At 38.7% G+C, this 121,896-nt stretch overlaps 2 protein-coding genes across 5 annotated transcripts; one reads left to right on the top strand and one right to left on the bottom strand.

Annotated features, from left to right (window-relative positions):
* Positions 1-11,278: 11,278 nt before the first annotated feature.
* LOC134745455 (protein-L-histidine N-pros-methyltransferase) lies at positions 11,279-103,755 on the top strand. 3 transcript variants are annotated; one of them, XM_063679498.1, is made up of 6 exons: positions 11,324-11,379; positions 15,422-15,628; positions 53,735-53,925; positions 99,914-100,114; positions 100,960-101,135; positions 101,900-103,755. In XM_063679498.1, exons 2-6 carry the CDS (start codon positions 15,515-15,517, stop codon positions 102,121-102,123), a joined length of 906 nt encoding a protein of 301 aa, XP_063535568.1. In that variant the 5' UTR covers positions 11,324-11,379; positions 15,422-15,514; the 3' UTR covers positions 102,124-103,755. The 3 variants fall into 3 exon arrangements, with proteins under 3 accessions (XP_063535569.1, XP_063535568.1, XP_063535567.1); XM_063679499.1 differs by lacking the exon at positions 15,422-15,628 and having other exon boundaries at positions 11,279-11,379; XM_063679497.1 differs by lacking the exon at positions 11,324-11,379 and having other exon boundaries at positions 15,107-15,628.
* Positions 103,756-111,605: 7,850 nt separating this feature from the next.
* On the bottom strand, positions 111,606-118,758 carry LOC134745242 (uncharacterized). Of its 2 annotated transcripts, none has more exons than XM_063679235.1 (9): positions 118,599-118,758; positions 118,227-118,498; positions 117,087-117,249; positions 116,102-116,273; positions 115,189-115,308; positions 114,403-114,598; positions 113,592-113,857; positions 112,632-112,728; positions 111,606-111,766 (listed from the first exon to the last, which is right to left on the bottom strand). In XM_063679235.1, the coding sequence occupies exons 2-9, from the start codon at positions 118,460-118,462 to the stop codon at positions 111,715-111,717; spliced, it is 1,302 nt and encodes a 433-aa protein (XP_063535305.1). In that variant the 5' UTR covers positions 118,463-118,498; positions 118,599-118,758; the 3' UTR covers positions 111,606-111,714. The 2 variants fall into 2 exon arrangements, with proteins under 2 accessions (XP_063535305.1, XP_063535306.1); XM_063679236.1 differs by having other exon boundaries at positions 111,607-111,766; positions 115,201-115,308; positions 118,599-118,753.
* Positions 118,759-121,896: the final 3,138 nt, after the last annotated feature.

The raw sequence follows: 121,896 nt of genomic DNA, 5'->3' as shown, positions 1-121,896 counted from the left end.
TTCTTTAAATTACAGCAAGGATTTTGGACAGTAAAGCGCCACGAATTCTATATCCTGTTCCCAAATGGATTGTCTACAGCTACAAGCAACTACCCTCACGATTTGATACTATTGTAAAGATAAGAAGTGATAACATCAGTCACTGATGTTATCACTTCTTATCTTACTATATATCTTAAAATACTGATGACTGATGATCAGTCATCAGTATTTTTATTGTAATAACCGGTAATAAATTTGATGTGAATTTGTTATGGATACCTAAGATTTGTCATTGTTATTAAGTCACGTTTCTAGTTGAATACATGTAACTTTTGACAGATCATATCCATAACAAATCCAGATCAAATTCATAACCTGTTATTACAATCAGAATACGTCTTCATATCAGTCACCTTTATTTGGTACTTTAAGTTAATGTACCTAATAATATATACCTACCTACCCACCTTTTATAAATATTCGTAACTACCAGGTACCACGGGGGTCATAAAACAATCTTATGCACCGTGCACCGTACAAAGTATCAAAACCGTCGACGCGAAATAGTCATTATGGCGTTGTAGAATTTCACACCTTCCAAATTTAACTGTCACAAACGGCAGTGATGATATGATAGATAATAGCAGTGTACAAATCGCGAATCAGCTAGGTCATACCACCTAAATTACTGAACGAATAGTGAATTTATTTTACTGGTACGTCCATAGTCTTAATACCTATATGAGACGAAATTATCAGATAGCTGTGCTTCTAATGTCTAGAAACATACAGCAAACAGCCTATAATTATACATTTATTATGTTCACGACACAAAGCGCTTTTATACTCCCACATCAAATAATAAAGCAAAATGTTTTCCAAACAAACACTTAACACCGAATCACTCCGAGCACGGCCGGTCAACGAACGGTAAAGCTTCACTCATGACACGTCGAGGTGTAAATCTCATGCACTTATCTGTACCCAATTCGCATACATTACGGGCGATACCGCGGGCAAAACATTTGCATTTTAACACGAGTAATTATTAGTGGCCTTAATTATTTGCAGGAACGACGCGGTGAGGTATGTGTTGCAATTTGTTTTCGTAATCTTAATAGCGTTTGGAGAAAATATGCGTCGAGATTGTTTCCAGCCAGTTTGAGAGTGTATGCCACAGATAAGGCTCAAGTGGTTTTCTCTTAAATAAGTTGTTTTGGGAGCAGGTACCTTAATGTGACGTTGTTATTTTTTTATAAAAAGAAGCAATTATAGTGCAGTCGCCGTCAGATATATCGGAGCGGCTAAAGCGCTCACAAATATCTGAACGAGCCTCTATTGTCAAGGCGCTAGAGTGGTGTTCAGATATTTTTGAGCACCTCGACCGCTCCGATGTATCTGATGGCGACTGAACCATGCACATGCAGATCTGACATTAAATATGGCACCTTTTGTTTCACAATATTATCTATCTGAACTTGACAAACGATGCGGACAGGGCAAAATAAAAGCTAGGATAGGGGAGCGTGGGAGTCGGCGGTAAATGAGAGTGGTGTCAATATAGACTAACTTAATGATAGTATTTATACAAATGTAATGCAGGAGTGTCAGGAATCCTTCGCCAGGGCTTGCCTCGACCCCAACCCCAACCCCGTAGTTCTCCGCAATTAGTTGCAAGAGACGAATGTTTGTTTTTGGCTCCGCGGTTATAAAAAAAAAAAAAATCATCATTGTTGATAAGCATTAAAATATATACATACTGCTTTGTATTTACACGAAATATATGGCTGTCTATTTAATCTTCAGCGCTACTTTTGAGCAGCGCCCCCCCCCCCGTATATGCGTCTAATGAGAGCCTTCATAGTACCATAGCAGAACTAGTTGTTTTCTTATGTATTTGACATTATTTACCTTTTTAAATGCCACGAAAGATAGACCTTACAACGACAAAAGCCTTTTGGACAGTAGAAACTTTAGAAAATGTAATTCAAAACTATTTCAGATAAAATTTGTTCTTTGGCTCTGATTACCCGAAGTGCGGGGTAATGGGAGCGAATTCAATTTTTTCGTTTTTCGTGTCTAACCGATGATGATGATTTTATTTTTGTGTTTTTTTCTCTGATTATGGATAGCCAGATAAGCAACGCTTTCGTCCATAATTAAACCATTTTTAATTACAACAAATATAAAAGTTATTAATAAATATCCTTAGTAGGCTCCAATTCCCCCACGCTCCCCTATATCCCACTGTTCTTCCATTCAGCCCTAGCACTTGCATTTTCTGGACATTCTCACATAATGCATCCAAGTGATCCCCTGTTCCACATTACATAATCCAACTAGGGAACAAATCAAATTATTTTTATGAAATATTTTGATTTGTGTTTTTAAATAGTCACACTACCATATATAAATTATAAACTGAAATAGATATCCTACACTAAAGAAAACGTGACGAAGTCCACCGGTGGCCGAGGCGGAAACCGAACCCGCGTCTTCAGCTTACGCGGCTAACGTCCTGACCACCGATGGTCGGGACGGTTGGGACGGGTACCGCCGTGGCCGGTTGGTCTAGTAGTCAGGACGTTAGCCGCGTAAGCTGAAGACGCGGGTTCGATTCCCGCCTCGGCCACCGGTGGACTTGGGTCACATTACACAATGTCCAGTCCCACTTCTGTTTGGCGGTACCCACTTTGAGAAGAACTCCGGTTTTTCTGATTTGATTAGTCTTGCAAGCATCTCATAAACTGCTCTTTGCCAAGCCTTAGTATGAACTTCAGAGTATCAGCTAATTATAATGTTTTATCACAATAGGTATATTAGAATGGGCAGAATGCGCATGTTGGATCGAGGAGTCTCCGCTTAAAACACAGGGTAAGATTAGATCATTCTCAACTGAGTCGACATACATAGGTATATACCTAATATATATACTACACGTAGATAGATGATTACACTGTCTGACCCACGTTTAGTTTGATCACGACGTTATCATTATTAAGGTCAGTGAACTCAAACGTAAATCACAAGACTGTGCAATATCTCTCGCAAAACACCTTTCGTAAAAAATAAACCTTATAAATGAACAAAGAGCGTCGGCGCATCAGTCAGCCCTCCCGCGCAACTTTCAGCACATCGCCGCGCTTGCGTCAATTTTATTTTTTAATTATGGAACTGCCTAACGAACGCCTCCGACTTAAGCCTTCGAAATTAAAAATACCGTAAATGCCGAAGATAGTCATTATAAATGAAACTGTATTATTAAGAGATTAAAGTCGAGATTGCATTGCAAAATAATCAAACGAAGCCTTTTAATGCATTGAAGGATATTGAAACCAGGGCTCCCCGGCCTGTCCACCGTCGTTGAGCTTTAACTTAAGTAATGAGATATGACTTCAGTTCATTATTATTTTCCTTGTAATTTGTGCTAAGATATAAATAAATGTGTTGTAAATTTAAAACGTGAGAGATTTACTGTGCTGTAGGTGTAGGTAAGCTGTAGGTGATCTTTTTGCGGCTACTTGCACTTCGTTACAAGTTATTTGCTACCAACAGATGCCTAAAACAAGTTATTTGTAGCCTTCGCTTTTACCATTTAATATTAAATTTCTTGTATTTTAATGTGAGCTCGTAAACTCGTTAGCCGGGAAATTGCAAGCAGAATATTTGAATCACAATAAACAATGTATCAGTAGATGAACTAGAGTAGAGTTACATTGTATTTGTATCATTACCGTGGCCATCGAAGCAGCATACGTAAATGAAAACTCGGCTCATCACGTTCCGAATTGAAATCCTGCCGCAGCCGGACTTTTTCCCTTTGTTTTGTTATTGCCCGAGCCTCGATTATTCGAATTACATTTAATTCATTTCCATCTCGATGGTAATGTTCTATGCACGGCGTTTACCAGGGACAGTCGATCGAGACGCTCTCGATTCGACTCATTACAGTAATGACGAAAGATTATTGAAGCTTTTAGTGATTTATTTTTGTGCTTGACACTGGTCCAATATTTAGTGGCCAACTTCAGTCTTACTTCCTAGCAGTAGATTGTACCTGTACCTACATTGTGTACACCTACATAGGATTCAGATTCAGATTTATTTATTACACAAATTACATGTCTATTTATAAAAGTAAGGACGCTTAACTTAAATTATTTCGTACATTGACCCGACTGTTCCTATCTCTACCGCACGCGCATGGGTGGGACAGCAATAATATAATTACTCGCGTGCGATAGAGACAGGAACAGGCGGGTAAATATAGGAAATGCTTAGCGTCCTTATTTTAAGAGACTATATTGTGATCGTCACAAATATAGTTGGTGAAGCAAATCTTGTCAGTAGAAAAAGGCGCGAACTTCTAATTTTCTACGAGACAATATCCCTTCGCGCCTACATTTTTTAAATTTGCCGCCTTTTTCTACTGACAAGATTTGCTTGGCCAACTATAAATTCAAACAATAACAAGATAATTGAAATAAATTAATTTTAATAATTATAATATGGAAATTTTCACCCGAAAAGGATCGTGAAGCCAAAATTTACAGAAAAGAAATTCCAAAATAAAGTAAAAATGAAAATATTTCAATTATTTTTTCCTAGCATGATCAGATATTTAATAAGTTGTGTTAACATGAAATGCAAAGCTGTATTTTCTAAGGTGCCATTCATTTATGGAGGGTGGAGGGGGTTCGACCATGTCTTATTTTTTCTTACAAGGGGGTGGGAGGGCGTTTTGATAGTTCTTACCATCTTACGTAAGATCACGAAAGTGCGCGAAGTTGATACTTTGAAAACCCATTGTTCCAGAGATGTTCTAGTGGCAGATACATCACTTTCTAAGTGAGTTTTGCGCCCCTGGACGGATCAAAATCGTATATATAAAAATAAATGATAAAGAAAAACTTTGAAATAAAACCAAAATTGATTATTATCAAACAATATAAATTGCTTTAGATTCTTACGCAATAAATATTAAACAGGGGGAGGCGGAGCGGCGGCAGCGGGCGGAGGGGTAGGAGGGGGAGCCTATTCTTATTTTTTCTTACATAGGGTTGGGAGGGGGTCAAAAACTGGCAAAAATCGTCTTACGTAATAAATAAATATTTGGGGACAATCTTACACAGATCGACCTAGCCCCAAACTAAGCAAAGCTTGTACTAAATAAATACATAAAAAATATCCGTAATAAATGATTGGCGCCTAATTGCACCCCGTAGATTGTAGAACCTATATGTGGTATTTTCTATAAAAAGGGACCTCATTGTCGATGGCGTTTACGCCATTATAAACGATGCCCCGAAATGAATACAATGCCGCGCGACGCTGTGCGGCGTGAGCGCCATCGACAATAAGGTCCCTTTTCATAGAAAATGCCTCATATTTATGACATATTTAGGTAAGTACCTACCTAACAACGAAGTCTAGTTACTTATTACGCAGTAGCATAAGTAGCATTAGTCCTACAGACCACTGCTTCAGTAGATATTGCATTAAAGTGAAACGTCTGTCACAATATTCTTTACTTTTTTAATTTACTTAATCACAAAAAGCTAAACGACTTTCACAGTGGAATCGAGATCCAATTCCGTGGTACCGGGGACTTAATATCGTGAAGAAAGGCGACCATTAATGGCAATAAATGCGGTTACGCAAGACAACAGATGCCTGATGGACGATTTTTATTAGAAACGTGATGAGTAATTCGTATCGAAATCAATGCCAGAGCCACCGGCGCACGTGAGCGCTGACACCTTCCGGCCGGTGTGAAGCATTATTATTTTTTGATAACTTAATGCCCGTCTCAGTAACGGTGTAATTGTCCGTTCAGCGGTTTGTATTCCGTCGAAAAGATAATTTCTCGGTTTCTTCCCACCCTTTGTGCTGCTAAACCGATTTCCTGCCGAGCTACGTGAAAATTTAACCGAGTTAATCCCCTATCGAGCTTTTAATGACATTTTCTTGGTACGTGAAGCCGCAAGAAAACAACCAACATGCCGCGTTAGCCGCAAATCATAGAAAGATTTGCGCGCATTGATAAAAATAAACGACGGATGAGATTACGAAATCAATATGAAATTGCATTTCCTAATGTCAATTGTTAGTTACGAAGTGCAATAAAGTTCCAATAATCATGATATGAAATAATTCCCGAGCGATGCGCCGGAGTGTCTTCGATCTCTTTTTAGCATTAGTGTTGGTATAAGTCAGTCTCTTTCGTGGCCCGAGGATCGCACGGGGTATGATGAACACGGTAATGATCCAATCAGAAGTGAAGTGCATCAGCCGGCCGCTGTGAGAATGCGGTTTGGGGTGCAAAAACTACGAGCACGGATTTAAATTAAACTGACCGCTTGCTCTTATTCTGAGACACCTTGTTGTTATATATTACGGTTTAGGTAATTATTTTGGAACAGATCTGATTGCTTGATTGACTTGAATAATTACTACACTTACCTACATTATTTATTTGTCTAATCGTATGGCAAATGTAGGTATTGTAAACATTACTTATACGTCTACACTACACTAAGACCATTTAGCCATTACTATACATTATTACATAGTATTTCGCTTGTAGGGGGGGGGGCTTTATTTTATATTTTATTTTATTTAGCAGTTTTCTCACTTTTTTGCTGACTATCTATATAACAAAGTCAGAAGGAAAGATTATCAATATAGCAGTTTACTTATCGTAGCCGTTGTAACTAGTTGACCGATTTTCATGAATATGGTATCAATCGATTCTATTTTATGGCTCGAGTCGATTTTTTCATTGAAATCTCTAGTTGGGTATCATTTCATATTAGATCACGTTTACAAACGGGTCTATCGAGAATTTATTTTGTTACCATTATCATTCATCATATCATACCATTATCATTTCATTTGACTTTTTATGTTTTATCAGATACTTGGAATGCCAAATTGCTAATATCGTACTAACAAACTCATTGGCTTCACTAAACTGCGGCGTCAAGTATGGCTTCGGATTCCGAATTTAATCATTTCATATCTTCATTGGATTACTAGGATTATGTAGGTACCTAAAGAAATTTTCAAGTTATAAAATACTTAAGTATAGGTATTGAAGCTTGTAAATTACATAATCTAATTATGTACTTGACTAGAAGTCAAGATCTATCCTCGAATATAAATTAAAATAACGCGAAACAAAAATGTATGTGCGACAGGCAGGCATCGATTATCTACTTTTTATCCCACATCCAAATTACGATGTAATTTTCAAACGTACTAATTTACTGTAATATTTGTATATGATACTCAATACTCGTAATTAATGAGTGTTATTTGCAGAAATTATTATTCTGTGAAATTATGACGTATAAATCCTACTTGCACTGCTTGTGCTATAAAAATCGTTGCAGACTTATCTTGGTCTAACTCTAGGAACTTATACAGTGGCCAAAAAATATGTGCATTACCATTGCCAGGGAGATTTTGGAATTATACTGAGCAACTTTTACTATGGGAACAAACTACGAAATCGCGAAAAAAAAAATTACCCTCCCATAGAAAATGGACCAGCCAAAATGTATGAAACAGCCAATTTTTTTTCGCAATTTCGGGGTTGGTCCCATAGTAAAAGTTGCTAGCTCAGTATAACCCCAAAATCTCCCTGGCAACGGGTATGCACATATTTTTTGGCCACCCTGTATACGATATATCATTTGATATTTACCAGTCGCTTTCCGGTGAAATAAACATCGCGAGGAAATCGGACTGATCCCAATATAAGGCCTAGGCAGTTTCCTCTCCAATTGCTGGCCTGGAACCGTGGAACTGAGTACTAAGTACCAGGATATGGTACCATATCGACATACTGAAGTAGGTAAATATTATTATGTTTTACATGATAATACTAGAATATATCGAACCAAGAATAAGATGTGAAAATATTTTTGCGATAACCATTGGAAATGATACGACATTAACAATTTTCCTGTAACCTGTGGTTTACTCGGTTTAAATGTATCGTTACTTTAGCAAAATTTTCACCAAAAATCCATAACCCGCAGCATAATTCATATGCCAAAATTACACGAAAAACTTGTAATAGTCTCATTTATTGCCCGTATTGCACCAATAGGCACTAAGTGTGTGCTTTTAACCATTTTTTGGAATTAAAAAATAAGTAATGGTCTTAAAACACTGGCTGTTACGTTTCTCCGATGGCTTGTAATTATTTTAAATGTCCCGCGAGGCGCGGACGCAGCGCCGCGGGCGCGCGTGATCGACTAAACTAAACCGTATTGAACCTAAACAAATTAAAATGGTAAGTGTCCGATTATTTTATTAAAAAATACTTAGCCGCAGTGCTAGCTTAGTATTCTTCTATCGCCAATGATATGACAACTTTAAATAAATTAGGCCCTATGGTTAGGGTTGTCAGATTTTTATATTGAGAAAAGTATTTGGCGGTTTAAAGGATCAAAAAATGGAGTATATAGAAAAAATAAAGTATTTCTTTATTTCTTACATATTTTTTGCTTGTTCTAGATTCAGTTTAAAATAAGTAGGTATTTTAGCATACTTTAGGTAGGTATGTATTTAGTATTTCATAAAGTATACGGAGGCCTAATATAGTAAAATACTATATATTATAGTGTCTGGCAACCCTACCTATGGTCGCCGTCGAATTGAGCCCTCTGAGAGGCTACCGCCTCGCGCTCCACGATCCGCCAATATGGGATCAATGTAATGGAAACGCACAGATCTTGTGCCATATTATTAACAATATCTAAAATAACTAAGTATCCATTAGGCCAAGTCCATTTTCAGTGAGACCTCTTGAGCCGTAATACCACAGATTAGGTATTAGTTCTTGTAATACCTACTTTCGGAAAACCCAGCGATGACTCCAATACTGTGAATAGAGACAAATAATCTACATCATTATCCTCATAGTCTTGACCGATTAAGATCTCATTCTTATGTTATAGGTAACCGCAATGCTTGATGGTTGATCACATACCTACTGATAACAATAATCGAAGTGGGTCGCGGTACCGCGCACTGTGTACTGTAAACCGTGTGCTCAAACCACGGAGTAGGATGGAGATGGCAAGTGGGCGTTCCCGTCTATCCGACAGTTAGTAGCGACCGACTCACTTTATGCACAGACTATGCTCAGTTGTTGTGTAAACTTCATGCTCGAATGACATTCACGTCGTACGTACGCTCGTCTAACAAAAATTGATAATTAAATTTAAAATGCCGTATTGTGCAGTATTAAGCTGCAGAAATCACAGCGGTTTAAAAAATCTTTCACGTGGAGGTATTTCCTATCACCGGTGGTTATTTATTTAAATATAATCCGATAAATACGAAAAATCTGTTTCTATTGCATTATTTACGAATGTTCGTTAAGTAAATCTATATTTTATCAGTTAGAACTTAGAGTTCACAATCCTTTGTCACTATTCTTTACGTTTATCTGGAATATTCGCTATCCTAAATGTCAAATAACTTCGCTACTCAGATGCTGCGCAATGTCGATATTTATATCGATAAAGTTAAAGTTACGATATTTCAAGTTTGATGTTTGGTAGTTCGGTAATAAATTATTATTTTAGACACGTTTCTAATTATTATTTGGGATAATCAATGTCTTAGTAAATATGGCAGCTCTGGTCATCAAGCACTAAGTTAAGTCGGGGTCATTTCATGGCAACCTTTCAAACCTTCGTATTCCTTTATATAAGTTTTTGTTTTTTACACCTATCATATTTTCATCGTTAATATAATTAGACTAGGTACTTAATGCACTTATGCGTACAATGCATGCAATGTGCCATGAATAAACGTTTTATATTTTCTATTTCTTTATTATTAATTATTGTAGGTTACCACAAGATGCCGATATTAAAAATAAATGGGTCAATGCTACTGGGCAAGAAAATTAGTTTCCGCAAAAATATAGCACCATTTGCTAGGAGCATTTCTTAGAGAAAGATTTCTGGGGATAAAATTGCCATACATCTCATCTAGCGTCCACACGCCTAAAACTTAGTTACTAATTTAGTAATTATTAGTGACATTCGGGCTCACTTAATTAATAAAAAGTGTTCCGTACCACGCAAACTAGCGTGAAATATTGGAATTTTGCCGCCCCCCTTCCTGATTTGATAGGTCACAATCTTACAATCAAATCAAGTGGGATCGATGAGCCAGTTTCATGTATGCTTTCACACCATACAATTAATTTGACAATTTAATCAGGTTGTCCCGTCTAGATTGGCCTTAAATGCTGCTACAAGTAAATATATTGTTAAAGACGAATACTTACCTATGTAAGTAATTGCAGATTTGTGATCACAAAATAACAGCAATACCGAGTTAATAGACCTTTAAAGAACTATGATTTTATCTGTTTGACTTTAAGATATATTTAATGTTCACATTAACAACCTAGTTGGTCAATTAATAAGAAACAAATTTCTAGTTAGATATTTGTTGTACTGTACTACATATTATTTTTCATACAATCACGATTATCACTACCTATATTATAATCATAAATAAAGTATCATCTAAATGTGTATATGTGTATGTGTACATACGGTAATGAAATATCAATACCTAACTGAACACACAAATATCGATAAAACACTCCGATTATACTGTCCCCTCCCTATATCGAATGGAACGATGTTCCAACGGTTAGCTACTCGCAGGCGTGTAGAGATCTCGAAAACACCAGTGTAACGTGACCGTGAGATCCGTAACAAACCATGCGTAATTAGACCTTACTTATACTGGTTTTTTAGCCCTTTTCTCGCCTGTAATAAGTAAGTGATTTTAAAACTATAAAATAACGCCATCTGGTGTTGAGTAGTTGTATTAGGTGAACGTTGAGCGAGCTTTTGTGAGATGAATGAGATAATGAAAGAGTCGTATGTCATATAGCTTTGACATTATAATTTAAACCGTCACTCATGTAGCCTACAGTTGATATTCGTTCGAGAAATGTCCACCGGTAATAACTTTTTGGTATGGAAAGTTGCTACGAATCAGAGCAATTTTGTAAGTGTGTGACGTATTTTAACGTGGCTATGAATGTGTGAGTTTAGCGACACTGGTTTTCATACTAAATAGGAGTCATTTCACATCCACTAGTTTATTAATTCGTGGCTCAAACGATTTTAATTACACACTTAACATTTTCTAATGTTCACGTATTACTAGATTCTGTTATCGCTCTTAGAACAACGTTATCTCGTTAAAAATATAAACGAAATTACTTATCGCTCACTTCAAGGCGGTCGGTGCGCGGTTTACAACTTACAACTGAATTCACAGTGTTGTTTCGAAATGTCAGATTGGCGGACTGAGTGGCAGAACTTGAAAATACCAGACATTGAAGAAGATGTGAGTACATTACTGAGTATTTAGCCCTACAGTGCTTAAGTATAGTTTATAATTGAAACCTCAAAGATAAGCCCGAGCGCACAGACTATTCGCTCGGTTATCATCCCTATTTACTACTAACTCCATATTTATTTCTCAAGTACGAACGCGAAGCGTGAACGCGAAGTAAAAAACGTAATACAACAATTGAAAAATAAAGTAAGCTACCAAGCTCTTGCCAAGTATATCTAAAATATTTGAAAAGGTTATGTCGAACCGTGTTTAATTTTGCCGAAAAGTACTCGATGCTCGATAGTTAACTAATGTGAGTTTAGAACCAATCGTTCCACTGTACATGAAACCCTAAACTACATACCCAATATCAATGATAAAAAACCGGCCAAGTGCGAGTCGGACTCGCGTTCCAAGTGTTCCGTACATTACACAATAGGGTATTTGACAACATTAAAAATATATAACGAATTGCTGTCATCCTGGAATATAATAAACTAATAAAGTATATTTCACTATATTTGAATGTAAATTATGTTTATTTTTTGGAAAATAAACAAAAGAAAATTTAATATTTTTTGAAATTTTAACAGGGACGTGAACGCTCTGTGATTGGTCAACGCTCGGATGACGTCACACGCGGGTAAACATTCTTGATTGTCTTGAGTGTTTTAACTGTTTTATTTGTATTTAGTTAATTTTAGTTATTGTTCCACAGTTTTCTGATATATTCCGATTTATCCGTATATCTAGTGGCACAATATTCATAAGAATCTCAAAATGGAGCCGAAATATGTGAAAGCTGATAGCGGCAACCTACCAGACATAGACGCATTAATGGTTGCACTTTTCTTTAAAGATAATACGGATTACTATGCTGCGGAACTTAGAAATGTAAAATCAGCTGTGTGAGTATACGTAGAAATTGTTTATTTACGAATATTTCGATTACGATGATACGAATACGTCGACGATATATTTGGGAGGAACGCGCGGAGATGAGACCCGAGTGGCGTCGTAACCTGCGGGAAGGCATGGCAAAGCACGACGAGCTCTGGTATGGAACGGAACGCCTGTCAAAGAAGAGGCGTATTTTCTTACTGCAAGAATGTTTTAAGTTTCCAAAGGCAACATTCGATATTGTTTTTTTAAATATACGATACACAAATAATCATAAATAACGATATTTAGATAAGAATAGTACAATGTTTTAATATTTACAATTGTTTCTGTCTTATAGAACATGCATTTGAAAAAAAAACTTTCATTGAAGTGGGTTCAATAATAATAACAAGATCTATTCTAGTCGAATAAAAGCTAGAAAAACACTTCTTCATAATGTCAATGCAATGATGTCACAGAATTAATAATATAAAAGTTTCGAATTCCGTTCCTTACTTGTTGCTTTTCTTATTTTTTCGCAACTGTATTAAAAAAACGTCGTTCGATACACGTGCGGAAATGTCATTCTTCACTCGTCCCGAGTCTTGCCACGAGCCGTATCTCGGTACTCGTGAAGTAATGACATACTTTCCGCACTAGAATCGAAATGTACTATTTCCATACAAGGAAAAAAAAATGACAGCACCCCTCCAAAAGAGCTTATTACACTATCCTAATTTAGTGACTAACAAGAGGGACGCCGATATACGTGACAAGCGATAAGAGATACATCCTATCGTTTCTCACGTATAGCGGCGTATAGGTTAGTGTAATAAGCTCTTAAGGGATTTTTTTTAAGAACTGTGTCAAAAATGTTGCTTTGACCTTCAGTATGCGTGTGCCAAATGGCTAAACTGTACCTACATCGATTTACGGTTTTTCTTTGAAATTAGGGTCGTACGGCTTCCACTATCATACACCCTCGGTCACTTAATTATCTTCAATTTTATGATTATACTTTGCTAAAACATAATTGTGACTTTTAGGTAAAAATGGTCACTTGGGTGTTACGTAACTTTTAGGTAGGGCTAACGCTAGCTAGCTAAAAAAACGTTACGGTGCGTTACACGGGGGGGACGAGGGGTCAAAAATCTTCGAAGATTGCGTTACGTTATATTTGAACGCCCCCAAATTTAAAAATGCCATATACCTCGCGAGCATAGCATGAAACTCAATAAATTATGGCTCCTCCATTTTGAAAATATTCCAACCTGGGGGCCTAGCGCGAAAACAGAAATTCACAAATTGCGGGGATCTATCTCTTTTACTCTTATTAAGACGTAGAGACGACAGAGAAAATGCCCGCAATTGACAAACTTCGATTTTCGCGGCAATAGCTCTGCTCACAAAATTTCACGAGCATCGGTTGAGAAGTGCGACCTGTAGAGGAGAACATCCGGACATACGAAAGCATTTTTGCCTAAGCAGAAACGGTGATCTTCGCTAACGGTCAAATATCTTCTACAAATGATATCGCATTTGAGATCGATACATTTTACTTTTTTAGTAAAAGGTCTATCGCAACTGCCCAAGCGCGGCGGTTACTGTTACCAGTGAACGGTCGGTCACGGGCAAGGCCAAACCTTAACAATCGGGCTTATAGGCACTTTTACTGAACATTTCATTATTTAACTACCCAGGACACACTCCAACTTTCATGTGAAAGTGTTTAAGACTATTGGGAAGACCATTAATTAGTAAAAATTAATCGCGTGTGTGCTAAAGTGAGTAAACGACGATAACAAACAGTTGAATTGGAGAAAGCAAGATGGTCCACTATTTGCTTCGAGAGATGCGATCCATCGCGAGGGCTTCGGTGGAGTCTAAGCAAGAAACGGTTGGTACCTATATGTACTCGTATTATTGCTAGGCTTACGTTGTTTGTTATTAAAGGTCGCTCTCGCTTTTATACTTTATCATGTCATCCACGGTAACGATACGATTACGATTTTATCGTCACGACACAAAAAAAACCAGCCAAGTGCGAGGCGGACTCGCGCACGAAGGGTTCCGTACCATTACACAAAAAACGGCAAAAAAATCACGTTTGTTGTAAGGGAGCCCCCCTTAAATATTTATTTTATTCTGTTGTTAGTATTTGTTGTTATAGCGGCAACAGAAATACATCATCTGCGAAAATTTCAACTGTCTAGCTATCACGGCTCATGAGACACAACCTGGTGACAGACGGACAGACGGACAGACAGACAGACAGACAGCGAAGTCTTAATAATAGGGTCCCGTTTTTACCCTTTGGGTACGGAACCCTAAAAAGTGTATTAAGCAGTTCTTCCTTTTTACAGTCTGGCAAAAAAGAGTAGAAATTAAAAAGTGGCAATACTCTAGTGTCGTCCCTTTCAAATCAATCTAAGAAAAACGGGACGACACTACAGTATTGCCACTTTTTAATTTCTACTCTTTTTTGCCAGACTGTATACAAGGATAGAGAGCCTACCGCCAACATCGAAAAATCGAAAATCGTTATCTGCCTCTATCGCTCGAATATGCAAGAGCGATAGAGAGGCAGATAACGAAAGTTCGATTTTCATTTTTCGCAATAGGCACCCTCAGAATTATTTTGCGTTCAAGTTATTATTTGCATTTAAGTCATGAAGGCTCTTAAATGTCGATTAATTAATAAAATATACTAATGCTTTAATTTTAAGAATTCCGTTATCATAAGTTAAATTAATAAATTAATTTTTCTTTAGTAGTGTGGTTGCGGAATAGCTATACCCGTAAACGCGCTTCTGTCACCGAGGGAACGCCCTCTGTTGGGCGACAAGAAAACTGTTATGACATTTAGAAACCAAATAGAGAAATAATATTTATTTAAATGTATTGTTATCATTTTTCTATCTCAACTGTGTTAATATACATATATAAGGCACGTGATAGTACCTATAGATCTTTCATAAAGTTTTTTTTTGCTTTGGATAGTATGTATTTCAAAGGCAGGGACAAGAGACACTTAACCTGAAAAATGTAACCTACTGACCAAAACACCAAAGAATATTAAATGCCTTTTATTTTCCGTATCATATTATGTCAATTAAGCATATTATGTTACGCTAGATCTGATACTGATTTACATTATTGTTACTCAAAGGGAAGCCAAAAAGAGTGTCCTAAGGATGAGGAGTTACTAAATACAAAACACTGTAGCCCCAAACGAGAAAACGATCAGAGATACGTTGAAGACATGGCTAATAATAACCAATTGAATGGATTATACCGTCCTAGGAGCGCCTTGGCTCGTGCATTTTATGAAAAACAAAGAAATGACAGGCATCTGCAAGAATTTGACCAAACTGAGGTAAGTCATAAAAGATAGTTTATATTATTGATATTGTAACTGTCGTGTTCCTTCAATTATCTATGTATTGGCCTTGATCATATTTTTAGGCTGAATAAATTTCTTGTCGGCTATTAAGTACTTATTTATTTACTTAGCTGATAGGAAAACCCTAGTTTACCTAAACGGAGCAATAATTGTCTAAATAAATTAAGTTTGCACTGAGCAGAATGTCTGCTAATAAGTGTTTTTAATTATCGTTTTAAAATAAAAGGATAAATGAGAGAATCTTACTAGGGCCAAACTCACTTGCGACTCCGGAAATTCAGCACACCCAAGTCTAGGCTGAGGCATTGGTGTTCTTTAAATTTTTACATATTTATACTACTACTAACTAATAGTCCCATGAAAGAAAAATTACTTTCATTTGTTGAACATTTAATTATTACGAAACATTCAATTTTATATTCGAATTTTAATTACAAATTTATATGTTGACCTATGGTTTGCTATAAAACTACAATGTGCAAAAATAGCCACATACAAAAATAATGAACCATAATAAACTATAAACTTTAACCCCCTTATTCATAAACGTCTACTAAAGTTGACAAGCGGCTAATAATCATATGTCCCTTTCCGACGTATTGGTATGATGGAAAGGGACAAACGTTTATTAGCGGCTTGTCAACTTTAGTAGTCGTTTATGAATAAGGGGGTTAGGCTGGTTGTAGATGAAAAATCAGTTCATAAGGCTAGTTATACAATACAACTATTTTCAAGTAAAGATATATGCGATAAATGTCGGGATGTATTATAAATTCATTATGCGCGATATAATCCGTTTTCATGCTTTAATTTCATGAGTAACTATAGCGATAACCGAAGACAATTTTATTTATGTTTTCAAAAAGTTGGTTATGTTGTTCTGGTCATACTACTGCACGCCATATTTCATTTATTTCAATTTTCCTAAAATGTCAAAGCAAATTCTACAAATTAGACCCTGTTTATTTAAAAAAAATAATAAAATCACTATAAACTCCCGGATTCTGATGAAGCCTGTACAAAAACATAGTGACCGCACATAGTCACTACATAGTATAAAACAAAGTCACTTTCTGCTGTCTGTATGTCTGTCCCTATGTATGCTTAGATCTTTAAAACTACGCAACGGATTTTGATGCGGTTTTTTTTTTATAGATAGTGATTCAAGAGGAAGGTTTATATGTATAATTTGTAAAGGTTTGGGCAAATTAGTTGAACTACCTGTGCAAAGCTGGGGCGGGTTGCTAGTTACTTAAACTTGTGTGCAACATTACATACTTCAACAATCCATTATGACTACATTTTTCTTTTTTTTTCCATGTGTATAAGTATGCACAAAAAGGGGTAAATGTTGATGCAACAGAAAAATGCACACTCATACTAAATGAGTATGGAGTTACCATTAGTTCCGATACAAGACCAGACAATACAACGGAGCCACGCCGTTCTATCGCCAAAATAGTGTTTAGTTTTTAAGTTTATGAAATTTATATGTATGTTAGTCTATTTGAATTGAATTGAATTTAAATAGCCTTTATTTCAGACAAGTGTTTTGTAAGTACATTTTGTTAGCATATATATATATATGTATCATCATTAACTTAAGAGTTATTCTCTTGTCGGTGGAGTATCTTCCAGCTTTCCCTATCCCACGCCAGCTCTTTGACTTTTTGATACGACACGGCCCCTACTTTTTCTTTCACTTGATCTAAAAAGCTGCGTCTGGGTTTTCCTCTACCCCGCTTCCTTCCTATCCGCCCCTCCAGGATAGTTTTAAAGAAGTAGTCGTGTCGTATTAAGTGTCCAATCATTTTCCCGCGTCTATTTGCAATAGTGTTCAGAATAGCTCTTCTTTCACTCACTCTTCTTAGCACCTCCTCATTCGTTATCCTGTCTCTCCAACTAATGCCTTCCATTCGCCTCCAGCACCACATTTCAAATGCTTCCATTCTCTTTCTATCTCTTAGGGTCATTGTCCAAGTTTCACTTCCATAAAGGGCTATACTCCAGATGTACACCTTAATCAGTAGCTTCTTGCTTCTGCATGATAAACGGGATTTCAATAATTGTTTCTTCTGGTTGAAAGCTTTTTTTGCCATAGTATATTGTATATATATCTAATTTCCATCTGTATGCCTTTTGTAGGCAAAGGCCTCCCCTGATTCTTTCCATTTATCCCTATCTTTTGTTATTGTAGTCCAGCAACCTCCTGCTGCGCTCTTAATCTCATCATCCCATCTTCTTCTTATTAGCTATACGGTATATGTAATATAAGCCTTGTTGCCTGAATTAAATTTTAAAATTAATAAATTATTTGATAAGTGTGAGTCATCTTACATGCTCCTTCTTATTGGTAAGTGATGTGTATATCTGTAGCAATTAGACATTAAAAAAAATATGATATAACACTTCGCATGGCAAAGTCCCACAGCAGGAATGAGAAATTGAAATTATATTATTGAGAATAAATTAACATTAAAATAACTGTTTTAAAAATTGTGTTCAGGTTGTATGCCAGCTTAAGGGATAACTTTTACTGCACTGATAAACAAGGAAGGATAAAGATTTCTAATGAATGTAAATGTTTGTTCTTTGGCCATACCTAACTATAATTTGTTTTATACTTTATTAGGGTTCCGTACCCAAAGGGTAAAAACGGGACCCTATTACTAAGACTTCTCTGTCAGTCTGTCTGTCTGTCCGTCTGTCACCAGGCTGTATTTCATGAACCGTTATAGCTAGATAGTTGAAATTTTCACAGATGATGTATTTCTGTTGCCGCTATAATAACAAATTCTAAAAACAGAATAAAATAATTATTTAAGTTGGGCTCCCATACAACAAACGTGATTTTTTGTGTAATGGTACGGAACCCTTCGTGCGCGAGTACGACATATGTTCTACATGTAGAAAATAGAGATTGCTTGTGGTGGATCCATGTTGATAAATAAAAATAAATAGGTATGATCATGGGACATTAATGATTTTATGTTTCTAGGATCATTTTTTTTATATGTGACGTTTTCAACCAAAAGGTACCACATTGTCGCTTGTCGATAAGGTTGATTTCTAATTGAAGCTATATGGAAATAGCGCCTTACTGACAAGCGACAATAAATACTCTTTTGGTTGAAAATGGCACATATTAAAAAAAATCACAAGAGTAATGATTTCAAAAAACCATTATAATTGGTATGGCATAATTATTTATACTTATTTGCTGAAACATAATCTTAATTTACAAAAGGTGAACCTAACGCCATAATAAGATTTAATAATAAAACGCATTTATTATTCTTTTCATGAGATTTATAATAGTTATTTGTTATACAAGGGTGCAAAGTTGTATTTTACCCGCGAGTGTTTCAACACACGAGAAGTAAAATACATTTGCACCCGTGTGTAACACAAAACTTTTCCCCTCACTATTGGCGTTAGATCATCTTCATCACTGGAATCACTAATTTTTTTACGATATTATAACAGAAAACACTAGAAATTCTGATTTTTACGTGAGTCGGTGAGAAGAACAGTAAAATTTTTGTTGACAATGTTGACATTTCTGTTCTGACGTATGAAATGTCAACGATGCGTTTTGAAATTGCAACGACTCAACTTGTGCGTTCAGAATTATATTTAACATCATTATAAAAAATCTAACGTTTCTTATGGAATTTTAAGGTTTATGACTTAAAATCATTAAATAAAGCTAAATTTGGTATTTTTTATTAGATTCTCAAACCATTTATTTAATGATAATTAATATCGAACGAACCATTATCATGAGCGTTCTCTACGTTTTGTTATCTGTCAAGCTACTTAAACACGCTCCATCCAAGGTCAAATTACTTTCCCCACTAGTGGATAAAACGCGTTTTTCCCCGCTTGTATTGAAGGATAAACGACAACTTTCCGAGCTAGTGAGGGGAAAAATATTTATCTGCTAGAAATTAAATTTAAAATGCTGTAAATTTACATTTAAATAGACATTGAATAACTTAAATAATGTAGGTATGTGCTGTATAAGCTTATTTAACTTCTAAAATAAAACTAAATTTATTTAGAAGCGGTGGTGGCAGAGTGGATATGACGTCCGACTTTCAATCCGGAGGTCGCGGGTTCAAATCCTGGCTCGTATCAAGAGTTTTTCTGAACTTATGTACGAAATATCATTTGATATTTACCACCAGTTTTTTCGGTGAAGGAAAACATCGTGAGGAAACACCTGCATACATCTGCGAAGAAATTCAAAGGTGTATGTGAAATCCCCAATCCGCAATGGCCTAGCGTGGGGCTATAGCCCGAAGCCGAACCCTCTCGCGCATGAGAGGAGGTCTGTGCCCAGCAGTGGGACGTATACTAGCTGAATCATTTATTTATTTTAATCCAAAAACTAATACTAAATGAAACTAAAATACAATACATCTAAATTTGGGCCCCTTTGGCATGGTGCAGAGGATGCTGGCAGATTTCCCCCTTGTATTGCGATACCTACTAATATAACAATAAGAATAATTTATTGAGAAAACCTTATTGCTAATGTTACATTATGCGTGACTTTTACATATACGTGTGCCTAAACTAGGAATACAATCCTGTATCTCAGGCAAAGAGATAATATACTAATTTAAAGAACAATAAAACAAACTACGCCGTAGCAATTCGCTCTGTACATGACTGTGGTGCCGCCCTAGTTATCTAAGTGGGCCTGAGTGGACGCTCGAAGCTGAGCGTTCGGCGGGGCGTGGAGCGTGGCGTCGGGCTCACAAGTAATTTGAGTAGCGTGCACTAAGGCCGCTCATATACGTTTGCATTTGTTTAACATGCACGCCGCACACCCCGCCCCGCTGCACGCCCAACTCGAGCGTCTACTCAGGCCTTACACTAACAGTTGACAGCTGTCTACTATTACTTGTGGCTCTGGGAGCTATAGACCTCGTGAACCCCCATGGTTCCGCCATTTTGAAAAAATCCAAAAACTAAATCTACTAAAAAATATATTATCGAACCTGGTCACAAAATTTCACGAAGATGTTGAGAAATGCGACCAGAGGAAAACAGTCGGACATACGAAAGCATTTTAGTCCTAGCGGAACTCGGACTTATCGTTCGCGCTTTGCGCTGAGTGAGTGATTCTATAAGACAGAAACAATTGTAAATATTAAAACATTGTACTATTATTACCTAAATTATTTGTGTATCGTATATTTATAAAAACAATATCGAATGTTGCCTTTGGAAACTTAAAACATTCTTGCAGTAAGAAAATACGCCTCTTCTTTGACAGGCGTTCCGTTCCATTCAGACAACTTATTAAGAACGGTTTTTCAACATTAAAAAATAAACGTGTTATAATACTTATAATGATGAAGAGGTAAGTAATAAAATATGAAATATGCATATTTTTCGTATTCTTACTTTAACAGTAGATTATTATGTTGATTACCACGTTTAAAGGGAACTAATATTAACACTCATCAATAAGTAGTCATGAATTGGAACAAGTAAAAATTTTAAAAAATTGGAAAAGTAAAAAGCACTAGTTCGCGAAAACCAATTTTCCGCACGCTAAACAGCCACGAAAAGTAGCACTTTTTGAGCAACTGTATTAAAAAAACATTTTACAGTACATATGGTACTGCTTTCTCGCACTAGTGCGTAAAAGAGCACTTTTCGTGCATATGTCGTAAGTTTAAAGGGCCATATGTACTGTAAAACGTTGTACGATACACGTGCGAATAGGTAATTTGCAACTCGTGTCGATTTAAAACACTCCCCGGGGTCGTGTTTTAATTTATCGCCACTCGTTTCGAATTTCCTCTTTTCCGCACTTGTATCGTAAATAACTATTACTGTACATATGGTGCTACTTTCTTACACTAGTGCGTAAAACAGCACTTTACGTGCATATGTCGAAAGTTTAAAGAGCCATATGTACTGTAAAACGTTGTACGATACGCGTGCGAATAGGTAATTCGCAACTCGTGTCGATTTAAAACAGTCCCTGCGGTCGCCACTCGTTCCGAATTTCCTCTTTTCCGCACTTGTATCGTAAATAACTATTAATGAAAAATAAAAAATAAAAACATTATCATCTTCCTCGCGTTGTCCCGGCATTTTGCAACTTGGCAACTAATTGACGTGGGCTCTAGTTTTTACGAAAGCGACGCCATGCCTGACCTTCTATCCCAGAGGGGAAACTAGGCCTAATTGGGATTAATCCGGTTTCCTCGCGATGTTTTCCTTCACCGAAAAGCGACTGGTAAATATCAGATGATATTTCGTACATAAGTTTAGAAAAACTCATTGGTTCGAGCCGGGGTTTGAACCCGCGACCTCCGGATTGCAAGTCGCACGCCCTTACCGCTAGCTAGGCCACCAGCGCTTTCAGGGAAGGGAAGGGAGTTAGAAACTGTCTAATTGGGTGTAATATTGGTAAGGCGCTAAATGTGTTAACATTATACAATCCATTATTTACGTAGATACACCTGCTCCCAAATAATTCTACAAGATATTAATTAATCATAGGTATAGGTATACATGTTTTATTTTCCTTAATAATTACGCATAGGTACCTACTACAACCTGGTAGGAGCTATTTCTGAAAAACTGAAATACGCCACCAATAATGAGCACAATTATTTGTAGTAATTATAACATTTTATAAACAAGTCATTCAAATGCCGACCGGTATTACGTCTCAGAAGCTTCCTTTATGACACGTGTAGTTCGCAAATCAAATCTAGTGAAATAACGGCAGGCTGGGAGCTTTGAAGGGCTCACAGCCTGATTGCCAGATCCAATTTTCCTCCTGTAGCCAATTCCCTCAAGCATCAGGTCGCCCGGGCACTTCTAGGCGCGTACGCAATCGACGCTCACGTGTACCTCCGTAACGAGGATATATTTGCGTATGAAGAACACGAAATACCTCTGAATTGTGGAGGGAATAAGGCATTCAACCCGCTCCTGCCCACCCCGAAAACGCCTCCCGCTCGCGACCCTTTTAACTTTCATCTCTGTCGAGTGCTCGGTCCACATACTTTTGTTCTATTTGATCAATGTTATTAAAATGTCGCGGGCTTCGGGATTACAGACATCTGACTATCGTATAAGCCGCTCAAGTGTAATAAGGGACTGGATTTCATGAAAGTTTGCGGTTTGAATTTTCTTATCTCGTTTATTGCACGGCCCTTGTCGTATTTTTTTGAAAATATAAAACGAATGGAAAACAAACGCTTTCAATAAATGTTTGACTAACTTGCTTGATTTGACAGGCCTTTCGTCATAAGTTGGATACTTTTTATACTATTCTTTTTCCAATTTTCTAAAAATATCGTTCAGTGGTAAGTATACCTACCAGTAGGTACTAATGTACTGTAGGTAATTACCGCTATGGTTATTACTCATTAGTATTTGAGACTATTACTCATTAGTCAATCACAAATCACAAATAAGAATACTAAAAAAAAATTACTCAGCACTCCCCTTCTAAGGGATCTTTTTTTAGATGCTGCGGGTCAAAAAAATAGTTTTACCTCTAGTATGCTTGTACCAAACGGCTAAACGGTACATCAATTCGCGATTTTTTTATGCGTTCAGCTTACACTATTATTGACCAGCACTGTTACAGGCAACGCGTCAGCGTCGCTGCATTTATAAATGCTTAACTTTAAGAAAAGAAAATTTTATTTGTGTTATTTGGGTATGATTTCTACTTGTCAAAATAACGTATAGCGGAATATAATAAGCTCAACGACGCGACTGAATAACGCGAGCGCTCACATTCACCACTCGATGCGCTCGCGTCACACGATCTCAACCGTCACCCGTAATCACTGCTATCCATTCTGTTAAAACCACCCGGGGTTAAATTAGTTAAGTAGACGCTTCCGCTAATCGGCCGGTTGGTGCCGGTCGCTCTAAATGGATTAATTTATACTTATGAGCGAGGACATTTTCGGTGTCACGCGAGGATGGGGTGATTGTGTTGTGATTGCTTGCGCTTCCTATGAAGGCATCCTTTATTAAACGGGTCGGCCTCGCGCCCGTCCGTAACATTAAAACTCTTTAGTATTGCGTTGCGCAAGGCGATAACACTTTGCGATACATTATCCACTTGCTTTCATAGTTCACCAATTGACGTTGCATTCTATTTAAGGAACTCTTTTGACATTGTATGTCACCTTTGTTTCAATTATTGTTTTGCGAATTTGAATAGGTGATACTGTATACTTACAAAAATGTCATGTATAATTTAAAAAAACTATAGTCCATCCAAACTGTTGCCATGTTTAAGCATTTTACGTCAAAAATGTGACAGTTACGTAGGAAGTGGCGCCCTCAATAATTTTCTACAATTTCTTGTCGGACTAAACCTAAGGTATATTACATGCTCATCAGAAGTTAGTGTTGTTTAAGGATACTTTTCTGACTCAGATAGAGGGAATCTTGGGCCAACATGATGGGCTAGGTATGTCAAATTAATAAATAAATAAATAATACTGTTATAATGCATCTCTTTTGTTTTTTACCGTGCCGTAGTGTCAGAAGTTTTAATTATCTTAATAACTGAAGAGCAAAGATTACATATTCCCCTGCTGGACTGAAGTCGGTGTTTACTTCAATCACATGCTCCTCAGCCATTCAAGTAGGTACGTTCATATTCCTATTTGTTTGTCGTATACCTAGATGCACCCCGATACCGGAGGCGTGGTGTCCACGTCCTAAGACACCTGAGTCGCACTGGGCGCATCGCTCACTGCAATCTGTACATTATTTCTCCATTGTTCGCGTAACGAGCCCCCTCCCTCTGAAGGCGCCACCCGTCACCCTCCCCCCTGTTCCCAGGAACCCCCCCGGCGGGTGGCTCGCGCCTTTCTTTTATCATTCCTCTCTTTATTTCCGAATGCAAATAATCCTCCACACGTGTGAGAACCGAAACCATTGTTCTCGCCTCCCGCCCCCACCGGGGACCTTGGTGACGCAATCTTTTTCTTCGGCATTTAGGCAAATGTGAGCATTATCAGCACATGACTCGTTACGTCATATTTTGAGAAAACTATACGAATCCAAGATCGCATACAACTTGTTAAGATGAGGCGACCGAAAACACTTGGCAAACAAACGTAAGAAAACATGCCTGTTTTGCTGAAAAACGCATTTATAACACCTTACCACCCTGTAAGTCGTAACCTCACCTCATGTTGGCTTAACATTTTTGTAATTAAATGTAACCATGACTTTTGACTACGTTTCTATGTAATAGTCATGTACTCTAAAACTCATTGCTCTCCCTTCCTCGAGATAAATGATAGAATTGCTTCTCTTAGTCGAAAAGTAGACGCTCACTTCTCATTCTACATATTTTCATTGCTCTCGACTATAGTTACAATTTTTTCTTCATAACTCATTATTAATAATCAACGTCTTATATATAAGAAGTAAACAATGGGCGGGCAAAGGGCTCACTAGGGCAGAGCGCTCGGGCCAGCGGCGGCGGCGCCCTACTTGCCGAGTGGAGGACAAACAGCTCGTTAGGCCTCTGCGGAAGGGTGGAGCGCTGACTCCCAAGAAAAACGCTAAGTGGGAAATCAATAGGTATTAGGCGCGATATCGGACCACCGTGTCACACCATGATGGATGGCAGCCCACAACTTCCCGCCTCGAATCTAATAATGACAATATACAAATTGACGTCCGCGACCGCTTCCGAAACGCGATAGTGCGCCCCTGTCACCACTCACATTATGTAAACAAACATGAAAAAACGGATCGGTCGCTCTCAATTTCAGTAATAGAAATCTCAATTACGGATATGTTTTTTGCGTCGCCATCTATCATGCGGCGTCCTCAGAAGGCTGCTCCCGTGTGAGTCAATCGTCGCATCGAATAATGGCGTCGCCTCCGTGACGTCTCAGAGCGCGATATTGGAGAGGATCGACGGGCGGGAGTCACTCGCGCCTCTACATATTGAAAGCTATTCGGAATTTGCAAATAAATACACATAGGTACATGCACGCCACCTTAGCGCGCCGCCGTGCGCGACACCTCGCGCATCACTGGTGCCTCTAATAAAATTGAAATCGCATTTGCTCACTCTCTGAGACCATCCTTCTTTGATATTGGAAGCCTCAAACCTATATTAGTTCTGAATTTCAAATAGTGCCCCCTTTACGAACTTGGGCGGCTCACATTCTAATTTCTAAGCTGCCCGCCCGAAGTGGAAATGGTGCCATTGAAAGGGTTTTTCTAATTTCGTTGTCTACGAATATGAGCTCAAAGCCTTAGCGTGAGGGTGGAATGAAACTAGAAGAGATTTCATATTGATTTGGTTTGTGGTATTGTCTGTCACCCACCCACATTGCAAGCATGATTCTGGCAAACGCACACAAACTAAGTTTCAGTACATTCTTTACCTTTATTTAGAGATCTTGCTCATTTTCATGCACCTTCTTAACCTGCACAGTGACAGGTCTAGATAGTAATTTTCAGATTTCACTTAAAATAAAGAAAAAAACAATTGATTAAAGATAGAGACAGACAACAGGCGGTCTTATCGCTAAAGAGTGATATCTTCCAGACAACCGTTGGATAGCGGAAACAGAGATAAAAAAGAAGAGTTGGGTGATGCAAAACTTTTATGAGGCCTACTTGAATACATACAATTACAGTAAATAAGCATAGTACACAGTATACAGGTACCTACACATATTAGAAAATACAAATATACATACTTATAAATGTATAAAAAACAAACCGATATATAACTAAATACAACAGCTGCTTAGCCTACATATGTCAGCCACAGAGTGAAAAATAATAACACTATGGGAGAGAGAGAAATGTTCTTTAAGTATGTAGTTTTTCAAATACCTACATGAAAAGATTGAGCGCGCCTAACATCTAGAGGTAGAGTTCCAGAGTCGAACAGCTCAAAGGAACTGTTGTAAATTTTTGGAGAAGAGGATGGGACAGAAAGAAGCAATTCCAAAAATGTGGGTCGTGCCGCTCACGCATCGGCCTTCACAGTCACCAAACCCGTTGTATAAACAGCAATGCATAAATCGTCTACAATAGACGCAAAGGCCTGTGATGATGTGACAATACTTTCTTCAACTCTGTTCATCCAATGGGAAAATTATGTGAACAATGAATAACTTTCAACAGGTTGTAATCAGGGACCGGACAACCCTTTCCGCGATAAAACCCTTTCAATGGGCGACACTTAAACAAGGCTAACACATTGAAAGACTTTCCCTTTTGAACTGCAAGCCCATTCATACCCTTACCTTTGACTAACCCTTACCGAAAAGCTAACCAAAAATAAGGCTAGCTCTTAATAAGGGTTACCCTTATCTTTAAGCGCTTTTTATAAAGGTTTCCCTTTGCGTGAAAGAGACAGGATTAGTATATATCTACGGTAGTGTATGAAAAGGAAAGAAAATACGTGCCTAGTCAAAGAACGCCGCCGTCGCCGCCGACGATCGCTCGGATTCGAAGTAATGTGTGCTTTATGAACAAGGTAGACGACTTAAATTAGCACGCTTATATGCTAAAAGGGAAACCCTTTATAAGGCTAACCCTTATAAGCAATATGCAAGGTGTTGGTGAGCGGATGATAAGGGTTTTTTAAGGGTATTTGGGCTACCGATTACTCAAATGTGGTAGCTTTATATAAGGGTTTTTAAAAGCAAAACAAAGGGTTTCGTCTGGCAAAGGGTATGGTGAGTTAAGCCTTATGCAATACCCTTATAAAACCCCGATAAGGGATAGCGGGCCGGTCCCTGGTTGTAATACCGAGGCAAACAAGATCATTAGATCACAAAGGGGCGTTACTTACTACACTTACTACCAATACTGATATGGGTCAAGTGATGACCACCAAGATTAAACAAATATTTACGTTACTATAGGTATGCTATTTCTATGGTTAGTCTATAAAGTAAGAAAGTGACTTGTTTTATTTTATTTTATAATGAGCTTATATTGTCCCACTGCTGGGCAAAGGCCGCCCTCTTATTTCTCCACATATCCCTATCCCCTGATAAGACGTAAAACTGTCGTGCACTTTATTATGTAGGTAGTCTTACTAATAACTTAATTAGAGCGCACGTAATATTGGTGCGGTCGGGTTGGAACAACCGGTGCCAGGACAGGGTACTGATTTAGAGCGGCGGCGGAACAACGTCTAGCACGTCAACTGCGGCGCTCACCAGCCTAGTTAGAAGGCTTACTGTCCACTCACCAACACGCACTGGACGAGCGTGGTGGGTTAACCGTCCAAACCCCTAATGTTAACTTAAGTAAGTTATTTAATTTGAAATGAAGAGGCCAGCAAGAGCTCAAGCTGTTTTAATGCGAACTACTTCCGCGATGTCTAGTCTTACATGAGATTAAGCCGGGGTGGCAGGAGAGTGTGGGGGGTGTATTTATGTCACCTCGGGGACACGAGCGCTCGCCCCTCTCCCAATTATACCGCAGTAAAAGTCATAAAAAGACACCCGAAGTTTTTACACAAACCAAGAAGAGGCTCACGCGAAATTAAGAGGGGCGCCGAAATGTGAGATGAGCATGAATTTTTGATAAGCCCAGATGATGGTGCTCCGTTTATGATGTCTTATGGCGGTTAATGCTCGCGGAGCACGCGCTCTTTGTTTGCTCGGCTGAATCTTTGATGAGTCCGCTTTATTGTGCCCGCTCTTTCAAATAATTAATTACTATCCGGAACACACCTTCATGCCTCTAGTGACCATGGCTGGAGGGGTGTGTATCTTTATTATCATATCTAATGTTCCATCCTGCATCGTAAAGGGAACTCAATATGTAGCAGACTATAAAAAGCATGCACAAACACAGACTTAAATCGATAAACTGCAATTACGTACTTGGATACAGCACTTCAGTTTTTTATGTATTAAATATCATTTTTAACAACGGGTATTCTATAAACCCGACACATATATATTTTATTTATAATGTCATTGCCTTATTGCGTACTTATATGTAACTTATGATGACTTTTAGATGAAAATAATACGTTATTATTATGGGTAGAATCCTATACGGGTACGTAAAGTCGATCGTACTTATTCAGTAGATGGACGCCATAAATTATACCTTTAATGCGATTTATGTTTACGAAAGCAGGTCGAAAACGACCTGAGACCTGGTTAACGCAAACAATGATTTTTGTTTTGTTTACGCTTTGTATGGAACAATACATTCTTACGTTTAATTTCTTTTGGGCCCCAATTGATTTCTTTTACGACCGTGTTTATTGAGTTCGCTCAAAACTCGAAAATGGCAATTGTATCGTTGGGGCTCCAAGCCGCGGCATTGCAGTCTGTACCGCTTTATCCTCTCAAGCTTAAGTTTTTCTAGACTGTAATAAAAATCTAGCGCAGTTCAAGGCATAATGTGTTCGATGCACCCGTAGCCTCGCCAGATAAAGAGGCAGCCTGAACACAATTCAATGTATAATTCATACGGTGAAAACACTTATATTAACGCGTTGCGTATCGCCTGTATCGCTACGCCATGTTTGTTATCGCTACTTTATGTACAGACAGCTGGATTAAAAATTATAATGAGTGCTACTAGAGCATCGGTGTAATAAGATCCTTACATTAACATGCTGTTATAGTATTCTATTCTTGGACATGCCCATTACGCCATCTCTGCGTCACACAAATCTTAGTTTCTTTATCCATTGGACTGAAAGACGGCTGTAGGAGTATAACTCGTACTAGAAGTGACGGGACCCTGACAACAAAGACTAAGCTAATGAAACTAGATAATGTTCTACCTACACATTTTGATTCATTAGTTCATTAAAGAAAATTAGTTTTCGAAGCAAATTTGATTTAAATTGTACTATCGTTTTATGTTCTAGTAATAAGTACTAAAGTCTCCTGAGTTAGATATCATGTTGTTATGGATGATTTAAAAAGCCAAAATAATATATCGCTTAAAACGCATCACAGTTTCGAGAAAAATGGGTACTTGTTTAATTAAACTACCTAAGCAATTTCTGTGTCAGTTAAGGTGTCCGAAACTAGACTAATAAGAGTGTCTCGTTACATTCACGTCCGCGTAAAGTCTCGTATCGTGCACACACGTCGTAAACTTTGAGCGGAAGTGCGGCGGAGGTGTCACGGCACCAAGGGTATGGACCCGTGGACCCTTGAGTATGTAGGTACCTGCTCTGCGTGCGTGCCGGCCTCCGGTCCTCGGAGCTAATATGATTATGACAACGCTACGTGCCAACCCAGCGCCGGGAATCCTCGCACAAATATTCATTAATCTTTCACGGGCCGACGTCGGCCGCGATGGAGATTTAATCAGATTAAGGATCATCTTTTTTGCGGGAAAAGTCATGCCCTTTTGTTGCTAGTCAGCCGTCGCTCGCACTTTTGTGCTGAATTTATGACTGGCGACGTTTGTCCTGAATGTGAATTGTTTAGGCTTTCTCTTCTTACTTACCTAATTGTTAGTAGTACCTATGGTTAGTCGGCGTGTGGCGTGTTAGGCGCCGCGGTGGCTGCCGTATTGGTTGCTTGCTCTGACACTGCGGCCCGCGCCCGTGCGCCACGCAGTCTGACCCAGACCGAGGCGCCCGACGATGCGCTTTATGGCCGATACGAGACGTAAATAAAATACCTATACGGGGATACGACTTTCACGGTCAACAACTGTAAAACGCTTACTTATAGAAAAGTATTCGGAGTAGAAGCAGTAGAAAAGTATCGATAGTGTTCGTCCATTTAATATTTCCAATTTAACACTAAATACGATTTGAAATTTGAAAGAATCGTGCACGAAAGCATATTCCGAGCAATAAATAGAGTAATCGACTGCCTTCTCAAAAATGTTAACACTTAAATGTTCGTGCGGCAAGCAGTCCGTTTGATTCGTAGATAGGGCGCTGAAGGCCGGATAAAAAGTAGAATTAAGCGCGGCGAAACGCGCGTAAAATTATTTTACCATTGTATGCAAATCAACGCCGCCGTGATTATTTTATTTCCTAAGAGTCTCTGAATATAAATCTCGATTAAAAATAAACTAGTCTGCGAAACGGCTCTTAGTTGATAGGTGTTTTAATAGGCCATTAAGCGCCGCGTTTAAATTTCACCGAGATAACTTTTTCTATTGATTTGGCGCAGACAGAAAAATAGCCGAGTTGAAGCCCAATAACGGACTCAGACATACAAGAAAAGTATGAATGAGTAAATAAATACACGAACAGTTGACAACACCGAAGTTTGCGGACGTTTACAGCTAACAAAAAGGTTGTGCGTGCGCGTCCGCCGAATGTGGAAATACCTGTGCACATTTTTGATGAATCCCACTTCTGACAGCTACGCTGTCTTACCAGGGACCGATGTTTATTTCGATAAAAAACATTTCTTTCCAATACCTAACGGAAGATTTTTATTAGAACAGAACATTATGCTTTTTGTCTTATACCTATATGATGCGTCTTTTTTAAATAATTACATTTTTTTTACACAACAGAAATTGCCACCCCTCACCACGTAGTAGGCAGTTCAAAATACTTTTAAAATGTCCCAGAGTAGAGTAGACACGTTGCCTTTTTCTGCATTCTTAACGATTTACATTAAACTATTAAGCGGAAAGGTCCGGGTAATCGTAACATTCTTGACACCCGAGCGGGATTAAACGGGCGGCCATCTTGGATATAAACGCATAACTCATTTATTAAAAGGAGTCGCTTCGGTCCCTGCGGCGCGGCGTGCGGTGTCTAATGAAAGTTGTGCTGCAAAAACGTAGCGTCGCCGGGAATGTGTCGCCCGCGCGTTCGAAGACGTGTACAGGCTATAAAAATACCAAATGTAATTCCAAACCCTTACCGAGCCTATAGGAAACGAAGGCTCATGCGATCCAGTATAAACATTGTTCCAGTTTTAGCAGATTTGTTGCTAAACCCGAGGGCACGTTTCAATGGATCGCCAGAGAACCTGATCCGCTTGCGATTGCATAGCCTATGGGAATATTTATCCGGACCGGCCCGCGCCGACCCGCGCCCCTCTCCATTTCTTTTTCAATCAATTCAATCAAAGGCTTCCATATTCGATTCCCGTTTGATGGCCGAACTGCGTGATATTTTAGACGGAGACGAGTAAAACTCGATCCACCAATTAACCGGTAGATCCTATGGGATGTAATGATGAAACCAAAAACCGTCGATTCGTTAAAATAAATTTACTCCCGAAACGACTTCTAATTTCCGACGGCGCGAGAGTTTAAACGGCTGCTTTTTGCCGCTGTTAATTTCAGCGGACAATGGGTGGAGCGATCGCCGAACGCGTTCGGACAATCGACACTCCATTCTGAGCGCACTTAATTGCTCCTTTTGCCATTGAATAATTTCCATTCCAGCGCCCGCACATAATGAACGTTTGCTTATTTCAACAATTTTCCATTGGCAAACAACTCTATCACACTGATCTTTCCTGGAATTTAATTGTCGACCAGGCGGAATGTTTCGATAATAGGCTTCAATGAAAGTGGGATCGACTTAGAACTGACCCATAGTTAACCTGGAGTTATTTTAACAGTCGAGCGCTTGGGTGGTAACGAGCGACGATATTGTCTCGAGACATAACGGCTGATTTTACGATCAAATCGGCCCAGTTGGTGCTTAATGTAGAACCAGTTTAAATACACTCGTAAATCTGGCGCGCGCGTGCCCACGCCTTGGATGACGGCTCGTCTGCGGCGCGTGCGGCTTGACAACTTTGACAAACCTGATCCGGAACCGAGCTTTATCAATAGCATGCCCTAGGTTTTAATTCCACACATGGCTTAGTTAGGCCCGGCCAACCAGTTGATCAATTCTGATTGAGAAAACTACATTAAAATATTTTTTAAGAAAAAAAACCGACTTCAATAGGGGATGGCGTTGAAAGATTATTGTTGATGGTACACTCTTAATTCCAGACAATGAAATGATAAAGCATCTTTTGCCTATATAATTATGTAGAAAAGAAGGTAAAACCACCCACTGTAAAGGTCACCGTTCTAACCTAACCTAACCCACTTTTCTGATAGCAGTTCGGTTCTGTGAGGATCGCAGTTCTGGGTCTGGGTTCGGGTGTCCAGGTTTGGGTCCGAGTCCGGTCTGGGTCCGGATCCGAGTCAGAGTCCAGGTTCCGGGTCCGGGTCCGAGTCGGGGTAAAATGGGTTCATGTCCAGATCCGGGTCCAAGTTTGGATCTGTGTCCATAACGAAGAGAACAAATCGCCAAACGTGAACTATGTGTCGTTGAAGAGTTCCATTCTGATCATCATCAGCAGTTCCACTTCATCAAATGTCTCTTTTTTAAATGTAAATGCTGGATTTGTTGACGAAAATACAAAAATCACTATACCTAAGTATGCCTTTCACATTTGAGGAGTTCCCTCGGTTCCACATGGTCCCATCATCAGAACTCGAGCTTGACAAAAATGTGTCTTGAAAACTTAAGGCTTGGCCAAACACAAGGCACGACGCAGCGCCGCGGTCGCGCCGCGACCGCCGCCCATGCTAACAGGTTAGCGACGTCAAACAGACTGCGTCCCGCCGGCATCGCGCCCCGCGCCGCGCGGCCCCTTGCGTCCACGCGGCGCAGACACGCGCGCGGCGCGGACGCGGCGGCACGCTGGGTCACATCAGTCGGACATGAATGAGAAACCCTCCGCGCGCGCATGCTGCTGTATCGGGCGCGAGTCACGCCCGCATCGCGCCGCGTTCGCGCGCGCGTTGAGGGCGTGTTAAGAGCGTGTCAGATTTATTGATTAAAGATATAGTAATATACTTTATTTAATTAATTAAAATTAATGAAATAGGCAATAAGAAGGTAATGCAGTATTTAATTAAGACCAGTTAGTTACTGCTTAAGGTAATGTATGTATTAAGGGGATAACTAGTTATCTACAAGGTTTGAATATGAAAACATGAAAAGTGTAAATATTATTTAATTATGAAGTAATATATTTGTGATAGCGGATATAAGTAAAAGTATATTGTAGACTTACTAAACATATAATCGATTTACATAATCGGCTCCATTACCAAAAATCTTAATATTGTATTGTTAAATTAGTCAAGTAAGTACGCTGCGCAATATATTGGTGGCTTATTATTAGTACTGGCTACCCTAACGTACATACTTGACATAATTTAAAGCAGTAGTAAAACTAGCAAGGGCTGGTATATCATATATTACACTGTAATCAGTTGGAATATACGTTACGTAGTAATTACTAAAAACTCATTTAAAATCACGCTTATTAGGTCATCATAGGTCACATTGAAGATTGTAACGTACATACCATCAGACTATAATAAAAGCAAATCACACAGAAGGATATAACAAGTCATAAAAATCACAAATAATAGAAATATAAAATTGACACTTAACTTGGTTCCTCGTCGTTAGCACTCCAACCGAGAAGTGCCTCACAATTGTCAGACACCCGCTTATATTACATCAGGCTTTACCCCTTCCACCACTTCTTGGTAGGAGAAACAAAGTACGATGTTTCCGGCACATCCGGTTATCGTAATAATCAAATGTAGCAAATACAATTTATATGAAAATAAACCGATTAGTAATTTAGGAAGGCTCATAATAAATAGATTAATTTATTATTAGCTTAAGACGGAATAATAAAATTGTCATCTAAGACTACCGCACATCCGGTTAGCGTAATAATTGAATTTAACAAATGTATTTGCTACATTTAATTTTAATTTATTATAGAATAATTAACGCAAACTAATACACATTTAATCGTGGCTAATTATTATTAGTAGTTTACGTTACTTATGTTCTGACAGTTATGGTCACGAAATATACATGAAAGGTAGTTGTGTTATTGGCTGTGCTAAATTATTATAATTTATATCGATATACGGATTACCTTAGCAAAAGTGAACTTTTTCGTGAAAATGTAAGTGTGATCGTTGTTAATAATACGTATCTCACAAGCGCGAGGCCGGCGCGATCCGCGCGCGACCTGTTTGAACAGGCATCACGCGGCGCGGACGCGGCGCTGCGTCGTGCCTTGTGTTTGACCAAGCCTTTAACTTGCTTAACAAACACAAAGAAGAGGACAAATCGCCAAACGTGAACTATGTATCATTAAAGAGTTCCATTCTGATCATCATCAGCAGTTCCATTTTATCAAATGACACTTTTTTAAATGAAAATGCTGGGTTTGTTGATGAAAATACAAAAATCACTAAATAATAATAAAAGAATTTTATTTCGGACATAAATCCATAGTTGTTAGTTACATAACATTAACTTATAAAATAGTGTTAGAAGAATTACAAAACTAATCTTAACCTACATACCTAAGTATAAATTAACCTATTTTACTGCAGTGTGGAGTTTTGTCCACTGCTGCAGCAGAGGGGAGTCCCACCTATCTAACAACGCCATCATGATACTGTTAGCGCTGCCCCGCCAGCGGCTAAGTAAAGAGGCGCACCGCTTTCGCATGATGGCCGCAAAGCCGTCGACTTGCGCCTCCGCAAACATCCCGGAGGCGCTACAGTGACGAGGCAGCCCCATCAGCATCCTGAAAGCGTTGTTGTATTGCACTCGTAGGTCGCTGTACGCCCGCTGCGTATAGCTACCCCACAGGCTGCACGTGTAGAAAGACTGGCAGTAAGCTTTGAAAAGCGTTACTTTAACTGCGTGTGTGCAACGTGCAAACCTGCGGGTATGCATATTGCACCGCACGGCCAGCGACCTACGCTCCCTCTCTATATCACAGTTATCGCTAAGATCTTCAGTAACCCAATGGCCTAAGTACTTAAACTTGCTTACTCTAAGCAGAGGTGTGCCATATAAGTTTACATCAGGCAAACTGGTGTAGGTCTTAGATCTGGGCTTGAAAACCTCACATAAGCTCACTTTTTTTTACATTGTACTTTAGGCCATGCATTTCCGCATAGCCTTGACATATTGAAATTAGCCTTTGGAGCGCCCTGATTGAAGGGCTTAGCAGCACCATATCGTCAGCGTAGCTTAGGTTTTTTATACACACTCCTCCTACATGGCAACCGACTCCGGTGCTACTAAGCTCCTCAATCAGCTGGTTCATGTAAAGGTTGAAAAGTCTGGGAGAGGTCAGACCTCCTTGCCGCACCCCACATCCCAAACTATACTCCCCAGAGACCACGCTTCCCCACCTGACTTGGTTTTTTAGTGGTTATACCAGTATTGTAATAACAATATGCATTCAGGTGCCAGGGTTGTTTCCTTCCTTAACTTATCCCATAACAAATCGTACGATACCAGATCGAATGCTTTAGAGAGGTCTAAAAAAGCAGCAAATACAGGGGTTTTTCTGGTCGTATAATACTGCGCAGTCTGCTTGAGGCAAAGGATAGCACTCTCCGTAGACAAACCGGGTCTGAACCCAAATTGCGCATCGTTAAGTGACAAGTGCTTCTCCATTTGCCGATCAATCAGGCCGTCCAGTACCTTAGCGATAATAGAGGCTAGCGATATTGGTATGTAATTAGACAAGCTATATGTATGCCTTTCACATCATCATCATCACTTAAGAGCTTTGCTCTTGTCGGTGGAGTAATTGCCAGTCCTTTCTTTCCTGAGCCAGTCTTTTGATTTGCTCGTACGATGCATTCTCTTTTACTTGGCTCAGATATGTGATTCTAGGCTTTCCACTGCCTCTCGTCTTTTCAATTTTTCCTTCCAGGATGCCTTTCACATTTGACGAGTTCCCTCGATTCCTCATATCATCAGAACTCGAGCTTGACAAAAATGTTTCTTGAAAATCTAACTTGCTTAACAAACATAACGAAGAGGACAAATCGCCAAACGTGAACTATTCGTCATTGAAGAGTTCCGTTCTGATCATCATCAGCAGTTCCACTTCATCAGATGTCACTTTTTTCAATGTAAATGCTTGAGTTGTTGATAAAAATACTAAAATCACTATATGTATGCCTTTAACATTTGAGGAGTTTCCTCATGGATCCCATCATCAGAACTGCGTTTTGACAAAAACGGGACCAATCTGTATGTATATACTTACAATCAGAAAAAAAAAAATTCAAAATCGGTCCCGAAATGACGGAGTTATGGCAGTTATGGAGTAACAAACGTAAAAAAAAAACCGAATTGAGAACCTCCACCTTTTGGAATCTTGAAGTCGATTAAAAAACGACGAAGCGATTCGAAAGAAGGTAGGTAATGCCCTTGCGCTTCGCTTTGCTCGTATTGGCGGGGGCACTACCGTGCCCCCAGATTCAGGGTGTTAACTCGTTCCAGGATCAAACTCACGCGTTGTCGTTGTGTTGCGAAGCGAATTCCGTGCTCCTTCAGGATGCAACTGTGAATGCGCTATGTCTTTGTCAAGTAATCCGTACTAATCCATACTTCCATACTAATCCATACTAATATTATAAAAGTCTGGGAGTAAAGTAAAAGTAAAGTAAAAGCAAATACAGTACAAAGCCTGCACCAACAAACGTCTCTTTTTGGCCCAGTGGTTGACTGGTAGAGAATGCCTTAAGGCATTAAGTCCACCATTTGTACTTATTTTATGTGCAATAAAGTATAAATAAATAAAATAAAATAAATGCGAAAGTGTGTCTGACTGTCTGTTACCTCTTCACTCTTAAACCGCTGAACCAATTCAGTTGAAATTTGGTATAGAGATAGCTGAGATATTTTGAGTCCCGGGGAAGGACATAGGGTAGTTTTTTTTATCCCAGAAGTCATCCTTTAAGGGGTGAAAAGAGGGGTGGAAGTTTGTATAGGGAATCGATAAAAAGCAGATTGCATAAAAAAATTGCCACCCAAATTACCAACTCCACGCAGACGAAGTCGCGGGCAAAAGCTAGTAGGTAGATAAAAGTATTTACCGAAAAAACTAAATCTCAGCAGATTGCACAACTTTTTGATCTATAAGAAGATTGTACAAATATTATTATAACAAACAGACATTGCAATGTTATTTCATTTCATTTAAGTACGAGCTGCAAAATAAAAAGTGTAGCAAAGAGTAAAGTTTTTTAGTATTATTTATTAAATGTAGCACATTTATGACTGCTGGTATAATAAATTCACTTTTAAGTGTATTTGATGTGTTTATTAATTTTTATTCGATTTATAATACTTACGTTTAGAAAAAACTTACATTGTCGCGTGTCATATTCAACTTGGTCTTACTATTGGCAAAATTAAGCTTGCACCGATTCGTCATACATATTGTTTGAGAGATCACTTACCCTTCAAGTTACTGGGCATAAGCAGTTACCTATACGTAGAGAATGAGGAGCCAATGCCCTGCTCCCTGAGCGCAAGGTATATTATCATTAGGTAATCCAAATTCATTCAGATAACTGTTACTCTAAAAAGATTAACAATCGTGAAAAAACGTAAAAGAACCTTCTATTTTTATTGAAGATTCCATTACCAAATCCAAGGGTTTGATTAAAAGCCTACATTCCCATGCTCTGATGCGGAAGTATCGCAATGCAAATCGACGAGTAACTGTCGCATCCTCGAAACTGACCTCAAATTACATCAAACTCAACTTTATGAACACACATTAAAGTTTAAATTTGGTACACTTAAAACGTTATACGACCGTGCAAAAGTATAGTCAAAATGAATGTGCGCGAGATCACGTCGCCTATAAATCCCGTCCCGATAGAACAATTAAAAGACGAGTTTGAAACAATTACGCAGCCCCTCCGGCGCGTCGTGACGGTACGGCCAACCGTGGCAATCTTAGTGTAATTGCGTTATTATAGGACATTTGTTTACTGAAAATTATGATAAATCCAAAATAATCGAGCTAGGCTATTAAATGGTTAGCACGTCTCAGATGAGTTCTAGATGTACGCGCATTACGTATTTAATGCCACGCGTAAATAAGCACTGAATGTCCATCGAAATTTATCAGCCTGTTCTTTCCCTACCGGCACAAGTATTTTCCAATGGACCAGGAAATAGATTATATCTAGGTATATATGGTTTAGTTTGTTTTTAAAAATATAAGAATGTCCCTTAAGTAAAATGAGCTAACTTAAGGTTTAAGGCACTTTTCCTCGAGGGCAATTTTTTTTTCACACTATAAAGCAACTGCCACTTGTTGTGTAGCCGCTTGTAAAAATGTATCTCGGCGTTCAGCTTACGACCACGTGCAACTAAAACCAATGTCCAATGTCCAAGACATATACTAGTCGAAGCATGTCCAGCCGCGAGGCAACAGCAGTATGTAATGGAATGCTTTATCGAGTAGTAGCATTGTCGCCATTGTCGGGCGTTAATCGAAATCAATTGTTTCACGGCAATAAGTCTTCGCAAGCAGTTTTAATTGAGACTTGCTATCAATGCTATCGTAATATCATTGCCCCGGGCCGCTTCCATGGTTGCCTGTGATAGCAATGTCTGCTGTAGGTCCAAACTAATCGCACCATCTATGAATTCACTTTACTATTTTAATGGCGGGAAATTGGAAGGCGATTTGAATTCAAATTTCATGTCGAGTTCTAGTGGTTGGGCGTTGGGCGAAAATCCTTTTACTAGTAATAATGTCAGTAGTGAAAGAAAATTAAAGTGTGATTACTGATTACAAGTAAATTCGAATACATATATGAATGGTTTTAAAAATAGTTATAGAAAGTTATTTTATACAAGTGACTTTTCCAATACCTACTTATTCTTATTTACATGCAGAAAATGTCATACCATATCATCCTACGTATTTATATTATGATAAAATTTCGATTCCAAAACCGTTACTTAAATTCGCTCTTGGAACTACATCAATCAGTATTCTGATCCGTATTCCAGGCACACAGAGCTTAGAATGCCCGGGCAGCCCGGTGTTTGTATAATGAATATTCCGCGCTCATACATATCCGTGAGTAGTGCAGCAGCTAGTGATGAGGAATATTCCTGGCTCATGGGAATATAGAAGGATTTTATAATTATATCCATAAATATGACATATTTATTTATACACAAGGATATTTGTACATATAATGCCACATTTAATTCATAATCATAATCATTTATTTGCACATAAAAAGGGTTTTACATAGATATTATAAAAGTTACATGGTCTAGCCTTTTTAGCTGTTTTTGGCAGCATGCAAATGGGTCCTTATAATACATTAAATTTGTATTACATAAGACTACCTTAAATTAACTTAATTAATTACTAACTACATTAACTTAAATTAAACTAGAATAGGATGCACAATAAGTTAACTTTACAATTCAATACAAATTACAATACAGTCCCAGCAATTGATAAAAAACAAAAACCAAACATTATTATTATTATTATTTATTGACAAATTTGATTTTTTTGTTATAACAATGTTCAATGTTTAGAATATTTCCAAAAGGATTTTTCCCCGCCAGCATTCAAAAAAAAATTCAAAATTCTTTATTGCGTAAGACACACTTATTTCACAAGCATTAGCAATGACTTATTATGTAAGTTTTTTCGCAACACTCTCAATTTGCAATCATTTACGATTTATGATTAATTCTCATCTACTTATCGGTTATCGAATCGCCGCCTAAGAATTTTTACTTGTTTCCATATTGCAATATTGCCAGAGCCAGAGTAGGTTGGTATTTTTTGGGACATCCCTAAGCACATCTCCGTTCTAGCGTAGCGTCCAAAGATCTGCATAGGGGTTGATTCCATTTTAATAGAGCGCCCCACAAACAAGCTCCCTAGCCTAAAGCTAGAAATGTATGTAGCTTTCTTTAATACAATATGTAACACAATATGCCTAACAAAATAATAGGTCCTAGAATCTATAATCGTTTGCCAAATAATTTGAAGTCAGCTGAATTATCAGATAATATATATGTTTATAAGTAAGCTTAAAGAATATTTAATAGATAAGGCGTAACTACTCATTAGATGAATGTATAAATAAAAACAATGTTATGTGATTATTATTAAAATGAGATACTGATTATTGTTAATGTAAATATGTATAAAAAAATTGACATGTAACTTTTGTTATGAATAAAGAAACTGAAACTGAACTGAACTGAAAACGTAAAAGTTTCACTCCTAATTCTCATCAACTGCTTTTCTTTCCATATTGTATTCAATATTGTCTCGATAGAACACATCTGCAAAACATAAATGTTGCTTTGGACAACCAGGGTAGGAATAGGTAGGTAGGTATTCTTTGGAACATCACTAAATGCATCTCGCGTTCCGCTCTAGCGTCCAGAGATCTGCATAGGGGCTGATCCCATTTTAATGGAGCGCCCGGCAAACAAGCTCCCGAGCCGCTTACGGCAAATCCACCGGGATCCCCACGCCACTTAGTAAGAACATAGCTTTTATATGCTGTTTTCCTATGTTTACCTTTTTTTTAAAAGAAATTGCAGTAAATATGTCATATTTGACGTGTTTGATGAATTAATGGGCCAAAAACTTTTCCAAAAGTATCACACCACAAACTATTTTACCCAATAACTTGCCAAATAAGAGTTTTGCTAACTTAGCACAATCGGATTAGGACTAACCTCGAAATTTCTATAACAGTCCTAAAATTTGGTATGTGTTAATTAAAGGTTTCTTTTTCATGTCCACACTATTTGACATTTGGGGACCTCGAGGAATCGCAGCCATCTTGGAAAATGTTTACCATCCTGGAGAAATTGGCGTTTTACTCTAAATTAAAACGCAAATTTCTCCAGCATGGTAAACATTTTCCATTTTTTAGAATTAGATCTACGTTCTCTATGAAAATATGTTGTAAGGCAACATTAAAGCTTATTAAATTCTTCACAAAAAAGTCCTAGATATCTTTGCGGAAAAAATACATCTTGTTATAGAAAATAATTGCTGAATCCAGATTTAGCGCTTATAGCTTAGCCTTTCAGGAGCTATTCTCTTAATAGGAAACTTGGAGGAATATGAATTCCACCTTTGTCTATAGATTTGTACACGTTCTACCCCAATATTAACATTTTACTCGACTGCGACTTTTTTTGTGTAGAATTTAATAAGCTTTAATGTTGCCTTACACCATATTTTCATAGAGAACGTAGATTTAGAGTAAAACGCAAATTTCTCCAGGACGTTACACTCTTTCCAAGATGGCTATCATTCCTCGAGGTCTCCAAATGTCAAATAGTGTGGACATGAAAAAGAGACCTTTAATTAACATACATACCAAATTACAGGACTGTTTTAGAGATGTCGAGGTTAGTTCTAATCTGATTGAGCAAAATTCTTTTTTTGCAAGTTATTATTTAACAAATAATTACCTGGGCAACCCTCATTTTAGTTCATTTTACCAAGTATTATTTAGTCAAGTGTATCGTTAGGCATAACTAACATTTCCCAAAATATTGCATGGCATACGATTTACATCCCAATTAGAGCATGCAGTTTTTTTATTTGGCTGATTTTTAACCGATGAACAGATATAGTTAAATGTAACGTTAAAAAAAAACATTTTTACTGCCAAAAATAGTAAATGATCACCAAAATTAAGACTCCATTTGTTAAATCTTGCTATCCTAAAGATTGTATCGTTAAGTATAAAGACAGATATAAGCTGGTCTAACTGTTGATATGTGTAATTATTTTGTATTACTATGATCTAGGGGTTTGATGTGAGGGTATATTTAAGCCATATCTGAAATAAGGTTTTTTTTAGGGACTATGATGCTTTCAATATCGTCCAGCAAATTCATTTCGAACAAGCCTATCGAGCTTAATTTGAGACTATTTCACTGACTCCTGGGTACGATTTAAAGAAACAAAAGGTTAATAAGCTGCCTAAACATGTTATCTAAGTGTCCTCTTCATGATTGCTCAATTGAGTAGCTGCGGAATAAATGTGGTGAATTTTTCAATTTCACAAATATACTATTATTCACGTACGTTTTGGATTCCCTTCAATTTTTGATGCAAGCGGAATGAGGGAGACAGCTAAAAGAATCAGCTAAAACCAAAGCCTAACGGACATACATGGCGTTGAACTGTCACTAGAGCGGGTCGATAGAAACGCTGCATGATAGTTATATTGGATGCCAAAGTCGGAGTTATCGTTAGTAACATACCATATTCTCTAAAAGGCCACCATGCACAGATCCTAACCTTTTTTTTTAACTTAAAGAAATGATTACACTATGCCCAGATGATTCGCTTTACGAATCATGTGTAATTGCGGCGAGACGAGATGAGACGAGTCTCATCATGTGTGATTTTTTTTTTTGGTGTAATATCGATTTGTTCGCACATCGTAAATTTTCTTGTAGTATTTGTCCGAAATCGTTATTGTTACTCGGGAGAATTGAGTAAATTTTGTCTAAACCATATGCTTTACGTCGAGCTCCCAGGACGAAACATGTACCTTATTAAAGCATTAATTAAACACATGTGTAATTTTTAAATAAAAATACATGTAATACAAAAAAAAACGGCTAAGTAAAGGTCTTTATACGTAACGATACAGTCTTTATTAAAGCAAATAACTCCGAACTAATCATTGTTAACCCAAAAATAGTCAATGACCACCAAAATTTTAACCACATTTCAATTAAAAACGTTTAACATCTCGTTATCCTATTAAATTAATTAATCGAGATTCGAGACTAATACGAGAAAAAAATGTCCCCAAAATTTCATACAAGTTTTGTTTGTCCGATATGTTATGATTATAGAAGCTTCTTCTCAGTAAAGATGGAAAAAGCACCTGGTTCTCAGCAGAAATAATATATTAAATTCAAAATTCTAACACAGCATATTTAGGTAAACATTTTAATAGAGATGCATATTTGCCAAATTTGCTAAGTGACAATTTGATCAAACATCTTTTTGGGATATAATATTAGCCAATAAAAAACGTTTGCTAAAAAATACATGACATTACAGTGTATAAAAAAAATGGAATTAAACAATAAACTACAAAACTAACTAAAATATTTTATTCAAAAAGACCTCCGCGAGCTGTACCGGGTGCAAAGGTGCCCATCACACTTGCCGCGTTACCACGTTGGATAGCGATGGCCAACCTTTGCACCAGGTACGAACCCGCGCGAGCATCAGAGGTCCTCTCCCTAATCCTATGTCCCACCTCCCTAATAAACGATATGGCGTCAGACCCCCAACACCCCGTTGTCTCGAAGGCGAGGGGTACAAAATAATAATTTGCCTCGAGGATGGAATATTTCGTTCTCTTTCTTGAAGCTGCCGACTCTGCCGCAGCGCCAGGTGTCTGCACCGTCCGGCTGAGATGTGACGCGGCGAAAGTGCTGACGCACGTGGCGTCCCACAGTAGGCACTTCCCCTTCTGCCATGGCACCAACGTTAAACCGTCCGGCCTTTTGCCATCGGTGCGACAGAGACCCGGTGGTTCCAGAACACACGGTATGTTTGCGGATATTAGGGCTCTCCGGACGATGTCATTAAGCGCGTGGTGTCTGGGAAATCTTCCTGAGCAGCGACAGCAACTCAATGCGTGATGGCCATTAGCTTCCACCGTGGAGCCGCAGATGCATTTGTGAGATATGCAAACATCGCAGCCCAGGCGAAGAGCTACAGCCACACGCATTGAGTCACTGTCGAGGAGTGTTCCCAGGTGAGGGGAAGGTAATGCCTGTAACCACGCTCCCGCTTCTACCTTTGACACCGACCGGAGTCTTGCCAAATCCACACCCGTAGCAGCACTCAAGAGACGGGCAAGTGTGTTTCTGGCACCCGCGTCATCCCACGCTCTCTGCACTTGTGGAGCCTCAGGCACGGACACAGTTGGGTAACGATCTGACCATATTGCCAGCGCATCGCTAACAAAGGGAATCGTAACCCTGTCTCCATGAGAATGTAACATTTTAGAGACAAGGTCAACGACCCCATGCGCTGACGCTAGAAAGGCTGGCAGGCCTACGTCCCTCGCGCGCCGTAAACCCAGACCACCATGACGTACAGGCAGAGAAGCTTGGGTCCACTGGTCATCAGAAAGCGACACATTTAAGATGGTTTCTGTTGTATCCTTTAAGGTGTCGTCAAAAGAAGACACTTCATCAGGACACAACCACGTCGGGGTGGTTCTTAAAAGGTACGTTATTTTTGGAACCGCAAAACACATTCTAAGTAAAACTAGGGCGACGTGGGTACCTATATTATTGAGGCGCTCCCGGGCGCGCAGAAGGAGCCGTTTCCTGGCCTCTATTGCATCCGGGATGGCGTCTGGGAATATTGGGCAGCCCAGAAGGTAAAAAGTGGTGCGTGAAAGTTCTTTGAGACCGGGAAGCAGAGTCTGAAAAGAATACAAGGAAGAAGAAAAAGTGGGGCTGCAGCAGAAAAATTCACACTTGGTCGCGTTCACCTCCAGACCCATCTCCTTAAGACGTGGAAGAAGAAAATCCAAGTCTTGCTTTACAACATCAGGTTTTCCTCCCAATGTCCCGTCGTCCAAATACCATGTGTTAAGAGGTGACTTTAAAAACGGTATTATCTTATGGATAGCGAGGCTGAAGGTGAGCGGTCCGAGTGGATCTCCCTGCTGCGCACCCACCTGGGAAAGGATCAAGGAGTCGTTGTAGAATAGGTTAGACGGGGAATGATAAACTTGGTTCAGAAAAGGGTATAGAGACGGTGAATGTTGTTCTATTTCGCTCAAAAGAACGTCTCTCTCCACGGAATTGAAGGCATTTTTAACATCTAACTTGATGATAACGCAGTCTGTGTTTGCTGGGTCAGCTACAAATGTGCGAGTGGCATGGATAGCGGCTTCACACCCTCTTTGTGTGCCAAAGCCTAATTGATGTGGCTGGAGATACCCAGCCATTCGTTCCCTTACCGCACGACACCCCAGTTTTGCTACTAAACGCCGAAAGGTGCTTCCCACAGCAATTGGCCGTACGCCTCCCTCTTTTTTAGTTAACGCGCACAGAGAGGCTCCATACAAATACGGGCAAACTTCGGGGTTTAGTTGTCCACTGAGTAAAAAATTACAGAGTTTAACGAGACACTCAAGCAACCGTTGCCCGTTGTCGGCAGCCGAGCTCGACGTCAACTCTTTTAAATGAGCTGGTCGAATTCCGTCCAAGCCCGCGGCTGACCCATTATGAAAAGTCCCAAGCGCTTGGACTACTTCCTCTAAGTTAACGGTCAAGGCTTGAGTAGTCCTATCTGGCTCCCGGGGGAAAATTAAAGGGCGGGACGGGGGCGGGTGCTTTGTCTGTAGGGAGGCAAGAGTCTCAGGACCCGGAGGTGCTATAGAGTCATCTGACATTAACACGCGAGCGGCGCCCCTCACATCACCTTCGAAGACTTTATATTCTATTGTCTTTAGGACAGAGGGCATACGGGAGGAAACTTCCGCGGCACTTACATTTTCAAGCGAAGTAGACGAAAATCCGGTGGCAACTAAGTTATTCTTCACTTTAGACGTGAGATTGCCCGGGGCCTCAACGTCGGGTGCTCTTAGCGCCGAATATGCAAAAGTAAGTAGCGCACACCAATCGGTAGTTTCATTGGTCTCAATGCACTTACTAATAACGTTGCATAGTTTTTCCGCCGCCAGGTTTCTCGCTCCCCGGGGTATGTGACGAAGCACCCGTACTGAAGTTTTAAGAGTGCCGAGGCTCCTGAGGGTGTCCCCAGATGGTTGCAAGCCCTGTGAGCATGTAGTGGCGCGCCCGGGCTGGCTGTGGGGGACGGACTGGATGGCGCGGGGAGCCACCCGAGCAGATGAAGGCTGGCTGCGCTGAGGAGCCACGTTCTTGTGTAGGCGTGTAATGTGCGTCTTAAGGCCCTGTGACGTGAATCTACGAGACGATTCGGAGCAGTGGGGGCAAATCAATGTATGGGAGGTGGAACTCATCTTAAATGTAAAATTATGCTAAATTATGATTCTATAATTAAATTAAATATAAAACTTACAACACAATATAAAAGGGATATAAAAATGTTACATAAATATAAGGTAATACGATGATCCTGGTGCGATCCTCTGGTCACCGTAAGGCCTCAATAGCAAATGAAAAGGAATTATTTACAACACATATATAGTCTTAATTCGTTGGAACGTTTCCGAAAAGCGAAGAAGATTCATCCAAAGTAACAGCCGTTACCTTGCAGAACTGCTATATACTTGAAGCACTTAAACAGCACAACGACAAGGCTGACGTACTCACAAGACTTGGTGCCACGAGGGTCAGTAGTATAAATAACAATAGTAATCACTTGTAGATATTGTAAATTTCGCCGTTGATGTTGATATTTTACACAGATATATTTTCTTGTTTGTTTATTTTCTGTATGACAGCTTGTCATGTAGGCCGGGTTATCGATGACGGCGCTTTTTCAGGTTTTTATCTGCAACCTGCGGTCTCCGTGGAGAGATAACAATATCTGAGGATCGTGTATATTTCACCACTTCCAATTTGCCAAAGAATCATCAGAAATAATCCAAAATATATTTATTTAAGGGAAAAAAGATTAACGTGCGTGTTTTCCCGTTGCTAGGTGACACATATTATATATGTTTTAAATTATACATTAAATCACATATCGTATGAATCAGCGTTAAATAGGCTATATTATGTTTGCTAAATAAGTTTTTGTCTTAAAAAAATTGACATAGTAAAATCATGCCAAATGATAATTTGACCAAATAAATTAAATGCGAAGTGTAAAGCCAAAGATTCATTTGGGAAACTGAATGAATCTACTGCGATAAGTTTGTTGGGAAGTGAAATTTGGCGAAAGGTATTTAGCCCAAACGGAAGTACACCTGAATTAATATACTGAAAAAAACATACAAATATAGACTTTGCAAAGAAATAATTATAATCTTATGCATTTAGGGATAATACCGGATACGCATTGACTTCTTGCATAAATTTGAAAAAATAAAAATACAATATTAAAGTAGGTGTGTAGGTAAACAAATAAAACCGCGTGACAACGTGTGATATACGAGATGATACAATATATTTAAAATATTAATATGAATTGGTTGAATAACCGGGTCACGTCACAATTTTTAAGTTGGTACCTAACTAAAAGAACCAATTATAGAATTTCATGATGATAATTAAGTTATCTGTTCTATAAAATGTTTTGTTTATTGCCTTTAAATGGATTACCGTGTTTTCATTAAAGAGCAACTGTCGCAAAGGAATTAAAGTCATAATTAATTTACGGAGTCCTATTTCTTAAGGTCTATTCAGGTCTCAAAGACTACTCTTCATGTACCTACGTACATGGGTCCAAAAAGTACAAAACCTGCTGCAAACGCGGCAGCCTTTACATCTCACCATTCATTTTATATGCAGATACATCGAGAGCTGTAGATCCGTGTTTTTACAAGATTTAAGTAGAAAATACCTTGTACAGTAAGCTGCAACAGATTTGTAATACTTATACAGTACTATTTATTATCTATTTACAAAAACAATGTCCTTCACTTCAATGTAAATTATTCCTATTACCTTATGTCGTAAAAGAGATATTCGTCTTAGAAAGTAGGTAGTGTATGTTCTTAATAGTTTATTTGATCATTTACACGAAACAAGTTTTACAATGACCAATCGCGTAGATTGGTCAACAAACACTATAATTTATTTGTTGAAAAAATGCCCTAATTAATCTGGCACATGAGTAGGTATTTTACAATGACGCATGAATGAAGTCATTTTCAAGCATTAAGCATTTTTACAAGACTTAATGTTTATAGGAGGTATACCGGTTGGTTTAAAGAGCAACTCACATTAATATCGGCCACAATCGCCTCTACACCTCCAGCCATCCACGATTTCACACATTTAAACGAGAATTAATCTGGCATTGTGCGCTCGCGCTCGGTCGTTAATATTTCGCTCCGTATTGACAATGCGTCCACACTAAAGGATTTGATTCATTAGCCCAGGGACTAACGTCCTCTGTACAAAGAGCTCGTCCTATCCGAAGGATGCACTCTCTGGCCTTCTCGCTAACGAGTTGGGATAATGATCGTATTCAAAACGATGTGACTCGTCGAATGCCGTGGTAAACAATTACGATTATTATTAAAATTCTTCTGCAACGTGAGTCAGTTTTGGATTACTGACATCTTTCAACGGACGGGTGAACAAAGATTGGCATATTCCTAAATATATTTGCCAAGGCGGTGTATGCAATTTCGCTCGGGGATTGGCGACCTAGTATTGACCAAAACAGCTCAGACGGTCTCAGGGGAGCTAACACTGTCTTGCATCGCGAAGTTGTCTAGTCGCCTGCTTTCTAAATTATTTAAAAACCTATGTCTTTACTAATGTCAAGGTTGTTTGTTTTCTATTCTAGGTATGCAACATTTTACTTTAATTGTTTTAGTGCTTCACATCTAAATACAAGATTAAAATATAATATTCGTCCCATATTTATTAATATATTCAGATTAAGTTAAAAATGTAATCAATTTTATGAGTGTGCTATGTAGGCTAAAAGCGATACAATATAGTTTTACGTCTTTCCTGTTTTTATCAACGTGGTGTAGATATAAATTATCCATGGACCAAATCGCCAATAGTAACCCAGATAAACTCGAAAACAAAGTACCTATTTATAGTCATGGCTCGGCCTCGAAACCTCGAGATTAAATAAATCATTGTCGATCTGGCTTCCTTAGCAGGTAGATCTGAAACGAGCCAAGGAGGTCATTTTTATTCATTCAAATCTTAGTCTACTCGTGCTGAAGTCGAATATTAAAGCGTGCCTCATAAAAAGTCATTTTGTTCACAAACACCAAGGCGGAAGCAAATATACAAATAGTTCATGTTTATGTTGATTGTGAATGTTTTATCGAAATGCTTATATCCAAAGGAATCTTCGTTTTTGTTATTGTTAAGAATCAGGGTGAATATACAAGCATGTCACCTGCCATCTGCTATGTGGTTTATACGATTACTGTTGGCGATATCGACGTAATACTACTTTTACTAATATTTGATAATGATAACATTAATTAACAAATATGTATATTGAGAGCATTTATTGCTTTGTTGTTTTCGTATTGAAAATAAATTAAGTCGTTAATGCTAAGATTATACATTTATATTATTGGGGTCCTTTAGTTTGACATAAAGTTTTAAGTCATAATGTATTGTTTGTCATGTTATCATTAGTGCTAAAACTGAAACCGCGTAACTTTTCAGGACTTTCGTAAGGTTATCCTATAGATAAATTGTCTTTATACTTAATTTTATATCGCAAGTGTGATGAAAAACATTGTGTGTAACTCGGGGCGTAATAATATTGCAAACTTGAGTCTATACTCTCGTTAACTATACTCTCGTTTGCAATATTTAACTTAATCCCCATGTTGCACAATGTACTATCATAGAGTAACTGATACTAGAGCGTTACTGTCATAGAAAATTTTGTAACCCCAGTAAATTCACTGCCATCTGTCGACACACTTTAAAACTAAAAATTAAGATTTATAAAAATACGATAGAATGTATTTAAATATAGATAAATGATTTTTTTTATTTTCATTAATTATTTTTATGATTTTGACCCATGTTCTTTCACTGATATGCGTTAAAATTGTTAAATAACAAACGAAACCGTCAACGCCATCTATACGACTGTAGGCCAAAACTAGTAGCGCCCTCTGAACGAGAATCAAATTTTCTTGATTTTCGAGGCACGTTTTTTCCTTAGACTGTATCCATCTATTACGGAGTTATATCTATCTTTGGTACTATTGTATTTCCCCTCCTCGAGCATCGCGCATAGCCAATAGGTTAGTGTTAAATTTTGACTTTTTAGGGTTTCTCGTAGTCACCTAGTAACCGTTATAGTTTCGCCATGTCCGTCCGTCCGTCTGTCTGTCCGAGGATTTGCTCCGTGGTCGTAAAGTGCTAGAAAGCTGCAATTTGGCATCGATACATAAATCATGCATTGCGACAGAACGGTAAAATAAAAACTATAAAAAAAAAATTTTTTTTCTTTGTTTTGTCCCAATGGTGTAGGATATCGTTGGATAGGTCTTTAAAAACAAATACATGTCTCTAAAAACCATTTTTTGATACAGTTAATATTTTCGGAAATAATTGCTCCGAGAGAAAAAAAAATGTGAAACCCCCCCTATAACTTTTCAATCCAAAAAATATGAAAAAAATCGTGAAACAAAAGCTTTATAAATACTTTCAATGTAAACTATAGCTATAGTATATAGCTATAGGTATAGCTTAAAACATTGGAAATCGTGACTTTATGGAAATTCATGGTGGAGATTCAAGAGAATACGTTATTTACTTCATATCTTCATAATTCATAATTCTTTATTGCAACCATGGTACAGTATAGATGTAAATTATAATATACAATGTCTCACATGGACCCTGTAAGGGCACAGCATATCAATAGCTTACTCATAACATATTATTATTATATTTTTTATTGCATTGTATGTAGCAAATTATTAATTTATCTAAAAAAATATCAGGTCATAAATACCGCCGCCTTCAATAGATACCGCCGCGGTAACTTAATTAATTGACTTACGAAATTTCTATTTTGGCTGGTTAACAGTATAATTTCCAGTAATGGAAATATATAATGTTTTTCTTACGATCAAAATGGACGTTCAACAAATTCAGATAGTTACGTCGCATCGTGTAGTTTCACCTCACACGTGTTTATTATAATAGCTAAGCCGTATCGTATTAAGTCGTTTGCTCTTAGAAAATCAGTGCTTAATGTTTTAAATTCACCAGCAACACAAAATATGTAAATTTATGTATTAGTTATTGATAACAATCGGAAAACAAGTGACACGAACGATCCTTACACTTCAGAATATCATCAACGATCGGCAATCGGCATTCGAAATTTTCCACAATTTGTATTCCGTCTGGATAATTCGCCTTCGCCTTGGCCTGCATTCTGTTCTCTTTATCTAATCAATATCTAATATCAATTCAGTCTCATAATAAGGGGTTGATTCAGTTGGAGCTTTTTACTTTCCTTCTTTACTGAACTTGTTTTATTTTCTGTAAAATTGTTGGTGACTAATACGTTATTCTTAAACGTTTGTCAAGTCTAACAAGCCCTTATTTGTCATTTTGTCATTTGTGATTGTTAGAATGGGACAAAATTTAACAGAGGTTTGCTAAGTTTTATGAATAACGGGGTAATTCTAGTAAGTGTACTTTCTTGATGATAACGCATTGCATTAGTTCCCAGTAAAAAATGGGTGTTTTTAAGAGACGGTATATACGTTTCAGGATAAGTTACTAGGTATTATTTGTGACTTTGAGCACAAGATCAATGTTCTCTTTTCTCTCCATTTGGATTTGACCATTTCTTTTGTTATGTTCTGTAAAATAATTTCGATAAATCAGCGGTTCTTAAATACGTTTTACTCTTTTAAAAGTTGGTAGGCTTTATATATCAAGTCGAAGTGAACAACTGTGTCACGCTCACACACATTTTAAGCTTTAAGCAATTCAAATCTAATACCAATATAAGTAGGTAAGGTACTTTTTTAAAATATAGAATGAAGCCCCCTAGTGAACCCCATAGTTCTGAAGTAGACTATTTTAAATGTAAAGATTGTACATTGCATAATCACCGACACGATTCGCAATCAGGAGTCGATTCAAATATTAAATATTTATTTCCTCATGCTTCCTTTGGCGTCAGATCGTAATTTGCAATAATGTAGTGTTTTTTTTTTTTTGTTTAAGTAGGCAGATCTTTGAATGGATGAAGTTGATCCTGAAATTGATTTATTCATAACACAATTTAAAAAACGCTGTAGATGAATTATTTAAAATCTTAAATCTTTTGATTGAAAGGAAACGCACAATATTGCAATACATATGATGTTGTTAAACTAAAGTTAGTCCTATCATATACGGGACAAGTAAGTAAACTTTTAACACTTGGGTATTATTTACGAGCCCTCGTATCGTATCAAAGTCATAATAAAAATTGAATGGCTGCTACCAGCCGCCGCCGACGCGCCGTGACGATTGTTTCGACTACCGGTTTTGGATAATTATCTTTTTCATCACACACCCGTCTTTCGATTTTTAATATAAAGACAGATCCGGCATTAATTAAGCTGGGCTGATGAGTTCGCGGCGTCCCGCTCGCTCAGTCATTACGGCATGTAGAGGCGAGAAGTTTTTTTAATTTGTTATTATTCTGTGGCGTAAAGAAATGTTAATTTGAGGCAGCGTGAAATTAACAGCGGCCCTTTGTAGGGCCGCGGCGGCTGACTTAAACACACAACGGGTGACGAGCTACACGCTCCTTTCATACTCCACTCTCTTATTTGCACTCGAATTACTCTTTTTATACACTTTCATTAAGGGCTCGGGTTGTTAAACATCGATTTGTAGTTCGGAGCACAATCGCTTGTGCTTAATGTACTTAGAAACTTTGGTATGAATGGTCCGATAACGGCATGATTATGTTCGCAATGTTCAATCATGTCATTACTAATACCTGAGTAATGTTCCATTTGAATCTCTTAAGCGTCCGTTTAACGCTATTTCTAATCTAATAGGCAGACAATGACTACCTACTTTAGATATATGTATACTGTTATTTGAATTTGTTGTCAGAAAAAACCAAATTTTATATTAAAGAATAGTAGTTGAAACCTAAATGTCGAATGTTTCATTCCTGCATGCTTATTAAACCAGATTATCAGACAGTTAATCTAAACTAATTCTCCCATAAATAAAAGCCACAGCCATCCTACGCGACAAGTTTTAGCAGTAATCAAACAACATGTTCAGATAACACATTTAATTCATGTAAAAGCATGAAATTAAGTATAACCGCATAAGCTGCGTACCTACATCATCATTTTGTATACCCAATACTACGACATCTATTATGTACATTTTGATGTTCTACGAGGCATCAACAGGAGACCACGGCTGGTCGACCAATGAGGTAGCAGAGAGTAAAGAGATGTTGTAAGGCCTCCTGTATTGAAAATTTATTTATGCTAATGTGCGACTACCTCTCATTTTCCTGCAAAAACAAAGCTTAAACAAATCAGTACTCAACAAAAGCATTTGTATTGCAGTGGTATCGTGTGGACAAGAGCCTCCTCAGTCCAGAGCTCCAGCAGAAGTTCAAGCAGCTAGATCCAGATGACGACACAAAGGCGTTCCTGTCGGCCTCCATCGACAAGTCCACGTGGGTCTGGACGCAGATCTGGTATCTGCTGGCCAAGGCCGTACTTCGGCACTTCTGGTCTATCACCGACATTAATGGGTACGTATTATGTTAATTCAAGCAGCTAGACTGCCGGCATTCCTAATTCCTACTGGCCTCCATTGAAAATCACCGAGAATGTGTACACACGTACCTGTTAGTTCCAGTAGCTGGACTCGGACGACAAGAAGACATTCCGGCCGGCTTTCATTGACATGTTCACGTGAGTCTGTTCTCCATTGTGTCTATCGTAATCTGGATGGAGGGTGTCGGTTGCTGTGCTGGCGAAGGCCGTCCTGAAGCACTTATAGTGTGATTAATGATTACGGACGATGATTACCTATTATTGCATTAGTCTCATTTTTGAGGATGTACCTACTCGATTTTTCAAAGGTCATGACATAATATATGGACGTGAAATCTGTCATCAATTGGATAATACAAGAACTATAAGATGCTGAAAGACGAATTTCGAAATACGGATTACTTCGCAGGGGCGCAGGAACGTAGCCACTCTGGTTAGTAAGAGTAGTAAGTTAAAAAAATCGGCCAAGTGCGAGTCGGACTCGCGCACCGAGGGTTCCGTACTTTTTATTATTTGTTGTTATAGCGGCAACAGAAATACATCATCTGTGAAAATTTCAACTGTCTAGCTATCACGGTTCATGAGATACAGCCTGGTGACAAACAGACAGACGGACAGCGGAGTCTTAGTAATAGGGTCCCGTTTTTACCCTTTAGGTACGGAACCCTAAACCCAATTTTTAATTCCTCGTCTTGCAAAGAACTTCCTTCAATTAATTGTCTATAAAAAACCGGGTTCCATACAAATTTCCCTTTTTTTGTCTTATTTTTTATATATTTTTTTTACAAATTTATAGTTTTCTGATGTTTTTTCTTTTGAAGTACGGAACCCGAAAAATGTGTGAATTTCAATCTTTATCGTTAAACTTAGTATAAAACAGGAAACACAATGTACCTGTGTTTCCAGAAGTTTGTATGCATGGGTGGTACCTTTTCTCTGCAACTGACTGTACAAAACGACCGACCACAGCAGAACTATACGGCGTAAATCATGGAAGTTCAACTCAAGGTAAGTTACAAATCAGTGTAAGTGAACGAAAACTTTTCTCTCATCCTAACGAACACGCCATCAAACTTTTTGATTTAAAAGTAATGAATCATTTCTTTCACAAACGATGAATTGCCATTTGAATCACGACAATTGGGCATTATTAAGTGCGTCCAGATTCGTCCAATTACGCCAATTACACTCCCGGTAGCTGTAAGTATGTATGAGTATATTATTTCCTCGTCCATTGTGTCGTGAATGCACAAATTAACTAATTCAAGTACTAAGCGCTGCGCGTTCATCAATATCATTTTATCGATAAATTATGTACTGTTATTGTAGTAACGTTTACTATTTGCTCTAGAGCTAGATTAACATAGGTGCGTTTATTTAATTTCGTTTCTAACGCGATTTTTTTGGTTAGTTGGAGGAGAAATGAAAAACCGACGATGTTTTATGATTCTTATCGACAATGTCTTGTTGGTCTGTTGGTTGGTTGGTTGGGTTTAGGGATAAAAGTGATAAAAACCCTCTTTTAAAACAATTTTAGTAGGTAGGTACGGTACAGTGTATGGTAAAAGTATCGATATCGATAATCGCGATTACGGGTCGGGAGTCACTGGTCGCGTCCGGGGCTCTGTGAACGGCACTGAAAGCGATCACGGCGGGTGTCTATAGCCGGCCACTAATAAATAATTTAAATAAATTGACGGACGAGATTTACTCATTGGCTGTTTCCGTCTCTCAATTACGTTTTATTTATCACTTGCTACTCGCCTGCTCAAGAGGACCGCGGCGCGACCGAGCCTTTGATTTGCATGTTTGTACATCGGATTTCGCGCTAACTCAGATTGGCGTAGAAATATTGCCCGTTCAACGTTCGAATTACGAAAATTTCAATTGAATTGGATTTCGAAATAATTTCGATTAAGTTGTCTATGAAACGCCAATCAATGTTAAATAAAGTTTAGATAGATATTGCGAGAGAAATAATTGCTATTGATTTGTTTAGTAAGTACTTTGTTTTTCTCGTTTCGGTCGCTTTCATATTGTTTTAGCTATAATATGTTTCATTGATTTATTATTGTTATTACAGTGGCTGGTTGTAACTAAGTATAGATATATTATTTAGAATGAAAATCGTGGTATGCAAATTAAAACAAAAATGGGGCTTTTAAAATTGTTTTTGGACTGGAATGATTACAGAAAATAAGGCTTTGAATTTTTTAAACCATTTGGCTTTACTTTATGTTATAAAGAATGTTGTCTGATACTTATGAACAATTCGCAAGGTATTCATAAACGTAGTCGGTAATCCCAGTGAGACTACAGGATATTTAATCATCACCAAGGCACTTAATATATATGACTCAATAAACGCCTTCCTAATATGTAGTTTCCGGACAAAAATATTTAAACGAATACATTTCGAACGAATGACACTTGATAGAATTGATTTTTATTTGTGTCAACATACGGAATTGTAGGGACATCCTCATTTAGGTACACAAATTGAATTTGATTTTGATTTACCGGCTAATGTCAATTCAAGAAAGACGTGTTATGATTAATATAAATTTGAAAATTTGATTTTGTCGGTACCTATAGATAGATAACACGTTGAATTTAGAATAGATATGAGTACTATTTTGAAATGGAAAATGACAAAAACTAGGAAATAGATACGTAAATCCTTTCGTGCTCATAAAAAGTGTATGATTTGAGTGTGTTACTAGGTTACTACCTTATGATAGTTGCAAACGTTTTTCTCAAGATAACTAATAGTCCCGACGTTACAGCGTTTAACTTAGGGGTTGTAACTTTTTCACAGAGTTCATCATCATCAATATAGTTACTTTCTTGGTGGTAAAGTATCTTCCAAGTTTCTGCTACTTGTGCTAACTCCTTGACTTAAACGCGTAGCACTGACGAGCAATGCCTGCGGGAGATTCGAATCGGCGCGCCGCGGCTCTTCGTCAATGGACGCAGTTGCATAGAAAATATAGGAGGCGAATTATGGCGATTCGATTCGATTCGCCTCGGCGAGTCTAGTGGACGCCAGCCTTTATGGGCACTCAATTATTGGCCGAATTATGCACACACCGTTACTATCCACATGTCGTGCTGACACGAAATCTGTTTACGTCACTGTCATTTTGAGGAATAGGGAACGAGAGGGGATGTAGTGTAAATGGTACGTATTAAGAGAAACAAGTCCTAGTATCTTAAAAGTGTAGAGCAATACGAGCAGCGGCGCTTAGAAGATTTGGATGCTAAGCGCCATCTCCGTAAGACGCGGCCGAAGCCTTCGTATACCTACACCTACAACTCAGCCGGCCAGCTCCATTGCGTACCATGCAATCGCATCTTCAGAACCAAGTTTGGCTTCGCAAGCCACATTAGAGCGTTCCATGTTCCCAATTAAAAACAGTTGGAGTCGCCGTCGTCGGACACGGTGAGGAGGACATTATTTATAGTTCATTTGGTTAATGTTGCTATACTTGACGTTAGGGCTGTAGTCGAGTTACTGAATTGCATAAATTGACAAGTAATTAATTTTAAAGTGAAACTTTTATTCTATCGCCTCAAATTGTTTGGTCCGTCTTTAGCATGTCGCATTACATAATTACAGCATTAGTAAAATTCTACTTTATTTCTAGTACTTAGAGTTCATAGTCTGAAATAAGCTTCAATCGGACTAAGATTACAATACTTAATTCACGAAGGCTGATGTTTGCTTGTAATTTCATACAAAATTTTAAAGACAGTAGACCTTATTAACCTTAAATACGGTGAGTTTTATACGTTGAACTCTATCTGTCAAATTCTACAGTGAATGGCAAATAGTCATATCATAATAGGAAGTTTACAGTCACATACAACTTTTTGTTTTCGAACGTAACGGACGTCACGATTTCATCAAACAATTCCCAATGGTTGGCTACTCGCAAGCGTGTAGACATCTATAAAACCCCAGTGTAATGTGACCGTGAAATCTTTAACAACCTATGCGTCGGAGAGCTTACTTAATACCGGCTTCTTTAGTCCTTGACTCATGTATTAAGTAGTAAGCGATAATTAATTACAGCGCCATTCCGTGTTGAGTAAAAAAAAAATGAACAGGTTTTAACTAGGATCAAAACAAGAACCTTCTTTTAAGTAAAAAGATACTTGTGCCAGAAGGCTCCGCTCTTCCATTAATTACAAGGTTTACCAAAATTATCTTAAATTAAATTATCTTAAATCTTAAGCTTATACTTATTATAAGGTAAGATAGGTACATTAGGTACTTTAGATTAGAAACTAAGTTTAATTTAATACATATTATACATATAATATTACCATGAATTTCTATTTAACATGCTTGTGCATGCATGCGTGCGTGCGTGCGTGCGTGCGTGCGTGCGTGCGTGCGTGCGTGCGTGCGTGCGTGCGTGCGTGTGTGTGTGTGTGTGGGTGTGTGTGGGGGTGTGTGTGTGTATGTGTGTGTGTGTGTGTGTGTGTGTCTACATGTGGTATCTATTTTAAACTTTTAAATTACATTATTGCAAAATGGATTCAATTTCTACGTATGTTAACTTTTTTAGATATTCAATAACGATTTTTTTACAGTCATATAGTTGTTGTGGGTAAATGTCAAGTTGCTCGTTAATGGTGTTATATAGTTTAGCAGATTGATAGTAGAACTGTCTTTTGGCAAATTTTGAGTTTGTTAGAGGCACTGGTGCAGCTTTGCGCTTTCTCCTGCGAGTTACACTACTAGTGTTGTACTTTATTGTTGTGTGTAGTTTTGTGACACATCCTAGAACATAGAGCTTTCTTACAGATAATAAACTAGATTCTTTGTACAACTCATCAGTCGGATATCTGTACGGTTTGGAAAATATTACTTTGAGCAGACATCTTTGGGCTCTTTCAACCTGTAAGAACTTGGTTTTATTGGCTCCACCCCAAATGGGAACACAGTACGTCACAATTGACTGAGCTGTGAGACATATATTTGGGTGAGCAGTTGTTTAGACGCAACATGTTTAAGGATTTTGAACAGCCAAATGAGTTTCCTGATTCTTCCGTTTAGATATTCGATATGGTTGTGCCAGGACAGCCGCTGGTCCAAAATGACCCCAAGATATTTAGTCGAGGAGACCTTTAGAATAACTTGACAGGTGCATATCTGAGAGTTAACTAGATTACATGTGTGTATTTTTATTTTAAGATCAATGGGCGGCTGTGTGTTCGCGTACTTTAAAAAACATATATAGTTAGTTTTATCGGTGTTAAGAGTAAGTAAGTTATGACTCAGCAACGTAGCTATCCTGTGCAATCCATTTTCAGCTTTTTCATACACCGCGTCCCACGAACTGCCATTAAAGACTATTACAGTGTCATCAGCGTAGGAGAAGAGACAGCCACCGTCAAGTTTGAGATCTGTAAGGTCATTGATGTAGGTAAGAAAGAGAGTTGGGCCCGAGACGCTTCCCTGGGGAACACCGAAGGTAACCAAACTCTCTTCACTTAAGTGCGATCCAATTTTTGTTCGTTGGCACCGGCCATACAGATAGCTCTTGAATAGATCTAACGGTTTTCCTCGGATGCCAATTTTTTCAAGCTTATTTACAAGCAAGGGAAGAGAGACGGCGTCAAATGCCTCCCGTAGGTCTAAGAATACCGCAAGACATTTATCACCTGTATCTGTGTGTCGTGTGATTTCATTTGTGAGTGCCAGTACAGCATTTTCTGTGGATTTCCCTTGCCTAAATCCAAACTGTGAGTCGGAGAGAAGTTTAAACTTGTTAAGGTAATTAGTAAGCCGTTTGTTTATCAGTTTTTCAACAATTTTAGAAATATTGCACCGCATATATAGCACCGATATTGGCCGGTAGTTATTGACGTCGTCTCTCTCCCCAGTCTTGTATACAGGGGTTACAATGGCCTGTTTAAGTTCCATTGGGAATACACCTTCGGCAAAGCATAGGTTGGTCAGTTTACTTATAATTGGGACAACTACTTGCCTGGCTAGTTTTAAAAAGGCTGTGGGGATACCATCACAACCAGGTGTACTATCATTCTTGAGGCTCATAAGAATTGTATCTACTTCCTTGGGGTCTGTATCCAACAGCACGAATGATGATGCATTAGTTGAGACTGTAGATACCTGCGTAGTAGGATGAATTGTATGATTTACTAATATATTTTCTGCCATTTTTTGTCCTACAGTAGCGAAGAAGTGATTGACTTAGTTGGCAGCAGCAGACGCAGATGGCTTATCATTAAGTAATTCAAGATTGTTGTCATTATTCTTAGTTTTGTAATAAGTAATCGTTTTAATGGTTTTCCATAACGCTTTGGTGTTTTTTGCAACGGTTTCAAGCTGTTCCGTATCATATTTCCTTTTAGTTTTTATGATTAAGTTGGTGCAAAAATTGCGATATCTCTTGTATGTGACCTTCAGGATCTCATTGTCAGGATTAGATTCAACTCTGCGTTGTAAATTATTTCTATTACCGATACACCTTAAGATACCAGGGGTAATCCAGGGTTTAATAGCTCTTTGTTTTTTAGGGACTTATTTGATTTACTAATATTTATTAAGTTAGATTAAAAACGCGATTTTAATACCCTAAATCGAATTATTTTCCGAATTTTTTTAGTTAAATGCCTACAATCCCAAAAAAGTTTCACTTGCATCGTGGTTTCATAAAACCACACAATTACTTTTTTATTTACACTAAGTCATTGCACATAAATGATTGTGAAAAAATTAAACCGTAACGTTAATAAATAAATACATTTGTAGCTCTGAAAGTAACAAGAATTCTGTATATGTCATGGTTTTTTATTTAAAAAAGATTCATACGTTGTCATCCGGGGTGCGAAACTTAAGTTATCTATCACAAATGGTCACACACACGGCAAAAATATCAAAGTGATCACCTTACGGCGCCTCATGTGATTGAATCCATCAAGCCGTTTTAGCTGCAGGTCGGGCCAAAGAAATAGACGTACAACATTTTACATTTTATTACCATTAAATGCATGCAAACCCATCCCAATCCTCCCACATCCCAGGGTGTTTACTTATTACACATAACTTCACACTAACCGTGAGTAATAAACGATACAATTTCCATTTATTCTCCATGACAATATTAAAATAACTTGAAATTACGTACACCAATGTCCCCAATCGAACAGATGTTAAAAAGCCAATATACAAATGTAATCTTCTTTTTTTGAGGTAAGATAAACTAAATTATGGGCTAAAACACGTATAATAAAATAAAAACTCACTTAAAACTCGCATGATTAAGGAACCTTCGTATGCAAATATCTCCATAAACGTCTCTCGTGATTGTTATTGCAAACATTAATTACTGCGACCTTCTTAAATCGTGAGTTAATAACCTGGGGGTGAATTCAGAAACAGCTAATGCTGTACAATGCAATATTAACATCGTCGCGCTGAAACACACATGTAAGCAGATATAGCCGAATGCTTTAAGCAACGATTTTCAAACCGAAGGTCAGTGGTTCGAAATGTTCGAATCTTGCCTATTGAAAATTATGTGTGAGATATCATTGGTTCTCAAACAAGCGAATGATGTAGGTACTAGGTAGTAGGTATGTAAGCCTATTGAGATATCATGGGGATTATAGACCAATACCTCGCGTACTTGACACTAATATACCAATACCAATTGACTATGTATATCAGCGCGTCGCGAGAGCAGACTGATAAAATACAAATATGTACATATGTTATTAAAATTATTTTGATACAACTAATGCACATTCGAGAATGAAGCCCTTGTACAATTATATTTCGATCGCGCCTGTTTGATACTTTATCTTTTTACATTAACTCTTAAATGCTTGTTTTTGTTAACAATAATTACTTCTCTTGTTCATTCTCATGTTTAGACTCGTTTGTGTCCAACTCACGAGTTCTAATGAATTGCTTTAATTGCTCGTATTCTCTAAAGCGTTATACACGTTATACGACCCTATATCAAAAGAAAATATTTTTCTAAGCATAGTAAAAATTATGGACCTACAAGATTTGAATGAGGCATACTACTTCAGGTACTAACGAACTCATTATCAGAAATAGTTAACACTACAAAACTTGGCATTTGACACCAATGAAATAAGAAACCTATAAATTTTGTAAACATGTTCATTACTACATAAATGTAACCAGGAAAGGGCCTTTTCATGAGTTTAAATTGAAAAGAATAATTCGATCCATACCGATACCGACAGTAAAACCAAGATGCTGCTGAAGGGTATCACCTAATCATCAATGGCCACTGCATCCCTGACGGATGATTGTTGCAACGCTGTGTCAAGAGCGGTTGAGTTGATTAGACGTACTTCTCTCTTAATAATGATACTAATTTCGGCTACCACGTGACATGCATAGCCTAGTGTGGGGCCACAGGACATTGACTAAATGATTATAAGGTTTTTTCTACTAAATAAAAAAATCTTATTCTTCTTAGGTATACTAAAGCTCTTTCAATTCCATCACGTAGCTTTACCCAGAGTTAGTATAATATATTTATCTATTCAATCACGAGTGCCCATTTTCCATAAATAGAAGGTAATCGCAAGAAATAGACCACTTCTTAGCCCGACGTCTTTTCAGGCGTAATTACGCTTTCTTACGCGACGTATCCACAGATGTCGACAAAAGGTCTAGACTGCGCGGCTAACTACTGGTAGGAAATATTCAAGCAGGCAATAAGATTAAGGTTATTTATTTATTGTGAGCAGTAAACCGCCGTGTGGTCCGTATTCCGCGGCGGTCGCCACTTCTCAAGCAGCAGCGATCCTACGATAGTGTACCATTAGCGCGAACGCTCGCGCCGGCATCCAATTGTGCGTTTAGATATCGCATACAAATGTCGATCGGGTGCGCGGCCGCGCCGGCTCATCTGCATTCAATCCCATTGTTGCGGTTATTATTGAATGTATACGTAATCGCTAATTTATGGGGCACACTGACCACTCGGCTCACATCCGATCTAATCTCGGTTTGGCGTTTAGAATTCAAATCGAGCTAAATCCGCGTTACGACCCGCTTGTTAACATCGACAACGCGGCGCTTACGTCCGAGGGCACTAGGCAGCAGCCAGACGCAGATTGGTATCGTAAATATTTCCATCCCGGGATCGTAATTATTTGTACAAAAAGGCGACAGTGTCGTAATAGGGAGTGAAAAGCGGCGGCCTCCGCCCGCGCCCGCGCTGCCGTAAAAAGCGCAAAGAATACACCTCGATATGATCGCACAAAGGCCGCTCCTGAATCCTACCTCAATGCTAATTTCCACTATCGCGCTCGCCCTCATTCATTTTCAATCGGAGCCAGCCTCCGCTTACTTCTATTTTTTTAAATCACATTAAAGAATCGAATATGGTAGACGTTTTTTTGTGCAGCTGGTGCGTGCGACGCGATTTATTTATTTGCGGAGTTTTTTAAAGCGACATTCCGGCTCGCTGTATACTTGTGTCTACCCGCAATTGGCATTTCGGGCTAAGCGCGAGGTATACAAAGTCGCCGGCTTTAACGGTTGTTTTTAACGCTCGAATCCTCGCGCAAGAAACGGAGGATACAAATAAATTATTAATCGTTTGTCCTGTCTTTTATAAATTAAAATCCATCCTTTTTTTGGTCGAGCGCGCCCTGGCCGAGTATTTTTTGGCGTCGCGTTTCATTGTCTGTCTTCGAATTTATTAAGCTTAAGCCAGAGGTGAGCAATTAAATCTGTGACAGAAATTAATACCAGCATGGCCTCGCGCGGGCGACGCGGGTCGACCGGTTATTAATTCACAGCTTGTGTGCTTTATTAATCCCCATATTATAAATAAAGACTTTACGTTGGTACCCGCAATAAAGTACGCCAGTGCAGTGTAGGCAGACACAATTTATTATGAATACCCGAATCGCAACGGCTTCATAAAACGCCTAACTCTACAGTACAGTACAGTGCGTCACAGAAACAAAATGAATGAAATTAGATTTCTTTTATGTGCCTGACACTTCAAACACACCAGTAATTTCGGGAGTAACGTAAATTAAAATTTCCCCGTGTCCGGGTGCAAACTCAGAGAAAGTCATGCAAAATTATCTAATTACGTGTGTGCTGTGCAAAGAAAAATCGCGAGTTTACTTAGTAACCGCCCGGAAAATTACCCACATAAATCAACTGGCGCGCGCGGGGCGCTTGATTTTCCATTCGCTATCTTTTACGCTGTTATTATTATTTTGATTTATTCGCCCTGGTAATGAAGGTGTACGTCTCTTATTGACTTACAGAAATCCGGCGCAGTTCTCACTTCGCAAAATTGCTTTTCCTCCTTTGTGTTGGTGTTCAATTATTATTTGGACTTTAAAAACGAAAAGTTTCTATCCGTGAAAATCAACCAAACGATTCTACAAATAATTCATCATGATTGTAACTTTCAGCTCCGGGTGTCTTTCTAGTCTTGCTTTTTCAATTTTCCACCATTGCAACACCACCACCATTGCAAACTCATACTAATCAGTCGCAAACACTTAAAAGCAGGCCAGGGACTACCTACGTGTTGTAACATGTCTTAAAATTGAATCGGTCGTCTCAGGACATCTTAAGCCATAATCAATAGTAGAGTCCCTTTAGCCGTTTTCGAATCAATCTGCTCAATTGTTCATACGTCAGGTAATAAAATAAGTTACGCATCACCACAAATAGGTGTTAGCCGTGAAAAATAAAACAGCGGACGTTGCGGTGGGCCCGCAGGGTTTCTATTCCGATTTCTTGCCAAGCGCACGTGACAAAAATGCTTACGCAAACCAGTATCTTGCTCTTGCAGCAGATCCTTGGTTTGTTACGCTTTATATAAGGACCGTGGTCACCAATGTCACCATTACAAATTTGGGTAGCAAGCCTCAAAACACGCTACCACTTTCTCGCCTTTCCTCTACATCTGTGTAACGAACCGTCTACTGCAATTTTTAAACCCCATTTACCCAACTCAGTAGCCATATATCTACCTCGCTGCCTGGTGGTACAATTTTTTCTCTGGACCACAGGTCGCTTAATAGCTGCATCCACTCGGGGCGACGCAATGTGGCCAAAGAAAGTATGAAGACACTGTGTACTTAGTCTCCGACTCCATAGCGTACAAAAATAAATATAGTGCGTAACCTTCTTTGACTAAATCATTCTAAATTGTAAGTTAATATTAATATGGTACATGAAATACATAATTACTGGCGAAAATTTGCCTGTCAAATGCAATTCGGACAAATATAATTCAGCGAAACGACATAACACGACTTCTTAAGACACCGTCTACGCTAAGTTTGTTACCAGCTTGGCAGTGATAATGTTCTTGAAAGCGCCATAGCACTTATTCTGTAAAATACCTCGACGGACGCGCTACATAGGTACATTTAAGCAACCCTGGCACAGTTCTCGAATAGGTACACAGTTACGCTGGCTCGTCTCGCTGCGCTCTTACAGCATTGGAATAACACAGTAGGATGCGCGTGATGGGGCGGCGATACAGGCTCGTTAACAGAGTGCTACATTCCGCGACACCGCACATCAGCTGCGGCGAGCTAACCAGCACGCAATTATGATGGGACGCGGCTAAAAGCTAGGAAACACTAGATTTCGCCACTTGTAAGGGTTCTCTATGGAGAAAGATCGGGATAGAACCTTACTTTTTATTTTATAATAGATTATACGTACTCTTAGGTATCGAACGAAGTAAAAATTGTTTGCTACAAGCGATTTTTTTATTAAAAGAAAGTGTTCTCCTAACTACGCTTCTAGAGAAACATTAAGGCCTGTGTTACGTTACGTCAAACGTTTGTAAACTGTGACAATACATGAGTTTTCCGCATGACAACAAACCTACAAAGTGCATTATTTTTCATGGTTTTGGTGCTACGAGTACATACGATCAACTCTGGCTACCTATGGGGTTGCCGGTGACCCACCTGATAAGCAGTGCATCGCAGGTTTCATGGCCTCCAATTAAGTGGAGTGAAAGTAAAGATTCATGGATTCAACCACTTACAAAAAGTATAATTTCGAAAGAAAACTTCTGGAAATACACCGCACATGAGCCCAGCTACCCAATTATGATAACGTCGTCCTCATCCTTGCTATACGGCATCGTCTTTTGGGGAACCTCCTCATCCATAACTCCCCCCCTGCATAACTACTTTATAACTACAGGAGGATTTGCGAAACGACGTCAATATCTGGTTAACAGGGTGCTACACTCTGCACCGCACATCAGCCTAACCAGCTTCGCAATTATGACGCGATGATGTCGCTAGCCACTAACTCGGTGAGATTATCTCTACCGCTTGTAAGGATTCTTATACAGTTCCTAAGTAACTTGGTTAGGCGGACGGATTTTATGATCATTTTAATATGTTGCCGTGGTTAACAGCTACTTGGCTTGCCTGTCTGAAAGTTGACGTTGGTGCCCAGTAGGTATCTTTATTATAGGTAAGAATGTCCTATAATATTTATTGTTATTATTTATTATAGTTAAAGTTTTCATCATATATAAACACCTAAAAACAATACAATACGTATTATGTATCATGTGGTTATTGTGGTTTTTGTCTTTATCGTACCCAATAATAATAATTCCCTAGAGGCAAATTATTTTTCGCCTACCTAAGAGGCAAGTTATTACGTTGAGTTACAGAAGTTTGCCTATTTCGTATATTTCTTTTATCAGACTGATAAAGGAGGGCAGTGCGTTTCGTTCGAGTGTTTCGTGATATTTAACTTGAGATAGATATAACTAAAGGCGCATGGCTTGAACAAATTAATTCACAAACATTTTACAGCTGTAAACTAGTGATTCGCTAGATATTGGATGCGGAGGGCATCGTTGCTAAAGCCAACGGTGACGGCGTCATTACGCGTCATTCCGGGCATTCCGGCACTCGCGTCAACACGCAGCCCGCATTAGCACGCTTGTATTCGACTTGTTTGATGTTAGCTCGGGACATGGCGGCCATATCACCACTGGTGAAAAGTGGCGATATCACTGGCTAACTGACAAGAAAGCGTAGGTATTCAGATGAAAAAAATATGATACATTTGTTTTTTCTCTGATGCTGTGCACATATTTACCTAACGCGGTTCATCTCGTTCGCGGTATGAATAAAAAACATATTTTGATAATAATATGTATAAATGCATCAAGTTTGCAATGTCATGAATTGTTATTAAACAATGAGAAATAGCGCTCCTGGAGTATGCGACAACACTTTATCAACGGATTTTACTCCGCTCGATTACCATACCTACCGTTTATGGACAATTTGCAAATAAACAGTAACATATTCGCAAAATATTCAGAGATATTCCATATCTCCTGTTTGAAACGTCGTGATTTCCTGTTGTATCACATTTCTGCTGCCGCGTAAATCCTTAGTACTTGAAAAAGGTCGTTTAATTTGGTTCAAGATTAAATCTGGATTTAGAATCTGGTTTTACAATAAAATCGGCGTGTTCGATCTTTATGTTACTAATTATAACACCCATAAAGCGGTGTCCACTTCCAATTGAAGCTTCGTCGAAGCCTCACCAGCATTCCTTTAGGTACCCTAATAATTTAACCGGTAGACCATAATAAATCTGAGGTCTGCTCAAATAAAAGTCCAAAACTTTTAACGGCAGTTCGAACATTTCTTAATTAGCCAGTTCTTATTGAACAGCAAATTCGGTTAACTCCAACAAAGGGGCCTCTCAAATAAAAATAAAGCTGTGATTCGTGACGAATCCTGAAGGTGTTTTGCTTGATCCCTCGTAACCCTTTTTGTGACCGTCTGACTAATCTAGAGATGGCCTCTCGGTTTTAATTAAAGAAGTGTAACATAGCTGCACGTTCTATAGCGCTCACAAACCGCCATTTTAGGGTTGTCGGCACACATTAAGACCAATTAAATTCTAAATAAAATGAAATATTTTAATGAGAATTCCGATGTCGTGCAATCTGACAGTGATGAATGACCATTTGCAATTATCTTACCTATGTGAGAAAGTATGCAACGAGTTCACGCTTTTCCAGTTTTTTTGGAAAGCGATATTGCGCAATGGAAATCCTCGGTAAGCATTAATCGCACGTTTGAGATTTCATTCTCCCATTCTGGCTCAGGAAGTACCTACTTGATCTACATTAAATTAACTTTTTGGCGACGGAACGTTTTGGCGCGTTCAGACTCGATTTTCATTGAAATCCTTTCATATAAATACCTACTTGAGAACCTCCTCCTTTTGAAATCTTGAAGTCGGTTAAAAATATGATAAAGGAGTCCAATGCCTAAGGATTAATTTTAACGAATTCAATATTCGCTGTTAACGCCATTGCTGTTAAGCACTGAACGGCCCGGCTTCGGCAGAAGTATTCGAATTGTTTTTGATTTTAATCGTTCATAATTGACTTACGTTATAATTTCTCAAAAGCGACTGTCCACTGTCCGACACTCAATAATAGTTACTTTAAGATTATATATTACCTATAGTAACCCGACTCATTCGTGGTCTGGTTGGTAGATTTTTCATATGAAGGCCGTGGTAAAGAGGACATAAATATTTTTATCGTATTATGTATGAGCAACCCTGGTCCTCGCAGTCCGATAATTAGTTGGAAGCTTATTCGGGCGTTCTGAATGGCAGCAACAATGAAGTCGGTAGCCGCCTGCCCGCGCCTCACCCAATATTCAATTTAAAAAAAACAATAACCGGCACTTCATTCTTATAGCTACCTGAATCACGCCACATGTATTTGAAAACGTAACTTTTAATGTTATTCGTGGCTTTATTTTTAAATTGTCACTTTCACAAAAAGATTAAACCAGAAGCAACCGTTGGGTACGTCCAAATGTGAAGCCTCTTCAATTTTCTTTCACATTAACAAAAAGTTACATTAAGACGCTCTTAATAGTCGACTTGATTACCATCTAAGTTGAGTGGAAGACGATTATTTGGGAGTCGGCGTCTGAGAGTGGAATAAAAATGCGTACCTACCTACGCACGCGCTGCCACCGGGTTACGCTGTCGTTAAGAAATTACCGCGCCGACGCCGGGCTGATTTTATCGATGGAATTTATTGTCGACACTCGCTGGGGTGTTATTCCAATCTCTTACAACGCTAACGTGAACCAGTATAAATTGCTTCTCCGATTACGCATTTTACGTGTTCGCAGTTACGCTGGATCTTAAGCAACCGACTCACCTGCACTCGGTAAGTAAAGAAAATACACGAATGTGCTCGCACGTGCGCCTATCGATATGATGACGAGCCGAGATGATACCGCGCCGATATTCAAGCGTTCTAGAGATCGCGATTTTCTCAATTGTCATTTCAGCGTCGTCATCAAAACATACCTATTCTATTAGGTTTTGTACTGTCGGTCACGTCGGCGCGGGCGCAGCACGGTAGTAACGAGTGTATAATTACACCGGCGCCGGTAGCCTTTCGGCCGACTCATCGTAATTTGATGGCGTCGCGCCCCGCCCGCCCGCCCCGCCACCACAAAAAACTAATTAACAGAGATGAAGCTGGGTCCTTATTCATGAACTTTCATTCGATGTATCAGAATGGCATCGAAAACACATTGTTTTCATGCACTTGCTCGCTTTAGCGCAGCTATACGTACCTACGCGAGGGCGATGCACAGGATGCACTGTTGTTCATATTGGATTGGTATTGTATTTTCATCTAAAAATATAACCCAAGTGCCACATACTTACCTTTACAATTACAACGCTGCATTCGCGGGAACCAAACTTAGAGTAATTATTTTTTAAGTTCATGGTATATACTTTCGGCCTACGACGCTCGAATTTTCTCGAAACAATGGCAAATGTCTGTGTGTGGGAAAACTTTTATAATACTTGTTGAGATTTGATTACTGTTGCAAAATTATTAATTGAACCGTTCAATAGATAGATTCGTCTTAATTTCAAATTACTTACGAGAAAAAGAAAAACACATAAATATTTAGAGGTGTTATATGTACGCATAATATAGGTACCTAGTATGAAATAGATTCCATGTAGCCCATGTATCCCTGTTTCATTTCCACCTACTATGAGTAAAAATAGAAAGTCTTAATAAAATCCTTTGGCACTAACATATTTCCGTATACAACACTGTTTTCACGTATTTTAAGTCGAAAACGCTCGACATGTTTCACTCCGTACCGAGGAGCGTCATCAGGAGCTTGCGTCGACGGTGACGGACCGGCGCAGACTGTTTCGTTTTGTGTTGTTTGGCGGTTTTCGACTTAAAATACGTGAGTGACCCGTTATTAATATGTTTAATATGTCTGTGTCTCACGGAAGTTTTGTTATTAAAACACTGTTTTCCGTGATAGATTAGCTTCTAGTAGATAAGTTTTTATATATCTGAAGCGAGGACGGTCAATGTATACATTACGTAAAACATGCGTTCGACGCTAGTTCGCACCGTGAAGCCACGTCAGCGTATTCCATTTTGGCCTGTAAAATGTGTAATAACTCTGTACCGTATTAAAATTGATGTTGATTTATTTATTTAACCAGCTGACTAGTACGTAGCTCTACCTTTAAAAAGCAAAGAAACCAAAATGCAGATTAGATCCAGCCTACGAAGCAGGTGGTCCCGGGTCCGAATCCCGACAGGTGCATTTATTTGTGTGTTTATCAGAAATATTTTTTCATGAGATATCGCCACCTAGTACCCATAGTACAAGCTGTGCTTAAATTGGGGCTAGATCGATCTATGTAAGATTGTCCCCATACATTAATTTATACAATTATTTATTTTATAGATTTTCTTGAGAAAAGGCTTCAGAGTATTAAAGGGTCTGGAATGTGCATGTGACATCACGGAAGTTGCAGGCTATGTTGCCAGCTAATAGTTAAGAGGGGCCATATTTTTATCACCGACGTGCTTTTAAAGAAAATTGACTGGATGGATCACCAAAACTCCGCTGCTTCATGTTAGATGAGTCGCGTCTTTATAGGTATGAATGACACCTAGCTGTCTATCCAACCTACACTGTAGGTGATAAGTATCTGAGAGCCTAGCCAAGGTGCCAATCGTTTGCGCCGTAGCGAACGAAACGGTAATCTCTCTCTATCAGTCTACCATATGAATGCGACAGAAAGACATTAGTGTATCGTTCGCTACGAAGCGAACGATTGGCATCTTGGCTAGGCACTCTGCTCCTCTTTCCTTACATGACATGACTACCGTAGGCTTCTTAAACTTAGCTGCCATATGATTTTAACAAAATTCTTTCGTCACTCCTCTTTTTTTTCTATATACTAAAATACTTGGTAATATTTCCTTTTGTGTTTTTAAAACTCACAAAAATATGTTTAATACTTGAAAGTTACGACGGGAACAACCCGTCCGTGATAGATCGTCGCCATGATGGATCGCGAACGCCAATAACGTCGAGACAACCGCAGACACCAGACACCGCGCGACATATTGCTGCGCGACTAACAGTATTAGGTACAATCAGCCCGATACAACTGACAATCTCCATTCTAATAACATTCGGAGGAATCGCGGAAATGTCGAAGCTCGAATTAAATGTCTCGTGAAACTTTTCTATTTATTGTTCCTGATATTTTACGCAGTATGTAATAATAAACTTTATAAGGGCACAACATCGTGCATTTTGCCTTAAAAGGTTACTTATAAGTACCCTGAACTAACCGACCTCTCAACAATAACCTTTTATTTTAGTATTCAAGGAAGTTTTTGACGACCGTGGTCAATCAAGGACTGTTTTCGAGAGCTCGAAACAATAAACGATCATGCCGTGCCGTCTCTCATTGGATTCTTACTAGAAATGAGAGCGAAAGTGACGGGGCGATAAATTTTCTTTAAAGCCCTGGACCTCCATGAATGAGTATTGCCTGACGAAATCCGATAACCGGGCGCGTCACGTCAACAAGCCGGACTTAATCCCTTTAATACTCATTTACCGTGGACGCGGGTACAAAGCTGCGAATTGCCATTGTTCGAGTTACGCGCCTCTGTTTTATTGCCTACTTTGCGTGCGCATAAATATACCCGTTATGATAAATCGAAGGCTTTTGCGGACAGTGGCCAAAATACAAAAAAAAATTTAACGACGATTTAGCTAAGTACTCTAAGTAGTAACTTTCTACCAATTATCGATTTAGGTGCAAGTACCTACTCAAAAGCTTAACTCGCTTAGCACTAATCTTACCAAAACTTGTTAACGTTTGCCTAAAAACTTGAAAGGAAGTTTGGTATATGGTATGCGGCATAGTGGTATTAAAAGGAGTCTTATCCTCGCTTTGGACTCAACATTTCATGAGACACTTGATTGAAATATGTATTACTTCGCTACCGCCTCAAATCTGCCTCTCAAATTTGGGAATTTTCAAAAACGAAACAAAAACTATTAAACCTTCCAAAGGTCGGTTCGTTTACGGTTAAAGGCCCTAATTTGATTAGCCGAAATAAGTCTAAGAAAATTGGCGGCGCCGAAATAGGACGCTTCATTAACACGGGCAGGGACACGGCGGCCCGAAGAAATGTCACGTCAAAATCGCTTTCCGAGAACCGTAGCGCTACCGGAGCCGAAAGGGAATTAATAAATACAAAAGGGTTATAAAAACTGTGACAGAATTAACAGCGGGCAGCGCGAAGGCGACGCGAACAAGTGAAACATAATGCGCGAAACAAAGCAGCCGGAGCGAATGCCTTAAATCATTTTTAATTATGTTATGGCGCGGCCGAGGTGCGCTAGGTTGGGTTTTGGGTTACTTGCGGTGTGTTCTCATCGAATTCCCGAGCGCAGGCGATTTGATTTCTCGGATAAACTAGTGTAACCTGACCTCGCCACTGGAGAGCGCTCTTATACTGGCTCATCTAAGCCTTTGATTCACGGGTACTATCAAAGCGATTGGAATGCCACCCCTTGGGTTACGGCGGCTGCTGCGCGCGCAATGCTAATCATGAGCTTGAGCTCGCGCCGCGATGTGCCGCATGTCAACGTCCGATCGATGTAGAGATGCACCTGTTCCCAGAAACATTCCCGACATAAAAATAAGGAGAAGTAATATCTCTCCTCATTTAAAGTAGATTGCGTTTAATCATCAAAAATGCTGTTGAAAGTTGTCGGATTTCGGTTCATTGGTTTATTAGATTAATCTGATTAATAGACGCAAAGGACTATTTGGTATAATTTGGAATATACAATACCGAACAGTTAGATTTTTTCATCATGTCACCTTCATATCTTAGTGTTTTCTTTACTATAATTTCCACGTAAGGGATGAGCTTTCCTTTTTTTTGCTTCCACATTGATCTCTCCGGATACGATATCATCTTCGGAAATTTCGCGCCCAGCCCTTAGCGCTCTTCTAATTATTATGGAAAAGAAGACTACCAGGGCAATATTTAGTATATCCTAATATATATTTTCGAATTTTTATTATGATCCCGGGGATATCAACCTTGTTTATATTTAGAAGAATGTTCCCGCGGCACATCACTAAAACAATGTTCTCTCGCCTCACACTCGACGTGAATAGTGCCTTTTATCTGAGCCTTTAGTGTAATCGTGGCGTGCTTGTTTATTTTGCACAATCACCTCAGTCAACCTGGCATACGTTAGATACGTACCTAGGTATGCATACCTTCTATCAGCATCACCTATGGGCAAAATCAGAATAGTCGCTGACATTTTATCCGCGTTAATAACAGAAACGATATAGCACAAATAACTAACTGCATTTGACCTTTTTAAATTTTAATCAAATATTATTTATTTTCAGGCAAGTAAGGCCCCATAGATGCATACTTTGCAAACTAACATACATACAATAAAAATAAAATAATCTTTACAATGCATGTGCTCGAAAAGTGCGTTTTCTACGGAGCCATATCATGCGGAAAGTACTACTTTTCCGCACTATTGCTTTTTGTGTTCAATTTTTTAATAATTAAACTTATGTGCCATGATATGTTTTTTTATTTACTCGCACAATGCATACCAAAACATTGTATGATACACGTGCGTAAAGATGATTTCCGCACTTGTTGCATAAATAGCGATTACAGTACATTGGTGCTACTTTCTCGCACTAGTGCGTCAAATAGGACTTTTCGTGCATATGTCGAAAGTTTAAAGGGCCATATGTACTGTAAAACGTTGTACGATACACGTGCGAATAGGTAATTCGCAACTCGTGTCGATTTAAAACACTCCCTGCGGTCGTGTTTTAATTTATCGCCACTCGTTCGAATCTCCTCTTTTCCGCACTTGTATCGTAAATAACTAATATCGTATGTCGGCGGCACAGTTTTCTGTTGCAGTGTAGGATTCGGTAAATTCTCACGGAACCGCCGATATACATACAACACTTTTGGGCCAGAAGTCCGCGCTCGCGTTGGCTTCCAGCAGCGGCCGCGCCGCGGCACGCGCACCACGGACGAGCTGAAGCATTCCACAGGCTGTCCCGTACAAACCCATTGTATTTTGTGTATTAAAATTTTTTTCGGCGTTTAAAGCCGATGATTATTTTAGCATATTTTTTACCATTTGCCATAGAAAAAGAAACTCCTACGTCTACGTTTGTACGGGACAACGGTAGACAATTTCATGGAATGCTCCTTTTACATAAACCTTAGGCTTTTTTTAACTACATTGGTTTATAAAGAAGTTTTTGCTTATTGATAAGAATGAATGAATGAATGATTGATAAGAATGGGATCGTTTAGAATAATAAAATGCATTTATAGAGGTATCTATACAAATAACCCGTTTTCATTGCTTTTGAGTGTATATAATTATAAAAAACAGTTCAGATGAAGATATCAAAGTTTAGGTATATTTTAAATTTGCAAGGGCAAAACTAAAAAAATTGTTTTAATGTTGGTTAAATATTACGATATTTACATACACTACCATCATAACTGGAGCACCACATTAACGCAACGTGAAAGCTAATGGAATCTCCCTTTTTCGTCTTATTGGAACGTAATAGTCGTGACGTTTATCATTAAGGCGGTGAAAAAGTGGCGATTATTTAAGAGAACACGTAAGAGTGGTGGTTCATTGTTGACGCGGTCTTATTTCACGCTGGCTTAGCGGGTTCACTGATAAAGGTCACTCGCTAGCGCACGGTGCACGTTCTTGCTAATAAGTACAAACACGGAGAACAAGTAACTGTCAATAGTACATTTCGATGCTAGTGCGGAAACTATGTCATTACTTCACGAGTACCGAGATGACATTTCCGCACGTGTATCGAACGACGTTTTTTAATACATTTGCGAAAAAATAAGAAAAACAACAAGTAAGGAATTCGAAACTTTTATATTAATAATTCTGTGACATCATTGACATTGACATTATGAAGAGGTGTTTTTTAGCAGGGTGTTATTATTATTGAACCCACTTCAATGAGTTTTTTTTTAATGCATGTTCTATAAGACAGAAACAATTGTAAATATAAAACATTGTAGGTACTATTATTACCCAAATATCGTTAATTACGATTATTTGTGTATCGTGTGTGTGTGTGTTTATAAAAACAATATCGAATGTTGCCTTTGGAACCTTAAGCAGAAAGAAAAAACGCCTCTTCTTTGACAGGCGTTCCGGCCATAAATGTTCAAAAAAAAAAGACAGGCGTTCCGTTCTATTCAGACAACTTATTAAGAACGGTTTTTCAATATTCAATATATAAAAAAATAGACGTGTTATAATGATGAAGAGGTAAGTAATAAAATATAAAATATGTATATTTTTCGTATTCTTACATTAATAGTAGCTTTTTATATTGATTACGACGTTTAAAGGAAACTAATTAACACTCATTAATAAGTAGTCATGAATTGGAACAAGAATAAATTTAAAAAAAAATGGAAAAGTAATAAGCACTAGTTCTCGAAAATCAACTTTCCGCACGGTAAACAGCTACGTAAAGTAGCACTTTTTGAGCAACTGTATTAAAAAAAAATTATTGTGACACTTTTATTCCTGACTGTACTTCTTCTCATTTGCATGTCTATCGAGTTATCGAGTACTTCTTAAAACCTTTCTAATGAGCCTAAACTTTGTGTTTTTCCATCGAGGAGTTCCTTTGGCTATCTACCGGCTGCATCATAAGAACACCTCCATGTTAGGATATTATTGCATTGTCACCGGAATTACGATAGTACTCCAAATTTCAACTGAATCAGATACCGGGAAGTGGTTCAAATTTTAGGTTCAAGATTTGAAGCACTACAAAGGTATATACGCAGTGAAGCTAAATAAAAGTGTGTACTTAATAAAAAGCGTGTAAAAAGTAGCGATTATTTAAGAGAACATGTAAAAGAGATGGCTCATTGTTGACGCAGTCTTATTTCACGCTGGCTTAGCGGGTTCACTGATAAAGGTCATTCGCTTGCGAACTGTGCATGTTCTCGCTAATAAATACATACACTGAATGAATTAAGAATAATGTTACTACTTTATTATTGCATGTAATATTTTAATCAAATTGCAGTAAAAAAGTACTAGTAGGTATTATGATATGACTGTTTATAGTGACTGGGTCCTGGTTTCAATTCAATAACCTTCCTGTTAAAATATGTCTTAGAGCAACCGCCCCTAACAAACCAATTGACTGCCCCAAGTGCCTTTCTAATAATATAATGAGACCTTAATGACACCGTACCTACGCGGAAGCTTTGGAACTCCAGCCTTAGAGCCATCCTGCTTTTTGCGACACATAGCAACGTGTTTTGACAATGCACTATGGGATCAGAGATCGCTATTTTTTCGGACACGTGTAATTTTAAAGAAAAGATAGATGGAATGTTGCAACGCGACAGAAGCGATGGTGATATGCGCTTGTATTGCAAATTGCAACAAACAGTAGCCATTTGCTATAGCCGTGCCATCTATCGCACCTTAACTTTACGCACATGATATAGGTGCAGGTAGTTAGTTATAAGCAGCGGGACCACATTTCTAATAGTAAACAAACGCCGTCGCCGCGAACAACTGTTTATCGTATTATTGTATCGCGCGCATCGCCGCTCGCTACCTCCACCCCAAAACGAAAAAGACCTACATCCCACATAAGTAGTTACAGTCGATATACCATTTTGCACTTTATACCGAGGTAATAAGGAGAAAAGTGTTGACGTATTTTGAAGACCCATGGACTTGAGCTCTTTTAGCATGGCAGCTCTTAGCTAATCTCCCATACTGGCGCGTGCCCAAAGATTCTGCTGCCGACATTACTGCCTGAAAGTTTGTTTACGGATTTGAATTAAGATTTAAATTAAAATCTTAACAACATATACGAGTATGTAGGTAATATGTACCTAGATATTTTTAAACTTAAACTGTATAGGAGACGTACTTTAGAATAATGTACGTATACCTATTTACACTACAAAATGTTCAGAATAATCAAAATATCTACATAGTCTAGACGACTATCCAACACAAGCTTGATTTGATAGCTTACACCAGTAGACTTTGTCGGAATATCTATATAAATGTTATCAATCCTGCGCAATTATGAAAGCAGTTATCTGTTATTATTTATAATATATAGAGTTCGCATAGGTCTTGTCTTTACCTGGGTGCTATCTCTTTTGTCGTCTCGTCTCTAAACAAACTACTAACTCTATACAACTTCTATACGAATTGCACAACTTGTCATATTTGCTATACAATGTCGGTCATCGACAGTTCGCAGATCGAACATCGGCCTTCGGAATGCGTGACCGTTCGGATGCTTAGGAAAAAGCTGCCATCCGCCGGTGAATGAAGCGATTAGCGCTCAATAGCTACATCGAGCCATGAGCTATCTATTACTGATGAACCTTATAACAATGACATAAGGTACACAATAGTGAGGATAAAACAGTCGGCACGCGGAACAAAACGCGAACCACGACGCGCGCGCAGCCACGGCATGCATTGTCTCAGCTCGCTTGACCCGTGCCTCATCTAAAAACCGTGACCGAGAAAAAACCACCAAAAACCGCCGATCCGCTTTTAATTGGGGAAAAAATCTTAGTGAAGATGTTTTTGTCATAAAAAGTTTGGCTTTGATAAGTCGGTAGAATCTTACGCTTTCTACCACGCCTAATAAACTTAAACGCGTATTTGTAATAGAGTTCAAATAAAAAATATTTCATGCATACATTAAAATACACTTAAAAGCAAAGAAAAAGAGAAGACCTGTACATTCCGTGTAGAAACTCTCAACAACAAAAAAATTTGTTGTTTTACTTTTAAACATCTTAGATGAAAAGTATGTAGGGTCGTTGTTGGATCAGTAGGGTCTAGAGTCTAGGATCACTTCACTTCGTGTAGAAATTTCCAAATCTATATTAGTATTTCCATGTCCCTTCCCATATTTGTTAGAGAAAAGTACAGACAGAGACTACATTATAGGCCTTTTATTAAACGCGACTGTGATATCTAGATTTTCGACAAATTGACAGAATTCAGCGTAGCTAGTGTATGGCAGCCAATAGTTATATCTAGCTATCACGTAAAGTAACCATAATTCTCAATTAAATTAAATGCATATTGTTAACTAATATATTAAAATTATTTCAAACGGGTCACTCTCGTATTATTAAGTCGAATAGCTCGACATGTTTCGATCCAATTTACGAGGATCCTCTTGTCGTGATCCTCTGTCGTTGCTCCGTGAAGAGGATCCTCGTAAATTGGATCGAAACATGTCGAGCTATTCGACTTAATAATGCGTGAGTGACCCGTTTGCAATAATTTTAATATGTTTGAGTCTCACGGGAGTTTTATAGTTAAAATTGTTAACTAATAACTTATATTGTTTAATAAAATTGGTAATTTTACAGCTCCGCCGAGACATCGCCACCTCTCACATCAGTAGGTACACTAGCAATATTTTTCTTCACCTGTCACTTTCTCAAGTTGAATCGGGTCCCATTATCGCGAATGGAGCTTCGCTATATATATAAAATCTTTAGCCAGGCAACAAGGAGTTTGTTAAAAGCTGCCGCTTTTGCGCTAATTCAAAGCTACTCATCACGATCTTGCTTTTTCCTGAGGTCTCTTACTAAAGTAATGGATTTTAAACTTTAAAACAGAATTTATATTAAAGAATTAGATATTCCTTTATTTTTATTTTTTTACTCATTCATTTCTTTACAAAAATGTTGTCACAAATTTTAAAATTCACGTTAATTATGTCCGTACTGTAATACCATGTGCAAGTAGCGGAAAACGGCTGTAACACAACACTTCATCACTAAAGCCCTCTGATTTTAATTAATCCTCTACCATTAGGATTGTATCTATGATATTTGGAGACTACAAATGGAGATCACTTAGTGTGAGAAGTGAAGTATGGAAGCCATGTCACTGTCACTCTGACGAGACGAATAGGCACCTTGATTTAACGTACGCATCCTACGATTTCCAATGGTTTAAACCAACAAGCCCACCATTAGACCACTAGCAGTAATCACCAACGAGGCGAACACGCGAGTGCAGACCTTACGCCTCGCATCTCATTTACCTTATTAAGGCAGGAGCCGCGTCAACGTCACTCGCTTCCTAGGAGTAAACACCTCCGTAGCGAGACTATCGTATCGCCCATCGCCTAGCGCAGGGGTCGGAAAATCCCGGCTTGTGAGCCGCAAGCGATTCTCTTTAGATAAATTGCAGTTTTGCTAGCTTCCTAAGTAAAATTAGATATACCAATTTTCTATTTGTTTTATTTTTTGCAAATGACGATTTTGAAAAGTTGTCCTATTCCTGGACTAGCTTAGTCGCAGCACGTCTTGCTTAACTCAAGAATAACTTTTAGGATTAAGATTTATTGGACTCCTATTTATTTATATACGCTGCACATGAGTAGGTAACGAATGTATTATTTTTATTAAAAATAATATCCCACCAAAAACATTTCATGTAAAATGTTGCCAAGACGAAACCATAAGGCTCGCACTGTCAAAAAGTTATCAGATCTTTTGTAGAGCCAAGCTTCTAACTCTTCAGACAGTGCAAGCCTTTCGTCTTGGCAACATTTTACATGAAATGTTTTTGGTGGGATTTCACTTCTTTTTGTAAGTTGCTTATGACAATCTTCTATCCCCTAATTTAAAGGGTTGGGGGTAATTTACTATTAAAAATCCTGAAATTTCGTATCTGGGGGCATCTTTTATACAATCAGTTTTTTACTGATTACGCCCTTTTGAAAACTATTCTACATATATCATTCCCCATAACAAAAAACTATCTACATACCAAATTTTAACTAAATCGGTACAGCGGTTATTGATTTTCCATACAAAATTCCACCCCCCTTTTCACCCCCTTAGGGGCTAAGAATTTCAATTTATTTGAATTTTTTTGTTGTTTCAGTACTAAGACTATCTACATACCAAATTTCAGCTTCCTAGGATTTCAGGAAGTACCCTTATGTCAAGGCTTACCTACGCTCTTTTTGATCCACCACCACTCACAAAATCGCACATAACCTAAATAATTTGCTTTAAACTACCTAGAGTACTACCTAGCGTTAGTATATAATAGGAAAGTTCCGAAATGAATAAATTTTTTTGAAATAATTATCATTAGCAAAACACCCCCATATCACGTTACGAGAAAAGAAATTTATCTGGGATATTACAATTGTTCTAATTTATTGATGAAAAGCTTATCGCAATTTAGGTCCAAACGCTGCTGGAATCGATGGCCATAAATATGAAAATTTCGAAGTCAGTTCGGGCGATCGGAATAAAAGTTCCGTAATTGTTCAATTCGGATGCTTGCTGCTGAGGAACTCGGCTAATGGTCGTATTCAAATTTGGAATACGGTAAGGAGATAAATTCCGCAACCAGCGTGCCGTGCCTTCCGGAAATACCAGGCTCCCAATGGAATTATGGATTTATGCTGCTACATTGCAAATCCTGAAATACATTTGTTGAAAGATTATAAGATAATTTCGTATTATTAACTTTTACATCGGTAAGTAACAGCATTTATTTAAGCTGTCAAAAGGACATCCTTTTGACAGCTGACAGAACATATATATACATTACAGATTGATGACAAGAAATTTCTGTCTGAATAAACCTCACTAAAATATTTAAAATCTAAATGGAATTAACGACCTCGTATTAGCATTAGGTAACCTTTGCGTCCTTACAACCAAAAAATGCATGCCTTTGTTTCAAATACTGAACATTTTTTACCTCAATCTAGTCTCTATCTATCGATAGGGGTATATCGTACTGAGCGTATAACTTTGTTGTCTTTATTTTTTTTTCTGGAGAAATAGTAGGATGGTAGTTAATCCAAGTCATCGAACTAAAAGTAAGTAAGGTAGCTTTGTGCCAAATTTTACCTATTCAGCACGTGGCGCGCGATTTATAACTTATATTAGTTAGTAGAATTCTAGAACTTTCAGGTCGTACTCGGCATCTACCTGGCAGTTACTACGTGCTATCTAAAGCTGTTTTCGCCAGGCATTTGATGATGCCACTTAAAAAAAATCGGCTAAGAGCATGTCGGGCCATGCTCAGTGTAGGGTGCATGCTAGTTACCATTCTGTCATTGTTCTGTATTTCTGTATTAGTAAGTATCATATACCTATACGTTGCAAGCATTAGGGAGTAGGTACCTACCTTTGCAGCTCTTTGTATGTCTTTTTAATAAGAACTTTTACTTAATAACTCAAAAACGACTGGACCGATCATGGTCGCTATAGTTTTAATTGGAAGTATTTGTTAAGCTTTTTTTTACGATTTTATTCATATTTTTTTGACCCATGGTTCAAAAGAGGGAGGGAGGGTTTTTTTTTTTTTTTTTGAGCGATTATTTTCGAAAATATTAACTTTATTAAAGGTGGGTTTTAGAGATCCGTATTCGTTTTGAAAGACCTATCCAACTATATCCCACACTGTTGGGTGAATGCAAAAAAACTTTTTAAAAAATAAATTTAATATAGATACCTACTAGTAGATTCCTAGAACTTCCAGGTGTTATTTGGCACCGACTCGGCGGTTATTCCGCTCCTACACAGCTGCGGCCACTCTCAGCACTAATGAGCTAATTCAGCATGCGCGAGCACTCCCGTACCCTCGTGTAATGGATAGAAGTTTGTGCACAATTTTCAGATGCACTAGTAGTTCTACTAGTACTAGTAGCTACGCCTGCAGCTTGGAAAACGTTTTTGGTTGTGATGTATGAGATGGAGCTCTGGTTTAAGCGTAAATTTCAGAGCCTAAATGGTAATTTAGATTGCGATTGATGGTCATCCGTGGCTGCTTAGATACTGTTTAGCTTAATAGGCACTTGCTTGCTTGCTTGTGTTGTGATCGTCACGAATAAAAATATCTTTACTTTAAACTGTTTTTAGGGTTTCGTACCCAAAGGGTAAAAACGGGACCCTATTACTACGACTCCACTGTCCGTTTGTCTGTCACTAGGCTGTATCTCATGAACCGGCTGTAGAATTTTCACAGATGATGCATTTCTGTTGCCGCTATAACAACAAATACTAAAAATTACGGAACTCTCGGTGGGCGAGTCCGACTCGCACTTGTTGTAATTTCGTTTTTAATATCAGCGGTGGTCCCTTTGGGTCTATTAACTAAGGAACAATTTGTCCCGGTTTGTCCTAAAATAGCTATGCTAATAAATATGTAGAAATTGGGTGCTGAATTAACAACACATCTTGAAACGCATACTAGATTAGTCTACCTACGTGCAAGGTCTTTGTTTCGGCCTGTATAGGTACTTACACTTTGACTGTATCTGTACGTCTGTAGGCGAGCTTTTCCTTTAAACTCAGCAAATTTAGCAAGTTATATTCTAATATTGAATATGAATACCCAACCAATGAATAGTCTCGCCAATGTTTATATAAACACAAAGCACCACTCCAGTAGGTACAAATAGGGACAAGAGAATCTCAATGACAATGCTCATTGTTTTAATGTAAACAGCGCTCGTCCAATCACAAGCGCGCTCTCAGTAATTAAAAATTCAAATTAGGATCGTCCCCTCGCTCGACGCGGTTGGTGATTACACAGCGTTAATTACCAAGAGCAATTAAAGGGGAGGGGACCGTAGCCAATGGGAGGGCGGCGCTGAAAGAAGGCGTGGTAATTAAGACGCGAAAGGGTTGATTTTCCGGGCGGCGGGGCGGCGATTAATCACTCGGGGTGTGGCGCCGCTATCCAGGCTTCGCGCTAATAGCTATGTATGGCTCATGTATAAGGTAAATTCGCATTTTCTTTATCTTGATTCAAGCTTAAGAAAAAAGTTTAAGCTAATGTATTTACATATTTATTTATTTTTATAGGTAGTCGGTTTCCATGAAAACGTGCCACACTTTTGTTCTTTCCGTACTAATTTTAGCAATTAGTTCATATTTCCTACTTGTTTTATAACATTAAATCAAAACGCAAATTAAAATTCTTATGGTTTCTTCCTCAATTCGTACCTAACCCGATTTTATAAGGTACCTTAACATTAAACCCATGTTTATTTCAATGTACACTTGTTTCTCTTTTGCCAAATATAGCATAAACAGTAGTAACTTACGAACAAATGGCCTTTTCAATTTACCTGCATTCCTGCACCGTAGGTACGACTACTTATTTACACTATGTAGGTAGAGATGTAGATAGGCTTTTGGCTGGTTAGTGGGTGGTCAAATGGATCGTTGGGTTTTTATTAGGTAATTATCAGATAAAGATATAAATAGGTTTTTATCTCTTTATGGGTAGGTACCTATTATACGTAGAGAAAAGCGTTAAAAAAGTCTGTTAAGTTTTAAAAGAATAGTTAAATACGTATCAGCATAAGACCACTCCAGACGTCATTTTATCCTGTTGGTATCAAAAATAGGTAGGTAGGTATGCATTATTCATATCATGTTCGTGTTTACCCAATAACAAAATGCATTAGGTACCTACTTAATTCTAATCCATAACGCGCAAAACAGGCCAACATTTTTGCACACATTTAAACACGGCAGCGTTATTAACAGAGCCGATGAAGTATAAACGATGCGTGTACTCACCGCTGAAAGAGAGTTATTCCCACCACCCCCACCCCCGCGACTGCCGCCCCCGCCCGTCACTTCCAGAAGAAAAATGCTAACACGACCCGCGAAAACTATTCGTTATTTTGGCACCCCTGGCCTGCCGTGTTTCTCTCAATTATGGACCACTGATGATGCACATTTAGGCAAAAAACTAGTTTTGAGGAAAATTCGCTGCAAACACAAAAATAACAATATTTTTTACAGCAAAATTGTATCGTCTCAATTGTAGACAGTTTCTTAGTAGGGTCATAGGGTGATCTGTAAAAACGATCTTATATCCAAAAGTTCTCATAAGTCATTGCCTAGTGCGTATAAGGTACCTACTAGTAGGTAAGTACCTACATTTAGTTACAAGCTGTACCTACCTTTACTCGATACCAAAGAGGATATAATAAGATAGAGCGGTACTGTCATAGTAGATTTTGTAACCACAGTAAATTCACTGCCATCTATCGACACACTTTAAAACTAAAAATGAAGATTTATAAAAATACGATAAAATGTATTTAAATATGGATAAATGTTTTTTTTTATTTGCATTAATTATTTTTATGGTTTTGACCCATGTTCTTTCACTGATATGCGTTAAAATTGTTAAATAACAAACGAAACCGTCAACGCCATCTATACGACAGTAGGCCAAAGCTAGTAGCGCCCTCTGATCGAGAATCAAATTTTCTTGATTTTCGAGGCACGTTTTTTCCTTAGACCGTATCCATCTATTACGGAGTATCTATCTTTGCTCGATACATATAGACCGCGGGCCATAAAATAGTCAGCCGGTTATATCGCGGTGGAAAGTCCGTGAGCTGGTCTAGTGAACATGTAAAAAACATTTTTTTTTTCAGTCATCGCCTCCCGATTGAAACTTTGTCAGGCGATCTTTTAGAAGCTATTATTAAGAAAAACCGTCAGCCAGTTGTAACGCGGTGGAAAGACCGTCCACTGGTATCATGAACATGTAAGTATAAAATACGCACCTTACCATTTTATGTCCGCAAAAAATGCGTGGAAACGCAGGCGTTTATTGAAACGCCTGACGAAATGCGACATGCAGTTTTATGATTTTGATACCACTGTCATAATGAGGTACGGCACGTATTTTTTTACATGTTTATGCGACCAGCTGATGGTCTTTCCACTGCGATACAACCGGCTGACGATTTTTTTAAATTCACAATAGCATCCAAACTATCAGCTGACAAAGTATCAAACTGGAGGCGATGACAATTTTTTTTTTCGTGTTTCGGTGGCTGCCATTCCCCAACGGATCGGCAGCTGACGTCCACGAGGGTTCATCATACATAGCCGTTAACCACTATACGAGTTATCGCCCGGGAGGCGATTGGTCATGGAAATCTGTTCCTGGCTCGCGGTCTAATATGTGTCGTTTTCAAGTAAAAGGTGCTACATTGTCGCTTACCAATAATGGTGAAATTTGCTTGCATCTCTATACGAATAACCTGTCAGAGCGTCCCTGTGGTAAGCGACAATGTGGTACCTTTTACTTGAGAATGACACATATAGGTCACACACTCGAGAATTGGATTGGTGTATAAAAGACGTGCAAAAATATTAATTCAGAACTGGCTAGATATCCATAATAAGAGTGATATTATTGGATCGTAAACCTTTTATGACTGTTAAGTTATTTTATGTTAGTTGAGTGCACGTGGTTGATATTAATGGCTGTCAACTACAGTCTATGCCATACCAGTCTGGCTTCTATCCAACGTGTCTAGTATAGTTAACTTACGTACCTATCTACATTCTCAAACAAAATAAAATTAAATGACACTTAAGTTATCGTTACATTTATACAATTTAATAGCTACCTGCAAATATCTCTCATCTCATGATTATCGTCAAAGCAGCTGAAAAATATCAACGATGCCTGATCCAAGGATCTCAACGACGATTGGTCGTGCGTTTCTCTTAACCAATTTAACCAAAGGAGGTTATATAGATATGTATTATTTTAACAAATCGTTGATGGATTCTCCCTACGGCTGCGTCTTTCAAATTTGATATGACTATATTGGTAAAACTCATAACTTATTGTATCCTCACAGTTATTTATTATAAATCTTAGACATAGCGTCCTTAGATGTGATAATATTTAACGTTACCTACCTAAGTAGTTTTCAAACTTCTCGGTCCTGTTCCTTCAATGAAAAAATGCATTATAAATATTGCGGGAATCCCTAGCTATGGATAGGTGCGTGAATGTTCAATCATCGCAGCCTACATGGCAGTTGGCAGGCGTCAAACAGCAGCCCCTCGGCCCTCCGCGGCCCTGTTGTTTAATTGACCTCTCCGGACTATCATCTCACACGGTTTTACCCTACAGGCAGGATATACCACGGGGTACGCTACGCACGAATAGGAGCCACGCAAAGTTTGGAACGTTTTTTTTTTCCCCTCATTAATTAATGAGACACATCAGCATCACAGCCTGTTAGGCCACGTCGCGCCTAAAGAAATACTAAACAGCGAATTTGTATGAAACATACGTACAATAAGAGATGATTTTTCATACAGTTCATTTTAATAAAATAAATGAGAAAAACGTGCGTGCGTGCTAGTGCGGCAGTGGGCTACCTGCTTAAACCTTTTATACTCCATCTATAGGTATGCACAAGAGCCGATTGGAGCTTAATTACATTTGAGGACGGTTGACCTACTTCCCTTCGGTAAGGGTTGAGTCTCTTGGGCTATAAAAATGTCGAATAATGAAAACGACGTTCTTAATTTAGTTAAAAGCATGTAAACAATTAGCGTGATGGATCAATTGTGGAAATCCCAGCGTAATTACAGGTGGAATTGAAAGCATGTGTTTGCCGAGGCTCCCGGCTTACGACGTCTCGAGGTAGATAATGTACAACAAAGCGCTCACATGCCGGCGCACCGCTCAAAAGAGCACACATAAATGAACAAACAAGACGTACATAGATAGACAAAGCACACAGGCACGTGAGGTCATCTCCCCTCATTAGGTGGTTAGTTTTCCGGGCGTGTCCGCAGACTCCGCGGGGTGTGAGGAAGGGGTGCGGGAGGGGGCAAGTGGACGGGAAGTTTCTTAATTAATCCCCGCAAGGCCGCCATTGGCCGGTGCCGGGGCGGGTTCATCGCCTACGCGTTAATTGGGTGGGAAGCTGCCCGGCCAGATTAGGAAAGTGTTCGTTTAATGAAACTGGCTTTCCTGGCTTAGGTACGGCGCCCTTTGTACCTATTGTTGCCGCGCAAGGTGCTCTGATTGCGCTCTATATTACAGTAACGTTTCCCATTCGTGAACATTACGCGGCGTAAATGAAAGAGATGTTTACGTTTTATACGAAAGGAAACACTGCCTGAAAATAAAGTACACGACACGGGAAACGTGCGTATTTTTTCTCCTAAACCTATAACATGATTGTACCTAAGTAGGTTCTTTATCTGCACTTCTTGAATCAATGTCCTATAAATTATACAAAACGACGGGAATACTATATAATTCTGCCATCTGATACCTACTTAAGACGTCAAGTTAGCTTTATAAACTCCTAAATATTAAAATCACAGCAGCTGCATATTTCCTTAAAAAGGCGAAAGATAACAAGTGAGTTAATAAATATTGTAGTAGGGAAGGAGTTTGCTCGAAACTAATATCGCTCTCCGCGTCAAGTGAACGTATAAAGCTCAGATTTAGCGAGAGCCGAGGGGCTGAGGCGCGAACGCCCAGGTAAAGCACCTACTTACACCTCGATATACGACCAAACGTAAATTATAATATTGCGCGTGTCGACGGTGCCTAACCCTCTCCTGCGGGCGAGGTACCTATACTAGCGCCCACCGTTGCTAGTGTACGGCGTACGGCGGCGGGTCACACGTCTCGAGCGTTCTCCGTTCCTTACCTACGTGCAGTGACAAATGCAAATCGATATTCTATTGTATCTTAGTGGGGACTAAAGAACACTTAGGTACCTACCTATTCTTAAAACACTTTATCCTCTTGTATTTCATATGATTTATAAACACTTGTTTTGGAAGAAAAACGACACAAAATTAATTGCTAATTGAATAATATTTATATGTTAAGGCGGGATTCCACCTGTGTGCAGCACTGTGCGGCACAAACATTTATAAATATGGTTGTACCGCACAGTGCCGCACACTGATGGAATCCCGCCTTCAGGTACCTTTCAAAACGTCATCCATTACTGCCTTTTATATACAGTTACAAATTTTAAAAATGTAATAGGTAATCAATAAGATGTTTTAAGATCATTCGAATCATTTAAATAAAAAGAGCACACATAAAAATGTTAATGCGTCATAACTGCGTGAAAGGTTGCACACCGGCGCGGGGCGAGAGTACCTCGAGCGCGTATGTGTGCGCCCGCTGAAAGAAAAGCAATTTCCTCAGGCGGGCGGGCGGGGGAGGGTTTGGGGTCTCGCGCGAATATAATTTTCTTCATTTTTTCATTCGGCCGAGTTAATTCGGCTTCGCGGCGAGTCCGCTATTGATTAGGGCGCGTCTTAGGTTTTAATTTGTTTGCGCGCGCAGCTGCGAGTATGCAGCCGAGATGAGCTAGAGCGCCCCACCCGGTTAATGAGGCGTCTGCAGCGGCGTTTGACTTCTTTAATGATAGACTGTGATTTGGACCATATTGTGTTGGTTTTAAACTTAGGCAGATGCTGTTTTGTTAGTTATTTGTTGTTTGTTGTAACTTAATAATTAAACAATGACGTTTCCGTTATACGAGGTAGGTACCTATCAACAGCCATGCTACAAGATTTTCGTTGACACAATCTATCAAATAACTACCACTATTTGTTAGGGAACGTGTTCCTAATCACGACAATCAGGAGGCTATTGACAACGCTGACGTCATTAACTTCAATGTTGCGTAAACCACGTCAACTCAAGTCTTTCCAGTCTCGAGCTAGTCGAGCTCGAGCCGTTTTGCGTTGAGCCGCGATAACGCAAATGTCTCGTTTTTATGGCTGATGTGTTTGAGGTGCTTGCAATTTCTTCCTGCTTTATTACGTGTCTATGAAGGTAATCATTCATTAAAATTGGCTTTGAATTGTTCTACTTATTCTGTCTACGTAATGTAATTTGAAGAAACCTACTATCACTAGCCCCCAATTATTGAGTCTGATCAAGACTGAGTAGGAGGTACCTACATACTTATAATATAATATTTTAGGCAGTTGACAGGGAATCTTTTTAAAATCACATATGCACATCATACACCATTCGATGGTTGTTTTACCCATTGCATGCTGATCTCGGTCCGATAATTTGGTCTATCTGATTAGGGTAACCGTTGACCAAAAGTGTAGTAGGTAGGTACCTAGAATATACGAGCTTATATAAACAACCTACCTAAGTAAATACGGACACCCTCCCACGAGCGGTCATATCTGGCAGATATCAGCGTCGTAATTAAGGCTGCATCGTCGGCGGGTGGCGTCGCGGCGCCATTGGTCATCTCCCCCACCCCCGAGTAGGGGGCGCTGAGAAACAACGCCGCCTGCATGTGACACATTAGTAAATGAGACGACATTCGTTACGCGGCAGCTCGCCCGTTTCGGGGTCCGGCTTGGGTCACTTATTTGTTAAGGCTAGGTTTAGTTGGTTTTCAGGCAAACGAGAATGCTTAACAACCTTAATGTTCAATTTTGGTATAGGTAATAAATTCTTGTGGTAATTTTGGAGGCCGATTTACGACTATGGGCAGCTCTGAGAATTAACAGCTGCATTTCCGGGTCCGACTAGCTAGTTGAGTCACCTGGCAGATAAGAATGCCGAGCAACATCAAAATGGGCTAAATATGTTCAACTTTATGATCAATTTTAATTCCAACGTAGCAACTAACTTTGAGGAGTTTGAGGGTTGAGGCCACTACAACCCTCTAGTAATTTATATCTCAGGTAGCTAAGTTATAAAAATGATTGAAATTCCTAATTCAATTACGTAAGTGCCTACCTGCACCTAGGTACTACCTTTTGTTCTACCTACATAAAGTTAAGTACCTACTGTAGCGTTCGCTACTATTTTTTTTTGCCATCTATCGGTGGTTTGTGGAACTTCTTCCATATCAACGTACTTTGCGTATTTCTTCGGGTTTTTTTCGTTGTTTGTTATGCGAGGGCTAGTGGGTTATCGTTAGCGCGGAATTCTCTTAGATGGGGCTTTAAAAAACACATGGAACCTTTTTTGGACTGAGATATGTTCGATGTAGGCAGGTTACAATTGCGTTGAATTTTGAATTTCAATTCTGATTCGAAAAGAAGAAATTTGTTTTCTTCGGGGGACTTGAGATGGATTTTGAGATTGACGTGGAAAGATCTGTTTGTGGTCCGCGAATATTTTTAAATTTTTTCCTTGTTTCCGTCAAGTAAACCTTTAATTGAGAGGAACGTTTTCTTCGGAAGTTGCCAATAATAACTTGGAGTGCGCTTTTCTTACCGTCGTTCCGCGGCCTTGTTGGCCGTAGTTGCCTGCACCAGGACCCTTTTAAGGCCACCGTCGAGCAGTGCTCCGGTGGTGCGTGGTGGCCGTATCAACGACGGGGCGCAGCCGCCGACGGGCAGTCGGCAGTGGATGGTCGTCGACCGGCGGTCAGGTACCAGACCCACGGTGGAGACGAGCCCGCATTCTGCGTGGTTCGACAGGTCATGGTACAGCGTTGGTTGGCCGAACGTTTTCTTTGGAAAGGAACTAGCAGACCCACGGAGGACACGAGCTCGCATACTGCGTGGTTCGATAGGTCACGGTACAGCGTTGGTTGGCCGAACGTTTTCTTTGGAAAGGAACTAGCAAATTGTCATCGTCTACGGAGCTTGAATATTTTTTAACGTTATGGGATTGGTTCCCGTTTAATAATATTGTTCATTGTTATTTTTTGTGCCATATTTCTTTTAATTCTGTAAAGCCGCTGTTATCCGTATTCCGCATTTCTTTACGGCATTTTCAAAATTCTAATTGCCCCTAATTGTCAGGCGAAACTAATATTCGGCATTTAATTTAGGCACCTATCACCCGTTGAAACAGCCATTATCGTCCATAATCTCCATCTCATTAATCCATTTCTTTCCTTCTACAGCTAAATTTATACGCCGTTATCTTTCACACAAACACCAGTTCACGCCAGTGCGGAAAGCGGACCGTCAGAAAAATAATTTGTTTTGGTTATAATAATTTTTTAAATTCCATGTGTAGATTTTTTAGTGGTGTTCGGAAGTGTTTAACAAATTATACGTGTTGTGCAGAAATATTTGTTTTACTGCACTACCTACTTCCAAACAGTAGATAAAAGTCTTAGCTGTCACTCGAAACAAATCCGTACGTAGTTAGGTATAGTCATTTTTAGGTAATTGTTAGGTAACCTGGAGATTTTTCCTATTGTAGGCCAAGCAATAAGAAGGTAGGTATAGAGGAAAAAGGCTAGGAACACAATTTTTGACTACGTAACTTTGTTTGGACTAGTTAGGGTTGAACATATCAAAAGTCCCCGGCCGTAACCCTGGTGCCGGGGGGAGAAGGTAATTTTTTTCGGTTTTTCACATATCTTGGAAACTGCGTCTTAGCGACATGACTACTTAAACAAAACCAAAGCTGATTAAATTTGATACAAGATCTCAAAAATCATACTTTGAAGGTGTGAGATTTGGTGTAAGGGGAATTTAGGTTCTTCGCCGAAGTTGAATTCCTGAAGTTAATTCTGTTTAAGTTTAGGTTTGAAGTCATGTTTGGTATCATTTTCAACTAAATCAAACATGTAGGCATGTAGCATGTAGGTAAATATTATTTAAATCGGTTCAGCGGTTATTGATTCCCCTTACAAATTTCCACCCCACTTTTCACACCCTCCAAAGTTGATTTTGGTTATAAAAACCATCCTATGTACTGTCCCGGGACTCGAAACTATCTCTATATCAAATTTCAACGAAATCCGTTAAGCGGTTTAAGCGTGAAGAGGAGTTTAAAAAAAGCATTTTTTTAAATTTTGTTTTTACCTAGGAATGGTGTCGATGTTGATACCATAAATCAAAGATAGATATAACTCCGTAATAGATGGATACAGTCTAAGGAAAAAACGTGCCTCGAAAATCACGAAAATTTGATTCTCGATCAGATGGCGCCACTACCTCTGGCCTACTCTCGTATAGAGGGCGTTGACGGTTTCGTTTGTTATTTAACAATTTTAACGCATATTGGGTCAAAATCATAAAAATAATTAATGCAAATAAAAAAAATCATTTATCCATATTTAAATACATTTTATCGTATTTTTATAAATCTTCATTTTTAGTTTTAAAGTGTGTCGATAGATGGCAGTGATATTACTGTGGTTACAAAATTTACTATGACAGTAGGTAACGCTCCTAATATATCCTAATATATCCTCTTTGCCATAAATGAATTCAGCACCCCCGATTTATACGAAAACGATACCAAACCCGGCCTAGCAGCTTCACTGATGTAGACAATCAAGATAAAAATGAGAGCCCTAAATAAACCTGCAAGAGCGGATATCTCAAAAACTATACAAGATATCGAAAAACTTGACTGAATAAAACTTGTAACAAATAAAATCACTTTTCATTATGTATAAGTGGCAATGTCGCTCAGACGCATAGTTTCCGAGATATAATCGAAAAACCGAAAAATGGAACCTTCAAACCCCCCTCTCTCCCCGGGCACCAGGGTCACGGGCGGGGACTTTTGATATTTTCACCTTCTAACTAGTCCAAACAGCTACGAAGTCAAAAATTGTGTTCCCTCTATAACTTTTTCTGAGCATTTATTTCCTGGCCAATTTTTGCTTTTAGATGAAATACCTACTTATTACTACTTTTTACTTTTTTTGACGGTGCTTGTGCCTACAAACCAACCTACAATTGCTCTGAATTTAATATTTTAACTTTTCCTCGTGAGAGTAGTTCTGGGACGCTGAATGAATATTTAACTAGCTACCAGGTAGGTATCTGAAATAAGTATTTGATGCTGATAATTATCTAAAGGTGTTTTAAAGAAGGTAGATAAGATATACGAAAATGTAAGTGAATAATAAGGTTACCAATTAATATCTTCATGGATTTTTTAATATAGGTAATGCTCCAAATTCCAAGATCATAACTTTTTTCGGGATCTATCTTTTAGAAATCCGAGCCCACCCTAGTCTGGCCCAATCGGGCTCAATACAATTATTCGGTATTTGTTTTGGTAGTGAAGTGTATCGAATGTTCCGTACAAGGCAACGCTCGGTCGGGCTTAACCTTGACCGGCTGTCCCCCCGAGCTTACGCACTTCACGTGTTTCAGCTGACCCACTGTCCAGCGACACGCACTTCAACCCCTCACGCACTTGAAACTGGTTCAAACACGGAGTTTAACTTTATATAGGTAGTGAAAGTGTTACGGCGTCTATTATTAAGTTAGGTTTTAGAATATAAATAGAAATGGCTCAAAAAGTCCCGATTTATGCCACAGCGTGCCTATACGCTGTAACTAATTTGATTTCTAACAGAGACCTGACACAACACCTAAGTACTATATACATGCCCTACATTTGTGCTAATAGGTATGTATACCTACCTATAGTAAATACCTAGGTAGGGTCCAGATATATTATTTCTGTCAATTATGTGGTGTGAAGTTTTATTATATTTAGGCACATTTGGGTATTATTATACTTATATGAATATTTTGACTGAGACTAAAGTGGCACCGCCGAATTTGGCTACGATCCTCGCGTCGACGGCGAGATGTAAGCGCGTCGCTCAATAAATCGAATAGCCGCCGCCCCCGCCCGGCCATTAAGCCTTTCGATAGTGGATGCTCGACGGTGCTCACTTTGTTTTATTACTTTCATTTTATTGTTTTAATTTGTGTGCGGGTGCGCTATTTGCGTGCGCGCAGTTTGTCGCGTGCCCCGCCCACCGGGCGGCGGCCAATAGCGCGCCACCCGCTAACGAGCCCCGCGCCCGCGCGCGTGCCCGCTCCCGCTGCCGCCGCTGCGCTCGCGCCCGCGCGCCATCCATGCCTTGCCATGCCCGCGACAATACTCATTGTTCCGACGATTCTCATTTTGTTTTACTTTCGCCAACCTCATCGGCCGACCGGAGACGCCGCGGACGACGCGCGCCTCCCACTAAGCGATAATTTCAATGTCGCTGCGTATATTGTGATATTGACTGAGATTCCGCTCCGGACATGTTTTATCGTCGGAGGCGCGTTTCGTCAGAGCTACTCAATAAGCAATAAACCATTCGCCTCCGAGAAGTTATTTTAAAGTCCGACTGGGACTCGGATTGAGCCCACGCCTTTACACCTTTTAAAGGTTATTGTGTTCCCGAAACGCTCAAGATATTACCGTCAGCAACCGCACACTGCTCACAATGTAGACCGCCCGTAAAACATAAGTCCGTAAACGATCATTTATGGAATTCGAAACAACTCTCATTATAAACTTTTTAAGCTAAGCCATAGGTAATATAGATAACCTAATTACCTTCTCTGGGTAAACTGAAAACCTCCACACGGCAATAACCGTAGGTATTGGAATCAAATCGCGCTTCCTCAATTGAAAAGGTTCAGGGGTTCGTGCAAAGCGCTCGTAGAGCAAAGGCGGCAAGTATATCCTCAGGGCAACTCTACGAGTATGGTGTTGTCGCACGAATAATGTTTAAGGCGAAACTAAGCAATTGATAGTAAAATTGGACGGCGAAATAGAAAAATATCGTCGGGCGATTTGGTGGATCGTGGGCTGGTAAAATATTCAATCGGGGCAATTCGGGTCCGCGTATAAATTCGAGTCCGCCATTATTTGTAGCGTCCTCGCGACCGAAAATCGGTAGGTACCTACAGTGATAGTCGTCATTTTTCTTGTAGCTATCGTTAATATTTTACGGGTGCGTGTCAACGGTTTATGGGGCCACTCTTGACACTAAAACGTTTTAACCGTAGGTACCTACTCATATTGTTTATACGTTTTACTATCCACTTTTTATTGTTTATAGCTACCCGAGAGCTGTACGGGGATATGATGGGACGCTACAGTTCCATTATATGCATCGAACTTGATTTTTATTAGGGACCTTGATAGCTGAAACTTTTTGATTGTTTTATGTTAGATATGTTTCTTTATGAAACTGAAGCGGAGTGTATCAAAGTGCTCGAGGGTTACGACTACGACAAAATAGTCCCTGTAACTCTTTGATCTGCTTAACAATTTGTCTTTCATTTCTACTGTTAGGTACCTTAAATATCCTGTCTTAAAAGGAACGGGTCTTATCTAAGTGTAATTATCCAGCCAAGTTTGCGAGCTCGGAGAAAGAATTGCTCTCGTCTTTGTGTGTGTGTAAGAGCACTAACGGGCGGGGGTCGCAGGGTGGGGTGGGGGAGGAGAGGGGTTAGGCTCACATGGGACGCGCTCTAATGAGGTGCCTGAAAGCGACAATGTCTTTGAGCAAACCAAATGTGTACCTATCTACATACATTGGGGAGAAGCTGCTATTACATTACGTATCTAATATGGTTAGATATATTTACATACCTACATGTAATTATTTCTCATATAAGTACGTTTTAATAAATAAGGAGAGGCTTGAAAAGGGACGGGATGTCGGTTCGGTAATATGTAATAAGAAGGGGTAGCTGATGGTAGCTAAGCGCCTGATTTGAGTCGTCGATCTTGACTTTTATTTGTTTTCGTCTTCTAGCCGTATTTATGAGATGCTCTAGCTACAACATTTTGAATTTATAAATGATAGTCGTACTCATTGTACGTTTCTTTAAATTAAGGCACAACGAATCTAACAGAACAAATCTAAAAGGATAACTTTTAGTTTTCAAGGAAGTACTTACCTAGTTCCTACCTGACAACTACTTTGCATATCTAGGTACTAGCATCTATTTGATATTGACTATAAGATTAAATTCCGTTATACTCCGCCGACTTATCTGAAATCGGTTACAAGGATTGACATGTTCGCATCTGCAGCGAGGGTGTGATTGGCGACCGGAAACGCGCGGGTCGATCGCACCTTCCGGATCCGCATCGGTTTTAATTTCCCGCGCTCGCCAGCGTCACTTTAAACGGCCGGAGATGAACACTAATATCATGCAAGGCCCGGGCCGTCGCCATAGCGACGCACAAATGACGTGTGTGGCGCGTGGTGTGAGGCCGGGGGTAATATGATTTGAGCGCCCCGGGCCGACACCCCCCCGCTTGTTTGCTCTCCGATGCAATCGCGATACGAACCCGCCCGCCCCGCCTCGCGCTCGGCCGGCGACACATCTCTCACCTCTGTCGATAACCGCATCGGATTCCTTGTTGCAAGCCACCGCATTCTATTGAAATAGATCTACCTATCCTACAATATCAAGTGTATTGCGACAACCCTACAACCCACGCGCCTTTACAGTTTTCAGCTGCATCCATCGGAGCATATTGTCACAAAGGAAATGGGACGTCTACACGTGTTTCTCTTGGAATACTAAAGTTAAGTAATAAGACAAGCTATGCTTATTTGTACCCATATAAATATGACCTAAGTCATACTGAAGATATAGGTATTTCGGCTAATTAGTCACCGATATTCTTTCAATAGATATTTAGTTAATGGCCTACTTATTTAGCCCGAAAAATTGATATGATTTATTTAGGAAGTCGCTAAGGTATAATATACCTGAATACATATGTAGGTAGGTAAGATATTCTGTCACTTGAGAACATTGAAAGCCATTTAATTTAAAGTAAGTCCGCGACTGTTATGGTGCGCGGATCGTGCTGCATTAGGGTAGTTTAATGTTAGTGTCCACGGCTCCCTTTGGCTCGCAGCCTGTTTACGGTGCAAATAAATCAATCACGGCGCGCGGTGTAACAAGCGACGTCATATTCGCACGTTGTTTTTGCGCGACTCAATCGCGCGTTGTCGGTTTGGTCGGAATTTGTGGAGATTGGTCGGCACGGTGACAATTACGCGGTGAGTGTCGGCGCTCATTAGCTGCGCGGCCGCCTCATGTATCATGGATCGCGCGTCGCAAACGCCGCCCGCACAATAAAGCAATCAATCCGCACCCACAGTAGGGTTATGTCAGGTCGCCGGCCGCGCGGACACCTCTGCCGTTTCGCATTTGTGCCTCTTTTGGTTTTCACGCTCGCATTACTGTCTTCGGACCCAAAAGTCGTCAACCCTCACGCAGTTCCTTGTATTCGAACTGGCCCGGTTTTCCCATCGCTTACTCATCGCAAGCGAGCAAAAGAGTCCAGCCAAACAGAGTAACAGTGACTTCAAGCAAATAAGCAGTTGGTCTCGCTTAACTGGTTACCGTCACTTGATTGTTTACCTGCGGTTGCGATTGGAACAACCGCAGCCGTACTCGTTTATAGGTTCTTAAAGCGTTTTACGATATTATGTAAAGGTATTCGTATTTATTTTTAAAATGCATGATTAGTTCATCTATGCTAGCTATGCACTTATATCTATGCTATATAAGTGTGTTAGTTTAGTTTTCAAGATAGGAGCTTTTAAGTTAATTTTTATATTAAGCAGAAATGTCTGAAAACTATACCATCACTATATGAAGGATATGGTATAAATATTCGCTGTCAATTCGGGTAAGTCTCGGTAGCTCCGTTGGTAGAGCGGCGGGCTGGTATCCCGGGCCCCGGGCTCGCAAGTCTGAATGTTGTCCGAGAGTCGAGACATTTGGTTTTTTCCACTTTATCTTTTGAAGTTTAAAATGCTAGACAGTTTTCAGCTCACCATAAGCCGCCCTGCAAGTCACCTTGTCTATTACTTAGTCTTGATCTTTATTATTTGACAGGGAGTTGTTGTTGACGATAACGACCCAAGCAGATCGTAGTCGTACAATGTAAACGGAGACATGCGGCGTAACTAGCGACGTTACACCATCGGTAACCGCTTATTACAGTTATTACATAACGAGAAAGAACACGTTACTAACTGGTTGCCTACTGTCACACCTTTGTTATGTAGGTATAGCGCTTTGAAAAACTAAACCTGCCACTACATAAGTAATGGCTCGTAAAGTATATAAGTAGGTAGGTACCTATTATACTACTCTTACCTTTGTAGATTCAGGAGCAGGGATTCTTACTTTTGTAGAATATTCTTTGCGCCTTAATGATAACTTATGTAGTGTGTAAAAATTAGCTTTTGTGATAATTTCGTGATATGGTCCTGATTTAATAGGTAATAAAATCGGTTTCTTGTACCTATTGCAGATTGCAAGCTTTATTTATAAACTCGTGAATAAAAGGTAAATACGTACAAGTAAACAAACGTAGGTAAGGGACTCTGAGAACTGTTCGGTTCCGGTCTGGAATGTAAGATACCGAGGAATAGGTATATTGGTCTGGCCTATGACATATCTTACCAGAGATTTCGTTTGTCTTGTCGTTCTCACCGGCTCGCTAACTGTTCCTAATTCCACAACAGTTATGTTTCTACCCACAACGCCTAATTTCTTGTTATGTGCAGAAGATGTCAATTACACTTGTCCTCTAGAAGAAAACTTAGTGCGGTTAGTCTGAAACTTGAAGTAGGTACGTATAAGGCTATCCTAATAGGGCATTGTGACCGATCCGAGCGCTGCGCCGTACGAGTAATTGCGGCGCGGACGCCGGGGGCCGCGGATAATGCCGCGCGTGATATATGGTACTACGGCTAATAACAGAGCTGGCCGGAGTGCGATTATCCCTTTACCCATCGAAGACGAATTCGTATCGATCGCCGCGACGCTCGCTCTCAGCTAATGAGAGCGGGATTTACTACTCATTATCCACTTTCGCCGCTGGCCCGGGGCGCGATGAAGACGTCGGTGTTCGGTCGCAGGCGGCCGAGCGAGCGCCGAGCGCAGGCGAGCGCCGCGGGCGCACAATTTGCAGTCGGCCGAGCCCCGCAGCTCGCAGCCCGCTTTGTGTTTTATCCCCAGTAATTGCGGCCCGAACCACCTTTGAACGGCCACCACCACACGACCAACGGTAGTGGATAATTGCCCTATTGTTGCTCGACTGCGCGGCGACTAGCCTACAAATCGCTTTCAAGGAAGTACTTACCTACCTAATCCCTCAGCTAAATTAGAAGGTTCTGGCAACGGGCGAAGTTTGTTATCGACAATTAAGTTAGATAAGAAAATTTATAGTTGCATTGAAATAGCGGTGGTAATAGCGCATCGCATGTGCTTTCTGCGAGCAGCGAGCACACCCTGTACTTTGACGCTATTTTCTGTGAAGGCTGATATTAACAGCTAATTTGATAGCTATCAATAAAATTGTACCTACAATCTGATCGGTTGTCTAGTAATCATTGTATCAGTACCACATACCGAATAAGAATTTTCAGATTTAGCTATAATACCTGGTATTTATATTTAACTTATGCCAGGGGTTGGTTTGTACTGCGTTACATACTGCTTAATGACTCCGCCAGTATAAACATACTTTCCATAAGCCTAGGTAATCAAAGAAAATTGTAATTTCTTTAAATTAATTTTAACTTCCGTATTTAATTTCAACAAGTAACGCTCTTATTAAAATAAATAGTCTTTGGGACTCAACTTGCCAAAAGATATAGGTAATCTGCATCTGCGTACCTAAACGGCACCTAATCCAAGTCTTCTTTCTCGGGAACCACCTCCACAAGTCAGTACCGCATCCTTCGATTCCGACTTAGATATTGAAGAGTTATGATCGCATAAGAATAAAAATGTTTTCAGATTTTGGTCTCAAGACACTTTTAGCAAACACAGCTTTTTCTTGCTTGGTCGTTTGCGAATCCTTCATATTTCGCTGAATCATGTGACTTATTTTCTTTTTACAAGTGATCATTGTCCACAGATGGCTGGGCCGCGGCTCGATGTTCGTGCTATCTTCCGCGCAAGCGCGTACTCTGCTGGACGGCGCGCCGACCGGCGCTCTCGTAGATGTCGGCGCCGGCGACGGCGAGGTCAGCCGCCGCTTCGCGCAGCTGTTTGACCAGCGTTACGCCACCGAGATCTCCGCCAGCATGAGAAAGGCGCTCAGCAGTAAGGGATATACGTGAGTGCCTTAGTTAATAATAGTTCTTTGGTATAGAATGATGCTCATTGCTCACGACTGCACTCCACTGGTGGCAATCAACCCCACACCCGGTAATATTTAGTGGGCTATATTTTTCTCTCTTGTCACGAATGAAGATTTGGAGACCATATACGTAGTCATCACAGAGTGACCTACACTTGGATCTTGGCGCATGATTGAATCCATCAGTGTGTGTCAATAGGTATAGGTAGCTATTATTTATTTGATCTGTCTCATCATCATCTCAGCCGAAAGACGTCCACTGCTGGACAAAGGCCTCGCCCGAGGATCTCCACAACGAACGGTCATTCGCTGCCCTCAACCAACGGTTTCCCGCGACTTTAACCAGATTTTCGGTCCATCTAGTCTGGGGCTTCCCCACGCTGCGTCTTCCGGTACGTGGTTGATCTGTCTCATCTTCCTCGCGTTATCCCAGCATTTTGCCACGGCTCATGGGAGCCTGGGGTCCGCTTGACAACTAATCCTAAGAAATGACGTAGGCACTGGTTTTTTACGAAAGCGACTGCCATCGGACCTTCCAACCCAGGGGGGAACCAGGCCTTGTTAGGATTAGTCCGGTTTCCTCACGATCATTTCCTTCACCGAAAAGCGACTGGTAAATATCGAATGATATTTCGTACATAAGTTCCGAAAAACTAATTGGTACGCGCCGGGGTTTGAACCCGCGACCTCCGGATTAAAGGCCGCACGCTCTTACCGCTAGGCCACCAGCGCTTCCCAGTGGCCGATCTGTCTATTCTCACTAAATAGTGCGTATGACCGTTAATCTCCCAGATTACCTTCAACATTACATTTTTTTGCAGTATCCTTGACACGGAGAACTGGTGGCGTGGGCAACAGTTCCAATGCGTGAGCATGATGAACTTGATCGACCGCTGCAGCCGACCCAAGACAATGCTGCTAGAAGCCCGCGCCGCGCTCGCGCCCGGAGGGATCCTCCTCTTAGCCCTAGTCCTGCCCTACAAGCCCTACGTAGAATGTGAGCAATGACCCTGATCGACCAACTGCAGACCCAACCAAGTGCATGTATAAGATCTCATGAAAATTCTTATACCTACATCCGAACCTCATTTTTAGGGTTCCGTAGGTACCTCAAAAGGAAAAAACGAAATCCTTATAGGATCACACGTGCGTCTGTCTGTCTGTCCGTCTGTCACAGCCTATTTTCTCCGAAACGACTGGACCAATTAAGTTGAAATTTGGTACACATTTGTAAGTGTGTGACCCAAAGACAGACATGTAACGTAAACAAATGAATTTTAAATATGGTGGCCACTTTTGGGGGTAAATGAGAAAATTAAAAAAATTAGTTATGAATAAACAATTTACATATGAAATAAAAGAGCTCGTTGTAGTGAAAATCTTAAATATATATATTCTTTTGTAATTTTAAAATAAATAGTTTAGAAGTTATTTAAGAAAATAGCCAAAAATTTATCTCCGAAACTACTGGGTCTGAAATTTTGAAAAAAATACACAAAATAGTTCATTATAGATCACAGAAAAACCTATTACAAATGTGCGGTCAAGCGTGTGTCGGACTTAATTATTTAGTTTTTGATCCGACCCCTACGGATTTTTTTAAAACATTTCACTCACGTTTCACTTAAAAAATACATTGTTAAAAATTGTGTAATGTACGGAACCCTTGAAACGCGAGTCCGACTCGCACTAGGCCGGTTTTTTGTAGTGAGATTCCCGGTCCACAAAAGACTTCTTACAAATTCCCTTTTTCTCTTTCAGCAACGCCTGACCACAAACCCGAAGAGCGTCTCCCAATCAGCGGCGCCCGCTTCGAGCAGCAAGTGGAGTCGTTCGTGGCGTTCATGCGCGACGAGTGCGGGTTCGAGCTGGTGTCGTGGGCTCGCGTGCCGTACCTCTGCGAGGGCGACTTTGCCCAGGCATACTACTGGCTCGATGATTCTGTCTATGTGTTCACGCCTAAGCCCATTCATGAGTCTTCTTAAGATATTAAGGTGCAGTGGGTTCAGCCAGCAGAGTTTGAAAAATTGCGGTTACAGTTGCTAAAAATATGAATAGCAATCTTGAGGCCTTTTTCCAGTAACTTCATCGATTCGAAACCTGATGAAACAACTTTCACTCGTTAGAAAAAAAACATTTAAAATTTTGAATTGTTTTCGCAAATGAAAATTGCTTCTAAAAATGGGTAATTTAATTTTTGGTTGTTTGATGAAAGTAATCGATGAGGAATTCTTTATTAACTGACGGGCACGCACGCACGGCCGTCCGCTCAGAGGTCAGCGAGCTGCGATCTGAACTCACAGCGCCTTAAATAAAGTGGATCACATTGCTTCACTTTTGACAATGGCCTAAAACGTAATTGTCAAAAGTCGTAACTAGAGTCGGACTACGCTAAGTTTTAACGCCAAGTGCTAATATGTCAAGTACACTCAGCGTCAAATACTTTGTAGCAACCAAAGTAGTCAAATAGTTCGGTACACCATATATTTAATATGGTGTACCGAACTATTTGGCCATTTTGACTGCTACAGAGCAGTCACAGCTGCAGTCAGTGCTGTTTTTCACGCTGAGTGTACCTATGGCACCCCCATGGGATATGTTTGCTTTGTCAACGCCAAAAGTTAGTAACTTCGTTGTATTCTCAATGTAATGTTAAATGTCTGTTCAATGTAAAATTACCGGGGAGTCGTTTTATAAACGCATATTTGCAATACAAGCTGAATTTTTTCTAAGAAATTAAGGTGGATACAGATGATTTATAAAACGGTCCTGGACTTTCTAATTTTGCACAGGCGGTTGTCGACTTAAAATAAAATATTGCATTGAATGAAGCGTTATGAATATTGTTTCGTGAGCAATGAGTAACAACGAAATTGGTATTGTAGTCCTAAGCAAAATTGTATACACCAAAAAATATATCAGTGATTGATATTGATGTCATGTGGCACCAGAAACAGAAACGTTGTTGTTTAAGGCTACATTTCCGATATTACTAACAATTAAACTAAAAACAAAGGTTCCTTTTTGCCACTTACCTATAATAAGAACTGAAAATGCTGAAAATAAGTAGTACCTCGCAATTACACTGAGTCAGATAAATTGACTGAATGAATGACATCTAGTTATTTTACTAATCTAGCCAGGATTTCTCAAGGAACGCATATTTTTGTCATCGAATGGGTGTTTATATTCTACATTTTAATATTTTAAGTGATAAATCGCATTGAATTTATTAGGTATTTTATAGATGTTTACTACTTTTTCTACTTTGTATGGTAACTAGTTATACGTAGCTGAATAAGATAAAGATCAAGTAATATATTACAATTACGATGAACCGTCACAGGTTGAAACCGAATTGTGTTGAAATTGTCGTGTCTCCAAAAGAATTGGAGTCGTTGTATGTACCTACTTACATACGTAGGTTTAAACTTTAAACCATTCCTACATTCAAATACGGCCGTTTAAAATTTTAAATCTATTTGTATGTGTGTCTTTGTGAATAATGATTTGTGTACTAACTTTTGCACTCCAATAAGAGTTAGAAATATTGAAACATTTTCATCAAAAGGTGCTTTCAATTCTATAAAGATGTCCAGTGTCAGAATTAAACTCGAAGCAAGCAACTTAAGTCTTTTTATTGCTTTAACCTTTCATGTGTGGTTGTCAAAAATCTTGGGTTCAAACACCGGTTGTGCTATTTATTTATTTATTTTTTAGTTAATTTAGTGTCCCACTGCTGAGCAAAGGCCTCCTCTCCTTTCCTCCACTCATGTTGTTTATACTTTCCCGCTAATCTGGATATAATGCGTCTAAGTTGATGGTGGTGGTGGTGGTGTTCTGTGGGTCCCACTTGGTAACCATTTTGGCCCACCTTTCAGGGTGCATGCTGCAAACATGTCCCGCCCAGACCCATTTAAGCTTAGCGGTCTTGACACACAATTCGTTCTGGAGCGCAGTTCCGTGTTTCTAATTCGATCAGTTCTGCGAACACCTAGTATGCTGCGCTCTGGCTCCATCGCTCGCTGGCAAACCTTGAGTTTGGACTTTAGAGCCTCCGTTAACGACCATGATTGAGCGCCATAGGTTGGGATAGGCAGAATACACATGCCGATGAGTTTGCGCTTGAGTCACGCGTAGTGGGCTTACGGTCCAGGTCTCCCTCGTGAAGTACAACTCCCCGGTTATGCTATATACATAAGCAGAAAAATCATTTTCGAAAAAGAAATGCTAAAAGATTACAAAAAATTCGGACAGACATAACATTAATGCGAAACATGATGTACACGGTGATCACCCTCATAATGGCATTCAAACTTTTTTTTTTACTCTCATACATAACCGGGAATCGAACCTGGTCAATATTCTTTATGTAATCGCGTGTAGTATTTGTTTGTATAATTGATCCTGATTTTAATAAAAAATTGAATGCCATCATCATCTTCCTCGCGTTGTCCCGGCATTTTGGCTCGGCTAATGCGAGCCTGGGGTCCGCTTGGCAACCAATCCTAAGAATTGACGTGGGCACTAGTTTTTACAAAAGCGACTGCCATCTGACCTTGTAACCCAGAGGGGAAACTAGGCCTTGTTGGGATTAGTCCGGCTTCCTCACGATGATTTCCTTCACCGAAAAGCGACTGGTAAATATCAAATGATATTTCGTACATAAGTTTCGAAAAACGCATTGGTACGAAGCCGGGGTTTGGTTTGAACCCGCGACCTCCAGATTGCAAGTCGCACACCCTTACCGCTAGGCCACCAGCGCTTTAAAAAAAACTGAATGCTATTATTATTAAATCTAAAATCGAAGCCATGGTTCCTAAGAACAGATGTCACTATCTCTCATAGTTTCTGACTTCTCCCTACTGACCCATTTGGATTGATCAACCTGTATAATATAAGGATGTTCGACCATGCTGACTATAAATAATGTCAGCTATGTATTTAATATATATCTATTTATAATATATACCGTCTAGTATCCACTACACAACCCTTATTGGGCTTACTGTGGAACTGAATCGTTGGGTAAAATAGTCCAATATTTTTTTTACCTTTAAACGAACAATTCTTGTATATATATTTCAGGGGATCTCAGAAACGGCTTTGACGATTTCGATGAAATTTGCTATATAGGGGTTTTGGGGGGCGAAAAATCGATCTAGTTAGGGCTTATCTCTGGAAAAACGGCATTTTTTTGTTTCTATATGTTTTCCGAACAAAGCTCGGTCTCCCAGATATTTATTTATACACGAAACGAATCGTATTATATTATCAGGTTGGGGTACTGTATGCGGTCTAATCCCCGGTATAAATTTGATATGGAGATAGTTTGAGGCCGGGGAAGAACATACATATTAGTTTTTATCAAAAACCATCATCATTCCACACAGACGAAGTGGCGGGCAGAGCTAGTAGTAAAAAATAATCTCAATTTACATGTTTGTGGCATGTTTTACCTCCAAATTTTATCGCATGAAGTGCCTGAAAACCTCATGCTTGCATGCACTTCGACAGAATTCTTTCTAATACTAAAAAAAAATTATATATGTGGCGGAATGTGCTTTCACATTTTGAGAAGGATGAATTAAAATAAAATCAAAACTGATCAAATAATTTTATTTATTACTAAGCACTGATTTCTCAACCCACTATATTACCACTTTTACAAGATAAAATAATTTTATAGTCGGCAAATAATAAGTTACATGGCAAGGCCAGATATAGATACATCAATTAAACAACAAATGTTTAGTAATTTAATTAATTAACCAAAATAAGTAATACTCTACTACAACACTCGATAATAGAACTTACAAATTCCTTATGTAATGTTAAAAAAAACTATACACCCTTATAATTTACTCGTGAATGCATGATTTGACCGCCAGGAATTATTACATGTTCTATTGAAGAGTACTTTTAGTTTTAATTGCATTTTGATGTCAAAATTTTATTTTGATCGAAATTCTATCACAGGAAACAAGATGCCAATTTGAATAGAGAAATTTCAATAAAATTGTCAATAAATATAATGGATACATAACTTCTTAACTTCAACCAAAACATAATAAAATAATAGACCTCTCACCGGAATAGTAGAGAACAAAGGCGACTTTTATACAAAGGGCTCATGCAAAAAATAAACACTTACATACAACCACTTTTTGCAAAAAATATTTTTCTATTTTTGAATTTTCTTTATTTCAATGATTTTAATTTACATTTAAGACTTAAAACACATAAAACCTGTTCAAATTTTTTATACTTTTACATCGCAACCAAGTATTTCTCGCTACTACATAGTGTTGAATGTTAACATGTCCAAAAATATAATGATGTTGAGATCGGAATAAACACTAAGTGATCAAATATTTACGGTTACATTATAAATACTTTTTATCAGTCTGGATAATTTTATTATTAAAACATTACTTAAAATTCATCAAACACTATGGTGTTAGTTAATTTGTTAGTTATTTTTGTTACAGAACGCTTCCAATTCACCATAAAATGAAGTCCATTTTTGACTAGAACTCTTAATTCTAATACAGAGTGAGATTCTTTTGAATTTTTAATACTTTGCAAGAGTGTACAACGGTCATATAAACTTAATACTAAATACTTATACGAAAAGCAATTCGACCCAAACGTAATAGCCTCAAATATACTAGATAACTAGTATAAAAAGGCTCATTTAGACGGCGCGCGAACCCACATGCAAATTTTAGTTACATTGCGGACTATTGAGGTTACATACATTCAGCCGACCGATCAAATACCGCAATGTAATGAAACTCGCACGAGAGTTCTCGCACCGTCTAAATGAGCCTTCAGTGCCAATCAGCATCAAATAGTTTGTAGCAGCAAAATAATACAAATATTGGAACACAGCTTTACTGCTTTAGGAGTAGAGATGTATTGCGATAGGTATATATCGATACCCTAGTTCACACTCACAGTCGTACTAATTACGGGGAAAATTTGGTTGTAATGACAACTTATTTTGTGCACTATGGTACTAATTACAACCATTTTTTTTCCGTAATTAGTAGTATTAGTACGATTGTGAACCAGGGTATCGATATGGTCGTTGTACTTGCTACAATCTAATGCTGACTAAACAAAGTAACTGGCTAAAATAAAAACTACACATAATGCCAATAAAAGATTTGGTGCCAACAATACAAAATACCAAATTAAAATATAAAACTCCACAAATACGATGTCCGACAATAATAAACAATGGGGTTGACAACTGTCAAAAGTTTTCATTGATGGCGACACCATAGATTTTACCTGTCTTTTTTTGTTCTATGGAATTTGGCTTGAAGGGCATTAGCATCCAACCCATAAAAACAAGAATTTGATACTATTCATAGGATTGACAGGTAAAAGTGGTAAAACATATGCTGGCGTCATGTGTGAAATACTTCAACCGGCCAACCCCATTATCCCAACCGCAACGCCCAGGAAATCGGAAGAGAGCACTAGATGCTCTTCCCTTGCCAATAAAACGAGCTGCTAACGACAAATATTGACATGTGATGTAACTAAAACACAAGTTTCGATAATAATCATGATAAATTTTTGAATACGAAAAGTTTTTGAAAAATATTCACTAATATAATATAAACGTACAGTCCTAGGATACAAAATTTTAAGTTTAAGGTAGGCTTTGCCTAATTATTGCACTAGCAAACTTATGTAGTTCATTTCACATAATTATGTGATGTTTTGGAAGTAAATAGCAACTTGCGTACTATTATCATATTGTACTTAACCCTACTGCACACTAAGGCGGCAACAATTAAACCTCTTTGACCGACCAAAATGTAAGCGCTTCTTATGCATTACTTGCATTTCACTATCCTGAACGACTATTATTTGTTATTATCAGGCATCGTAAACTGCGACCGAAATCCATTGAAATGACGTACTTTGACTTGACTTGACTAAGTAACAACCCTAGTACTTCAGTGGATTTCGCTCGCAGTTTACGATGCCTGGTTATTATGCTTTCACACGGTGGTGGTGGAGGCACAAGTATAGGTAGTTTGCGTATCGCACCGTGTGCAAGCGCCATAACTGGAATTTGCAATTTATTTGGAATTTTGACCAACAATCATTGATTAGGTACAGTTGTGTGCAAAAAAATAACAGTCAATAGGAAAATGAAAATTAGGGGGAAACTATAACTTTAAATCAATTATATTGGATCTTTTATAATACTTCTGCATTACTTAACATTGTTTCAAAATTAACCGTAACCTTTAATAATATTGGAAGTATAGAAAATATATGAAAATCGGTTTTTGCACTACTCGCGGAAATTCTTATAAAAACAAAAAATACAATTGTGTACCTACTATAATTGTAATTTAGTATCTTGCCTATTATTTCCAATCAAAGCTTTACATCTAAACTCATGTCATCCAGAAAAAAAAATTAGCTATAAGACGATTTTGGTCTCAGAGTGTACTAGTAGCATCATTCGGACTTTTTTGCTGATTTTTGACCAAATACTTGGTTTTGTTTGTTTGCTTGAGGCTCTAAATGATAGTGCCGCCCATGACAAACCAAGTAGTCGGTAGTTGTAATTTAGTAATTACAATTATAGTACGCAATTGTATTTTTTACGTAGGTTGTTATGTTTTTATAAGAATTTCCGCGACGTAGTAAAAAAGACGATTTTCATGATTTTTTTTTATACTTTCAATATTATATAAGTACACGTTACAGTTAATTTTGAAACAATGTCAAGTAAAGCAGAAGAATTATAAAAAAAATCCAATATAATTGATCTACAGTTATAGTTTTCCCCTAATTTTCATTTTCCTATTGACTGCTATTATATTGCACACATATTCTGTAGGAGACTCCATTTGCTAACTTGTAATCACAAATATCGATTTAAAAGTAACGACCACCCCATGTACTTGTACAGTCAGCATCAATAGTAGCGGATCAGACTGCGCGTCAAAAGTATTCTCAAATAACTTAACAAACAGCTCTATATATGTATAGACAATTAAACTGTTAAAAATATTTTTAAACGCGAATGTAGAGATACATATATATTTGAAAAAGTATTCCAGGAGGTTGGCAGATCTGAAAGTATCTATACTTTTGGCACGTTGTTTCATCTGTTACTATTGATGCTGACTATACAAACAGCTGACGCGTCGTAGATAAGCAGGCATGCGTCTTGTAGCTATGTATCATTTATATCATACATCTCACTACGTTAATGCCGCTTCGGCGTAAATAACTCCTCGACTTTCCACCGACCCGATACCAGGACAGCAATATTCAATATTAATATAAAACTTCAAGGTCATATGTTATGTTCTGAAGTAAAGTTTTTTTTTTTTACTGTGTCTCTCTGACTGTTGAGGGAATGGAATAAGCCTTTGTGTCGTCGGTCCAATAAGTATATAACAGGAGTAGTAAGCAACCGCTCGCCCGTGTGCAGCCATCAAACCTAAACATATATTCACAAGCGACGCTAGCTAACGACATGAAAAATGCAGTCTTCGATAAGATACCTCTTCCCACACACACGACAAGACTTGGCGACTTCACTTTCAATTTACTTCTAACTCTTGACAAAAAACATGGTTTCAATTTAATCAAATAAAACGTGAAAAAATCATATTTACGTATTTGCACGTTCTTAATAGAAAATAGAATAATCATGATCATTATTAATCATAATGATTCAGATTTCTACGAGTAGTATACTAATTTAAATTATCAATATGAATGTATTTTTTTTGCGAATATACTACAAATTATTTAGCTATAAGTGCAAAAAATATTGACATAACCTCAAATAGAAGAAACCACCGATCTATTTTATGGGAACGAATTATTCCGTGTGGTCGTAAAGATTAATATTACCGCACAGTTCGTTTAAATTAATGAAACCGACTTATATAATCATGTCAAGACTTCGCTCAGGCCTATACCTATTCCTATTACACCACTATCACAGTGTAAATAATGCACTTACGATAATACATTCAAATAAGGAAGGACGAAACAGGATCAATAACTGCAAAAAGATCTCAACAGCAAAAGCAATAAAGCGATTACACGACGTGTACGAACAATAACAGGTAAAGAAGTTTAACAAAAACGTAAAATAAATACTAAGATATTAAACGTATACAATAACACTAAACCAAAACGGCTTGTAAGAAGAAAGTGTATAAAAATCAAAAAGTAAAGCATAATATTAGTAAATAATGAGAACAATTACAATGACCCAACAGCAGGCCTCAGGAGAAAGCCACATTTAGAGAACACACGCTATATTATAATATAGGTATAAGAAGACTTCAACATCAAGTCTCTAATTTTTTTAAATTTCGATCTCAGCTTGTACTTTTTGGATATTTAATATTGTGCGATCAGACGACCAGGGGCCCGTGTAGCTCCTTTGCAGTCCCTTTCTAACAAAAGTGACATACGTTTGTATTACAAGTTACAAGCTTTTGAGAAACAAGCCCCAGCAAGTAAGCACAATACGTTTATTATCCTTAAATCATATTATATGTAATTTTTACAACATTCCCGCTGCTGTTTTACAACAATTCCAAAAAAATGTTTATACGAAAGCTACCCTAATATAGAAAGCTCCAGTATACCAATATAAAATGCCATACAAAAGTACCTACTCCATCACTATTTGGAGCTTTCTATATTCGTGTATCAAACAACTTAAACTAATAGTTAAAGAGCGAACCGGACTCTACGCACTTATAATATGGTGTAAAATGATGTAAAATAGTATTCAATAGAAGCCAACCATTTTAAATATTGTGATTGCGAGCAACTTTACATGATTTTAATGTTCGCTATCGACGTGGTATCAAAAAAATCAAACCAATTTGGCTATTAACTCTATAAAACTTGCTTTAGAAGAATACAGATTAGAACATTTCCATTGCCACGCCATTATACATACACAGTAAGCACATATGTATCACTTCGTGATCAGCAGATATACCAGATATAGGTTGACTGGCCTAATCCATAATCTGTCAGTAACTTATTGTGATGATAAGCGTAAGAAAAAGACAGTATCATTTATTTTTGACGACGCTTGGCCAAACCATACTTTCGCAGCTTTGAAAATGATGCACTAAAATAGACATGGTCTATATTTTTGTCACTGTTTAGATCTCTGTCGACGGTGAGTTATTTGACATAGATGTCGCTTACCATCTTATGTGTGAATGTCACGCCCTCGCCAGACAAAGAATGAAGGACTTTGGAACAGGCTACCTGGTACCAAAGGAATTCAAAAAGCTACCCATAAGGTCCATCATCCGGCATATGGAGATGGTGGGGAAGGCTCTTGAGCAGCGGACGGATCTTTCCTAGGGGGTAACTGCACAAAAGATCCCTATGGGTCGAAGTGTATCCGTAAGGGCCCCCGAAACTATAAGATAAGATAAGATAGATGTCGCTAGCAATAGAGTCCGGTGCAGTCAGTGTGAGTGTGAGTGTCAGAAGTGAGAGACTACCTAGCTAGAGTGAGAGGGCGCTCAGCCGCAGACTCTCTGGGGCTAGTTGCCGCTCACTATTTTGCGATTTTCAATCTCCTCCATATTGTTCGAACTGAAATATAACAGAAGAATATGTTAAAATTGGTTTTCGGTAAATTGCACTGAGCTATTGTGATGAGTATTGTCTGTCAGGAGAGGCCTGAGGGCTAGTAGAAATGATGATTTTTTTTGCAAAAATTTGCACTCAATAGGGAATATTACGCGAAACTCTGCATATAGAGTGTCACTAGCACGATCACAGGGTATACCGCGAAACACGAAAATCGAGTTCGGTTTCTGCCTCTATCACTCTTGCATATTCGATCGATAGAGACTATAGAGAGGCAGATAACGAAATTTCGATTTGACGTAACGTTTAACCAGACGGCTGAACGTCGTGTAGTCATTTAGTTCATTTGGACATTGATGAATACATTGGTTTGGTTAGGTTAAGTTATGGTATTTATTTTATTATAAATGTATTTATTATATTTCATTTTTAATTTTGTTAGTTACCTACATTTAAATCACTTGGCTGAGTGAACTAGTCATTTTCAAAGGGGACTTTCAAATCAACAATTTTTTTAACGTTTACTGAATCTAGTTCAACTAACTATCAGCCTAGGCATCAACCGGATGTCGGCGTTTAATGAATAGCCTAGGCGACTAATTGGGTATTTAAAATAAATTATTCTACACCATGCATGAAATAAAGCACCAGAAGATTAATAGAAAAACGTAGACAGCAGTTATTTTTAGACACAATTTCTATTTAAAAACCCGTATAAAACTATAAAGAGTAGGTAATTTGATTGTGACGTCACATGCTAGTGTTTCATATAAATTCCATAGTAGCAAAATCGTTTTGACAGTTCGAAAAAAGAAGCTGATTTGACTGGTAGTCAAATACCCTATTATAATATAAAATAGTGAGCTACCGTAGTTTGTCGTCGTTCTTCCACGAGGTGACCTGGATGTGCGGCGGTGGCAGGTAGCTGCGCAGTGACTGCACCAGCTGGATCGTGTCCAGCAGGACTGAAACACACACATACACCGTTACTACAACAACTACAATTGTACGTTCGTAAACACTGTCACTACAGCCGGGCTAGCACATGATTGGCGCCACAGTATCTCGCCCGCGATCCCCGACCGACAGACCGACTACCCGACTCTAATTAATACAGTTAAAAAAGGCGGGTAGTCTATCTCGCGGGCGAGATACTGTCGCGCCAATCATCTGCTAGGCCCACAGGTCTACCTATAAATCTCTGTTCACTGAACGGTTGGAGGTTTCGTAGTGGTGCGATTGATTAGCGAGCGCGCAATAAGAAAGCCGGTGTGGGTAATGACCAATGCACACGCACTTAATACGACGTTTTTCAACACACTTGCGAGGAAAAAACAAAACTTATAAACTACTATAATCAGTAAAAACGAACTATAGAAAAAGTGTTATTTTAGTTGACTCGTAGAAAATGTATTGTATAGTAATATCAAAGATAGATATAACTCCGTAATAGATGGATACAGTCTAAGGAAAAAACGTGCCCCAAAAATCAAGAAAATTTGATTCTCGTTCAGAGGGCGCTACTAATTTTGGCCTACAGTCGTATAGATGGCGTTGACGGTTTCGTCTGTTATCTAAAAATTTTAACGCATATCAGTGAAAGAACATGGGTCAAAATCATAAAAATAATTAATGCAAATAAAAAAAACATTTATCTATATTTAAATACATTCTATCGTATTTTTATAAATCTTCATTTTTAGTTTTAAAGTGTGTCGATAGATGGCAGTGAATTTACTGGGGTTACAAAATTTACTATGACAGTACCGCTCTAGTATAAGTTACTCTATGGTAATATAGAACTTTGTAGAATGTAGAGAGCACTTACTCTTCTGCAGCTGCTCGGACTGCTTGCCGTAGGGCTTGCACATGGCGGGGCGCACGCAGGGGCGCATGCGCTGCAGGTTGCGCGCCAGCTCCGCGAAGGCGCGCACCACGCGCTCCTGCCCCCCGCCCCCGCCCCCGCCGCCTCCGCCTCCGCCCCCGCCCCCTAACCCGCCCCCTGCCCCGCCCGACGTGCTCGTCGCGCCGCCGCCGCTACCGCTGCCACCCGAGCCCGAGCCCGAGAGGGACTCTAGGCTTTCTAGGTTCGCTCTGGGTGTTGAAGATAAATTTATAAATTGAATAAGTTTTGTTAAATTCTACAACCTTATTGTCAATAGGCTGTCATGTTGTCACAATTACGGGACAGTCTGTAAGCGCTACTAGCACCATTCCACTAACCCGGGGTTAACCTGTTAAACCTGGAGTGACCATGGTTACCGGTACAATTTGACACTGGGTTAACGGTTGACCCGCTCAACCCAAGACATACAACATCGTAACAAAATTGAGCTTGCGATCAAAACTACCAGCGCGTGACCACAATAGTATTTTACGCAGATTCCCATTTAATTACTTAAAGCCAGATACAATAGTAGTGTAAAAGTAGCACTACATTGACTATGGTATTATTTTATGAGTACCAAATTAACATAATTGCTGCACCACTGGGCCGAAAGATCCGATATAGAGGACCCACATAACTACCAATTACACAACTTGTTGCAGTAAGTGTGATAAAAATAAGAAGTAAGAATTGGGAAAGACTTGCATATCTGTAACACTGTGTCGGGTCACACTGTCCTGACCACACTGACCTGAGGAAGTCAGTGAGCTTGTGCTCGTCTGTGTAGTGATGTTTCTTGGTGTCGGAGGAGGTTACAGAGCGCTGGTGGCTGTACTTGTCCTGGTGCAGCGAGCGGGACTGGTGCTGCAGAAGGAGTTGTTGCTGGTGTTGGGAGAGCTTGTCTTGTGCCTGCGAGCGCCGGTCGGGCTTTTCGGACGTTAGGCCCGCTGAAGTATGTAAAACATTTCACTTTAGACACTTTACCCCTCAACTATTCAAAATGTCAGCTCCCATGCGTTTTTTAATTTTTATGAACTTTGCGCAGCTGCGGTATTGTGTTACCTATTGAAGCAGAGGTAACTTTTCTGCCGACGTAATGTCGCGACAATGGGAGTTTTGTAAATGATTTATTTTAAAATATTTCAATCAGTGGTAATTACTAATTATATTACCTATTTGGTGAAGTAAGTAATATCAGTTTTTTTTTTGTTTATACCTACTTGCATTTGGAAGTAAAACGACGTAACGACCACCTACTTTACTAAGAGTAAGGTAGGGTTTAAAAAAAAGGGATGGTAATGATAAGTTGCCTAGACTGTCTAGTGCCATCATGGCATAAAGTCACATATTATCGGTATAAGATATATACATAATTGCTTGGGCAACGCACATGTTAGAAGTGCTCACGTGAACCGCAGGAGTTGCAATCGTCTATAGACTATGTTGCCACTGACATGGTATAAAACACGGTGTTTTTGTTTTAAACAGTTCCAACAATATAATAAAAATGGCATAAAATAAAAATGTCGATGTTTACATAGCAACTCACTGAGGGCGGCGAGGTGCGGCGCCAGCGGCAGCTGGTAGTCCTGCAGCGCCGAGCCGCGCAGCAGCCGCTCCATCGCCTGGCTGTCCGCCAAGTTCGCCGCGCCCGACTCTGCACATTATCGCATTAACCATGTCAAACGAAACATACAAACTATAAATAGATGTGCAAATTGCGGAAAGTTTCAAAGAATTTGGAAAAGTTCTCGGAAATTTTAGAAAAAAATCATAGGAAATTTTAGAAAAAAATCATAGGTAATTAAGGAACCTTTGATTTTGGAAGCGGAAAATTAGGTCACCATACAAAAATATGAGTTTAGCCCTTTTTTAAGCAACTTTAAGCTATAAAGTTTCTTTCAAGAGAATATACCTTAATGAATAGTTATGTTTTATACGTATCTCCAATCTGTTTATTAAGCTTCTTGTTTGTTTGTACCCACAAACAGTATTTAACTAGATTAAATAACATATTTTACGAACATGAATACATCAATCGCAAAATATTTTATTTAAACTGAAGTTGACATAATTTTATAATCGGTACCATATTAAAATTTATTTCAATGGCTTACTCACATACATATTCTTAGTTTTGATCCGTTTTCTAGGATATTAGACTAGGATAAATTAATCTTTAGATTTAAGATAATTGCCTTGCCCTACCAGGGCCCATGTGAAACTATTATATATGTAACACCTGTGTACCATGGATGCAATAAATAAATATGAATATGAAGCACCGACAGCACCGCCTCTAGTAGTAATAGTTTTGCTGACTGTACACGTCGCGCGGTCGATCACTAGAGGCGGGAGGCGGTGTACACGCGGACGCATGCGGACGTTCCGAGTCTCACGGGAGTTTTAAAGTTAGAATGAGTAGGTACTATAATCTACATAAAACATACCTGGAATATAAGTAGGCTGTTGCGAAAGGTGCTGCTGTATGGACTTCTGCGTCATCTCCAGCTGGTTCTTGTAGTAGCGGCAGGCCGGGTTGGGGCAGTTCTGCACCACCTCTACGATAAACTCCTTCTCCATGCCAAACTGCTCCCGCCCTATTGTGTATGATTCTACCACCTACAAGTTATAGACATGAAATTAAACTATGGAAACGGATTATATCGCGTATATTGAATTTATAATACATCCCGACGTTTCGAACCCTTTACATTACAGCGTTCGTGCGCGCATGCGTGTGCGTGGTCAGCATTGGTGGTGGTGGGTGGAGAGCCACCCGTTGACCACGAACTAACAGTTCACACCAATACACACGATAATTTAACAGTTCTGCCATACCAAGGACTAATTTTAGTAACAATAATGCTAATATATTTTATTAGTTAATATTACTTTAATTGTCATATGGTTCTCCTGTTTCTTGTAAGTATTACAAAAAAAATCTGAAAATAATTTTCTCACTACTCTTACTAATTATGAATATCACACTATATTGACTATATCACAATTTGAATAATGATAACTGGAAAGACATATGGCGTTATTCATAAATGCGTTACTGGCCTGAATTAGCTATGAATTGTTTGTCTTTTTGACTTATGTTTTTGTAAGAAAGGGATAAAACATAATTTAACCTGCTAAGTCCCAGCTTTTTTTTAAAGGTCATAGTCCTAGAGGCCTCTTGTTATTTTTTTGCACATAATAAATATTAGCTTTCAGTCCTGAACAGACTTTTTACAACTCTATGGACTATCAGAATATTCCGCGCGAGCATTCAAATTTGAAAGCAGGGGGCATCTAAACATTTTGTACCGAAATATGTACTATCGGTGTTTATTACTATAGTACTTTACTTAATGCTGGGACTGAAGGGTGATTAAATCAGGCCCGTAAAGTTTTATGAATAAGGGGGATAGTATTTAGAATACTTACTGCTCTGACTGTAGCTTCTAAACCTAAATGCAGGCCATGGGGCCCATTCATATGCTTCAGCATCACAGCATTGGCAAAGTGCTCATATGGAAGTATTATTTTCCCGTTTTCTCTAAGAATTAGTCGGCCTTGGGTATCCAGCCCCACTCTTGATGCCATCATTCTGAAATTAAAATGAGATGTCTTATGACATTGTAAATACTTTAATACACTGTGTTTTTTTAAACTCTGTTAATGTCGGGGTATGGCTAAGTACATATAAGGTAACTGCATTCAGTTAGTTTTTAAGTTTTTGTTTTAATTAAAAGTAATAAATAGAATTGTTGTAACATGCATGTTATATTTAAATCCACCAAACAATTGAAAACTATGACATATGAATGAAATTTGGAATATTGATCGTCCGAGATAGTACTTGTAGATGTAGATAGTAGTACTTGCATTTAGTAGCAAATGTATACAAAAAAAACTCATACTATAATACACTAATCAATATGTAAACAGGCCCTAAGGCATCACACACTACACACACACACACACTACAGGCTATAAGCTCGTTGGGGGCCTTATTAGAAAAAAATAAAACTAATTATCTCCAAAATGGAGTTAATTAGAATACCCGTTTCTTTGAGAAAGTTACTTAATTTAAGCTCAGGAATGCATCCTTAAAATTTAAGGACTTAAAAAAACACAGTGTATAGGAATTGTCACTATCAAACTTATTATAGAAATGCTAGTTAAATTAATAATCTTAATTAATTCATTATTCATTTATATATACATAGTTTGTGATCAGCAACGCAGGCTTCGTCAAGTTTACAAAAACAAATCAGCTACATGCTTCGTCACCTACTAAAAAATGATATAATCCGCAACAGGCTTTGTCAATCTTAAACACTAAAGGTTGAATTGCCAAGGAGATCAGTTGGACCAGATACGATCCGGAGTGAGGATCGCAACCCCTTTCTCTTAGTCGCAGACCCAATTGCCACACAAACTCCTTAGCTTCCGCACCCCAAGATCCGGTATGAAATCATATGTTGGTTCCAAGTTAAATTGTTAAATTATGAATAAATTAGTTTGATTAAAAAAAATATGACTAATAAGTGTCCAATAAGAATTAGCTTTGCTTTGACTTACTGAAGGTATGCAGCACTGGGCAGCATGGAGGAGTCCTTAAGATCACTGAAACACTGCAACAGCTCGATGCTGGGGCTCCAGCCTTTGTTCTGCAGATACAGTTGTAACAACATGTACAGCTTCTCCGTGACGTAGCCCTCGGCGGCGTGCGGCGCCGCGCCCGCGCTTCCTCCGCCGCCGCCCGACCCGCCGGTGCTCTTCGCGAGCACACTCTTCATGGTTTCCGCCAGATCCATCTTGTAGATGTCCAGGTAAGTCCTCTTTTGGGAATCCTGCACCCAAAACAAACACTAGCAGAAAATGCCACCCTCGGAGATCGATAGCAACACGTTTGATCGGAATTATGCAGGTTTTCTGCGGTATTTTACTCACCAGAATGATAGTAATGTATATGCAAGTCACCAAAAAACACTGCGCCTATGAACTAAAAATTACGGTGATATCCATCTACTAGTTTTATTTTTATAAAAAAGCAGAAATTTGTAGACTCAATCCTTTCTTCCTTGACTTGACGCTGTCATTTTATTTTGATAGTGTTGGGACAACAAAAGTAACAAAACGCCAATACTCGGTTTTCTGCACTTTCTTATTAGACCTGTACCAATAACTTCTGAGGTTATAAGAATATTAATGTTGCTTATTTTTTATATATAGTTTCCAGACCATATACTAAACCTAAAAATAATATTTTGTGTCATCCTAGGTATTTGCTTAGGTAGAAATTTAGGTATTTCTTTTTTCAATCAGCATTCTGTAAAAAAAATATTCGAGACGAAATTCTTTGTTTCCCTGTAAAGGCAAAGTGGCTTCCGACGTACACACGCATTTTGTGTCATTTTCATCCACGGGTATAATGGCATTTAATAAATACCTAATATTGATCCTAAAACGCCTAAAAAAATATTAGAGTCGGTAAGTGAAGTGTTGTACTTTACAGAACATTGTTATATGTTATTCAAACAAATCTGTGTCAAATTCATCCACCGCTTTTATTTAAAAAAAATTTTTTTCTAATTAACACCCTGTATCTACCACAAAAAAAAATTCATATTATTAAGTTTACGTCTACAATATTATAATACCACATTGAGACATCATTCATAATTTGGGTCATTTTGATCCACGGTTTTTTTACTATCTGGCAAAATAAAACTCAATTGAGCAAGAAGGGCGTGCGCGGGGAAGGGTACCTACGCGGGTGGGGTGCTTATTATACTTGCCGCAATATCAGCTGGCGACTGAGATCTTAATACTATCTCCTTTACCCTTGTTAAGACCAACCAAGAGACGGCATTATGAGCTGTCTCGCCACTTAGTTTTGCGATACAGTGTATTTATTTCATTCGGAGGCATAATTACATTGTCTTATCAATCTTACCGTAGTAGGTATATAAATATAATTAAAAATAAACTGTAGGCTGCACTCCTCATACTGACCAACATTTGTGACGTTCCTAATCAAAAGGTACCACTTTCTCTGACAGGTTATTTGTATAAAGATATAATCAAATTTCGTCTTTATGGTAAACGACAAAGTGGTACCTACCTTTTGATTGAGAATGTCACAACAGCGACTTAAAAATTACTTTTGTTTCGATTTTTAGTAGACTTTTTAAGTTTATTTTAAGACGCAATTTATTGTGATTTTTGTTATGTTTAAGCGTGGCAAGCAACATTAATTACATTGATGATGATGTTCATTAAATACAATATTTTTTCATACTATACTGAACTGTCACCCTATACATGAGAATGAACAGCGCCCTCTTGACAATGATCATATATTACTGGTCAGGCTTTAATATGTGTCATAATTTAGTAGTCCCCTTTGTGGATTCTAAGTTTCCGAGTTACAGCAGTTTAGTGAAAGCGTTTTTTTTTTAAATATAAATTAAGGGTTGAATAAAGAGGAAAGAAAATTTGATTATTTTTGCGCTACGACGCACGGTTTAGGAGATACAGCCCTATAAAGTTTTTTTTATTGTTTTTTTCTTTTTTACATTGTGTTTTTTGTATATTACTTTGGGGTTTCATAAAGGGGAACGAAAATTTAATTATATTTGCGCTACGACGCATGGTTTAGGAGATCAAGCCCTATAAAAAAAAAAACTTTTTTTTTGCTTTTTTTTTGTATAAATTAATGGTTACATAAAGGGGACCGAAAAGTTGATTATTTTTGCGCTACGATGCACGGTTTAGGAGATACAGCCCTATATAGATTTTTATCTTTTTCTTTTTTACGTTTCTAAATCTTAATTAAGGGCTTCTTAAGGGGAACGAAAATTTGATTATTTTTCGCTACCATGCACGGTTTAGGAGATACATCCCTAAAGTTGTTTTTGTTGTTTTTTTTTCTTTTTTTTGTCATTGCGTTTTTGTTAATACTTTGGGGTTTCATAAAAGGGAACGAAAATTTTATTATTTTTGCGCTACGACGCACGGTTTAGGAGATACAGCCCTAAAATGATTTTTTTCTCTTTTTCTTTTTTGCGTTTTTAAATCTTAATTAGGGGCTTCTTAAAGGGGAACGGATATTGATTATTTTTGCGCTACGATGCACGGTTTAGGAGATACAGCCCTATAAAGTTTTTTTGTTATTATTTTTTTCTTTCTTTTTCTTGTGTTTTTGTATATTATTTTGGGGCTTCATAAAGGGGAACGAAAATTTTATTATTTTTGCGCTACGACGCATGGTTTAGGAGATACAGCCCTATAAAGATTTTTTTTTAAATTTTGCGTTTTTATAAATATAAATTATGGGTTGCATAAAGGGGAACGAAAATTTTATTGTTTTTGCGGTACCACGCACGGTTTAGGAGATACAGCTCTATAAAGTTTTTTTTCCTGGTTTTTTTTTGTTTTTTTTTTAAGTATTAATTACGGGTTTCTTAAAGGGGTTTTTTAAATTATTTTTGCGATACGACGCATGGTTTAAGAGATACAGCCCTATAAAGATTTTTTTATTGTTTTTTTTTCTTTTTTTCTTTTTTACATTGTGTTTTTTGTATATTACTTTGGGGTTTCATAAAGGGGAACGAAAATTTTATTATTTTTGCGGTACCACGCACGGTTTAGGAGATACAGCTCTATAAAGTTTTTTTTCCTGGTTTTTTTTTGTTTTTTTTTTAAGTATTAATTACGGGTTTCTTAAAGGGGTTTTTTAAATTATTTTTGCGCTACGACGCATGGTTTAAGAGATACAGCCCTATAATGTTTTTTTTTTTAATTTTGCGTTTTTTTTTAAATATAAATTATGGGTTGCATAAAGGGTAAAGAAAATTTTATTATTTTTGCGCTACGACGCATGGTTTAGGAGATACAGCCCTATAAAGATTTTTTTTTAAAATTTTGCGTTTTTTTTTAAATATAAATTATGGGTTGCATAAAGGGGAACGAAAATTTTATTGTTTTTGCGGTACCACGCACGGTTTAGGAGATACAGCTCTATAAAGTTTTTTTTCCTGTTTTTTTTTGTTTCTTTTAAGTATTAATTACGGGTTTCTTAAAGGGTTTTTTTTAATTATTTTTGCGCTACGACACATGGTTTTTTAAGAGATACAGCCCTATAATGATTTTTTTTTTAAATTTTGCGTTTTTTTTTTTAAATATAAATTATGGGTTGCATAAAGGGGAACGAAAATTTTATTATTTTTGCGCCACCACGCACGGT

This window comes from Cydia strobilella, chromosome 11, assembly GCF_947568885.1.
Source record: "Cydia strobilella chromosome 11, ilCydStro3.1, whole genome shotgun sequence".
Lineage (NCBI taxonomy): Eukaryota > Metazoa > Arthropoda > Insecta > Lepidoptera > Tortricidae > Cydia > Cydia strobilella.
This window is presented reverse-complemented; position numbering and strand designations above follow the sequence as displayed.

Excerpts from the sequence above, each read along its gene's own strand:
- LOC134745455 (XM_063679497.1), top strand. The coding sequence starts at position 15,332 with ATGCCTTTTATTTTCCGTATCATATTATGTCAATTAAGCATATTATGT. Across the intron at positions 15,629-53,734 it reads AAGAATTTGACCAAACTGAG|TGGTATCGTGTGGACAAGAG; the intron begins GTAAGTCATAAA and ends TTTGTATTGCAG. Across the intron at positions 101,136-101,899 it reads CTACAAGCCCTACGTAGAAT|CAACGCCTGACCACAAACCC; the intron begins GTGAGCAATGAC and ends TTTCTCTTTCAG.
- LOC134745242 (XM_063679235.1), bottom strand. The coding sequence starts at position 118,462 with ATGGATCTGGCGGAAACCATGAAGAGTGTGCTCGCGAAGAGCACCGGC. Across the intron at positions 115,309-116,101 it reads ACAGCCTACTTATATTCCAG|AGTCGGGCGCGGCGAACTTG; the intron begins GTATGTTTTATG and ends GATAATGTGCAG. Across the intron at positions 113,858-114,402 it reads AAGCTCACTGACTTCCTCAG|AGCGAACCTAGAAAGCCTAG; the intron begins GTCAGTGTGGTC and ends TTCAACACCCAG.